The following is a 107,793-nucleotide window of genomic DNA, read 5'->3' on the forward strand; positions in this document are numbered from 1 at the left end:
TTAACACAATACTAGCAAACTAAATCCAGAGACATACAAAAAGTGTTATACACCATGACCAAGTGGGACTTATTCCAGATATGCAACAGTGGCTTAACAGCTGAAAATTAGTGTAATACACCGTATCATTAGAATAAATTACAAAACCACATGATCATTTTAATAGACAAAGAAAAGTCTTAAACCAGATGGCTTCATGAGTTAGTTCAACAAAACTGTTTTTTTTTTTTTCTTTTGAGACAGAGTCTCCCTCTGTTGCCCAGGCTGAAATGCAGCAGTGTGATCTCGGCTCACCACAACCTCTGCCTCCCAGGTTCAAGGGATTTTCTTGCCACGGTTTCCCAAGCAGTTGGGATTAGAGGTGCCTGCCAGCAGGCCAGGTTAATTTTTGTATTTTTAGTAGAGATGGGGTTTCACCATGTTGGCCAGGTCGAACTCCTGACCTTAGATGATCTGCCCGCCTTGGCCTCCCAAAGTGCTGGGATTACAGGCGTGAGCCACCGTATCTCGTCAGTGCAGCCACTACGGAAAACAGTCCAGTAGTTCCTCAAACTGTTAAAAATGCAGTCACCATTTGACCCAGCAATTTTATTCCTAAGAGAAATGAAAACTTATATCCACATAATAACACAAACATAAATGTTTATTTTAATATTATTCATAATAGCCAAAAGTTGAAAAAAAAAAACAAATATCTACCAACTGATGAATGCATAAACAACATGTGGTAAATCCACACAATGAAATATTATTCAACCATAGAAAGGAATGCAGTACTGATACATGCTACGACGTGGATGAACCTTGAAGACATTATGTTCAGTGAAAGAAGCCAATCAGAAGACACCACATATTATATGAATTCATTTATATGAAATGTCCAAAACAGGAAAACATATAGTAACAGAGGGTAGACTAGTGGTTGCTTAGGGCGGAGACGTTTGGGGACAGGAGGATAACAGCTATGGAGCATTGGGTTTCTTTTTTGGGGGTGATAAAAATATTTTAAAATTGATTGTGATAATGGCTGTACATATCTATGGAGATACTAAAAACCATTGACTTGTACATGATTTTTAAAAATTTTTAATTGCTATGGGTACATCATAGGTGTATATATTTATGGAGAACATGAGATGTTTTGATACAGGCTTGCAATGTGAAATAATCAGATCAACTTGTACCCCTTAAATGTGTGAAATGTATGGCATGTGAATCGTATGGTATGCGAATTCTATTACAATAAAGCTGTTATCTAAAAATAAAAAATTAAAATAAGTAAAAAAAGATGCCCTTTCCATGGTAGAAACAGTTCAGTGTGGCTGGGCTCAGTGGCTCATGCCTGTAATCCCAACACTTTGGAAGGCTGAGATGGGTGGATCACCTGAGGTCAGGAGTTTGAGACCAGCCTGGCCCACATGGTGAAACCCTGTCTTTACTAAAAATACCAAAATTAGCCAGGTGTGGTGATGGATGCCTATAATCCCAGCTACTCGGGAGGCTGAGGCAGGAGAATCTCTCGAACCTGGGAGGCGGAGGTTGCAATGAGCCGAGATTGCGCCATTGCACTTAAGCCTAGGTGACAGGAGCAAGACTCCGTCTCAAAAAAGAAAAGAAAAAAGAGTTTAATGTAATTAATCAGCCATCAGCAGACTGGTTAATTATCCTGAGGAATGGTGCAATAAATCATTGCTAATTATAGTCATCCTACAGTGCTAAAGAATGCTAGAAGTTATTTTTCCTATCTAGCTGTAATAATGTATCCATTTGCCAACATCTTCCTATCCCCTTCAACCCCATCCAGCCTCTAGTAATCACTATTACATTCTCTACTTCTGTGATATCAACTTTCTTAGCTTCCACATATGAATGAGAATATGTGGTATTTATCTTCCCATGCTTGGCTTAATTCACTTACCATAATGTCCTTCAGGCTCATTAATGCTGCCATAAATGACAAGATTTCATTATTTTTACGGTGGAAGAGTATTCCACTGTGTATCTATACCACATTTTCTTTATCCATTCATCTCTTGAAAAACACTTAGGTTGATTCCATATCTTGGCTATTGAGAATGGTGCTGCAAGTCTGCCAGACTCAGAACTTACCCACCTAGACAGACCAAGCAAGAATATAGTAGGCTCCCCCATCTATTTCATTTCGAGGCATACCATGATAAACGAGTGAATGCCAAAGGTCTCTTCGAGTCAGATTATTCTTATTAGTATTTTGACTTCACTATCAACTATAGTAACCATGCTTACCTTATCTTCAGCATGTAAGTACAGATATCTCTTTGACATACTCATTTCTTGTCCTCTGAATATATACCCTAGAGTGTATTGCTGGACCATAGATAGGATAGTTCTATTTTTAGGTGTTTATAAGGAGCCTCATACTGTTTTCCATAATGATTGTACTAATTTACATTTCCACCAACAGGGTATAAGAGTTCCTTTTCCTCTACATCCTTGCCAGCTTTTGTTATTTTTTCTCTTTGATAACAGCCATTCTAAGTGAAGTGAGATGATATCTTATTGTAGTATCAATTTGCATTTGACAGATGATTAATGATGTTGAGTATTTTCATATATACTTGTTGGTCATTTGTATGTCTTCTTTTGAGAAATGCCTATTCAGATAATTTGTTGATTTAAGACTCCTCGAGGATATCTTGTAAGGCTACTCTAGTGGTGATAAATTCCCTCAGTTTTTGCTTGTCTGGGAAAGACTTTATTACTCCCTCATTTCTAAAGGATAGATTTGCTGTTACAATATTCTTGGCTGCTTTTTTTCTTTCATCACTTGGAATATATCATCCCATCAGTCCTGTAATATAAGGTTTCTGCTGAGAAGTCTTCTGTTGGTCGAATGGGAATTCCCTTATATGTGACTTGATACTTTTCTCTTGCTGTTTTTCAAATTCCCTCATGGTCTTCAGCTTTTGACAGTTTGACCAGAATGTGCCACAGAGAGGACCTTTTTGGGCTGAATCTATTTGGGGACTTTTGAGCATCCTGAATTTGAATGTCCATACCTTTCCCGAGACTTGGGCAGTTCTCAGCTATTACTTTATTACATAGGTTTTCCGTGTCTTTTCCCGCCTCTTTTCCTTTTGGAATCCCCAAAATTTGAATATCTGTTTGCTTAACAATGTTCCATAGGTCTTGTAGGCTTCCTTCATTCTTCATTTCTTTCTTTCTTTATTTTTGTCTGATTGAGTTATTTCAACAGACCTGTCTTCAAGTTTAGAAATTATTTATTCTGCTTGACCTAACCTGTTGTCGAAGCTCTCAATTATATTTTAAATTTCATTTATTGGCCAGGCTTGGTGGCTCACGCCTGTAATTCCAGCACTTTGGGAGGCCAAGGTGGGCAGATCATGAGGTCAGGAGTTCGAGACCAGCCTTGCCAACATGGCGAAACCCCGTCTCTACCAAAAATACAAAAATTAGCTGGGCGTGGTGGCAGGGGCCTATAATCCCAGCTACTCAGGAGGCTGTGGCAGGAGAATTGCTTGAACCCGGGAGGCAGAGGTTGCAGTGAGCCAAGATCATGCCGTTGCACTTCAGTCCAGGTGACAAGAGCAAGACTCTGTCTCAAAAAAAAAAAAAAAAAAAAAATTCATTTGTTAATTATTCAGCTCCAAAATTTATTTGTGGTTCTTTTTTTATTATATCCATCTCTTTGCTGAAAGTTTTCATTCAGATCATGAACTGTTTTCCTGATTATTATTATTATTATCATTATTATTATTATTATTATTTTGAGATGTCTCACTCTGTTGCCCAGGCTGGAGTACGGTGGCACAACCTTGGCTTACTGCAACCTCTGACTCCAGGGTTCAAGTGATTCTTCTGCCTCAGTCTCCCGAGTAGCTGGAACTACAGGCATGTACCACCATGCCTGGCTAATTTTTGTATTTTTTTTTTTTTTTTTTTTTTGAGACGGAGTCTCGCTCTGTCGCCCAGGCTGGAGTGCAGTGGCCGGATCTCAGCTCACTGCAAGCTCCACCTCCTGGGTTTACGCCATTCTCCTGCCTCAGCCTCCCGAGTAGCTGGGACTACAGGCGCCCGCCACCTCGCCCAGCTAAGTTTTTGTATTTTTTAGTAGAGATGGGGTTTCACCGTGTCAGCCAGGATGGTCTCGATCTCCTGACCTCGTGATCCGCCCGTCTCGGCCTCCCAAAGTGCTGGGATTACAGGCTTGAGCCACCGCGCCCGGCCAATTTTTGTATTTTTAGTAGAGACGGGGTTTTGCCATGTTGGCCAGGTTGCTCCCGAACTCCTGACCTCAGGTGATCCACCCGCCTCAGCCTCCCAAAGTGCTGGGATTACGGGCGTAAGCCACCGCGCCCAGCCCTGTTTTCCTGATTTTGTTGAATTATCTATTTGTATTCTCTTGTATCCCATCAAATTTCCTTAAGATCATTTGAATTCTTTTTTGGGAATTGCACAGATGCTCTTTTCTTTGGGGTCTATTATTGGAGGATTATTGTGTTCCTTTAAAGGTGTCAAGTTTTCTTGCTTTTTCATGTTTCTTATGTTCCTACACATCTGGTGTAATAGTTACCTCTTCCAATTTTATGGAGTAGCTTTCATAAGTAAAGACTTTTTCCTGTATATGTATCCTACAGTGTTGGTTGTGTAGGATGCTTTGGCTGTGGTTCTGGATGAACACAGTAGTATGATCTCCATGTGACTTCTTTGGCTATAATTAAAGTCAGCAGTGTCTATGAATACTTCAGTGGCCTAATATTCAGGTGTTTGAGGGGGCAGTGGTGTGGTTTTGCTGGAGGAAGGAGCTGGGTGAACTCTAGGGAAGTGTGCACTGGGCATGGTGGCTCTGCTAGTTGTGAGGCAGCATTGCTATCAGTGATGGGCACCAGACAGACAAGTCCTTGGTCCCTGAGGGATTTGCACATTGGTTCCCCATGTTTTGGGGGCTGCTATTCTGCTGTGATAGATTGCCTGTTCCCTGAGGTGTGGGGCACTGTATGAGTTCAAATGCTGGGGTCATAGCTGTACTTCTGGATCTAACTGGTGTTGTGTCATTGCACCCTTTTGTGTGGACATGGTGGAATAACAGAAGGACCCTAGGGATGTGGAAATGCAGGGGCTATTGGCCCCCAGGGCAGAATGCGCTATAGCAGTGGGCTCTGTTCTCAAAATAGCCCTGTGTGGTAGCAGCCTGGGTCTTTGGGAGTGGGGCCTCAGTGTGAGTTCCTTCTGTGTAGCCATGTGGATTCTAGGCAGCTCCCTAGACTGGGTTTCAGGCCTGTGAGGACCACGAGGTCCTCTTATAGCTAGGATTGCAGGCAAGGACTGCACGGCACCTCTCACTTACCTTTTACCTGAAATGGGGTGTCCTCTTGGCTCTGCACCAATACTGCTCAGGTGCTTTGCTTCCCTCTCTATGCTGCCATCACAGTGTTGTGAGTTTTTGTCACTCTTTTGCTGAACTCCAGTGTTTTCTCTTAGGCACTCTACACAGCTGAGTGTTGGGCACTTCTGGTCAGCCATCTTGATGACCTCCACTAGAGTTTCTAACCTGCAAAGAAGAGCCACCACAGAGCTCTTCAAGGATGCTAGGCCTCTCCTTCATAACTTTATTTCTGATAGCTAGGGTGAAAGTCGAGTCCCCTTGGCGCTCTCAATGTGTACAGATGAGCAAATCTTACATGATAAAGCCACTCCAGTGTTCCAATCTCCCTGAGCCTTTGGCCGCCTTTCACTACAGCAGGAATCGCCAAATGACAGTCCAAGGGCCAAATCTAATTCCTGGGCTGTTTTCGTGTGGCCCACAAAATAGAATTGGTATTTACATTTTTTTAGTTGAAATAAAATCGAAAGAAAAATAATATTTGTGACACATGAAAATGAGACAAATTCAGATTTCAGTGTTTATAAATAAACTTATATTGGAGCACAGCCATGCTCATTTACTTACTAATTGTCCTTGATGGCTTTATTGCTACAATGGGAGAGCTGAAGAGTGAAAAACTGAGACTGGCCTGTAAAAACCTAAAGCATTTACCCTTTGGCCTTTTACAGAACAAAATGTGCTGATTCATGCTCTTTAGTATACCAAGGAAATTCTGGCATTTTCAACCTATTATAGGCCCAGGTATGGGTCCATATATGAATTAGCCAACCAAGCAAACTGTCAGAGCCATTCCTAGCCCCTCAAGCTCAAACATTACATCTCTGCTTGGTGGGCCAATGTGAATACATTTGGCTTGATCCAACTATATTGTCTTCCACCTTGATTCCACACCCTTAAGATCCATTTGTGCACATATCCCCCAGTTCTTTGTTGATATAAATTGGCAAACAGAAATTAGCAATTATTTAGGTGTGTATTGCACCCCCTCTTAGGTCACATTTTGTACTTCACCTTTCATGTTCTCTTTTTATTTTTATTTTTTTTTTTTTGAGACGGAGTCTCGCTCTGTCGTCCAGGCTGGAGTGCAATGGCCGGATCTCAGCTCACTGCAAGCTCCGCCTCCTGGGTTTACGCCATTCTCCTGCCTCAGCCTCCCGAGTAGCTGGGACTACAGGCGCCCGCCACCTCGCCCGGCTAGTTTTTTGTATTTTTTAGTAGAGACGGGGTTTCACCGTGTTAGCCAGGATGGTCTCGATCTTCTGACCTCAGGATCCGCCCGTCTCGGCCTCCCAAAGTGCTGGGATTACAGGCTTGAGCCACCGCGCCCGGCCTCACGTTCTCTTGAGCCTTGAGTCTAGTCATAGGTCTTAGAAGTAAGAAGCGATAGGAATAGGTACTAAGGAGCATAGATGCCTTGCCTTATGGAAGGTCATCACGGTCTCTTCAGGGAAGAGGAGACTCACTTCCGCAGGCAGGAGTGAAAGGGCTGCCTCTGCGGACAAAGAGACTTGGCAGAATTTAGGGGTCTTAAAATCCTCAGCTTCACTGGAATCTGCTCATATGTCTCCATCCCAATTTTCAGGATCCCAATCCTCCCCAGTCAAAGCCCCAACTTTAACAAAAAAGACCCTGTGAGGTTAGAAGTTCAACTTTTGTTGGATTAGACTTTAGCTTTGGTTTTCAAAAATCTCAGCCCTATGACTATGGGAAATACAAGTTTCTTTCAGGGCCACCATTCACAGAAGCTTTCAAGTCCCTTATACAGAACTAGAGTTGGGAAGGTAAAGTTCTGAGTACATCATTCCACCCCAGCTCCAAGTTTTCCAGCACAGTGAGAAGAAATGAGCCACCCCATTACACTTCTTATTTTCACTAAACTGTTCTGTGGAAGCAAATAGCCAGAGCCTTTCCTTCTATAGAAACCTAATACAGGAAGCTACTGGTGATGGTCTGAGTGATTGCCTTGCCACTCTATGCTATGACCTATAAGTGTACCCTTCATCACTGAAAACAGGGTCATTAATGGCTTTCAATTTAATTAGAGAACCAATTCTAGAAAAACCAGATCTCACTGGCAAGATTCTGGTCTTCTGGAACCACTGTTAGTACCAAATTCTGTATCAGCAAAGCTGAACCTTTAATACATGTGTGCACATACACACACACACAGACACACACACACACAGTTTGCTACACGAATTTGACCTTCAACAATTGTAGTTGCTAGTGAAGCTCTCTTTGTAGGGCTGTTGTCTTTGTGCTTGATGCTGTAACTTGAAACCCACAAGTGCAGGAAGTCAGGAAAGGAAAATGGAGGTAAGGTTGGGGAGAGCATGGAACAAGTTGGAACTCATAAGCACAAGCTAGAGTCCACAAGGATGGACCGAACCCCATGTTAATTCTTTTTCTTTTTCTTTTCTTTTTTTGTTTTTCCTTTCTTTTCTTTTCGAGACAGAGTTTCACTCGGTTGACCAGGCTGGTGTGCAGTGGTGTGATCTCTGCTCACTGCAACCTCTGCTTCCCAGGTTGAAGAGATTCTCTTGCCTCAGCCTCCCGAGTAGCTGGGATTGCAGGCATGCAACACCGTGCCTGGGTAATTTTTGTATTTTTAGTAGAGATGGGGTTTCACCATGTTGACCAGGTTGGTCTTGAACTCCTGACCTCAAGTGATCTGCCTGCCTTGGCCTCCCAGAGTGCTGGGATTACAGGCATGAGCCACCGCGCCCGGCCCCATGTTAATTCTTCTTGTCTATAACCTTGGTAGTGTGGGTGTCTTGCTGGAGTCACGGTCCTTCATCATGGAGCTAAGCACACATGCCTGGCCCAACAACTGGGGAAGCTGAAGGAGGATCCAGGGGAAGGTGGAACAGTTGCAGCCCTGGTTGCTGTCTGATAAGTGACAACTGGTACAAGCGCAAAATGTCCACAGCTTCACCTCTACCCAGCAAATCCCCAACAAGAATGTCCCTTGTGGTTCACCCTAACCATAAAATACGGGCATCTAGGGAAAAGGATTCTGGGAAGTGTAGTTTAACCTGGCCAAGGTGACACATTACAAAGCCACCTCAGGCTATGTTTCAAACCTTGTTTAACCTCCCACCATCAGCAGCTGGAGTCCTTGACTCAATAACTTCTTGAGAAACCAACAGACTTTACCAAAGCAATCGCTGGAGGTCATTCTCAACACCCCCAAGAAAAGCACAATCTAGTGTCAGATGAGAAAAGGCAGATTCCTTCCAGTTAATGTGATCTGGCCTCAATTCTTTCAAAACAAGAACTTTGACAGAACTGTACTCAGGAGGCTAGCTGAATTACAACATCCACTCCATTAGCTCCTGGCAAGAGATCTCCCCTGATGTAAGAGTGGAGGAGGAGGAGGCTTCACCTCAGACCATGATGCCACAGAAAAAGATGTCTTGTGCCAGAAAGGGATTGGGCAGCAGATGAAAAGCTCCTTGAGAGCATTGGAGGCGCTGTTGAAGTGATGTCTGGAGGTCTCTATCAAGTCTGAGAATCAGTGCTGCTGCCCTCTGGAAGTTTCAACAACCACCCGTCTTTTTTTTTTTTTTTTTTTGAGATGAAGTCTCACTCTTGTCACCCAGGCTGGAGTGCAATGGTGCAATTTTGGCTCACTGCAACCTCCACCTCCTGGGTTCAAGTGATTCTGTCGTCTCAGCCTCCCGAGTAGATGGGATTACAGCCATGTGTCACTATGCCTGGCTAATTTTTGTATTTTTAGTAGAGACAGGATTTCACCCTGTTGTCCAGGCTGGTTTCGAACTCCTGACCTCAGGTGATCCACCTGCCCAGGCCTCCCAAAATGCTGGGGTTATAGGCGTGAACCACCGTGCCTGGCCAACCCCCAGTCTTAACACTTATCTTTTCCTTTTACATTGGAATAAAAATGGCTTGAGGCTCCACCTCCTGACTTGGTGGCAGCTCCCCATCCTTCTCAGTATCCTAATCAACAAATTCCTGGTGGCAATTATTTTCCTTGATGGTATTTGGGGTGTCATGGACTCAGCTAAAAGACTACATTTCTGTGTCCTTTGCAGTTAGAGGTAGCAATCCAAAGGAAGTAGAAGTCTCTGGGAGGGAATCTTGGGAAGTCTCTTTAAAAGGAGCTGAATCACCTAGTGGTGCCTTTCCTCTCCCATACTTTTTCCCCCTCTTGATTTTTCTCCTGGAATGTGGCATGATGGCTGAGGCTTCTGCAGCTATTTTGTTATCTTGAGGCTTCAGGCCACATACTTAGGGTGGCAGAGCAGCAAGTCTGGTCCCTTATATTAGGGATCCCCTTTCCCAGCCTTGCACTATGTACTTCAGAGTTCTGCTATGTGAGAGAGGAATAAATTACCTCTTTAAGTCACTGTTGTTTCTGACTGTCTCCTGAAGCTGAATACAGTTTCTGCCTCTAGAACTCTTGCTATGTGAGATAGTAAACATCCTTTGTAGTAAACAATATTACTGCCCATCAATACCCAGTTCCTTCTGATGTGGTTTGGTTGTGCCCCCACCCAAATCTCATCTTGAATTTTCACATGTTGTGGGAGGGGCCCAGTGGAAGGTGGTTGAATCATAAAGGCAGTTCTTTCTCTTGCTGGTCTTGTGATGGTGAATGAGTCTCATGAGGTCTGAGGGTTTTAAAAATGGGAGTTTTCCTGCACAAGCTCTCTCCTCTTGTCTGCCGCCATGTGAGACGTGCCTTTCACCTTCTGTCATGATTGAGGCCTCCCCAGTCATGTGGAACTGTAAATCCAATAAAGTTATTTCTTTTGTAAATTGCCCAATCTCGGGTATGTCTTTATCAGCAGCGTGAAAATGGATTAATATACCTTTCTACAAGAAGATTGCAATTTCCTGCCGTGTTGAACTCAAATGTGTCCATGTGATTTGCTTTCGCTAGTGACAATGTGAGCAGAAATGAGGTGTGTCCCCTCCTGACAGAGGCTATAAGAGCCAGTGTGTGTCTCACCTTGTTCCTTGTTCTGCCTTCTGCCTGCCATGATAACTAGAAACATTTCTTTTCTTTTTCTTTTCTTTTCTTTTAGACAGGGTCTCACTCTGGAGTGCAGTGGCGTGATCTCAGCTCACTGCAACCTCCATCTCTTGGGCTCAAGTGATCCTCCCACCTCACCCCCCAAGTAGCTGGGACCACAGGTGCAAGCCACCATGCCCAGCTTATTTTTATTTATTTATTTGAGATGGAGTGTCACTCTGTCGCCCAGGCTGGAGTGCAGTGGCTCGATCTTGGCTCACTGCAACCTCTGCCTCTCAGGTTCAAGTGATTCTTCTGCCTCAGTCTCCTGAGTAGCTGGGATTACAGGCATGCACCACCACACCTGGCTAATCTTTCTATTTTTAGTGGAGATGGGGTTTTGCCATGTTGGCTAGGCTGGTCTCAAACTACTGACCTCAGGTAATCCGCCTGCCTCGGCCTCCCAAAGTGCTGGGATTACAGGTGTAAGCCACGGCACTTGGCCTAATTTTTGTATTTTTTGTAGAGACAAAGTTTCACCATAATGGCCAGGCTGGTCTCGAACAACTGAGCTCAAGCGATCCGCCTGCCACAGCCTCCCAAAGTGCTGGGATTGCAGGTGTGAGCCACCGCGCCCAGCCCAGGCTTCCCCTATCATCTTGGGTCCCATCCTAGCTCCTAGCTGAACCGTGAGGGACATGTAGTGAGAACGAGAAACAAACCTTTGTTGTAAGCCACAAGATTTTGAGATTATTTGTGACTGTCAATTTTAAGCGAAATTGGTCTGGCTTGGTATAAGGAATTAGAGGCTGACAAGCTCTTTGGAAAGGCTAGTGGAGTGGACTCTAAGCGAAGACTGCAAATGATTCCACAACATGAGCAGACTGACTCACCCAAGGAGCTTCTCTCTCCACCCCAATCAGGAGCCCCCATTGTGCACGTCAGCTTCAGCATCTGGCTGCTCTGTCTGAGATCCAGGGATCAGAAAATCATCACTACCCAGGACAGAACTGCCTTTTTGTTTTCAATATTCTTGTTTTGGATTGAGTTATAACTTACTGTGTTAGTTCATTTTGCATTGCCATAAAAGAATACTTGAGAGAGTAATTTATAAGGAAAAGAGATTTCTTTGGCTCATGGTCCTTCAGGCTATACAAGCACAGCACCAGCATCTGCTTGGCTTTTGGTGAAGAGGCCTCAGGAATCTTTTACTCATAGTGGGAAGTGAAGGGATAGCAGGCGTGTCCCATGGCAAGAGCAGGAGCAAGAGAGAGACGGGAGGAGGTGCCAGGCTCTTTAAACAACCAGCTGTCACGTGAGCTAACAGGGCAAGAACTCAACACACAACCATGGGGAGGGCACCAAGCCAGTCATGAGGGATCCACCCCCATGACCCAATCGCCTCCCACCAGGCCCTCCTCCAACATCGGGGATCACATTTCAACATGAGATTTGGAGGGGACACACATCCAAATATCACTTACACATAGTAAAGTGTACAAATCTTTTCTTTTTCTTTTTTTTTTTTTCCTTTGAGACAGGGTCTTGCTCCATCACCCAGGCTGGAGTCCAGTGGTGTGATCTCAGCTCACTGCAAACTCCGCCTCCCATGTTCAGGCGATTCTCCTGCTTCAGCCTCCTGAGGAGCTGGGATTACAGGCATGCACCACCATGCCCGGCTAATTTTTATATTTTTAGTAGAGATGGAGTTTCATCATGTTGGCCAGGCTGGTCTTAAACTCCAGGCCTCAAGTGATCCACCTGCCTTGGCCTCCCAAAGTGTTGGGATTACAGGCATGAGCCACTGCGCAAAGCCCTCGAAACTTAATTGTACAATTTGATCATCTGATCAATATATGGACGTGTAATCTGCACCACTGTCATCAGGGCACAGAACATTTCAATCCTTCCAGAAAGTTCTTTCATGCCCCTTTTCAGTCTCTCCCCACCTCCTGCTGACATAGTAGAGGCCACTACTATTCTGACTTTTATCACTGTTAACCAGTTTTGCATATTTCAGAACTTCATATAAATGGAATTATATAGTCTGTGCTCTTTCCTATATGGCTTCTTTCACTCAGGACAATGCTTTTGAGATTCATTCATGTGTTGTGTAGCTCAGTCTTTCTTCCTTCCACAGTTTGTAATTCGCTCACTTGTGCTGATGGACATTAGGATTGTTTCTAGTCTTTTTGCTGTTACAGATATTGCTGTAAACATTTGCATGTGAGTCTTTGTGTGAACATATGGATTGATTTCTCTTGGATAAATACTTAAGAGTTGAATTGCTGGGTGACAGGTTAAGTGCACATTTACCTTTTTAAGAAACTGCCAGTTTTCTTTTCTTTCTTTCTTTCTTTCTTCTTTTTTGAGACCGAGTCTTATTCTGTCACCCAGGCTGGAGTACAGTGGTGTGATCTTGGCTCACTGCAACCTCTGCCTCCTGGGTTCAAGTAATACTCCTGCCTCAGCCTCCCGGATAGCTGGGATTACAGACGCCCGCCACCACACTCAGCTATTTTTTGTATTTTTAGTAGAGATGGGGCTTCACCATGTTGGCCAGGCTGGTCTCGAACTCCTGAGCTCAGATGATCTTCCAGCCTCAGCCTCCCAAAGTGCTGGGATTACAGGTGTGAGCCACCACACCCGGCCTAGAAACTATCAGTTTTCTAAAGTGATTGTACCCCTTTCTGGTCCAGCTACAAATGGAAATTCCACTTGCTCCACATCCTCTTCCCACTTAGAAGTGTCTGTCTTTTTAATTTTAGTCATCCTAGTGGGTGTGTGGTGGTATCTCATTGTGATTTTCATTTATTTTTACTGATGACTGTTGATATTGAACATCTTTTCATGTGCTTATTGGCCATTTAGATCTTCCTTTCTTTCTTTCTCTCTCTTTCTTTCTTTCTTTCTTTCTTTCTTTCTTTCTTTCTTTCTTTCTCTTTCTCTCTCTCTCTCTCTCTCAAAATGGAGTCTCTCTGTTGCCCAGGCTGGAGTGCAGTGGCAGAATTTCAGCTCACTGAAACCTCCGCCTCCCAGGCTCAAGCGATTCTCCTGCCTCAGCCTCCTGAGTACCTGGGACTACAGGTGCCCACCACCACGCCTGGCTAATTTTTGTATTTTAATAGAGATGGAGTTTTGCCATGTTGGCCTGGCTGGTCTCGAACTCCTGACCTCAGGTGATCTGCCTGCCTCAGCCTCCCAAAGTGCTGGGATTACAGGGGTGAGCCACCATGCTTGGCCAGTGTAGATATTCTTTTATGAGCATAACTGCCTTTTAGTACATACAAGGCTAGTGACTGGACACTGGAATGGTACAGCCAAAAAAACTCAACACTTTCACTATCCTATGAGCTCACAGCAAACAGCAAATGGCACAGAAAGATGGTCTCTTTTGGTCTTCCAAGTCTCCTGCAAGGGCCTCTAATTAGCAGAGCTGAATCCACACCCAAAACCACATCTTTGAGCACATCTGGGAAATACAGTATCAGCGTTTTCATCTCTACCCCATGGGAGATAGAATGAGTGGGGAGAGAACACCGAGGACCAACCCCACTCATCCTCCACTTGAGTTAGCACTGCCTCTATTCTACACAAGGACGCTGTCAGGTATTCTCCTGAACTGACATGGTAGCACACGACATGGCTTTAGGCCCCAAACAAGGTAAAATCACATTGAGTCACATGGCCAGAAAGTAAATCACCTTTGAATATCTCTTCTTTTTTTTGCTTGTTTTTGAGATGGAGTCTTACTCTGTCACCCAGGTTGGAGTGCAGTGGTATGATCTTCGCTCACTGAAACCTCCACCTCTTGGGTTCAAGCGATTGTCCTGCCTCAGCCTCTCCAGTAGCTGGACTACAGGCATGCACCACCACGCTTGGCTAATTTTTGTATTTTTAGGAGACATGGGGTTTCACCATGTTGGATAGGCTGGTCTCAACCTCCTGACCTCAGGTCATCCACCTGCCTCAGCCTCCCAAAGTGCTGTGATTACAGGCATGAGCCACTGCCCCTGGCCTTGAATATCTCTTAATCCATCAAATGAGATGAGGGAGAAAGTCTCTATAGTAAGGAATTAATTTTACCCCAAAGAAAGGGCTGACTTTTGGCCTTGCTGTTGGAAGATAATCTCTAAGCCCTTGGAATATTCTGCCTGATAAGAGTGTCTCTATTTACATAGGGACCTAGGGCCATGCCAGATCATTTCTAACAGTGTGATTTCCAGTGGGGGCTGTGGGCCACACAGTATCAGCTCCACCCCTGGAGGGGCTGGAAACTAATGTCGGTCACACATGTGGTCAATTACGTCTATGTGACTGAACCCCAGTAAAAACCCTGGACGCCAAGGCTCGAGTGGGTTTTCCTGATTGGCAACACTCTGCGTGTACTGTCCCACATGGGTACCCACAGAAGATAGTGCTGGGAGGAGACAGCTGGAAGCTTTACACTTGGGACATTCCTGGATGCTTCCTCACGTGTCTCTGTCCTTGGCTGGCTTTCATCTGTTTCCTTTCACTCTAATAACCCATAACTGTGAGTCTGAGAGCATTCAGTGAGTTCCGTGAGTCCCTGTAGTGAATTGTCAAACCCTCGGGAACCCTCAAACCTGCAGCTGGTGTCAGAAGTGAGAGTTCTCCTGGGCCTCCCAAACCCTGCAGTTTCTTTGGGCAGCAGCATGAGGACCACCTCCCTGATATTTGAGGGTCTCCCTCCAACACCACAGACCCAGGCCTCTGGTTCAGAGCCCTCTGCAAGAAACTCCAGACCCAGCTAGAATGCAACATAGCATCTTCATTTCTTTTCACTGAATGTATTTATTTATTTATTTGACAGAGTCTCACTCCGTCACCCAGGCTGGAGTGCAGTGACACCATCTCAGCTAACTGCAGCCTCTGCCTCCTGGGTTCAAGCAATTTTTGTGCTTCAGCCTTCTGGGTAGCTGGGACTACAGGCGCGCAACACCACACTCAGCTAATTTTTGTATTTTTATGTAGTAGAGACGGGATTTCACCATGTTGGCCATGTTGGTCTCGAACTCCTGACTTCAGGTGATCTGCCTGCCTCGGCCTCCCAAAGTGCTAAGATTACAGGCATGAGCCACTGCACCTGGCCTTGGATTTATCTTTATAGCTATCTTCTATCTATATTAAGCAGTACTGATTTTCCATATATGATTGCAGGTTTTAAAATAAATATGTTTAAGCTAAAAAGGGAGTTGATCTTTCAAAAGAGAGAATAATAGTACAGATGGGGTGAAAATATGTCAGAAGTTGGGAGTATGTGATGATTGAAGTTTGAGAACTATTGTCCTAGAAACATCTTGCACACACCGACCGGCACCACCCCGCCAGCAGGCAAACATAGCCGTCAGCATTTCCTGTTCTAAGCAGAAATTTATCTTCCCTACCACAACCTATGTCCCCCACTCCCCAGTGCTTCTCAACGTTTTCAAAAAGCGACCTGCAGTATGAAATGCATTTCATAGCACACTATCATGTATACTGTTAGATTGAGCCATATGACATTGCTAGTTTTATAGGTCAAACACATTTGAATATTGCCATTTTCAAATGATTCAATTTAATAGACATACTCAGGCTGGGCAAGGTGGCTCATGCCTGTAATCCCAGCAATTTGGGAGGCCGAGGTGGGCAGATCACCTGAAGTCAGGAGTTCGAGACCAGCCTGGCCAACATGGCGAAACCCCATCTCTACTAAAAATACAAAAATTAGCCAGGCGTGATGGTGGGCATCTGTGATCTCAGCTGCTTGGGAGGTTGAGGCAGGAGAATCGCTTGAACCTGGGAAGCGGAGGTTACAGTGAGCTGAGATCGCTCCACTGAGCTCCAGCTTGAGAGACAGAGTGAGACGCCATCTCAAAAACAACAACCAAAAAAGACTTAATCCATTGTATATATAAATGTATACTCATACCTAGATGACATCCCCTCCTGATCAGTTAGACATCTGTTCTGCTTTAGGTGGTAGGTGCAAATAATGAAATAATTTTAGTATCCCCCTGTATGTGCATAATATAAATATTATAACATATATACATATATATGTATACATATATAATGTATATAACATGCTATATATTATATATACAGTCTTACATTTGAGATTAGTGATGCAGTAATAACATTTATAGTGATGCATTAAAACAATGTTATTGTAATTATAATTGTCATATTCTATACATTATATATATTATTATATTACATACAATGTTTATGACATGCTATGTATATTATATATATACAATCTTACACTTGTTATTAGTGATGTACTAATGTCTTTTTAAAATTATTCTTTCTTTCTCTCTTTTTTCTTTTTTTTTTTTTTGAGACGGAGTCTCGCTCTGTCGCCCGGGCTGGAGTGCAGTGGCCGGATCTCAGCTCACTGCAAGCTCCGCCTCCCGGGTTTACGCCATTCTCCTGCCTCAGCCTCCCAAGTAACTGGGACTACAGGGGCCCGCCATCTCGCCCGACTAGTTTTTTGTATTTTTTAGTAGAGACGGGGTTTCACCATGTTCGCCAGGATGGTCTCGATCTTCTGACCTTGTGATCCACCCGTCTCGGCCTCCCAAAGTGCTGGGATTACAGGCTTGAGCCACCGCGCCCGGCCTCTTTCTCTCTTTTTTCTTATGCTACTCAGAGCCCACTAAACTGATTTAGTAACCCATGAATGGGCTGTGACCTGAAGTTTGTGAAACATGGTTATGCAAGCCCTGTGACCAGGACCTTGTCTCTTGACTTTGGCATGACCCTTAAGCCTGGGTAGAGCTCTGGTCTAAGTCCTGCACTTCAGGGGCCCTGCTGTGGCCTAATCTGGTGGAGCCAAGGGCCTTTAAGAAGTGCCCACCAGCATCTATGCTCTTCTTGACCAAGTTCTAGATCCCTAGGACCCCTGAATTCCTCTCTCAAATTGCTCTGAGCCCATGCCGGGGCCTGCAAGGCCTTCTTGGTGGACACATTCCTAAGCCAAGAAGTGGCCCAGATGGTGGCCATATGTGTACTGGGGGCTGTGGATGGAACTTGGAGGTGCAGGCTGTGGCATCCACACTCATGTATGCAAGGGCCCTCCCAGTGTGGGAAGGGAGTAGAAGTAGGAAGGAGAGGGGATCCCTGTGATCTGGGACTTCCAAACCCTTAAAAATGTTAGGGGTGAGCTGACATTGGGTACCTGCTCCCCTGTGGGGACCATACCAGTGTTCTCAAACTGCCTGCAGGCAGAAGCCAGCCTTGGCTCTCTCTCTGGCCAGTCACCCAGCACACAGAGTCACCTGCACCCACCTACCACCATCCTGTCTGCCACACACTAGACTGGCTTCCTTCACTTTATTCCCTGCCTTGGCTTTTTTTATTTTTCTTTTTTAGAAACAGGATCTCACTCTGTCACCCAGGCTGGAATACAGTGGCTCAATCACAGCTCACTAAAATCTCGACCTCCTGGGCTCAAGCAGTTCTCCTGCCTCAGCCTCCTGAGTAGCTGGGACTCTAGGCATGCACCACCACGCCCAGTTAATATTTTTATTTTTTGTAGAGACAAGGTCTCACTATGTTGCCCAGACTGGTCTTGAACTACTGGCCTCAAGTGATCCTCCCGCCTCAGCCTCCCAAAGGGCTGGGGTTATAGGTGTGGGTCACCACGTCCAGCCTTTGTTTATTCCTTGAGGGCCCCAAGGCAGCCCCTGCCTCCTCTTTCCACTCCCCTGTCCCAAATGATCAGAGATCCTGGGGAAAAGACCACAGTGCTTTACTTTTTGTCTGAACAGAGGAGATAACTTGAGGGACAGTCCCCAACGCGCCAGGCAACCTTCAGGGGCGGGTAGGGTTGGGGGAGGTAGGAGACTCGGACCGGCAGCCCTGGCTCCAGCTTCATCGTCTGTGCCTTCCCTCTCTGGCCAGGCTCTTCGAGGGGATGCAGGAGGCTGGGCACGGTGAGCTGGCAGGGGGCTTGGTCTTGGGGTGCTCAGCGGGTTGTCGGTTCCTGTTTCTGATGGACTCACCTGCAATAATTCCGGCATAACCCGGACAGCTGTCTGCATTTGCCACCTGTGGGTGAAGGAAATGGTTCAGTCATGAGCTACAGCGATATTGATTCTTCTTGTGTGTTCTGGGGCTGGGGAAGCAGGTTGATCAACCCTGCCCCTAGGGAAGCTCAAAGGCAGCTCCATAAACAAATGATGGAGAAACGCACTGAGAAGCCCTGTGAGAGGCACTTCCCACACAGGCTCACAGATGAGCCGTTTGGGAACTCCCATTATTTTGTATGTCACTTATTCATTCATTCAGGCACTAAGAACACAGTTGAGGACAAAGAAAAAAATCCCTGCCCTGGCAGAGTTGTCTTTCTATGGGGAAAGACCAACAAGGAGAAAAATAACAAAGTCAAATGTATGAAGGCACTACGTGGGATAGTGTTAAGTCCTATGATGGGAAATAAGGCCAGGAAGGAGGCATGGAGGCCCAGGAGCTGGGCTCATTCTCACAGGGATGGCTACTGGGGCTTCAATGAGGAGGTGACTTTTTTTTTTTTTTTTTTTTTTTGAGACAGAGTCTTGCTGTGTCACCCAGGCTGGAGTGCAGTGGTGCAATCTCGGCTCACTGCAACCTCCACCTCCTGGGTTCAAGTGATTCTCCTGCCTCAGCCTCCCGAGTAGCTGGGATGACAGGCACATGCCACCACGCCCAGCTAATTTTTGTATTTTTAGTAGAGACGGGGTTTCACCATGTTGGCCAAGCTAGTCTTGAACTCCTGGCCTCAAGGGATCCACCTGCCTTGGCCTCCCAAAGTGCTGGGATTACATACGTGAACCACTGCGGCCCGCCAAGGAGGTGACATTTGAGCAAAGGTCTGAAGGAGGTAAGGGAGACACCTGGAGGAAGGGTGTTACAGGCAGAGGGAACAGCAGTGCAAAGGCCTTGAGGTAGGAGGACACAGATGGGCTCCAAAGACTCATCTGTGACTGGTCCAGAGTGAGGGAGGGGGGGCCTTAGAAGCCAAGGGTACTTTAGAAAACACCGGCCACCCTTGCCTCCTCCAGCCCCTCAGCTCTCTGGCCTCGTCTTCTTCTACTCTCCCGCAGCCTATCCTGTCCTGGCTACTTGGCTTCCTCCGCTGCTATAGCAATGCGCGCAGCTCATTCCTGCCTCCAGGGCTTGGCACTTGCTGCCCTCTCTACCTGGTGATTCATCTTCTCATCATCAGGTGTCAGTTCCAATTTCGCCACTCCAGGGAGGGCTTCTCTCCCCACCCCTCTCTTCCCTGTCACTATGCTTTATTTGGCAAGTATCTTTCTCTGTATCCACTCATTCATGCATTTATTTGCTTATCATCTTCTCCTGACCAGATGTGAGCTCCTGAGGACAGGGACCAGGGCTGCCTGTCACCACCATGTCCCCAGTATCACCCAGCATAGGTTTGGCACAGACGAGATGCCCACAAGTATTTGCTGTTGGAAAAATACATGGCCCCAGAGCTAACGTTCAGGCTCTGCTCTCACACAAACCTGGGTCCAATCCTTCACTGATTCTTTTTTTTTTTTTTTAACTAAAAAAAATTATTTGTGTAGAGACAGGGTCTTGCCATTTTGCCCAGGCTGGTCTTGAACCCCTGGGCTCAAGCCATCCTCCCACCTTGGTCTCCCAAAGTACTGGGATTAGTGAGCCACCGTGACCCGCCAGCAAATGAATTCACTGACTCTTATGTGCTGCGTGACCTTAGGCAAACTCCTTAACTCTCTGAGCCTTAACTTCACCACTGGGGTGAGAATAGAGCCTGGCGCAAAGTCAGGATCAACACACACATGTTGCATAAACGAGGCAAGAGTGCTTGACTCTCAGATTCAGTGGGGATTACGCATATATCAGGAATCATGTTTTATGATTGTTAGAATTCTGCCTCTCCCCTTAAGGCAAAAAAAGATGTGACTATGCTCATTTTCTTGATAAGGAAGTTGGACAAGAGAGGTAATGAAACTTGGCATTCGTTATACAGATTAACTGACAGCTTGTGTTTTATTTCACCCACAACATTTTGAAAATCTTTTTTAAAAATTAGTTTCTCTGCTTGTTATTCTGCCTTTCCCCACAACTTCCTGTCCCTGCGTTGGGCCCTGGGCCCCTTGCCCTCTAGTTAAGCATTGGCACGAGACAGTGGGGTGGGAGGAGAGGGAGGTTTAGGTATCTGATCCCTACCACCCCTGCTCCCTCCTGGTTTGGTCACAAGTGAGGCAGTGGCTGGAACCCTCTTTCTGAGGCCACAGCTCCTGCCAGCAGCCCCACCCTCAGTTCCATCTCTCACCAGGCCTCCTGCAAAGCCAGTATCTCCTCTTGTCCCTCAGGCTGGGGGATAACAGGTCTCCATCCTTGCTGGTCCTAGGGCACTGCACCATCTCATTACCCTGACTGTACCTCGGAGATATCAGTCTATTAAACGTTCTCCAGTTAACCCTTTGCAGGTCCTTCTGCCACCTGCCATGAATCTGATCAACACAGCTGTCAACATGTGGGTACCAAAAGATTTTACAGAAACATTAAACTCCTAAAAGAGTAGTTACTCTGGCTGTTCCAAGCCTCTATTCTTGCTGGATTGAGTGGGTGAGGTTGTTCCATGAGGCATTTAATCCTCAGGTGTCTCCTCCCAACACAGCCTTGTTTAACCCTTGTTCCCTGCCGGGCCTGGGTGCAGTGAGCTTGTGACTGCTGGGTGGTATGCTGACTGCCAAACGGCCCCTAGTCTCTACCCCTCCCTGTCAGTATCCACGTCCTTTGCCATGTGACTTTGCCTGTCTTCCCATCAAGAGGTGGAGTCTATTTCCTTGAGTGAAGCCCAGCCTTGTGACTTGCTTTGACCTATGGAATGAGGCAGAAGTGATAATGGCCAGTTCTGAGCCTACATGCATTCACTGTCTCTTAGACCCCTGCCACCACCATGTGAACAAGCCCAGGCTAGCTTAGTGAAGGATAAGATGATGAGGCAAGGAGCCAAGGTGCCCCAGAAACAGAGTTTCCTGCTGACCCACAACTGAACTCAGATGCAAGAGTAAATCCAGTTGAGACCAGAAGAATCATCTAGCTGAGCCCAGCCTACATTTTCAAACTATGGTCTTGAGAGCTCAATAAATGGTCATTATTTTAAACCACTGAATTCTGTGGTGGTTTGTATGGATATGCAGCTAATAGATACCTCATTTAAAACAAAATTGCCCAGGGACCTTTGAGAACCCAGCCCTCAGTCATAAGCCCCCTCCTGGTCTTGGTGCCCTTCCCACCCAACCCCAGTTCTCACTGGTGAGGATGATGATGCCTGTGATGAACAGCACAGCTGCGACCAACAGCCCCCGTTTCCGGAGGGTGTGTTCATCTGCAGAGAGAAAAATGAGGGGTAGAGTCAGAGGGGCCTTCACCTTTCCTTCCCCCCCATCTTCCTGTGGATAACTTACCATAGAAGAAGGGGTCATCCTCATGAAAACCTGGAGAGGCAGACAAAGAGCAAGTCAGGGTTCAGCAAAGGTTTGTGAAGTGAATATAAGAATGGCAAAGTTGCCGGGCGCGGTGGCTCAAGCCTGTAATCCCAGCACTTTGGGAGGCCGAGACGGGTGGATCACGAGGTCAGGAGATCGAGACCATCCTGGCTAACATGGTGAAACCCCGTCTCTACTAAAAAATACAAAAAACTAGCCGGGCGTGGTGGCGGGCGCCTGTAGTCCCAGCTACTCGGGAGGCTGAGGCAGGAGAATGGCGTGAACCCGGGAGGCGGAGCTTGCAGTGAGCTGAGATCCGGCCACTGCACTCCAGCCTGGGCGGCAGAGCAAGACTCCGTCTCAAAAAAAAAAAAAAAAAAAAAAAAAAAAAAGAATGGCAAAGTCAGGAAAGGGGACACCTGGGTACCCTTAGAACAAAAACCAAAATCCTCACCATGGCACACAATCTGGTTCCCATTATTCCTCTAATCTCATTTCCTCCCCATTCCCCTCACTCCCTGCACTCCAGTCCTACCGGCCTCCCTGCTGTTGAACATGCAGGCACCTTCTCACCTCAGGGCCTTTGTGCTGGCTGTTTCCTCTGCCTGGAACACACTTTCTCTAGACATCCGCATGACTCCCTCCTTCACTCCCTTCCCAGTGGGGCCCTCCCTGGTTTTGTATATGAAATACAGGTTGACTATCCCTAATCCCCAAATCCAAAATCCAAAATGCTCCCAAATCTGACACTTTTTGATGTCACGTCAGAGGTGTTTGAACCAGAGCAACTCCATCTCGAATAGGGTAAAATAAGGCTGAGACCTACTGGGTTGTATTCCCCAGAGGTTAGACATTGTTAGTCATAGGATGAGACAGGAGGTCGGCACAAGATACAGGTCATAAAGGCCTTGCTGATAAAACAAGTTGCAGTAAAGAAGCCAGTTAAATCCACCAAAACCAAGATGGCAATGAGAGTGACCTCTGGTCATCCTCACAGCTCGTTATACGTTAGTTATAATACATTGGCATGCTAAAAGACACTCAAATACCAGCACCATGACAGTTTACAAATGCCATGCAATGTCAGGAAGTTACCCTATACAGTATAAAAAGGGGAGGAACCCTCAGTTCCAGGAATTGCCCACCCCTTTCCCAGAAAACTCATGATCCATCCCTTGTTTAGCATATAATCAAGAAACAACCGGCCGGGCGCGGTGGCTCAAGCCTGTAATCCCAGCACTTTGGGAGGCCGAGGCGGGTGGATCACGAGGTCAGGAGATCGAGACTATCCTGGCTAACATGGTGAAACCCCGTCTCTACTAAAATACAAAAACTAGCCGAGGCGTGGTAGCCTGTAGTGCTCTCACCGGGAGGCTGAGGTGGGGCGTGAACCAGTGAGCTTGCAGTGAGCGAGATCAGCCACTGCACTCCAACCTGGGAGACACAGTGAGACTCGTCTCAAAAAAAAAAAAAAAAAAAAAACAAGAAACAACCATAAAAATAGGCTGCTCTGTCTATGGAGTAGCCATTCTTTATTCCTTTACTTTCTTAATAAACTCTATGGACTCACTCTGAATTCTTTTTTTTTTTTTTGGGAACTGAGAATCATGCTCGCCAGGCTGGAGTGGCCAGTCTCGCTCACTGCAGCTCCACCTCCAGTCACCTCCGAGGTAACTGGGACAACTCCGCCTGACTGAAAACGGGGTTCACCATTCGATCTCCCTGACTATGACCGCCGATCTCAGCAGATGCTAACAGGCTTCCTACGGTGCAAGATCCAAGAGCCCTCTCTTGGGGTCTGGATTGGGACCCCTTTCTGGTAACAGTCTGACATGGCACAAAAGGAAGTGCCCATTGGAACATTTTGGACTTCAGATTTTTGGTCCAGGAATGTGCGGGCTTGGCCTGAAATATTCTAAAACCCGAAATCTGAAAGACTCCTGGTCCAAAGCATTTTGGATAAGGAATATTCAACCTGTACTCCCCAGTTACTCTCTAACCCTACTTTATTTTTCTTGATAGCAAGTTAAAATCAACTGATACATAATTATTATGATTATTTCTTGTTGTGTTTCTCTTACCACTAGAATAGTCGTTCCATGAGGGCAGAGATTTTGTCTGGCTTGTTCACCACCCTATCTCTGCCCCCTAGAACCTAGCCTAGCACACAACAGGTACTCAGTGAATATTTGTTGAATGAATGGATGAACGGGCTCTCTATGTGACCCATGGGCATATCATTTCCATTCATTCACTCGGGAGTTGACTGGGCAGGAAGTGGAGGATAAGATCACCAGGGAAAGAATCAAATTGCCCCTAGAAACAGAGCTCCCTGCTGACCCACAACTGACCTCAGAGACTTGAGTAAGTCCAGCTGAAACCAGAAGAACCAGCCAGCTGAGCAAACCCTAGATTTCCAAATTGCAGAAATGAGAGCTAAATAAATGGTTATCATTTTAAGCCACTGAGTTTTTAGGTCGTTTGTATGCAGCAATAATTTATGCATTCATTTATCTATTCAGACATTTCTCATGTGCCCACCCTCTGCCAGACTTGAAGTCATTTACTCTCCCATCACGTGTTTACTGAGAACTATTCTGTGCTGGGCTGTATTCCAGGTGCTGGAAATACACAGTGAACAGAAAATAGCCTGCTTCCAGTCTGGGGAGGCAATTACTGACCAGATGGCTTGAGGGTCTGGGGGTCTGTCTGGACGTCTGTGCTTGGGGATGGTCTCTCAGAGAGCGTCGTGGTGTCTTCAGTGGGATGAGCTGAGAGAGTGGCCATCAGTGGAGGGCAGGAGTGAGCCATGGAGGCAGAAACAAGGGATATTACTGAGATCCTGCATCTGGAAGAAATCCCTCTCCCACATCTACACAGCTGGTGTGCAGGGTCAGGCATCCCCCCTACTCCATACCAGAGGCAATAAGTAATGGCAGGCATTAAAATGCTGAAATAAGCATGTACCCCCTGGTTATGACTATCTGATCTGCCTCAATCCTTGAGGGACTCCAGACACCTCTCCTAAGACCTTTTGGCCCACACTATAATCCAGGAGATAAAGGAACTAAAAAGCAACACCTGCCAGGGACTCTGACCCAGCTACATAGTCTGGAGACACTTTTAAAACATTCTGAATATTGTCCAGGTGCAGCAGCTCATGCCTGTAACCCCAGCACTTTGGGAGACTGAGGCGGGCAGATTACCTGAAGCCAGGAGTTCAAGACCAGCCTGGCCAACACAGTGAAACCCCGTATCTACTAAAAATACAAATATTAGCCGGGACTGGTGGCACACACCTGTAATCCCAGGTACGCAGGAGGCTGGCAGGAGAATTGCCTGAATGCGGGAGGGGGAGTTTGCAGTGAGACGAGATTTCACCACTGCACTCCAGTCTGGGCAACAGAGCAAGACTCCATCTCAAAAACAACAACAAAAACAACAAAACTATTCTGAATATCATTTCTGCCCCCAGGACGGAAAATACCAAAGGATTCTTCTCTTGGGAAAAAAAAAGGGCTGGACGTGGTGGCTCACGCCTGTAATCCCAACACTTTGGGAGGCTGAGGCAGGCGGATCATGAGGTCAGGAGATTGAGACCATCCTGGCTAACATGGTGAAACCCCGTCTCTGCTAAAAATACAAAAAAAGTTAGCCGGGTGTGGTGGTGGGCACCTGTAGTCCCACCTACTCGGGAGGCTGAGGCAGGAGAATTTTGAACCAGGGAGGAGGAGCTTGCAGTGAGCTGAGATCGTGCCACTGCACTTCAGCCTGGGTGAAAGTGCAAGACTCTGCCTCAAAAAAAAAAAAAAAAAAAAAAAATCAGTACCTCCAAAGAAAAGGCCTCCCCCAGCACTGAGAAGTGCCACCACACCACATCTGAGGCCTCAACAAGAAGCCAGCAGGCAGAGAAGCTCCCTCATGAAACCCAAGTTCTCTGGAACTATCTCAGTGCCCCACACCCTAAATAGGAGCTGGCAGCCAAGGATTACAAGATATTCAGGGAATGCATTGCCCAGAGGAAGGCATAAGCCAGATCAACGGCAGAGACCACAGGAATGCAAAGGACAGCCATACTGGTGTGCAGTGCTCATGCACCCCGGGGCAAGACAGTCTAGACTCAAATTCTGGTTCTACCACTCTTGGCTGTATTGCCTAAGGCAAGCTGAGTAACCTTTCTGGGCCTCAGTTCCCTTTCCTGTAAAATGGGAGTAATGACAGTTCCCACCACACAGGATGATCACAAGCATCGAATGACTGAATATACAAAAGTTTAGCACAGTGCCCAGCATGAATAAGCTCTCAGCAAAAGTCAGCCTTGGCTGTTAATGTTTGCTCAGCACTCCATCCTCCTTCTGGAATAACTCCCCCTTTCTTTGTGGGAGGACATTGCCCTCCCTTCCCCAGTTATAACCCAGGCTACAAAAGGAAGTATGTGACCTTCCCTGAGACCTTTGAAATCCCAAGTAGGGATATTGAGTGACAGCTAGGTACTATAGACTGAATTCTATCCGCCCCACGGAATTCCGTATGTGATGGTATTTGGAGCGAGGGCTTTTGGGAGGTAATTAGGGTTAGATAGGATCATGAGGGTGGGGCCCTCATGATGGGATTAGTGCCCTTATAAGAAGACACCAGAGAGCTTGCTCTCAAGCTCACAAGCCCACCCACACATGGAGAGGACATGGTGAAGACAGAGCAAGAGAATGGTTGTCTGTGACCCAAGGGGAGCCCTCGCCAGAAACCAACACTGCTGGCACCTCGATCATGGACTTCCCGTCTCCAGAACCGGGAGAAATTAATTCCTATTGTTTAAGTCATCCAGTCTGTGGTATTTTGTTACGGTAACCTGAGCAGATTAAAACCCTAGGTGAAGCCTGGAAGCTTTGAGCTAGGAAGCTCAAATAGGAAGGAGCCATTTCCTTCCTAGGTGGAAGAGAAGCAAAGATAGAGGAGGAAGAGAGGCCTGGGGGCTTTCATGCCCAGCCTCTAAGCAACCCAGAGGCTCAGCAGTGACAGCCATTTATCCTTGATGAATTTCTGTCACATATATCGAGGAACATGGACCAATACATAGAGCAACTCAGGTCAGCAAAGACTCAGTAAATTAATGCAGAGATGTGAGAATGCTTTATCAATTGATAAGTGTGGACACAGCTGCTATCCCCCACCCCCTACAGGTCCACTTTTGTGCAAAACAGAAAAATTCCCTTCTGTAAGGCACTTTATTTCCATCTGTTGTAGGATTGTTTTAATAGATTCTGTAAGAATGAGATGCTTTACTGCTGTCACTAGAAAACTGGAACAGTTATAAAGACCGACAAAGGGAATAGCATAGCCTCAGAGGTGGTGCTCTTGTTTAGTGCCCAGTCTGCACAACTGTACATGTCTCTCAGCCTGGGAGTGGCCTACACCACAATACTTTCCAGTTGGGGGGCTGCCCCTCAAACAAGGATCATCACACAGGCATTAGAGGCGATCTGTTGCCTTAGCTCAGTCTCCTTTCCCACACCTTCTGGTAATACTAACTCACTTGTCCAGAGGAAACCCCCGTCTTCCCTGACTGTTGGTCTGTGTGGTTCAGGCATGGCTGGCTGAACCTCTTCTCTAGCCCCAGGGTGAGGCACGAGACTCAGGCCTAACCAATGAGAATAGCTCATTTCTCAGGCTCTCATTGGTTCAGACATAAGCATGTGACTCCAGCTGGACCAATGAGAATCAATTCTAGGCCTCAGGCTAGAAATAATGGGAAAGATTTTGTTCTCCAGCCACCAGGTATGTGAACTAAAGTTAGAACTATGGGACCATGTCTGCCATCCAGAGGGGAGAAGTTAGTCGAGAATGAAACAACAGAACCAAGAGAGGGAACAAAGCATTCATGACAGTGCTTATGCGCCTTGATCCAGCTATGCCTGAAGTTGGATACTTCTAGACTTTCCAGAACTTATACAACCAATCAGTCTTGTATGCGTGTGTGTGTGTGTGTGTGTGTTTTTAAGGTGAATTTTCTATATTTTGCAACTGAAAAGCTCCTGTTCTAACATTAAGGAGATGTACAAAAAAGAAATATCCACAGGCACATTTTATAGCACCAGCCTCCGAGGGGAACTGACTGCAAGAAAGTTCTACCAGTTAGGGAAACACTGCATACTGCACGCTGCCCCTTGGGGATCCTTTGCTGCAAATTAGCTTAATCAAGACTCTCAGAAGTCCTGCCATAAAGAAACATGGTTAACTTTAACTCAGGGTTCCCCAAATAACTTTGACCACAAACCAAAAACATTTTTTTTAAATGTGTTAACAATTCCCCAAACAGGGGCACCGAGAAACGTACTGAGGGAAATGTTGACCTAGATAGAGAATTAAATAAAAATCGTAGGCTCTTGCTCTCAGTCCCATGCCGTACCTGTTTTGGTGCTCTTGTGTGTCTCTGGATCTGTCACTAGAGGCCCATCCACTCCTGTTGGTCGCTGGGTCTGGGTCTGGGTCTGGGGTTGTGGTGTTTCTATTCAGGTCAGAAGAGCAAGGAGGGAAGAAGAAGAAAGAGTGAATTGGGGTCGGGCACGGTGGTTCATGTCTGTATTCCCAGCACTTTGGGAGGCCGAGGCGGGCAGATCACCTGAGGTCGGGAGTTCAAGACCAGCCTGGCCAACGTGGAGAAACCCTGTCTCTACTAAAAATACAAAATTAGCCAGGCATGGTGGCACATGCCTGTAATCACAGCTACTCGGGAGGCTGAGGGAGGAGAATCGCTTGAACCCAGGAGGCGGAGGTTGTGGTGAGCCGAGATTGCGCCATTGCACTCCAGCCTGGGCAACGGGAGCAAAACTCCATCTCAGAAAAAAACTAAGAGGCTGGCAAAACCTGAAGACATCAATATACCAAGTGTCACTGTAGGGATGGGAAGGGGGACACTCTCCTGCACACTGCTGGTGGGTGAGGAAGTGGGCACAGACACTTGGGAAGGCAACTTTTATTTTTACTTTTATTTATTTATTTATTTTTGAGACGGGGTCTCACTCTAGCCTGAGCTGGAGTGTAGTGGTGCAATCATAGCTCACCGAAGCCTTGAACTCCTGGGCTCAAGTGATTCTCCCACCTTAGCCTCCCAGGTAGCTGGGACTACAGGCACATGCCACCATGCCCAGCTAATCATTTTGTACTTTTTGTAGAGAATAGGTTTTGCTTTGTTGCTCAGGCTGGTCTCAAATTCCTGGGCTCAAGCGATCCACCCGCCTCAGCCTCCAAAAGTGCTGGGATGTCAGGCATGAGCCACCGTGCCTGGGCAGCAGGAGGGCAAATTTTAAAACATGAAACATGCATGTTCTTTGCCCTGTACTGTTTTGGATAAAAGCACAGGCTCTGGTGCCAGATTCCTGGACTTTGATTCCTGCTGCGTCCGTGACTTGCTGTGAGACCTTGAACCAGTTACTCAGAGCCTCTGTTTCCTTGTCTGTAAAATGGGGACAATGGTAATTTCTGCCTCTTAGGGTTTGCGTGAAGGCTGAATGAGTTAACCTACGCAAAATATTTAGAACTATGACCAGCGCATAGTCAGTACATATTCCAAGTGCGTTTGCTCAAGGAGGAAGGGACAAGGTTGCTTATTGTGGCACTGTGTGTAGACAGAAAAAGCTGGAAACGGCCAACATGTGCATCAAGAAGTGTGTGACTCCATGAGCTGTGACATAGGCGCCTTGTGGAATACCAGGCAGCAGAGAAAACAAAACGAGTCTTTATGCAGTGATGTGAGAACTTCCAAACATGCCACTGCATGAAGAAGCAAAGCAAGTTGCAGAACAATCATCCGATTTCCTTAAGCTCACACAAACACAGCACACAGTCAGTGCATTTTCTCCAGGTGATACACATGGGATATGGTATCACTGGGGACCTACCCCAATGCTAACAGTGGGGACCTCTCGGAGACAGAGGGAGAGAACAAGGATTGGGGAGGGGAGGTGACAAAGGGGTTTAGTTTTGCCTACAATCATTTCATTCTTTCCAGGTAGAATGTGTTTATGTACTACTGTGTCTTTAAACATCGATTGAAAAAATTGGGGAGCACCTTTTTTTTTTTTGAGACAGGGTCTCGCTCTGTTGCCCAGGCTGGAGTGCAATGGCGAGATCTTGGCTCACTGCAACCTCTGCCTCCGGGTTCAAGTGATTCTCCCACCTCAGCCTTTTGAGTAGCTGGGACTACAGGAGCACACCAATGCACTTGGCAAATTTTTGTATTTTTCTGTAAAGATGGAGTCTCACTGTGTTGCCCAGGCTGGTCTAGAACTCCTGAGCTCAAGTGATCCATCCACCTTGGCCTCTCACAGTACTGGGATTATAGGCGTGATCCACTGTGCCTGGCCGGGAGCACTTTTTGAATTATACTCCAAGAAAGCATCCAAAAATTGTTCAAAAAATTCAAAAAAGGGATCAGAGAAAAAAGAGATGAAAGGAAGAAACAAATGGGACTGGCACACAGAGGCTTTCTGGGGGTGTTTGCAAAGTTCTGCTCTTTGACCTGGTTGGTAGTTACATAGGGATTCAATTTAGAGTAAGTCATTACATTGTAAATTTGTGGGTTTTGTATTTTTCTATATGCACGCTAATTTCACAATTTCAAAAGTGTTTTGGTTTTCTTTTTCTAAAAAATTGAATGGAGTTGGCTGGCTGCCCCACCCAAAGTAAACCAGGGCATTCAGAGCTGGGAGCAGGGACTGAAATGGGCAACCAAAGACCTAGAGTGTCAGAGAAGAGGGGAAACTTTGTTTGCCCTGGTCCTGTCCCCACCCCCTGCCCCTGCGCTACTCACCATCAGCAGGCCAGGTTGGGGTCGGAGGGGTGGCCTGGAGTTCTGTGTAGGCTGCGTCTGGAGTCCAGAAACAAGGGGTCAGGGAGAGAACAGGAGAGAGAAAAAGAAGTGGACAAGATCTATGGATGGAGATGCCAAAGATTCCCATAGCAACTCAATTTTAATGTAATAGAAATGGCTTAATTAATCCAGCCATTTGCTAACTGCTGAAATGTGCTACCAATATGTCCTCTTCTTGGGGACCTTACGTCCCACAGATGCCACACTACAGCTCCTTCTTCGAGATGCTGGCTGCAAATTAGCTTTCTCAAGACTCTGAGAAGTGCTGCCTAAAAAAAAAGTGTTTAACTCAGCTTCCCAAATGCCCTTGCTCTGAGAAAAAGCCCCAGAACTTCCTTTAGGGACCATCCTTCCCTGACTCTTGGTCCCCTTTATGCAGCAGGTCTGACACCAGCCCTAGTGGAGGTTGGACATGGAACCCAGGCCTGGCCAATCAGCTTCCTATGCCTGTGGCCACAGTGGCCAGCTTAGGGATACGACCTGAGCCTGGCCAAAGATAACTCAGTTCTGGGACATTTGCTGGACTGGGGAAGGGAAATTCTCTTGCTGGGATTCTCAGCAGACAGGATGAGAGCCCCAGGCTTCAAGGGATCATCTTGGCCCCATGAGAAGAGACTCTTCCTGGAAATGAAGACAACACAGAGAAAACAGACCCAAGAGGTAGAGAGAGGTTCCTGATAGCATCATTTGAGCACCTAGATCAAGCCATGCCTGAAGGTCTGTACCTGGACTTTTTCGTTACATAAATCCATAAATTCCCTTGTTGGGTCCCAGTTTGGGATTTTTGTTGCTGTTGTTATTTGCAATGACAGGATCTTGATAGACATGTCCCTCTTTCCTCACCTGGGGCTGGTGTCGGGACCTGAATGTCCATGATAGTTGGGTCTGCTGAAGAAACGGACGTGGTATACTTCAACGTCTGTCCTAGGGAATCAAAGATGAGAAGTCAGGAGGGAGCCTGGTCCCCCTCCTCTCACCACCCCCGCCCTCCACTCCCTGGTGAAACCTTAGGGGTCCTGTCTGCTGGTGGAATCACTCAGCTTTGACAGTATCAATCCATAATTCGGAAAGGGTTTTCAGCTATGCCAATGCCTGGGAACCCTTCTTCTAGGCCCCCTCCCCGCCCATCCCTGTGGGGTGGGAGAGTCAGTTTAGTCTACTGAGCCCAGGTGCTAGGGTCAGCCCGGACCCTGGTTTCAAATCTTGCCCCCAACAACTTTCTTGCTGTGTGACCTGGAACAAATAAAGTCCTTTCTCTGAGCCTCAGTTGCTCCATCTGCAAAGCGGGGATAATAATTGAATCTACTGCACAGGGCTATAGATAGGGTGAAATGACCCAGAGCAGGGAACGGTCTCCCACACTGCTTACCATGTAGTCAGTGCTGGATAACTCCACTGCCCCCACCCTTGCCCAGCCTCTGTACCCTCCAGCCTGGACATCCCAGCAGCCTCCTCCCTGGGCTCCCTGCTCCTGTCCCTGCCCCCACAGTCTGTTCCCACCTGCAGCCAGAGGGAGCCTGGGACCACCTGAGTCAGGTCAGGGCCTGCCTGGCTCAGAGCCCTGCCCTGGCTGCACTTCACTCTACATAAAAGCAAAGCCCTCAAGTGGCCCATAAGTCCACCTCCATCTGGTCCCATCACTTCTCCGTCCTCTCTTCATCCCACTCTGCCCCTTCTCATCCCAATCCAGCCACCCCACCTGCCTGTTATTCTTAAAGCACACCAGACAACACTCAGCCCCCAGACACCTGCAAGACTCATTCCCTCATTTCCTCCAAGTGTTTGTTGGTCCCAATGTCACCTCCTCAGTGAGGCCCTCCCTGACCACCCAGTTTAAACAATCCTCATTACCTGTACTTTTCTGCAAGCACATAGCACCTCCTAGCACATGATATAATTTACTAATTTGTCTCTCCCCACTAGAGTGTGACCTCTTGTTTTATTCACTGCTGTTTCTCCAGTGCACAGAATATCTAGCACATAGTAGGTGCTCAATAAATATTTGTCAAATGACTGAATGAGTGTATGAAAATCATTTTATGAAGGAGAAGTGAGGGTGCTTTCAGTGGGGCGTGCACTCTGGGTTCTGGGGGCAGGCAGGACAGTTGTTTTCCCAGCTCCCCCACACACTATCCTCTGACACAGCGCACTTCCCTTCGCTGAGCCTCAGTTTCCTCATCAGTAAAATGGGCATGACAACAGGTGTGACTGACTGTCAGAGGCAAAGCCTAACTGAGCTAACACACACCACACACCACACCTGCCATGCAGAAGGGATGCTCAATGACCTCCCGCGGTTCCTGTCTTTCAGGAGACACTTCCCAGGCAAGGCTGAGATGTCACCAACTCGTTGGACCAACCCCAGCTCAACAGCTTTGCCTAACTGTGTAATGCCCCAGGACCCAGTGATCCTCTTTTTTGGGAGCCAAGGTTTCCTGGCCGCTGAGTAGAAAACTGACACCAATCTCCCCGCCAAATCAAACTCAGTGAGTTCTTCTTGGAGGTGAAATTGGAGGATGCTCAGCAGGACAGGCCTTGGCCAGACTCACTGGAAGCAGCCACCTGGGTTTGAGGTGTCCAAAGAGGGTGTAACGTCGCCCCGCCATAGGGATCCCCACTTCCTGGTGCCGGCTCAGCGGGAGGGTGACGGGGCGGGACAGAACGTTCACACGCGCCAGCCACCCACCCTGCAGCACATGTAGGGCTGGCCTGGCTGGGGGCTCTGGGGCAGGGTGGAGGCCAGAGACGGGTCTTACCTCTGGTGGGGAGAATCAGGCCAACGATGGTGAGAAGACACAGGCGACCAAAGGGCGACATCTGTGGGACCAGGCGATGCTGGGGTCAGCCATGATGTCAGCGAGGCCGGCCTCTGGCAGCCCCCGGGGATCCTGCAGCCCCTTCCCTGCCCTGAGCAAACACCTCTGGCTTCCAGGACCCCCTGCCAGGGCAGACGGCTGGCCTCAGGGGAAAGGGGAGGGTCTTAGGTGGGGATATCAAACAGTCACCCTGCTTCCTTCCCCTGCAGGTCCCCAAAGAAAACAAGAAGCAACAGATAAATGGATCTCCCAGCAGCTGCAAGGGCCGGCAGGCGCCCCTGAAGCAGAGAAGCACCTCCCTGCGCCTTCCGCCAGGCGCCTATCCCTCACTGGGACTGACGCAAGGAGGGGACTGGGGCAGAGGAGTAGATAGGAGGCCTCTTCCCTCCCCCAGGGGCCCAGAGCCCAGGAGTCGGCAAGGAGGGGAAGGAGGAAGAGTGAGTAACGCCTCCTGCGCTCAGAGGAAAAAGTGAGTTGGTGTCAGGGGCTGCCTTGCAGGGATGGCGCGCTAGGGAGATCTGAGAAGCACTGGTCCGAGGGGGGTGGCAAACAGCTGGGGAGACTGAGGCAGGCCGGCGGGAGCGAGGCAGAGCGGCCCACTGTAGCCCAGGAGAGGAGGCAGAGAGATGTGGGCGTGGATGGGGGACAGAGAGGGGCGGAAGGGGTCAAACCCCTACCCACCTGAGCCCGGCCCGTGGGCAGAGGGGCAGCGGATGGAGGTGGCGCGCGAGAGACACTTACGTTGGAGCTGGGGGTCCTGAGCCGGCAGCCTAGTGGGGAGAGGGACGCGGCGGTGGCTGCTGCGTCCAGGCGGAGGGTGTGGCCAGGGGAGCGCGAGCGGGCGGGGACCCAGACGGGCTCAGTCATTTCCTCTTGGGTTTCCTGGCTTCAGAGCCCGGGGTGGGAGCAGGAGGGGGAGCCGCTGAGGGCAACGGGGGGCAGGGGTGAGGGCACAGTGGTGGGGGAGGGTGGGGACGGGGATGGGGCCGGCAGGTCTAGGGTGAGTGGACGCCTCTGAGAAAGCAGGGGGAGAAAGGGGAGGGGTCTATTCTGGGGTCGCTGGAGGAAGGGAAAGGACAAATCCGGAGGTATTGAGGAAGAAGGGATTGGAGGGGGGCAACTCGGGGTACAGGGAGAGAAGAAGAAAGAGGGGGCAACCCCGGGCACGCAGGGGAGAGCTACCCCAGGTTCAGTTCTGCACCCCTACCCACACCGTGCCCCATAGATGAGAACACACAGACAGAACAGGAGAAAAAACCAAATGCACATTTATTAAGCTCAAGACAAGGACACTGAGGGCCCAGGGGGACGGATCTTCGGGGATGAGACAAGGAGGTGCAGGGGGACCGTACACGGGGATGCTGGCGGGGCTGGGCCGGGAGGGACTCCCGGATCCCAGGAGCTGGAGGCCTGAGGCCCCGGGTCTGGGGTGCAGACGGGCTCTTTGGGGGATCATCATTGCCAAGGCCTGGGGAGGGACAGCAGGGTGCAGCGGCTCCAGCCTTGGGGTGGGTGGGGCGGCTCATTCCAGGGAGCGCTCCCGGCGCGCGGCTGGGTCCCCACCGCCTCCACCCGGTCCTCAGGCTCCCGCGCTCAGACAGGGTCGGCAGCGGAGGTTCCTCGGGCAGGTGTTACACGCCGCCGCCACCAGGGGCTGGGGAGAGAGGGGGAGTGCGTGAGCCACCAGAGAGGTGGAAACTGCCTCCCTCCCCACAGCTCGTTGGCTCTCCATTCCCCGGCACCATGGAAGCCAGACCCCAGGGACTGTCACCCCTGAGCTAACACTGAGGAGCTGTCTTGCCTTCCACACTCTAATGCCTGGTTCCCTTGGGGACACCTCTGGCTGCTGTCATGGAGAGAAACACCTGCCACGGGGCTGGCGGCCCCAGACCCAACCTGGGCTTTTGGGGCTGTCCCCCTGCCAGAAAGGGAGTCCCCATCCCCATTCCCATCCGCAATCTCCTCCTACACCCTCACTCCTTTCCTACACTCCCTGTCCTGAATATTTGGCTACAACGGGAATTCCCCCATTCCCTACCGGCTCCAGACCATCATTCACCTAGGAGAGACCAGAAACCTGTGCAAAGTCTTCATCTGTGCCCCGGGTGACAAGGCCAACCCCCATGCTGCCCTACGCATCCATAAGTGCCCTGTTCATGTTTTAAAATTCATTAAATAAGCATGAAACAGGTCCAGCGTGGTGGCTCATGCCTGTAATCCAAGCACTTTTGAGGTCAGGAGTTTGAGACCAGCCTGGACAACACGATGAACCCTCATCTCTGCTAAAAATATAAAAATTAGCTGGGTGTGGTGGTGTGTGCCTGTAGTCCCAGCTACTTGGGAGGCTGAGGCAGGAGAATCGCTTGAACCCGGGATGCAGAGGTTGCAGTGTTGTAGTAAGCTGAGATCGTGCCACTGCACCCCAGCCTGGGCAATGGAGGACAGAGCAAGACTCCGTCTCAAAAAAAAAAAAAAAAAAGGAACCTGAAACAAATTCCACACCAAATACCCCTCAACCACTGAATAACCCGTGTGCCCCTCCTGCTTTTTTTTTTTGTTATTGTTATAAGAACTTTATAGGAGACACAGAAATTCTCATTTCTGGTTTTTTACAAGTCTCCGGAAAGGCTGCATTTCCACTAAAAACAGGTCAAGATATTTTTACATAATTAAAATTAACAGCCCCAAGGAGTCAGAATCTTTCATCGACATGCTTGCTTGCCCTGCATCCCTCTCGTTCTCCCTTTACACCTTCCAGGCTTGCACCCATTCTCCCTCCTCCACCCTGCAGGCCGTCCTCCTCCCATCCTCCTCCCCTTCCTTCCTGGGCTCCTCCTTCCCACATTCTTCCCGAACACCTCCATCCTCTCCACTCTACCCCCTCCTGTGCTTCCCAGCTTTCTTCTCCATCCTCACACTCCCTGCATCCCATATGTTCTTTTCCAATGTGAATTCTAAAATCTGCATTCTATTCATCTCTCTTTTTGTTATTTTGATGCAACGATTCAGAAACCTTCCCTCCCTCCCTCTGTCCCTTTTCCTTGGCTATTTCATCCTGGATCTGAATGATCAAGTCTGGAAAGCCTCTCCTCGTCTTCCTCAGTGCTCCCTGTCTCTCCCTCCTGACTGACAGAGCTCCTCCCACATGGGGCCCTTCTCTTCACAGGCCTGTAGTTTCCTCTCCTGGGAAATCAGCATGTCCTGGCTTTTATAGGCTTGAGCATTTGTTTCTGGGAATCTCCGTGGACTCTGGGACATGTCACATCTCACTGCCTCCCCACGGTTTAGCATCATCTTTCTTTTCCCTCCCTCCCTTCCTCCCTCCTTTCCTTCCTCCCTCCCTCCCTCCCTCCCTCCCTCCCTTCCTCCCTCCCTCCCTCCCTTCCTCCCTTCCTCCCTCCCTCCCTCCCTCCTTCCTTTCTTCCTTCCTTCCTTCCTTTCTCTTTTTTTTTCTTTTTTTTTTTTTTGACAGAGTCTCACTCTGTCACCCAGGCTGGAGTGGAGTGGTACGATCTCAGCTCACTGAAACCTCTGCCTCCCAGGTTCAGGTGATTCTCCTGCCTCAGTCTCCTGAGTAGCTGGGATTACAGGTGTGCACCACCATGCCCAGCTAATTTTTGTATTTTTAGTAGAGACGGGGTGTCACCATGTTGGCCAGGCTGGTCTCAATCTCCTGACGTCAGGTGATCTGCCCACCTCGGCCTCCCAAAGTACTGGAATTACAGGCATGAGCCACCGCGCCCAGCCAGGTTTAGCATCTTTCATCTGCGGCATTTCCTCAACTTCCTAGGGAATTGTCCTGTGATATCTGCGGGCAGCCCCCCTGCCCAGTCCATCCACAAGACTTCCCAAAACCCTCCCAGAACCACAGTTTCTCACCCTCACCTGAAGAGGGAAGCTCGGACTTACAGGATTTGCAGGTTGGGCTGTGGAGGCAGAGATGAGAGAGAAAAGTAGAAAGAGGTTCAGTAACCATAGGCTTTGGGGAAAAACACATGGCAGGCCCAGCGGATCCTGCCCGTCTGCTAGGGAGGTACCCCGAGGCCCCCTCCCACTCTCTGCCCACTGCTGCCAGACCTCTCCGACCTGGAGTCCGCCTTCCTGCACTTCACCTTCTTGCCTGTTGGGAGAGAGAGAGACAGAACAAGAAGACAGGACATAGGGTGTAGGATATGCACGAAAGCCAGCAGAGGAACCGGAGGCCCAGGCAGCCCAGGGACGGGTCACACTTACTGATGACGATGAGGATACCCAGCAGGAACAAGATGGTTGCCAGAGTCATGCCCACAGTCTGCACCGTGTTGTAGTCTGGGGAAGATAACGGGGGACATCGAGGCAGGGACAGCACCTGGGCTCCACCTGGAGCCTCAGTCCTGGCTCTGTGTTGCCCGGCCACGGGCCCAGAATCGCCCAGGGAGGCTGCGGGCCACGCTGGACCCTCCTTCAGGGGGCTGATGTGAGGATGTAGGGCGTGGGCTTGGGCACCATTAGCTCCCCTTGCCCTCTGTATCCTCTGCTTTCCTCCCCTGCTCTCTCGCGCTGCACTTTCCACCCTGGATATATACATAATACTCTCCCTCTGCCACCTCCGCCCTGGCCCTGGTTCTGTCCACCATGGTCGCCCATCTGGCCTCTGCAGCAGCCTTCTCTAGGTTCTTGCTGGCCTGCCTGCACTCCCACCTCTGATAGCCACAAGGACCCATCAACATTTGAGTCAGATCTGGGCTCTCCTCCGCTCGGAGCCCTCCTCATCCCATTGCCCTCAAGGTAGAAACCAGAGTCCTCACTATGGCCCTCAAAGTCCCATAGGATCCAGTCCCTTTCCTTCTTGGACCTCACCCCACCTCACTCTCCCCATCAATCCTACTCCAGCCACAATGGCCTCCCCGCTGTTCCTGGGGTATATCCGGCCTGATCCTATCCCGGGGCTATCCTCTCCTATCCTATGACTGGCTGTTCCTGCAGCCTGAAAGCTCTTCCTCCAAATATCCACATGGCTCCTTCCCTCACCAATGTCTAGGCTTTGTTTCACTGTGAGCAAAACCTCTGGCTGTCCTGTCCAGAATTTTCCATCCTCTCCTCCACACTTTCCGATCTCATTCCCTTCTTTACTTCACAGGAATTATTCTTACCTAATATTCTTGCCTAATAATATTCTTGTCTTTTTTTTTTTTTTAAGAGACATGGTGTCACTCTGTCACCCAGGCTGGGGTGCAGTGGTGCAATTATGGCTCACTGCAGCCTCCACTTCTTGGGCTCCAAGAGATCCTCCCTGCTCAGCCTCCCAAGTAGCTAAGACTACAGGCACACACCACCATGCCCAGCTAATTTTTAAATTTTTTTTTTTGTAGAACTGGGCACAGTGGCTCATGCCTGTAATCCCAGCACTTTCGGAGGCCAAGGCAAGCAGATCACTTGAGGTCAGGAGTCCAAGACCAGCCTAGCCAACATGGTGAAATCCTGTCTCTACTAAAAATATGAAAATTAGCCAGGTGTGGTGGTGTGGGGGCCTGTAGTTCCACCTACTCGGGAGGCTGAGGCAGGAGAATCACTTGAACCTGGAAGGCGGGGGTTGCAGTGAGCCGAGATTGTGCTATTGCACTCCAGCCTGAGCCACAGAGTGAGACTCTATCTCAAAAAAAAAAAAAAATCACAATCATAGTTCATTGCAGCTTCAAACTCCTGGACTTGAGCGATCCTCCTGCCTCGGCCTCCCAAAGCACTAGGATTACAGTCATGAGCCACCGCACCTGGCCAATAATATTCTTGTCTAATATATAATTTTCATATTTTGTTTTCTTGAGTATCTGTCTCTTTTCCATTGAGTGGAAGGTCAGGAGGAGGGCAGGAATTCTTGCATTCCTGAATTCTTGTCTGTGTGGTTCATTGCAGTGTCTGCAGCTGCTTGGAGCATTGCCAGGCATAGAGCCTGTGCCCGCTAAGTATTTGTTGAGATATGAATTTATGCAGCACTCACTCTGTACCAGTAGTGGTCCAGGCCTCTACCCTCAAGGAGATGACTTTCATATTCTGATAAAGCATTAAAGAAACAACCCCTCCAAAACAAGTCATGCGACTCCAGCTGGGCATGGTGTGGCTCTTCGTTGCCAGGGAGTCAGGAGGGCCTATCCCAGCAGAGTAGTCTAGGTTTGATCTGAGGCCTGAATAAGGAGGAGCCTTAGCCAGCCGTGTACAAAGCTAGAGGAGAAGCATTTCTGCGGAATCATGGCATATGCAAAGGCCCTGAGATGGGAGATAAATTGACACCTAGGGGAAAAGTATGAATGAGCAAAGGGGTGGGGTGGGGGCAACAGGAGGGTGTTCAGAGGGGAAACTGGAGCCAGATCTACCAGGCCTGGGGTAACTTTTTTGAGCTTCAATGCTATGGAGGAGATTTAATGGCACCAGCCACGTATCTTTCCCACAATCCTCGTAGGTGGGAACTATGACTGTCCCTTGTTTACAGAAGGGCCCAGAGGGACAAAGTCACTTGCCCAAGGCCATACAGCTAGTGAGTGGATAAGGCAGGATTCAAATCCAGGCAGCCTGGCCTCAGAGTCATTGCTTCTAAGATTTTCCTTCATCTGCTTCTCTGACGACACAAAGGCACCAGCCCAGATCCCGGTGAGACCTGAAGGGGGCTCAGAGAGAGGGTGAGGCACCCCCACTCCCCCATCTGGTTCTGCCCTCCACGAACCCAGCTGATGTGAACCACACCCATATATATGATCCTGTGGCCAGTGGCCCAGCACATATCATGTAGCCATAGCTGAAGCCATGTCCGGAGCGACGTGGGAACACCTGCAGCCACTCCCCAGTCCAGCCCCATCCCCAAATCCAACACTCACCGTAGTAAAATGGGTCAGGTTCCTCAGGAGCTGAGGGAAAGAAGCAGAGAAAAAGAGAAAGAAAAAAAAAAAAACTTAACAGTGGATTTCTTAATATTTTTGAGGATCCAGATAGAGGGCCCAATAACTTCTTTGTGGAAGTCAGATAGAGACCCCTTGGTTTGGATGATGTGGCTTCATGGCAGGCCGCAAGGCTGGAAGAGCATAGCCCAAGCTGGATTCCAGCCCCTACTCACTCCATCAGTCAGCACCATCCTCTATGCAGTGTACAATCTACCCAAACTACATAGCAGTCCTGGTTCTGGACCCCTGTGGAGGTCTGATGCAAGCTATGGACTCATTCCCTGAAAAACACAGACGCACTCCCTCTTGCACATGATGTCACAAGGTTAAAACAGACCCCATTTCCACTGGTGGTCCAATGAATGTCTCAGCTTCCCCTAAACACTCCCTAAAACTTCTCAGTCACCTGAGGGCTTCCACAGGCACCTGCTGCTACTGCTGTCATCCACTCACTCCTGACACTCCATCCAGTACAGAGAAGCTGTGCTGATTCATACTCCTCCTCTCCGCTCCTCTCTCCTCTCCTCTCCTCTCCCCTCCTCTCCCCTCCCTTCCCCTCCCCTCCCTTCCCCTCCCCTCCCCTCTCTTTTCCTTTCCTTCTTTCAGACAGGGTCTTACTCTGTCACCCAGGCTGGAGTGCAGTGGCACGATCTCAGCTCACTGCAACCTCCACCTCCTAGGTTCAAGCAATTCTCCTGCCTCAGCCTCCCAAGTGCTGGGATTATAGGTGTGCACTACCACTTCTGGCTAATTTTTGTATTTTTAGTAGAGACAGGATTTCACTGTGTTGGCTGGTCTGGTGTCAAACTCCTGACCTTCAGTGATCCACCTGCCTCAGCCTCCCATAGTGCTGGGATTACAGATGTGAGCCACTGCATCCAGCCCATTATTACTTATTTCTAAGACACCATCAAGTTTAAGATTCAAACTTGAGTCCGGGCGCGGTGGCTCACGCCTGTAATCTCAGCACTTTGGGAGGCCGAGGCGGGCGGATCACAAGGTCAGGAGATCGAGACCACGGTGAAACCCCGTCTCTATTAAAAAATACAAAAAAAGGCCGGGCGCGGTGGCTCAAGCCTGTAATCCCAGCACTTTGGGAGGCCGAGACGGGCGGATCAGGAGGTCAAGAGATCGAGACCATCCTGGCTGACACGGTGAAACCCCGTCTCTACTAAAATACAAAAAACTAGCCGGGCGAGGTGGCGGGCGCCTGTAGTCCCAGCTACTTGGGAGGCTGAGGCAGGAGAATGGCGTAAACCCGGGAGGCGGAGCTTGCAGTGAGCTGAGATCCGGCCACTGCACTCCAGCCTGGGCGGCAGAGCGAGACTCCGTCTCAAAAAAAAAAAAAAAAAAAAAAAATACAAAAAATTAGCCAGGCGTGGTGGCGGGCGCCTGTAGTCCCAGCTACTCAGGAGGCTGAGGCAGGAGAATGGTGTGAACCCAGGAGGCGGAGCTTGCAGTGAGCAGAGATCTGGCCACTGAACTCCAGCCTGGGCGACAGAGCGAGACTCCATCTCAAAAAAAAAAAGATTCAAAATTGAGTTTGTAATGGTTTTCCCTTTGTGTGTGTGTGTGTGTGTGTGTGTAAATATGTTTGGAACTCTACCGTGTGAAATGTCCCCATCCATTAGAAGACACATAATGATTTCAGAAATGTTCACATGTGGATAAAATGTGTGTGTGCCTCTGGATGCACTTTTCTCCACTTCCTGCCTTCCTGGTCCTAATCACGTTCCCCTGCAGGAGAGCTCAGAACATCCTTCCCATTCAACAAGTTCATCCCGATGGCTCTCGAATGCCTCTGACAGTTCTTATCATATTTGGCCTTTCCTAGAGCAGAATTTGGCAGCAGACTGTCTGCCACATGGCGAGAGGGTGAGGGGTGCCAGGGTGATGCCTGATATCATGGGTGCTCTTCTTCCCCCTTCCAGGCTCAGAGATGGATGGCTCCCTGGAGGTTGGATAGGGCCATGTGACTAATTCTGGCCAAGGAACTGTGAGTAGAAGTGCATTGTCACTTCCAGGCTGGGGCGTTTAAACATTCAGGAACATTCAGGCCTCCAGGCCAAAGCTCTGTTTCACTTCTAGCCTGATGGCCTGAATGTTCACAATGCTGACTGCTCTGGTTTTCTTTGGTGACTGGTCAACCTGTGATGCACATATAGCCTAAGTGAGAAGTGAACCTGGTTGTCATAAACCCCTGAGACTTTTGGTACTATTTGTTACTGCAGCATACTCTAGCTGAAACTGACTGACAGAAGTGGCCCCAAAGCAACACCTGTTTGTTACCGCAGCATACTCTAGCTGAAACTGACTGATAGAGGTGGCCCCAAAGAAAGACCATGATTCACACAATGTGTAAGTTTACCCTTCCCAGGTCTCTGTCCAGTCTTCAAAGAGGATGTCTTAGGTTGGTGCTGAGGTATCTTTAACACCTTCCAACCCTTGTTAATCTCCCCCTTTACCTAAGAGAAAACAGGCCTTGGGCTCCGAATCTTCAGCAGGCAATAAAATCTAGGCAGAATTTTGTGGCATTATTTGGTTTTCTCCTTTATTTATTGATGTAACCAGCAAGGGGTAGCTCTGACTCCATTCCAGCCTCCCTGCTAAGCATCTGACGGATATCAGTGCATTTACTCTTAATCTTCATAGCAACTCTTTCATATGGGTGCTATCTTCATCCCCATTTCCTGCCAGGGGGACACCAGACCCACAAAAGCGAAATCACCTGCTTCAGATTGCTCTTATGCTGCCTTCAATTTAAGGCAAAAAGAAGACGAATTTTCCAGCTGGGCATGATGATTAATGCCTGTAATCCCAGCACTTTGGGAGGCCAAGGTGGGCGGATCACGAGGTCAGGAGTTCGAGACCAGCCTGGCCAATATGGTGAAACCCCGTCTGTACTAACAATACAAAAATTAGCTGGATGTGGTGGTGCACCCCTGTAGTCCCAGCTACTTGGAAGGCTGAGGCAGAAGAATCACTTGAACCCGGGAGGCAGAGGTTGCAGTGAGCCAAGATTGTGCCACTGCACTCCAGCCTGGATGACAGAGCGAGAGTCTGTCTCAAAAAAAAAAAAAAGAAGAAGAAAATGGTGAATTTTCCAGTTGTGATGGTGCTATAAAATAAAGCTCATTGTTTTTAAAAAGCTAATCCTGGGTTGGGCATGGTGGCCCACGCCTGTAATCCTAAGCACTTTGGGAGGCCAAGGCAGGTGAATTGCTTGAGCCCAGGAGTTTGAGACCAGCCTGGGAAACATGGCAAAACCTGTCTCTACAAAAAATACAAAAATTAGCTGGGTGTAGCGGGGAATGCCTTGTAGTCCCAGCTACTTGGGAGGTTGATGTGGGAGGATAGATTGAGCCCAGGACTTTGAGGCTGCAGTGAGCTGTGATCGTACCATTGCACTCCAGCCTGGGTGACAGAGTGAGACCCTGTCTCAAAAAATAAAAGTAAAAAAGCTAATCATTTGAAGGAAAAAAATTAAATAAATAGCAGTGTGAGGAATATTTGAATAAAGTGAAAATTGTGATCGTAATACTCAAAAGCGCCAAGATGGTGAAACACTGCTTCAGGGTCCCTTGTGCTCTGTGTAAGTTTCCCCACCAGAGAGTGAGTAAATTTGTTTGACTCATCGCTGCTGTTCATCCTGACATTTATGAAAGGCTCTCCAAGTTTTCTGGGATGAATGAATGAAGGAATGATTATGAGGCGGTCCTAGGCTGCAGGAGGCTGCAAAAGGTGGATTGTCTCACTAGTCTTTTCCACACACCTGCCCTTCCCCAAAGTTATCAGGAGCCCACTGGGTGAGCACCTGTCCCAGAATCTGGTGTTCCATGCAGGAGATCCTCCTCTGGTCCCTGCTGCCCCAGCAACCTGGGCCCCCAGGCGTGGCTGGGCTAAGGGTGGGGCCAGGAGTCAGGCAAAGGAATGTGCACTACTCCTGGCCAGCTGCCAAGGAGATATCAGGAAGGAGGTGGTTGCTATGGTAACTGGGGCATCTGTGAGGTGAAGAGAGGTGATAGGTCCCGGCATCCCAGGCTGGGTGGGGTCCCTTGTGAGGTCCTGTGTAAGATGCGGGTTTCAATCTTGACCCTCTCCCCTCCTTTTGCACCTCCTGCTGTTGCCCCTGCAGGACTGGCTTCTGGCCAAGCTGAGGGTCCATTTCAGGGACAGGGACCCGGACCCAGCTGTGCTCATGCATCCCTCTTCTGTTCACCCCTAATTCTCCCGCCCGTTCTCTGGCAGGGCGGAGGGAGACAATCTCCCTTCTTCCCCCCTCGCTCCCCAACAATTCATTAATTAGTTTCCTTAAGCAGTTTGCAATGCACAACATGCTTTTCCTCCCCCGGGATTTCCCGAGACCCGCGGTCCCCTCTCATGCTGTGACTGGGAAAGGGGGAGGCAGAGGAGGTGGGGTTGAGGAGTCTGTCCTCCCACCTCTGCCCGTCTGCTGCCATCGATCCTGTTAACCACCACCTCTGCAAAAAGAAGCCCTGGGCTCCCGCCAGGCCTGCTGCCTCAGCCCTGCCCCCTCTCCCTAGGGTGGCTTCCAGCCTCTGCAGCCCCCCCCACCCCCCGCCCTGCTTCGGATTCTGCAGATATGGCTCAGTGCAGCAGCCCCCGCCTTCTGGGAAGCACGGAAGGGAGGGAGTCATCCAAGTGGAATTGGGGTTCCCTTCACGGCCAGGGGCTTCTCAACACCCCTGGTCCATCCCCTGCCCTCAGTGCTGGAGACCCTAGCTGGGCACCCGCTCCCTCTTGAAGCAGTCTGTGCCTTGCTCCTCTGCAGAAGCAGGCTTAGCAATGGGGGCTATTAGGGGGCAACGGTGGAAGTGGGTGTTCAACTGGGTGCATAACTGGGTTAATGGGTGTGGAATGGAAATCAGTGTGCGGCTGGATGGGGGCAGTAGGGGCAGTTAGGTGCATACCCAGGTACACCTCTGGGATTGGAAAACACCCCTGCTGTGGGCTGGGAAGGAGGGTCCCATCACCCTATTCCCACCCATGGGGGTTCACTGCAGTGGTTTGGGCCCCACCCCACACTGCTTCCTTCTCTTTCTATTCCCCTCTTCCCCCATGGGTCCGTCTCTCTCCCTCCGTCTCTCTGCTTCTCTCTCCATAGCAGTCTCATTCCCGCTATCTCACAGGCTCTCATTTTCTCTCTCTCTCTCTGCATCTCTGTCTACCGTTCTTTGCCACTCGCCTCCACTGGGAATCTCTCTGAGTCCATCTATTTGTCTTCCTGGGTCTTTGTATCTGTGACTCTGGATCTCCTGCCTCTGGGTCTCTGTCCCTTCCAGGTTCTCCCTGTCCATCTCTTGCTATATCCCTTCTCGCTGTCTCTTCCTTCAGCTCTCACTCCTTTCCTCTGAACCTGGCTGTCAAGGGTTTCAGGAAACACACACCCTAGGAGACAGCACTGGAAAGAAGAGGGACATGAACCTCCTCCCCTTCCCTTGCCCACCCCAGGGACCCTGAAATCTTCCAGAACGTCTCTGGCCGCAGACCCACCCGCTCCCACCCTGCAAGCTCATCTCTTCCCGTCTGCTACCACCACGGTGCGGGACCAGCCACCCGGTTGCCATAGCGACCTGTCCGAGCATCCCTTCTCCCGGGACTGCCACTCTCCAACCGCAGGTCTGGCACAGGACACCCGCCGGGGAGGGGGTGTCCCAGAGACCCGGAGGGGCGATCGGGGGGCTGCATTACAGGGGCCTCCGCCCACAGAAGGAGCAGACCTCCCTCCCCCCACTCCCCTGCCTTACCATTGCTGGAATCTCCCGACACCCTCTCTCCTAGGCTCTCAGATCCCGGAGCCCCCCCTGCAACCCCCTCCCCAGACGACGCTCACCCTTTGTGGGGGTCTGGGTCGGGGTCGCCATGCTGGGCCGGAGCAGGGGGCTGCTGGATGCTTTGGCGGCGAAGGCGCGCTGCAGCAGCTGGAAGCAGGACGGACCGATATGGGGGGGAGCTGGGGGGAGCCCTGGCGTGGGGGGGCCTGCAGCCAATGGGGGCCCGGGGAGCCCGCCCCCGTGCAGGCCACCCCCGCCCCCGCCCCCGCCCACCACCGTCGTCCCCGCCCCTTCCTCTAGGGTGGGGCGCCCCCTGCTGGGGCCCAGGGGCGCTGGGCTTTCGCGCTGAGGGACCGAGACCGACAAAGTGCTGTCGAGAGGAACGCACGTTTTATTGGAAGTCTGGGCGGCAGGGGGAGTCTGCCGGGGCAGGGCTGGGGAAGGGGCGGCGGAGGGGGCGGTGGGCGCGCAGGTGGAGCGTGGGAGACGTCAGGTGCCAGGGGAGTCCTGTGGGGTGAAAAGGGTGAGTGAAAGGCGAGGGGGGAAGTCCAGCACCACCCCTCGCCGCCCTCCAACCCTGGCACTTGGCCCCCTCCCTCTCCCGCCTTTCCTTCCTCCCTCCTTCCCACCCACTGCCATGTCAGAGCTGCAGCACCTGGCCGGATTCCATCGCGCCAGGTGTTTCTACCGCCTGCGGGTGGACAGACCTGGGGGGAACACGGAGATCGGGGGTCATCAGGAGGGGCATCCCCAGCTCCTGGGCAGGCGGGGCAACTCCCCGCCCTCCGCTTTCAGATCCAGCCCCTCCCTCTACGCAGCCGGGGAGGGCCAGGAAAAGGGGTCCTTGGAACCAGCCCTCTCCCCAAAATACCCGCAGTCTCCCCAGACTCACGGCGGATGGAGCTGCGGAAAGTTCCCTCCTCTTCATCGGGTTCCCCAGTCCTGGGAAGACAGAGGCAGAGGGACTTCGGGATGGAAAGGGGGAGAGGCTGCCCTTCTAGGAACCCCCAGTACAAGCCTCCTTTCCCAGACTGGTGTAACGAGGCCCAGATATGGACGAAGAACAGGCTCGGGGTCCGCCAGAAATAAGAAGCACCCAGGAGCAGCTTAAGTGCTTTGCAGGGGGCTTCCAAGCCGGTTAACAGTGAGTACCTCCGCGGATTTGGGGGCAGGGATGTGAAGTTGGTAAGGGAGGGATAGTCAAGGGGACTTGGCAGACTGTCATGAGATGGCCTGGGTTGGAAACCCAGAACCCCCCATCTTCCACTTGAGTGATCTTGAACAAAGTGACTTTACCTCCCTGTGTCTCAGTTTCTTTATCTGTAAAATGGGCTTAATAACAGCACCTCCCTCCCAGAGGAAGTGAAACCGTATCTGACACGTGGTACACACCCAATAAATATTAGCTACTGCTTATGATAATATCTATAATTGTTCTAACATATTCACACATTGTCCATGCTTTAACATTTTATTTGAAGAGGAATCAAAGAGCTAGGAACAGGACTCTAAGCTAAACTGGGCCGCGTGTGAGATGATCTCATTTCACCGCCGTTCTTTCTTTCCTGCACTTTGTGTTATCACGCTTTGTGATTTTTCTATCTGTGGGGCTGTTGGAACCCACGGCCACCGCCTCCACTAGGCTGGGAGCTCGGCCAGGAAGGGCGGTAGGTTTTTTCCTCGCTTGGTCCCAGGGCCTGGCTTGGGCCGTGGTACATAGTAGGTGCTTAATACATAGTCGCTGACGGGGATCGGGCTGCAGGTCAGGCGGACTCCCCGCCTCACCTGCGGCGCACTCCAGAGCAGGAGCGGGCGAAGGAGGGCGGGGAGGGGCGTCTTACCTCTGCTGCTGGTTGAACTTGCACCGGCATCTTCTGCCTGTGGGCGTGGAGAAGTAGGAGAGGCTGAGGCTCCCCACCGGCGGACGCCAAGCGGCGCTGTAGCTCCAGCTCACCCTCGCGAGGGGCGGGACTTGGGGGACGGGGCGGGGCTAGAAGCGAGACCGTAGGCCGGGGAGCCAAGGCAGGGTAGGCGGGGCAAGGCCTGGGAGGGGTTGGGGCGGGGCGAGGCGGGGCCAGGGCGAAGGGGACAAGGGGGCGGGCCCGGGGAGCTGGGGGGAGAGGCGGGGCCAGGGAGAGGCGGGGCCAGGGAGAGGCGGGGCCAGGGAGAGGCGGGGCCAGGGAGAGGCGGGGGTAGAGGGCGGGGGCTAGGGGCACTCACTGAGCACAATGAGGATGCCCAGGATGAAGAGGATCCCGGCGATGATGAGGCCTCCGATCCGCAGGGACTGGTAGTCTGTGAGCAGCAGAGCAGGGAAGGTGAGGGCAGGGAGGAGAGGAGGGAGAATAGGAGAGGGGTAAATTGGGGAGGAGGGAACAGGGAGAAAGGACCAGCAGGGAGAAGCGGGGAAATAAGATCAATTAAGGGGGAGCAGATATGGGAGGAGGAAAGTGGGGGACCAGGGAGAGGAGAGAGGTATATAGGAAAGGGAGGGAGGGGGCAGGGAGGAGGGGGACAGGGGGAGAGAAGATGGGAAACAGCAGAGGATGGGCCACGAGATGCTGAGAGAGACCCAGGCAAGAGAAAGAGAACCAGAGAGGTATCACATAGACAGTGACACAGAGAGACACAGACAGGGAAAGACGCAGACAGGTGGAATCAGAAAGGAAGGACAAAATAGAGGGAAGGAGAATGACAGAGATTTCATACTGGGACTCTGGAGGAGGGTGAATCAAAGGAGCAGCAAAGCCAGGATCTCCCCCAAAACTCTCAGAATTAGACCCCCCACTCACCATAAGTGAACGGGTCTTGCTCCTTTGGACTTTCTGGAAAGAGAGAAATCAGGGGTTGAATATGCTTCCTGGGGTCCTGGACAGGGAGGGGCATAAGGAGACCACTGGGGGCTCTGCCTTGCTGGGCTGAGAGTCTGAGGGTGTCTAGGCAGGCTGCCCACCCTCTCTGGGTCCCAGCTGCCCCCCTGCACTGTCCCAGATGGGGCAGGGGGCACCTAACTGCCCCAGCTCCCTGATTCATGGCAGGTTGCCTGTGACCCAGTTATCCCACCAGGGATTCAGCCCCATCCCACCCCACCTTTGCCTGATCCGGGGCTTCCTCTCCCTTCCCCCAAATGCCAGCCTGTGACTGGACCCCACGTGGAGACCCTCAAACTTCTTGGTACCCCAGCCGACTCAGTCTAGGTTGCGGTCTCCAACTTGGTTCTTTCTTGGGGTTTCAGTCCCCGCCGCCACCCCTGGGGCTGAGGTGGGTAGCAGGCAGCCTCCCCTGCACTCACCTGCCTTGGCCATGGTGACGAGACTCACACAGAAAACCAAGATGTGGCCAAGAGACGCCATTGTCCTGGGGGGGACACAACAGGTTAGGCAGTGTGTGCCCTTGCTCTCCCACATAGGGCTTGAACCCAAGGGATTAAGTCAGAGATAGTCTGGGGACTGAATCACCGAAGCATTCATCCTCTAGCTTGGTGGCTCCCAGAAACAGGGGTATCCCCAGCTTCGTGGGGACACAGTGTCACCAAAACAACCTCCACGATGGGTTCACACACCAACACAATGTAGCAGGGACAGGGGTGAGACACACAGTCCCTGGGGGCCTCCCTCGGGCCTCCACCTCCCACAGCAGGCCCCCGATCCCCAGACCTACCCTGGCAGGGCAGAGGAGGCGCTGCCTCACACAAACACGGAGCAGGAGACAGCGGGGCACGCCCAAGTCCCACCTGCCTACACGCCCGGCCTCACTGTGCCCCGCGAAATCCCAGCTCCCTGCCCTCTCCGCCTGCCGGCTCCCAGCCTGACCCCGGGTATAAATATCTCCCACTTCACCCTGGAGGAATTCGGCTCGCTCAGGCCACCATGGCAACAGCCTGCCTTCCCCCACTCAGGGGGTCACGCACAGCCCTGCCCGGGTGAGGCCCAGCTGCCACATCGCCACAGGCTGCCCCTGTGGGAAAGGCCACCCTGTCTCCTCCCTGGGCAGCAACGAGGAAAGGAAAAGACAGCCCTTCTGCCTGCCTCTGGGTGACATCTTTCACAATCGGATGTCAGGCAAGTGACATGAGGCCCAGGCCAGTGGGCCTGAGAGAGAGAAGACACTGCTGGGGCAGGGATGCGCGCGCACGCGCACGCGCGCGCGCACACACACACACACACACACACACACACACAGGGGCCGGAATGGACATGAACAACAACCTCTCCCCAAACTTCTGGTTGGAGCAGGACGTGGGGTGTAAACACCGTCAGGCATCCAGTACTCCTCCTCTGGGCCTCCGGTGCCCCCACACAGTGACGCAACCAGCCCTACACATGTGTGTGTCCGAATTCCACACCCTGCCAGGGTGCACACGCACCAGCAGGGCAGGGAGGAGTCGCCCACATCCCACCCTGCAGAACCCACTGCCCCAACCACACTCCCTCCCTCTTAGGTTGGCCTGCCTGGGAAGCCTCGGGCTGGCCACTACTGCTCCCAAAATAGGCGGCCCAGCCAGACCAGGGGTGAGGCCTGGAGGGAAGGAGTGGGGGACGCTCACCCCAATCGGGCTGTCCCCTGCTGAAAGAAGGCCCCCAAACGTCCTGCTGTGCCCCGGGGGCTGAGCACTTTGGACCCCCTGGCCCAGAGCTGGACGCGCCGCCCCCAACAGGCTCCCCTCCCAGCCCCACCCCACCCTTGCCCTCCCCAACCAGCAGCTGTAACTGGAGCTGGGGCTGGAGGGGGGCCAGGGGGCGGCCCCCAGCCCAGACCGCCCTGGCCCGCTAGGTTAACTCTCTCAGTTCAGATGGAGGAGCAACAGGCAGCCAGCAGGCAGGCTGGAGAGGCCAGGAGGACTGTGGAGGACAGGGTTGTGAACACACACACACACACACACACACGCCTCCAAGAGCTTCTGGGCTGAGGCGGCTGGCCCCTGGGAATTGGGCCCAGCCAGGGCCTAAGGTCACCCAGCCTGACTGCCCAAGAGCCCACTGACCCCCGATCTCATTGCTCCATGGGGTCCTTAACAGGGCCGTTTTAGGGGACAGGAGGGAGGGGGGTGTGTGTGTGCACGCCCGCATGTGCATGCAGTATCTGTTGCAGTAAGATCCCCAGAAATGCTACACATACATACACACACACGCGCGCGCACACACACACACACAGGGAATCCCAAAGACCCAGATATACAGGTACAAAACCAGACAAAACCACGTATGTATGTACATCCATAGAGGCAGACACACAGAATGACACACTGATAGAGAAACCCAGAGACTTGGACACACAGCCAGCACCTCTTTTGCCAGTCACAAAATACCAAAACAAGCACATTTATGTCTACACAGACCCATGCACACTCGTGTAGATGGATGACCCCACAGAGACACAGTCAAAAACATAGCCACACCACCATCCACACTCACAAACTGGCCACAAAAATACATGTTTCTGTGAAGACCCACCTACAAATGGCCATACAGAAACATACAAGTATATGCACACCGCACATAAATGCATTCAAAGATGCATGGCCAAACATGGCTGGGTACGGTGGCTCACACCTGTACTCCCAGCACCTTGGGAGGCCAAGGTGGGAGGATCACTTGAGGCCAGGAGTTCAACACCAGCCTGGCCAACCTGGTGAAACCTCAGCTCTACTAAAAAAATTAAAATTAGCCAGGCATGGTGGCACATGCCTGTAATCATGGCTACTCTGGAGGCTGAGGCAGGAGAGTCACTTGAGCCCGGGAGGCGGAGGTTGCAGTGAGCTGAGATCACTCTAGCCTGGGTGACAGCACGAGACTCTGTCTCAAAAACAAAAACAAAACGAAACAAAACCAAAGGTACAGACATGCTGCCAGCACTCCTACACAGTCCCAAAGATAGGAAGGCCAACAAGCTTGTGTACACACAGACAGATTTCCATGGGCACAGATACACAAGCAGAAACACCATTGAGGACAACCCGCCACTCTCACACATACCCACAAAAGCAGAAACACATACACTGGTTCACACCCTATGCTTGGGCAAACAGGCACATGGCTGGCCACGGTGACAGACGCACAGGTCGACACATTTGCATGTTCACACATTCCAAAACCACAGATCTGTATTTAACCCCACGCTTTCCTTCCCCTGAGCTCTTGTCGGGGACAACACACCTGGCGTCCCCATGGGCAGGCCAGGTTTACAGGTCCTGGTGACGGGGAAACCTGGAATCAGGCCTGGGTTCTGCACTCCTGGTTGTGTGAACTTGAGCAGCTCTGTGCCTCATTTTCACATGCTCCGAAATGGAAAAATCACTAAGATCACATGTATAATCCTGGACAGTGCTCAGAGGTCTCTGAACTTGACATTGTCTTATCATTAACTTCATTTTTTGTTTGTTTGAGACCTGGTCTTGCTCTGTCAACCAGGTTGAAGTGCAATGGCACGATCATAGCTCACTGTAGCCTCAAACTCATGGGCTCAAGTTATTCTCCCACCTCAGCTTCCTGAGTAGCTGGGACTACAGGTGTGCGACACCATGCCTGGCTAATTTTTTTATTTTTTGTACGGTCGGGGTTTCACTATGTTGCCCACTATGTTGTCTTGAACTCCTGGCCTCAAGCGATCCTCCCACTTCAGCCTGCCAACGTGTGGGATTATAGACATGAGCCACTGTGCTTGGCCCATTATTATTGTCCTTGTCATCCTCCTCCTTGTGAACTGAACCGCTGGGCTGGGCACTCTATGAGAGTGGGTTCCAATCCCTCTGTGTCCCTGGCACTCAACTCTCCAACTTCACTTTCAGGGACTTTGTTTATCATACCTGAGAGTCAGCAGAGGAAACCAACAGCTGAAGGGCATGGCTCAAACCACAAGCTGCTGGGGTCTGCTCCTCTAGGACCTGGATCCGGAGCCCACCCCCAAGCCTGCCGACCACTGAGGGATGCCCACCTTGTGCTGAACCCCAAAAGAATGAGTTGCCTCCATCACCTGAGTCCTCTCCACAACTGGGAAGTGGGTGCCACGATTGTCCCCATTTTACAGATAGGAAAACTGAGGCCACACAGGACTGGGCCTGCAACCCAGATCTGCATGACCTCCAAGCTGTTAAGCCCCCTTATCCTCCAACGAGGCTTCTGGGTGTGGGCGTCAGAGTGGAGAGAGCCTGCATGCATTCCGTAATCACAGGGTGAGTCTCGGCCTCAGGTGATGAGGTGGTACAGCCTAGGGGTTAGGTTTAGAGCTGAACAGAGCCAGGAAAGTAATCACATAACTGCCCTGTGCCTTAGTTTCCCCATCTGTAAAGCAAGGATAGCAGTACTGCCCATCTCACAGGGTGGCTGTGAAGGCTGAGTGAGTATAAACATTACTACTATTTCATGTTAGCTAACAAGTGTCACTTACTTATTTTTCTTATTTAGTGGACAGAATCTATCCAAATGACTGAAAGCTTAGTCCAGATTAAAACAACCAATTATCCATCTATCCATGAACTCTCATCTCCAAAGAAAGAATGCAAAATAACTTGGAGCAGCCCTGGGGCTGGATGCCTGGGTTTGAATCCTGGCTGTGCCCTCAGCTGGGTAACGTGGAGTTCAGGTTCCCTGACCTGTCTCCACTTCCTCCAGCTGTAAAGTGGTGGTGATAACAGCACCAACTTCAGAGGGCTTTGGCAAGATCAGAATGAGTTAATAGATGAGCTTTTAGGACAAGGCCAGGCTCAGAGTAGACGCTGAAGAAGGGGTGGCATCATCATCGTCATCATCATCATCTTCTTCACCATCATCATCTTCATCATCATCATCATCATCTTCTTCACCATCATCATCTTCTTCATCATCATCATCTTCTTCACCATCATCATCTTCATCATCGTCATCATCATCATCTTCTTCACCATCATCATCATCTTCATCATCATTGTCATCATCATCATTATGTCCTCGGGTTGGTGCCACCCCCCAGTGGGTGTTGGGCACTCGAGGGTTAATTTCAGAGTAGGGGAGGGAGGCTGTGGGCTTGGGGCAGGGCAGAGGTCCTGCCGAGTGTGACCACCAGAGGGAGCAGCTGGACCTGAACTGGCCCCACTGACAGCGCCCAATGCACCCTCCTGGAGCCAGGGGAGGGGGCTGGCGGAGAGTGGCCAGGAAGGGATGTCCCCAGCCCCCAGGGGCCTCTCCTCCCACCCCGCTCCCGTCTGCAGAGCCATCCGGTCCCCACCCTGGTGACATCGTCCTCCTGCTCCCGCAATAGGGTTGAGTGGGGAATCTGGGGAGGGGGCTGGCGTGAGTGGTGGGACGGCTCCAGCCCTTGGTGGCCCCTCCCCCTCCTGTGGGGCTGCCCAGTCCCTTCCCCAAGGCCGACCTTCTCATGGCCTCTGACCCCCTCCTCCTTCCCACCCTACTCTGCCGGGTGTATCGGGTGTCCAGTGAACCCCTTTCCCAAACCTTCAGGGAGAAGGGACGTGGGAGGAGGCAAAGAAACTACAGGCAGGGAGCTGGAAGGGGGGGGAAGGAGACAAGAAATCAAGACACCAGGCAGCGGGACGCACACACTCACATACGCTCACACACATAGAGGCCAACAGACAGACAGCTACCCAAAGCCTGAAAGACTGACAGCAACACAGAAAAAGAGAAACGCACAGAAAGAGAGACAAAGACAGAAATAGAAACAGACTAACACGCAGAGTCAGAAATACAGAGACAGAAAGACAGGGAGAAAGAGAAACAGAAAATTAGACACCAAAGAGATACGAACAGGGAGGAAGGCCGACTGAAGGAAAGACGGCGAAGAGGAGAGAGAAGCCAGGGCCAAGCGTGCCAGCAGGCGGATGGAGGGCGGCCTGGTGGAGGAGGAGACATAGTGGCCTAGGCTGAGCTGGGTGGGCCGGGAGAAGCGGGTGCCTCAGCGCGGGGGTGGTGGCATGGGAGGGGCAGGCATTCTGCTGCTGCTGCTGGCCGGGGCGGGGGTGGTGGTGGCCTGGAGGCCCCCAAAGGGAAAGTGTCCCTTGCGCTGTTCCTGCTCCAAAGACAGCGCCCTGTGTGAGGGATCCCCGGACCTGCCTGTCAGCTTCTCTCCAAACCTGCTGTCACTGTGAGTGTCCAGCCCTCTGCACACCCAAAAGTGGAGATGGAAGTCCTGGGACCCCAGAGGTTGGGATGTGGTGCTGAGTCCCCAGGGAAACAGGGGCCCATCAGGATCTCAGGAGATGGGCAGCAAAGGCTGTCGGGATGCCATGAAGAGGAGTGCTGGCGTCTGGGAGGGAGCAGAGGGAAACCCCAGAGGGCAGCAACAGCATTTGGGGCCCAGGAAGAGGGTTGAGTGCTGTCAGGGTCCTCGTCAAGCCAGGAGGGCAAATGCCTGCCTCCTCTGGCATGCAGGGGAGACACACCCAGGGTCAGGGTGGCACGCTGGGGTCTCCTGGATGGCAGAAGGCTCTGGTTTGGGACTGGAGCATTGCTGTGGTGTCCCCCTCACCTACCACTGCCCACATCCCCAGCTCATTCGTCAGGACTGGAGTCACCCAGCTGAAAGCCGGCAGCTTCCTGAGAATTCCGTCTCTGCACCTGCTGTGAGTGGGGCCTGGCTGGGCCGACAACCAGCGCAAGGGAGTGGGCGGTCATGCACATGTGTGGGAATAAATGCTCACACAGATGTTAGGTGGGTGTTCATGCACGTGTGTGGGGGTGTGTGCACACGTGCGTGCAAAAGCATTTGTGTCCATGCACATACTCACACCTGCATGCCCATGCCTGTGTGGGCTGAGGGTGGAGGCCAGGGTTAAAATGTCAGATGGAGCCCGCAACTCCGGGAAAATTTTTTTCTTGCCCCCTTGCCAGCCTCTTCACCTCCAACTCTTTCTCCGTGATTGAGGACGATGCGTTTGCGGGCCTGTCCCACCTGCAGTACCTGTGAGTGAGGCCAGGGGATGGAGGCAGGTGGGCCTGGGAGAAGGAAGGACCCTTCTGTGGCTCCCAGAGTAGGGGGAGATGGGAGCTGTGGCCCTGAGGAGAAGGTGTTTGGACATCATGGTGGGATGATGTTGATAAAAATGGTGAACCCAGTGGTGGTGATGATTTGGGTGATACTGACAAAGTTCTCAGGGCTGGTGTTAATGTTGCTTATCAGTGTTGATTATCACCTCATTTCTCTGCTTCAAGATCTACAAAGAGCCCAGTTAACCAGAGCCTGGTTCTGGCTCTACCTGACTCATGGGAGCCCAGGGAGGGTGTAAAGAAGTCAGAGACAAGAGACGTTTCAAATGACCAGGAAATAACTCTGAATTAGGTAGTGGTGGTGATACTGTGGGATTGGGTAGTGGTGGTGATGGTGGCGGCGGTGGCAATGACAGCATGACAGTGCTGGCATTTATGTTGGTCATGGCGTTGATGATAATGGCAGTGGTGATGACCCTGTTGCTGCTGTTGACGTGGAGTTGGTGGCCTTATTGATGATGATGCAGTGGGGATGATGGTAAAAATGGTAGCCCCAGTGGTGATGATGCTCTGGATGAAATTGATGATGAAGTTCTTGGGGCTTGTGTCTGTGATCATTATCAATGTTGTGGGGTGGACCATTACAGTATTGGTGTTGACGTTGGTGATGGCTGTGGGTAGGATGTTGGGGTTGGTATGAATGGCAATGTTGTTGGTACTGGGTTGGTGATGATGGTGAAGGTGTTGGTATTTATGGAAACGCTGACAGCGGTAGTACCGGTGGTGGGCGAATGTGTGCGTCTTGGGTATAAGGGAGAGGTTGTTGGTGTTGGCAGTGTTGGTGGTGCTCATGCTGATGTGTGTGACAGTGCAGCATTGGAGATGAGGGTGGCAATCTTTTTGGTGTTGATCATGAAAGTTGTGCTGTTGGTGGTGATTACCGGTGTTGTTGGTGTGGAGTTTGGTAATGATTATATTGGTGTTGGTGTTGATGGGAGTGGGTGGTGACGTTGTTATTGGTGACAATGATGCTAGTGTTGGTGTGATAGTGGCAAGGTATAATGTTGGGGATAGCAGCAGTTACTGGTCCTGGGTTTGATAATGGTAATACAGACATGGGTGTTGGGGATGCTGGCATTGGGTTGGTCATTACGGATGATGCTGGAGGTAATGTGGTGGTCTGGGTGCTAGCACTGGTGGTGGTGATGGTGGTGGCAGGGTATGGTGTTGGGGATAATGGCAGTTATTGGTCCTGGGATTGATGACGGTGATAAAGACATGGGTGTTGGGGATGCTGGCATTGGTGTTGATCATTCCTAATGATGCTGGAGGTGTTGGTGGTGATTTGGGTGTTAGCACTGGTGATGGTGATTGTGCTGGTGGCGGCAGGGCAAAGTTCACAGTGAAACTGGCATTGACTATGGGGCCAGTTTCGTGGCTTCTAGAATTGACGGCTGGGACTTTGGCAAGGAGAGGTTTTTGAGAGGCTTTCCTTGGGATTGTCCATGGTATTGGAAGAGAATTCAGCACCTTCCAGTGGGCCTATGGCTTTCATGGGGTGCGTTCCCTGAAGCTCAGTGGGCCTCCCCCTGACCCCAGCTTCCCTCCACAGCTTCATCGAGGACAATGAGATTGGCTCCATCTCTAAGAATGCCCTCAGAGGACTTCGCTCGCTTACACACCTGTGCGTGCCTCCACTGCCCCAGCCCTCCATGAAAGGCACCCACACTCCACCCCCCAGGGGACACAGGGTATCCTCGTGGCTGCTGACGGTGCCTTCTCTTCCTCCACCAGAAGCCTGGCCAATAACCACCTGGAGGCCCTCCCCAGATTCCTGTTCCGAGGCCTGGAGACCCTTACTCACGTGTGAGGCTCATGGGGGCTGGGAATGTGGGGGTTGGGGAATGTTTGTGTCATAGGGGCATCCATGCCCACTTCTGGTTGGCGTGCTTGCGTTTGGCTGCAGTTGTTCTTATGTATTTTTCTCACCACTATGGAGCCCCATCTCTGGGGACACTTGCCTGGGGTCGGGCAGGAGCATGGCCCCCAGGGTGTGGAAGCGGGGTCGCAGCCCCTCCCCGGCCTCTTGCCCCAGGGACCTCCGTGGGAACCCGTTCCAGTGTGACTGCCGCGTCCTCTGGCTCCTGCAGTGGATGCCCACCGTGAACGCCAGCGTGGGGACCGGCGCCTGTGCGGGCCCCGCCGCCCTGAGCCATATGCAGCTCCGCCACCTCGACCCCGAGACCTTCAAGTGCAGAGCCATAGGTGGGGGCTTTCCTGATGGGGTGGGAGGCGGGGGATCTAGGGGAATGGCTGCGAGGGCCAAGGGGCTTGCCTCACTCCCTGCCGTGCCTTTTCCCGGCGTGGGAAGACCCTGAGCAAGCAGCGCTGCCTTCCTGAGCCCCAGTCTTCTCATCTGTAAAGTGGGGGTAATAAACAGTGATATAGGAGTGCCGTGGGAATTCAGTGATACATCTTCACATGTTCGGCATTTGGCGCCAGGCCTGGGACAGGAGGTCCTTATAAACATTCACCCTTGTTAACATAAAAGCAACCACTTTAAAAAGTCTTCGTTAGGAGCCAAGTATTGCGCTAAGAACTGCAGGTGCAATGTCACCTCATTTACATTGACTCGCCTTTTCTATAAATAGATTTTGTTGCCTTTTGGGATACTGGGTGGTGCAGAGAGCACAGAATGGTGAGGCCAGCCCTGGGTCTCGCCCTCAAAGAGTTCAATGTCCAGAGGAACGCAGGCCCATACAGGACAGCCCAGGAACTATCTGGGCAGGATGGGGAGGCCCAGCCAGAGGGGTCACGGCAGGGATGGGGGAATCTGTGGGAGCTGAGGGAGCCCAGAGTCAGGGCCAGGGCCACACAGATCTAGGGGGACAGGAAGGGCTTCCTGAAGGAGTTTAAGCCTGAAGGGTCTTTACGCAGATGCTTTTCTTTTCTAAGAGTTGGGGTCTCATTCTCTCACCCAGGCTGGCGTGCAATGGTGCCACCATAGCTCACTGCAGCCTCAAACTCCTGGGCTCAAGTGATCCTCCTGCCTCAGCCTGCCAAATAGCTGGGGCTACAAGCATTTGCTACTGTGCCTGGCTAATTTTGTTTAAAACACTTTTTTATAGAGATAGGGTCATGCTGCGTTGCTCAGGCTAGTCTTGAACTTCTGGCTTCAAGTGATCTTCCCACCTCAGCCTCCCAAAGTGCTGGGATTACAAGCATGTGCCACCGCACCCAGCCACAGATGCTATGAATACAATAACAACAGCAATACTTATTATTATCTATAACAATATGAAGGGGGCCAGCCCCTCCACACTTGTGGGTATTTCTCGCAAGGTGGAGACCAGAGACTGAGAAAAGAAATAAGACACAGAGACGAAGTATAGAGGAAGAAAAGTGGGCCCAGGGGACTGGCGCTCAGCAAGTGAGGACCTGCACTGGCACTGGTCCCTGAGTTTCCTCAGTATTTATTGATCACTATCTCTAATCTCTCAGTGAGGGGGATGTGGCAGGACTAAGGGTAATGGTGCAGAGAGGGTCAGCAGGAAAACATGTGAGCAAAGGACTCTGTCATAAATAAGTTTAAGGAAAGGTGCTGTGCTTGGATGTGCACGTAGGCCAGATTTATTTTTAACTTTACACAAACATCTCAGTGCAGTAAAGAGTAGCAGAGCAGTATTGCCGCCAGCATGTCTCACCTCCAGCCATAAGGCGGTTTCTCCTATCTCAGTAAATAGAATGTACGATCGGGTTTTACACCAGGACATTCCATTCCCAGGGACAAGCAGGAGACAGATGCCTTCCTTTTATCTCAGCTGCAAAGAGGACTTCCTCTTTCACTGGTCCTCCTCAGCACAGACCCTTTACAGGTGTCGGACTGGGGGACGGTCAGGTCTTTCCCTTCCCACGAGGCCATATCTTAGGCTGTCTCAGTGCGGGGAAACCTTGGACAATACCTAGGCTTTCTTGGGCAGAGGTCCCTGTGGCCTTCCGCAGTGCATTGTGTCCCTGGGTAATGGAGAATGGAGAACGGTGATGACCTCTACCAAGCGTACTGCCTGCAAACACATTTTTAACAAAGCACATCTTGCATAGCCCTAAATTCATTAAACCTTGAGTCAATACAGCACATGTTTCTGTGAGCACAGGGTTGGGGCTAAGTTTACAGATTAACAGCATCTCAAAGCAGAAGAATTTTTCTTAGTACAAATCAAAATGGAGTTTCTTATGTCTTCCTTTTTCTACACAGACACAGTAACAGTCTGATCTCTCTTCCTTTCCCCCACAATGACATACATGTATGATTATTATCAACGTATAATTATTATGATTCTAAGTGTAAGAAAGGCATGTTTTTGGTCTGCAGGACACATAGAAGAAGAGGATTTAACTTAGGGAGTCCTTCTTCACTCAAATTATCCAACAAACATTCACTGAAGTCCACTCAGTGTCCAGCCCTGTGAGAGGTGATGGTCACTGTGGTTGGGGCCTCAGCCCTGGCCTCATGGGACTTACAGTCCTGGGAATTTGGGGAGACAGACATTTAACAAACACTGCACAAATAAATGTGTGCTATACATTGTGATAACTACAGGGAATGATGACAGAATGAGGGTTCCTTTGGGAGTCAGAGAAGGCTTCTCTCAAGTGGGGATGTTAGGTCTGGATGTGGCTAAGTGAGGAACAGAGGGAAGGGCTCTTCAGAGAGAGGGAACAGCCTGGCCAGTGGCCCTGAGGCAGCATAGCGCGTGCCCTGTTTGAAGATCGAAAGAAGGCAGGTGTGGCTCGGGGTAGTGAGTGGAGGGACAACTATGGATTTTGGAAGCCACAGAGAGGAGAGTAGACTTTATTCTGGGCTATGGGAAGAATGGAAAGTTTTTTTGTGTGTGTTTGTTTATTTGAAACAGGGTCTCACTCTGTCACCCAGGATGGAGTGCAGTGGTACAATCACGGCTCACTGAGGCCTCAACCTTCCCAGTCTCAGATAATCCTCCTGCCTCAGCTTCCTTGGTAGCTGGGGCTACAGGTGCGCCACCACCATGCCCTGCTAATTTTTTGTATTTTTTTTGCAGAGATGGGGTTTTCACCATGTTGTCCAGGCTGCTCTTGAACTCCTGGGCTCTACTGATCCATCTGCCTTGGCTTCCCAAAGTGTGGGGATTACAGGCGTGAGCCACCACTCTCGGCTGAGAGTTTTGAGCAAGAGGTGATTTGACAGCCATTTAAAAAAGATTTGTCTGGGCCGGTTGCAGTGGCTCATGCCTGTAATCCCAGCACTTTGGGAGGCCGAGGTGGGTGGATCACGAGGTCAGGGGTTTCAGACCAGCCTGACCAACATGGTGAAACCCCGTCTCTACTAAAAATACAAAAACTAGCCGGGTGTGGTGGCAGTCACCTGTAATCCCAGCTACTCGGGCTGAGGCAGGAGAATAGGCGTGAGCCGGAGGCTGGAGGAGCTTGCAGTGAGCGAGATGGCGCCCACTACCTCCAACCTGGGTGACAGGCGAAGACTCCGTCTCAAAAAAAAAAAAAAAAAAAAAAAAAAAAATAAAAAGATTTGTCTGGGCGGTTGCAGTGGCTCATGCCTGTAATCCCAGCACTGGGGAGGAGAAGCCGAGGTGGGTGGATCACAGGTCAGGGGTTTCGAACCAGCCTGACCAGCATGGTGGCTCCCGTCTCTAAATGCAAGCAAGCGGGTGTGGTGGCAGTCACCTGTAATCCCAGCTACTCCAGGAGGTTGAGGCAGGAGAATTACTTGAACCTGGGAGGCGGAGGTTGCAGTGAGCGAGAGATACATAACCTGCACTCCAGCCTGGGGCTGACAGGCGAGACTTCATCTCAAAAAAAAAAAAAAAGGCGAGCGGTGGCTCAAGCCTGTAATCCCAGCACTGGGGAGGCCCGAGGCGGGCGGATCTAAGGTCAGGAGTTGAGACCATCACAAGCTATGCAGTGAAACCCGTCTCTACTAAAAAATACAAAAACTAGCCGAGGCAGTGAATTTGAGCGCCTGTAGTCCCAGCTACTCGGGAGGCTGAGGCAGGAGAATGGCGTAAAAACCCGGGAGGCGGAGCTTGCAATGAGCTGAGATCTGGCCACTGCACTCCAGCCTGGGCAACACAGCGAGACTCCGTCTCAAAAAAAAAAAAAAAAAAAAAAAAAAAAATTCGCCCTTTAGGTGGACATTGTATGTAGTTTGGTTCATTGCTTCAACGCTGGCACCTGGAAACAGGGCCTGGCACACAAAGTGAAATATTACAGCCAGGAGTCAACTGCCCAGCTCCCCCACTAACAAGCAGAGCAGCCTTGGCGCCCCAGTGACCATGAAAGCCAACCCGTTGTCACAAACTCTCAAAATACCATGAATGAAGGACAGAGGGATCTGGAGTGAGCTGTCCAGGTGCGTGGGGCAGCCCCTCGGCATCGTCCTTGCTTTCATGCTGGAAACCAGGTTGTGGCACACCCACGTGGTGGGAAAGGAGACCAAGTCGGGACAAGCTCTTTCCAGGTGTGGTGGCTCATTACACTCATCACATCTGCCCTTGTTCCATTGGTCACTCGGTCTCAAAACAGCCACATCTAAATTTCAGGGAGGGCGGTGAATGGGGGTCCCGGGATAATGCAGCCTCTAGCTGGGCGGCCTAGTGACCAATTCCAATCCTCTCTCCTGGAAGGTGGGAGGGATGGGTTTTGTTGGATAACTGGCTGCCTGTGCCATTTAGCCTCCGTTTTCTCATCTGCCAAGGGGAGATCATAACAGAATGTACCTCATAGGGATGTTGTGAAGTTAAATGAATTAATCGAGATGCTTTTTCTAAGGGATTATTTGGTGATGCCACACAGCTTAGAAAATAAGGCTTATGGGCCGGGCACAGTGGCTCACGCCTGTAATCCCAGCACGTTGGGAGGCCGAGGTGGGCGGATCACGAGGTCAGGAGTTCGAGACAACCCTGGCCAACACGGTGAAACCCCGTCTCTACTAACAATACAAAAATTAGCTGGGCATGGCGGCGGATGCCTGTAATTCCAGCTATTTGGGAGGCTGAGGAAGTAGAATTGTTTGAACCCAGGAGGTGGATGTGGCTCATGCCTGTAATCCCATCACTTTGGGAGGTCAAGGCAGGAGGATCTCTTGAACCCAGGAATTCCAGACCAGCCTGGGCAACATAGCAAGACGCCATCTCTGCAAAAAATTAAAAAATTAGCCAGGCATGGTAGCACACACCTGTAGTCTCAGCAGCTCAAGAGGCTGAGGCAGGAGGATCACTTGAGCCTGGAAGGTGGAGGCTGCACTGAGCTATGATTGTGCCACTGCACTCCAGCCTGGGAGACACAGTGGGACTCTGTCTCAAAACAAAACAAAATCCCCACCCCCCCACAAACCAAACAAACATCTACAGATCAAGACTCCAGTTCTATGTCCCTATGAGGGGAGTATATGAATGGCCCCCATTTCAGAGATGTAGGCAAACTGAGGCTCAGCAATGAGGACCCTGGGTGCCCTGGGGCCTGCCTGACTCTGTCCTCCATCCGCAGAGCTGTCCTGGTTTCAGACGGTGGGGGAGTCGGCCCTGAGCGTAGAGCCCTTCTCCTACGAAGGCGAGCCTCACATTGTGCTGGCACAGCCCTTCGCCGGCCGCTGCCTGATCCTCTCCTGGGACTACAGCCTGCAGCGCTTTCGGCCCGAGGAAGAGCTGCCCGGTGAGCCCCTCCCCGTCCTTCCGCCTGTCCAGCATCCTGCCTGGCCGGCCTGACCTGCCTCCCCACCTCCCCACAGCGCCCTCCGTGGTGTCCTGCAAGCCACTGGTGCTGGGCCCGAGCCTCTTCGTGCTGGCCGCCCGCCTATGGGGGGGCTCACAGCTGTGGGCCCGGCCCAGTCCCGGCCTGCGCCTGGCCCCAACGCAGACCCTGGCCCCGCGGCGGCTGCTGCGGCCCAACGACGCCGAGCTCCTGTGGCTGGAAGGGCAGCCCTGCTTCGTTGTGGCCGACGCCTCCAAGGCAGGCAGCACCACGCTGCTGTGCCGCGACGGGCCCGGCTTTTACCCGCACCAGAGTCTGCACGCCTGGCACAGGGACACGGACGTTGAGGCCCTGGAACTGGACGGCCGGCCCCATCTGCTGCTGGCCTCGGCTTCCCAGCGGCCCGTGCTCTTCCACTGGACCGGTGGCCGCTTCGAGAGACGCACAGACATCCCTGAGGCCGAGGATGTCTATGCCACACGCCACTTCCAGGCTGGTGGGGACGTGTTCCTGTGCCTCACACGCTACATTGGGGACTCCATGGTGAGGCTGGGCCTGGGGGCGGGGGATGCACAGCCAGGCCTGATGCTACAGCTGACTCTTATTGAGGGCTGGCTTTTCAGCACCGACCCAATCTTGCATACTAAGCCTCTAAACTCTGACCTAGCCTCACATGCTGACCTTTGAACCAGGACCCCACCCCACATTGATGCCAAGACTCTGACCCCCTCAAGGCTGACTGACCCTAAACCACTCCCCAGTCCCCAACACTGACGCTGGCCCCAACATCCTGATTCTACCCCCAGATGCTGGCTCTGTGACTCGGATGCATTGCACACTTCACCACAGCCACACCTGTCTCCACCCTGACACTGAGCCCCCAAGGCTGACGCTGGGGTTAAGCCCTGCCCACTCTGTTTCTGGAGTGAGGTGCAGGCAGGGGAGGGTTCTGAGCCTGGAAGGGTGCTGATCTGACTTAGATGTTCACAAGGTCTCTGGGTGGGGAAGAGACTGGGGGAGCAGGGAGAGGAGCCTAGAGACCAGGGAAGAGGTTACCAGGATGGTCCATTCGGGAGGGGATGGAGTTCGGCCAGAGGTGGTGGGAGAAATGTACAACTACAGTAGGTGAAACTGACAGAGTCTATGGCTGAGTGCTTCTGTGTGGGGTGTGAGGGCAAGAGAAAGGCTCAGAACAACTCCGTGTGTGTGGCCGAACAGCTGGGTGGTGATCTTTAGGAAGATAAGAAAGCTATGGGAGTTTCGGGACCGACAAGCTTCAGCTTCCAAGCTCTTCCAGGGCCCCCAGAGACCCCCAGGACCCCAGGCCCTCACTGGCCACACCCCCACAGGTCATGCGCTGGGACGGCTCCATGTTTCGTCTGCTGCAGCAACTTCCCTCGCGCGGTGCCCACGTCTTCCAGCCACTGCTCATCGCCAGGGACCAGCTGGCCATCCTGGGCAGCGACTTTGCCTTCAGTCAGGTCCTCCGTCTTGAGCCTGACAAGGGGCTCCTGGAGCCGCTGCAGGAGCTGGGGCCCCCGGCCCTGGTGGCCCCCCGTGCCTTCGCCCACATCACTATGGCCGGCAGACGCTTCCTCTTTGCTGCTTGCTTTAAGGGCCCCACACAGATCTACCAGCATCACGAGATTGACCTCAGTGCCTGACACCATCAACGGGACTCTGGGCATGGCTGGGGCCCCGGGATGGCCCTTTGTCTGGCTCCTGGCCCCACTTGGGGTGATGGCCGCCTGTGAGCTGCTGACCATGGGCCACGTTCATCAGCCACACGTCTAGGACTTAAGCCCACTTCTTAAAGGATCTGCACCCATGGGGTGACATAGAGGGTCACAGCCTATTGGACCTCCCGAGCTGCCCTTCAGGTCTAAAGCAACATCTGGACATCTCGGCTGGGACAGATTCCCCATCAAAGGCAATCTGGGGGTGCAGGCTGGTGCACTGCATGGAGTCGAGGTGGAGGTCACCTGCAGAGCTCCATGAGGTCCGGAAGTCCCCTCTCAACCCGCTCCCACCCCCGCTGGTCCCTCTGAAAGCACTGAGGAGTCGATGGCATTCCTTTCCCATTCTAAACTCCATGCAGCCAATCGCTTTCCTGGAAAAGCACCAACCTCAAAGCCAACTCAGCGCTGGGCGGGTTCACCTTTGTTGCTTGTGCGCATGCGTGCGGCCGCCAGGCGCGCTGTGCCTCTTGCGCCTCTTGCGCGTGCGCGGGGCACAAGGAGGGACGGCGGGAGGTGTCGCGGGGAGCCCGGTGCCCTCCTGGATGGGCGATGGAGGCAAGGACAAGAAGAGTCCGAGCTCAATAAATGCGCTGTGCACCCTGCCCGCCCAGTGTTGTGGATGCTTGGGAGAGGATGTCCTGTGAACAGCACAGGGTGGGGATGGTGTCCCTGGAGCAGTGCTAAGAGTGGCCCAGGTCCCAGGGAGGCGTTTCCGCAGCTCATGGTCTCTGAGTGTGGGTTGGTGGTTATCGAGGGACTCAGGGGATGTTTGAGGGATAAAACGGCATGATGAGGGGACAAGTCACGAGTTTATTGTGGGTCTCTATTTGGGTTCATGTCTCAGGACATTGGGGGAGATATTTTTGGGTGTTTTTAGTTTTAGGCATTTTGTGGGGTAGTTCACGGGAACATTTTGGATGCCTTAATAAGTACTGGGGAGGCTCAAGGGAGTTTGAGGCTTGTTGGAAATTCTCACACTATGTGGTCACCGTATGTCATTAAGGGTAGCATAGGGAATTATTTAACGGGCTTGCAGGGACATTTGGGTATTTGGAAAGATCTTGGAATAAATTGAGGTCTCGGGGGTGAATGAAAGGGTCACAGGAGTCTCACTGTTATAAACTGAACACTTCCATCATGGTAGGATGCTCCTATGTTCCAGTTTTCCTGGGATGGTCCAGGGTCCACTGGAATGTTCCAGTGTTCCATCTGGTTAGAGCTCTCTCATTCCTTTGGCTACTAGTAAATCCCAAATTGCATATGAGGTTCCCATGGCTGAGGAGGCAGAGGGCGGGCCTGTGCCATGCCCCAAGCCACAAGGGAACAGGCCTGTGGGCTTTTCCCAACAAGCAGGCTCAGCGCCAGCCTCTGTGTCAGCCTCCAGGACACGCCGACCTTCTCATGGTGCCCCAAGCCCCACCCCAGTGTACACATAGGAAGTCTCCAGGCTGCTTGGGCAGAGGCACAATCATTTTAGATTAAAAAAAAAAAAAAAATTGAACAAAGAGACCCTCCTGTGAGAGGTGAGATGAGGCCCTGCAGTGCAAGGGAGTCCCAGCAGAGGAGAGAGAATTCCATCCTGGAGTTCAAGTTTCTGTGCAGAGACAGGACCTGGGGACAGAGAACGGTCCTCCACCCAATTTCAGCTGGTCCGTCTTCATCAGTTATGGGCTGAGCCTGGGGGAGGTGACGGGGTCCGTTTGTGAGGGTGGATTGAGTTTTCTTGCCAGTGTGCATGCGCATGCGCACACACACACACACCACTTCCGTGTTCCCCTCAGCCCCATGCTGCCCCATCTTTACCTGGGGTGATGAGAGGTGGAGTCTCCCCTGGATGGTGACTAAGGAGACAAAAGCAGTGAGATCCGTGTCCACCCTCATTTGCCTTCTCCCTCCGGGCAGAGGGTTCTTAGCCTGCCCAGACATGTCTTCCTAGCTGCTTTTCCACTTGGGGGGTTGTGCAATCCCAGGGGCCAAAGCATTTCAGGATTTGGGGCCCTCTGGGGATTACCAGCTAGAAACCATGAACCTGGAAATCTTAGCAGCAGGAACTCTGCAGGGCAGAGCCCGGAGGCCTCTCCTGCTGGGACAGTTAGCCCTTTCACCCTGAAAAGCATCCAGCCAGCCTGAGGCGGGCATGCCGGAACAGTATCTTACCTGGGCTTCTGGCCGAACTTACATTTGCATTTTCCACCTGTTGGGGAGAGCTGAGTGGTCAGGGGAGGGGAGCCCCAGCCCCGGCCCGCCTGCTCCCCCCAGCTCCTTCACTTACTCATGACAATGATGATGCCCATGGCGCACAGAACCCCAGCGCAGATGAGCCCGCCAACCTGGAGGCTGTGCCAGTCTAGGAGGAAAGTGGAGGGGACCTCAGTGCCAGGCTATGTCCTCTCCATCCGTCCCCCCATCCTCTTGACAAATACATATGGAGCATCTAGGATGCGCAGGGTGCCGGGGACACCGCCGTAAGAAAACAGACAAAATCCTAAGTGCTCACATTCTAGTTCACACACCAGCAAACAAGATCTGTCATGCAGGGTCAGGCAGAGATAAGTGGTCTGAAGAAAAATAAGCAGGGTGGGCGATGGAAAGTCAGAGGGCAGGCTGGGCATAGTGGCTGACACCTATTAGGTTGGTGCAAAAGTACGTTTTTGGCTAGGCACGGTGGCTCACGCCTGATATCCCAGAACTCTGGGAGGCCGAGGTGGGAGGATCACCTGAGATCAGGAGTTCCAGACCAGCCTGGCCAACATGGTGAAACCCATTCTCTACTAAAAATACAAAAATTAGCCAGGCATGGTGGCAGGCGCCCGTAATCTCAGTTACTTGGCAGGCTGAGGCAGGAGAATCATTTGAACCCGGGAGGCGGAGGTTGCAGTGAGCCAAGACTGCCAAGATTGCGCCATTGCACTCCAGCCAGTCACACTCTGGGTGAAAGAGCAAAATTCTGCCTCAAAAAAAAAAAAAAAAATGCACTTTTGCCATGAAAAGCGGTTGCAAAAACCACAATTACTTTTGAACCAACCTAATATACAGAGCTTTGAGACTTCAGGAGTTTAGGAGTTCTAGACCAGCCTGAGCAACATAGTGAGACCCCATCTCTACAAAGTATACAAAAATTAGCCAGATATGGTGGTGCATGACTGCAGTCCCAGCTATTCAGGAGGCTGAGGCAGGAGGATCGCTTGAGCCCAGGAATTTGAGGCTGCAGTGAGCTATGATTACGCCATAGCACTCCAGCGTGGGCAACAGTGTGAGACCTGTCTCTAAAAAACAAGTCAGAGGGCAGCTCTTTTCGAGGGAGTTATCAGGGAAGGCCTCTTAGGGGGCTGCATTTGAGCAGAGGGAAGGGAGGGAGCCATTTGGTTCTATGGAAGGAAGTGTTCCAGGCAGAGGAACCAGCAAGTGCAGAGGTCTGAGGCTGGCCGTATGTCTGCGGTGTCTGAGAGGCTTGGAGCAGAAGGAGTGAGGAGCGTGGAGGAGGTGAGGGCAGAGCGGGGAGTAGGGAGCAGGTCATCGGAACCTGGAGGCCAGATGAGGGTTTTGACCGAACAGCTCACCACCTCCAGGAAGTCTTCTCAAGTCAACACTTCTCCCAGCAGTTGATGTGAACCAAACAATGGCTTCTTGCAAACTGTCCTCACCTCCTGCGTGTGTCTAACTATCTTGCTGGAATAGAACCTTCCCAAAGGCCAGGTTGCTGCCTCTAGTTCCTTTAATCCACCATGTGGACTCCTCAGTGCCCCCATCTTAGTCCCTTCCTATCTTTGTCCTGTGACGCTCACATCAGACCCTCACCCAATCCTGTGTGGGAACCCTTGGCACCAAGCAGTATGTGGGGTTAGGGGGAAGGGAATGGGGACACAGGCTCTCACCATAGTAGAAAGGACTGTTTTTATCTGCAAGGAAAGAAAAAACCTCATGAATCCAGGATTACAGCCAGGATGCAGGCCCCGCTCCCACCCAGGGGAGAATTTGGGGGTGGGACAGGTGAAAGAGTCCAGTCTGACTCACCCTCTGGGTCATTGGCGTCCAGGACAGGCAAGCCTGGTGGGAGAAGAGGGGAAGAAGGGGAGATGGTGATGCTGGCCTCAGCCAAGCCCTTGGGCAGGGCCCGTGGAGTTTCAGGGGCCTTGGGAAAGGGTCCCCTGAGGGACAGGGGTCCTGTCACTGAGCAGCCGCCTCATCCCCTCATATCCCATCATGGAAATGTGAACTTGCCCACTCAGCCCCACACCTCCGAGTCATGCCAGCATTCTACCACCTGAAATTGGTTCTAATCTAGGAGGGTTTTGGCCACTGTCTGGTCTCGTGTTTCAGACACGTGGTTAATCCATGCCTTCTGCAGCAGCAAGGGACTTTTCTGGTCAAGACGACAGATGGTTTCAGTTCCCAGATTCCTGTTTCCCCAAGTCCCATCATGCTCAAAGCCCATCCTCCCGCTTCCACCATGTCCACACCCACCTGGTCTGGTGTTTGCACATCATTGAAAATGACTCACTATTATACACTTAAATAGACTTTATTGAAAATGTAATTTTAGATCACTACCCTGCAGGGAATACTAGTCTTGCCCTGTGTAATGGATAAAAAGTGTGCCTATAATCCCAGAGCTTTGGGAGGCAGACGTGGAAGGATTCCTTGAGCCTGGGAGGTCAAGGCTGCAGTGAAAAAGTAAAAAGGGGACTGGGCGCAGTGGCTTAGGCCTGTAATCCCAACACTTTGGGAGGCCGAGGCAGGAGGATCACTTGAAGTCAGGAGTTCGAGACCAGCCTGGCCAATATGGTGAAACCTTGTCTCTTCTAAAAATATAAAAGTTAGCCAGGCATGGTGGCACATGCCTGTAATCCCAACTACTTGGGAGGCTGAGGCAGGAGAATCACTTGAACCCGGGAGGTGGAGGTTGCAGTAAGCTGAGTTCATGCCACTGCACTCCAGCCTGGGCAACAGAGTGAGACTCTGTCTCAAAAAAAAAAAAAAAAGAAAAGAAAAGAAAAGAAAAGAAAGAAAAAACAGGAAAAGTGTTTGGAAGTTAAAGATGCAGTTGCACCGAGCTGAGCCTTCTACTTGAAGTTTTTGGAAAATTTACAAGAGAACTGGCTGGGCAGTTATCTTATTTCAGTGCTTTGAAGGTGTAATTTCATTGTATTCTAGCTTCCATTATTTATGTTTAATAGTCAATCAAGGCCAGTGCAGTGTGGCTCGTGCCTGTAATCCCAGCACTTTGGAAGGCTGAGGTGGGAGGATCAAACTCAGCCAGAAGTTTGAGATCAGCTTGGGCAATACAGTGAGACCTCGTCTCTGCAAAATATTTAAAAATGAGCTGGGCTTGGCGGTGTGTGCCTAGAGTTTTAGCTGTGTAAGGCTAAGAGAGTAGAATTGCTTGACCCCAGGAGTTCAAGGCTGTAGTGAACTGTGATTGCACCATTGCACTCCAGCCTGAGTGACAGAGACTCCCTTTCAAAAAAAAAAAAAAGAAAGAGCGAGAGAATGGGGAAGATGGTGACTTTCCAGCTGTGCGAGCCAGCTCTTCTTGTGTATCCCTGGCAATCACTAGTTTGACTTTACTTACCCTCAAGGAGATGCTGTTCTAACATTTACCACCTTCCCTGGGGCAGTAGAAAAGCACAGGAGAGAGACAGAGGCTTGGCAGTCCCCCATCCAGGGGATCCAGAGGAAAAGGCAGTTGGGGGATTGTTACTCACCTGCCAGGAACACAAGCAGGCCCAGGGTCACCTTCTGCATGTCAGAGCGCGGGCCTAGAGGGGTGGCAGGAGGTCTGGCCTTAGCAGAGCCACCGGGAGGCTGGCCCTGTGCCTATGGCTCCCCAACCCTCCTCCCCTGCTCCCCAGGCAGGGTGCGCAGTTCACCCAGGGCAGGAAGGCTGGCATCTCGCTGGGCTGAGAGATAAGCCGCAGCCGCGCCGTGGAGTGGGGACTGGGTGAAACTCGTGCCTGACGCGGGAGGAGCCATAATAACTCATTGGACATGGACTTCAGGCTTTCTGTGAATCGCCCCGCAACCAAATGAGGGCACCACTGCCCGCTGTTGTCCTCATTGGACAGATGGGGAAACTGAGGCTCTGGGAGGCGAAACTAGGTGCCCTAGCCAGGAAACAGGATTTAAGCCAGGCCTGGCTCCCCAGCAGCTGCTCCTAACTAAGGACTGTCAGGGCCTTGGGGTGTTTGGGGAAGCCAGGTGCTGGGAGCCAGGTGGCAGGAGGCCCGCTTCCCGGGGGTGTCTCCATAGACGGCTCAGAGCCTGCCTCGCCCTGCCAGGACATTGCAGACTTCAGGCTGCGGACTGAGCAGGTTCTTCAAGCTGCTCAGGGCGGGGTGTGTGGAGCAATTGACTTGAGGCTGGGACTGGGGGTAGAGGAGGACAAACTCAGCCTGGCTGCAGCCCTCGCTCCATGTCTGTTCCCCAGAACCTCCCGCCCCTCATCCCTCACCCATGCCCTTCCTGGTCCCAGCCCTGGCCCTGCCTAGCCTGAGTCCCCAGCCCAGCCCCTGACCCTACCCTAGTTCCCGCAGAGCACTTTCTTTCCCAGGTAGACCTGCTCAGCATAAGGAACTTGTTTCTCTCTCCTTCCTGACCTGGCATCAGTCCTGCCCTCCCAGCCTGCAAGGCTGCACCAAGCCCGGGCCTCCAAGCATGCCCTCCCCTGCCCTGTTCCTGCCCAAATGCTACTGAGTGCATAGTTATCATAATTGTTTTTATTTTTTCTCTTTTTTTTGAGGCGGAGTTTCACTCTGTCGCCTAGGCTAGAGTGCAATGGCACAATCTCAGCTCACTGCAACTTCTGCCTCCTGGGTTCAAGCGATTCTCCTGCCTCAGCCTCCCGAGTAGCAGAGACTACAGACGTGTGCCACCATGCCTGGCTAATTTTTGTATTTTTGGTAGAGACAGGATTTCACCATGTTGGCCAGGTTGGTCTTTTTTTTTTTTTTTTTTTTAGGTTTACGCCATTCTCCTGCCTCAGCCTCCCGAGTAGCTGGGACTACAGGCGCCCGCCACCTCGCCCGGCTAGATTTTTTTTGTATTTTTTAGTAGAGACGGGGTTTCACCGTGTTAGCCAGGATGGTCTTGATCTCCTGACCTCGTGATCCGCCCGTCTCGGCCTCCCAAAGTGCTGGGATTACAGGCTTGAGCCACCGCGCCCGGCGGCCAGGTTGGTCTCGAACTCCTGACCTCAGGTGATCCACCCACCCGGGCCTCCCTAAGTGCTGGGATTACAGGTGTGAGCCACCGCGCCTGGTCTAGTTGTAATTTTGATAGCGAGAGCTGGTACTTCCTCCACCTTGCCCTGGGGTGCACACTGACCTTGCTGTGTTCTCACTCACTTAACCCCTCAGCAATTTCATGGACAGCAAAAATGCTGAGAGAGGGTGGCGCCCACAACCAACGGTGCGGGTGGTCCCTGCAGGTTGGCACAGACTCCTCCCTCCGCCTACGCACCCCAGGGCCTGGGAATCCTCTCAGCTTCCCAGTTAATTCCACATGCTGAACTCACAATTTCAGTTTGAGCATCCATTTCTTTTCCTTTTTTTTTTTTTTTTTTGTGGGAAGAAAGCCTGAGACTTTGGGGAGCATTACTGAGACCCAGGAAGTGTTTAGGATCCCCAAAAGTGTTGGGGGTTGGGGGAGCTGGTGTGGGTGGGTGGGCAGGATGGCATGGTGGATAGGGGCACAGGTTGTAGGTAGACTGCCTGTGGTCTGAAGCTGTCACCCATAACCATATGAGTCCTGGTAACAGCAGCAGATGTTTATTGAGTGTCTACCCCACGGGGCATTTTCTTAGCTTCCCACTTATTTGCTCAATCTCTGCAGCTTCATGTAGGGGGCACGATTATTAGCACACATTGCAGTTGTAATCCTGTAACCCCTGCAAATTCATCTTAAAGCCCTATGCTCTGTCGCCGTGGCTGTTGAGTCTCACCTCTTAAGCCTCTTTCCAGGGGCTCCTCCAAGCCACCTCTGGCCTGCAAGGCCCCACTATTCCCCCTTCCCATGATGTCATCCAGGCAAGACTAACAGATGGTATTTGCCTCGCCCCAGCCCCAGCCCCAGCTTCTGCAAAACAATGTCCAGCCCCACGTTTCTGGAGGCTGCAGGGAGCCGGGAGCTGGGTCTGCCCTCACATTCCCCATTCAGGCTGTTGCTGAAGAGGCCCTGGACTGCTCCAGAACCAATGTGGTTGGTGGGCAGGTTAGAGAGGAAGGCAGCCCTGCAGCTGATGCTCTGTCTACCTGCCCTGATCCTTCCTGGCCACGAGGTCCCAAGGCCGGCCTGAGGACTGTTTGCCCCACCTGCCCTCTGCTATCCCCTCTATTTCTCCATACTGTAGGAGAAATGTCTCATGTTCAGGGGCGGGCAGAAAGATCCTGCCCGCTCTGTGCTCCTGAAATCTCCCAAGCAACTCCGCATTTACAACTTCCCCAACAGCTCTGTCCTCTTTTCCTGGAGGTCTCCAGAATCCACATCCCTCAGTGCCTGGGCACCCCGAGTGCATCTAGCACTCCTCATCCACACAGATGTCCCCAGTCCATCTACGCACGCCTGGTCCACTTAGATACCCCTACCTACCCAGGCACCCCCTTCTCTTCCACCCAGATATCCCCAACCCAGATACCCCTAATCCATGCAGACATCAGTCTTCCCAGACACCCCAACCACACTTACCGGTCCTGCCCTCAGCCCAGCCAGCTCAACCAGTCCCTGAGAGGAGAATGGTGGGGAAAGGGACATTAGGGGAAGGGACTTTCTCCTATCTCCTGGCTCCAGAAAAACATTTCCAAAGATTTTAGGCTCTTTAACAGCAGAGCTTCTATGTGGCAGGGTCAGTGGGCAGGTAGATACTCCCTCGTTTAGGGGCAGAGCCAAGGAGGGCTTGGAGGAAGGGGGCCCCAGCTGCTCACCTGTGTGGTTCACCAGGCTGAGCAGAGGTTCCGGGAGAAATCGGGGCTGCGAGGCGGAGTCCTGCCTTTATCCGAAGCTGCCACGCCCTGAGCAAACCTGGGCAGGTAGAAAACAAGTCAGATGCCCTAAGGCCCAGGGGCTCCGTTCCTGCTCTTAAAGAGACAGCTTCACCCCCTCCCCAGCCATCCCAGCCATGGGCAGCACGTTGCTTCGGGGTCACCAGGGCCACAGCAGCCTCAGGTGAGACGGAGAATTGGATGGGTTGGAACTCGGTCCCTGGAATTAAGGGAGGAGCTCTCTCCAATCTTCTGTGCCCAGGAGAGGACCTTGAATGGGGAAGGTTCTGGGGTCTTTAAACGGCAGAGCCTCCAGGGCCATGCAGGGAAGTGATGTGTTGGTGTTCCGACCTGACTTCTTTCCCTTAGATGATGTGTTTTGCCTGGTGGAAGGATTGCTGGCAATTGTGGGGGACTTAAAGTCCCCTTCCAGGCCGCAGCTTGCTGCAGGGACAATTTCAGGGTTATCAGAGACGCTGGCATGACCAAAGTCAGGAGATGGGGCAGGGGTGCATATGAGGGAGCGGCTGGAACAGCAGGGAGGGGCCAGGGTGGGGACTCTGGGACCTTAGTCCTGGTCATAACCTGCTCCCTGCCCTGGGGAGAATGAGAACTGGCTCCCAGGCACCAGGCTGGAGTTTCCTAGCCAAACTCTTTCCGTGGGTGCTGGGAGAGCCAGATGTCCGGGTCTACAGAGTGGGCGCTGGTGGGGGCGGCTGCCTCCTAGTCTAGATAAGGCCCCCTGCATTGTACAAGGCTCCCTCCCCTTTTCCTCCCCCGTCTCCTGCTCCTCCTCCTCCAGGCATTCCTTCCGGATGGGGTCTGTGCAGGCTCCCCCATGGTCCCAGTTGGGGGTGCCCCCTCCCCTCAATTCCGCCTTCTTAGACAGAGGGACTTTTGTCTGGGGGCTGGATGGAGAACAAGGATCCTTTGAGCGGTTGGCGGAGGATTGGGGTCACGGGGAGGGGTAGGGCCAGGAAAGGGGTAGCTCTGCCCTGGACACCAGCTGGACTCCAGGCGACCCCAACACCATCGTGGGGGCAGGGAGGAGAGCTGCAGGGCCAGGCCAGGGAGAAGCAGCTGCTGGGAGTGTGGAGCACAGGACAGGAAAAGGGGGTTTAGGTCAAGGCTCTGCCGGAAACTGGCCTGCTGGGGGCAGAGAGAAGGACCCCCCACTTGTCATCTCTGAGGGATGGGGGCGGGGAATGCTCGCCCAGCGCTACACCCTTTCTCTATGTGGTTCCCTGGGGCAAGTTGTCAAATCCAGGCCCTAGACAAGGACAAGGCTCCCTGCTACCCCTGTTAAGGTGGGGCCAGTTCCCATAAGAAAGCGGGGCGGAGAGGGGGCGGGGAGGGGGCGGGGGGGGGGGCTCGGGGTAGGGCTCCAAGCAAGAGGCCTAGGAGGAGATAGAAACAGCAAGGGGAGGCCCGGAGGCTAACTCAGTCTAGCTAGGGGGGTCTTTGTGTCTGTGTAGATAGCATCTCTTCCCCAGACCCTTCAAGCTTGGTTGTGTCTGGGACGACCCCTTAGTGGTCTTGTGAGTGGAATGGTGTCTCCCTCTGCTGGGCAGCCTGGGAACTGCAGGCATCAGAGAGCAAGTCGGGGTGCGTGCAGGGTGGCTGGGAAGGGCGGGGGACGCTCTCCCCTTCACCGGAACGGGGTGAACTGGAAAACTGTTGCCTAAAAATCCTGGAGGAACCCCCCTGCCCGTGGATAGATACAGAGGTATTTCCCAGACAGCTTGCTAAGCGGAAAAAAAACAAGGTGTAGGGAAACCGTGGAGCGTGCTACCATTTGTGAGCGGTAAAATAATGCATATTCATATACTTGTAATGAATAAAATATTTTTGGAGATTGGCATCCATGGGTGCTTCTGTAGAAGGAAACTGGGAGGCTGGAGGATGGGGTGGAAGTGAGACGCACTCATCATCACGTGCCCTCTTATATGTTTTGAATTTTGCATCCTGAAAATGTACTACCTTAAAGAGGTTTAATTTAAAAACTTTGATTCAGATTTTTAAAAAAAATTTGTAGGTCAAACAAACCACATCTGTCGACTGGTTTCAACCTGGGGGACCAGCAATTAGAGCCTTCTGACAACCTCTGAAGGTTCTGTAGTTTTAAACACCATGATCTTACATTCTGATGTACAGACGTTTACGGTTGTTACCCAACCCAGGTCAACCACAAATTCTTCCTAGGCTGGACGTGAACATGCTGCATCCAAGTGTGTGTTGGGCTGGGGCTGGGGCTTAGGGTTTATGGTCAGGAGGACTATGAGACCCCAGTGTGATGAGCACACTGAGACCCTTAGGAAGGGCTGTAGGGAGCAGAGTTTGTGCAGTCACTTGCACCCTATCGGGGATCAGGTCTCTTTTGGAGTGAGTCTTAAGGGCCAATTTGACTTCAGTTATGTTTTAAATGCACATAGGTAATATGTTTTATTAATATATTGTATATAATACAGACAATAAACATATTTGAAAAAGTCTCTCTCATTTTGCTTTTGGAATCATGTGGGCCCAAAGAACCTGTTGAGGCTGTGAGTGGCTGTGATTTTTTTTTTTTTTTTTTTTTTTTTTGAGACGGAGTCTCGCTCTGTCACCCAGGCTGGAGTGCTGTGGCCGGATCTCAGCTCACTGCAAGCTCCGCCTCCCGGGTTCCCGCCATTCTCCTGCCTCAGCCTCCCGAGTAGCTGGGACTACAGGCGCCCACCACCTCGCCCGGCTAGTTTTTTGTATTTTTTTAGTAGAGACGGGGTTTCACCGTGTTAGCCAGGATGGTCTCGATCTCCTGACCTTGTGATCCGCCCGTCTCGGCCTCCCAAAGTGCTGGGATTACAGGCTTGAGCCACCGCGCCCGGCCGGGAATTCTTACAAAATGAAAAAAAAAAAACCAAACCTACAGAGAGTTTCTGAACACCACAAGGTTTTCAGGAACGCTGAATTAAAGCACAGAATCGAAGCCAGGGCATGTTATACCATCCCTGATTCAAACTTTTATTGATTTTGTTTCAATCATTTCATTGCTCTTTACTTAAGGCTTGGGAGTGTTTCTGCAGGCTCCTGGCCCTAGAGAGGGCCGCCTGGAGGCACCCCCAGCCCTGAGAGGGGTGCTGGTTGGGTGGGGTCCTGCCTTTGCCGGTAGAGCCTGAGTGGTCAGGCTGACTGGCTGACTGGGAGGTGTGGTCACAGTGATATGCCAAGGTCCCGCTTCCTGGGCAAGATGGGGTCAGAGAGGCCCGGTGGACAGGGCGATGTGGCTTCCTGAGGCTTTGTGGAACAGCGTTGTGGTCTCGGCATCTGTGGGAGAAGAGTGGGCGCTGGCAGGTAGCCCTGTCTCGCCACCATGGAGATGGTGTGGCTGTGGACGTATCGCTGTCTGCCTGGCTTCCAGGAGCCACGTGAGGTGACACAGTGGCCAAGAGTCCACAGGCTCCCTGACATCTGTCTCTGTGCTGTTCTGATGTCATCACTCATCAACAGAAGCTAGAAATGGAGACTTCTATGATGAAATCTCCTGATTTTTTTTTTTTTTTTTGAGATGGAATTTTGCTCTTGTTGCCCAGGCTGCAGTGCAGTGGCACAATCTCAGCTCACTGCAACCTCCGCCTTCTGGGTTCAAGCAATTCTTGTGCCTCAGCCTCCCGAGTAGGTGGGATTACAGGTGTGTGCCACCACACCCGGCTAATTTTTGTATTTTAGTAGAGACGGGGTTTCACCATGTTGGCCAAGCTGGTCTCCAACTCCTGATCTCAAGTGATCCGCCTGCCTCAGCCTCCCAAAGTGCTAAGATTACAGACATGAGCCACCACGCCTGGCCCCTGATTATTTTTTTCTTTTAAGAGGTGAGTTCTTGCTCTGTTGCCCAAGCTGGAATGTACTGGTGCAATGATGGCTCACTGCAGCCTCCAACTCCTGGGCTTAAATGATCCTCCCACCTCAACCTCCCCTGCAGCTGGGACTACAAATGCACATCACCACACATGGCTAATTTTTAAATTTTTTTTAGAGACAGGGGTCTCGCTATGTTGCCCAGCCTGGTCTTGAACTCCTGATCTCAAGTGATCCTCCCACCTTGGCTTCCCAAAGTGCAGGGATTACAGGTGCAAGCCACTGCACCCGGCCCTGATTTTTAAATGTTGGTAACTTCGTTTTCTTAACACTTTGTAGACAGAATGAAAAATATCTAGTGATTGGATAAGGCCCTGGGGCCACCAGTTGGAGTCCCCCATCTTAGGGACTAGGCAAACTCAGGAGGTTCAGGGCCTCCGCCCAACCCCTGTTGTCACTCACTCTGCTCCGGCCACCTGGGCCTCCTTGCCGTTCCTGGATCACTCCAGGCTCCAGGCGTGTTTCTGGCCAAGAGCCCTCGCGATAGCTATTCCCTTGCCTGGCTCTTTTCTCCCACATCTGGACAGCTCAAAGACATGACGCTCAAGGGGCCTTCCCCGACCACCATCGCACCTACCCCCTGACCTCTCTATGACCTTGTGACTTAACTCTCTTCAAAGCATATTCTAGGAAACTTCTGTTTGCTTTTTTTTTTTTTTTTTTGGTGGTGCTATCTGCCTCCCCTGCCAGCACGTCAGTTCGTCTCACAGAATTTCATCTGAATTATAGAACAGGGCCTGGTGCATAGTGGGTGCTCACGAAGTATCTGTTAATTACCAGGCTGGGCACAGTGGCTCACACCTGTAATCCCAGCACTTTGGGGGGCCGAGGCTGGAGGATCCTTTGAGTCCAGGAGTTCAAGACCAGCCTGGGCAACATAGAGAGATCTTGTCTCTAAAAAAATAAAAATAAAAGTACATTTAAAACAATTATAAAAGAAAGGCTTTCTCCCCCGCCACCCCTTATCCATGGAAGCCTTGCAGGAGCTGAGGTGGGGGTGCTGATGGGGGCAGGGGGTGTGGAGGAATGAATTTCTTGGCCAGCTTCCCCATCATGCGGGGAGTAGGGGCAGGGTGGGGGGGGGGGGGAGCTTGGGCAAATGGCTGGGGTTCCTGGGTGTGGGCAGGAACTACAGGGAAACAGGAGAGGGCAGGGAACACGTTTGGCGCTAGACATCTGGGACACGGACTTCTGGTTCAAGTGGGAGCCCTGCAGCCCCCTCCCAGCCTGACTCAGTCCCTAACAGAAGGATTGTAAACTGGTGGCCCCAGGGTGGTACGCAAGTATTGTACCTTTCCTTTAGTTTACAAAGTGCTGCAAACATTAATAATTGTTAACATTTAAACAGCAGGACATTTCAACGTAACAAGCTGTGTTTCCAGCATCTCTGGAAAGGTCTGGACTAAAAGGACCCCCATTCCCACCTGGAAGCCATTCCTGAGGTGGCAGGTCTGTCTCCCTGGGGTGACCCAGGCCCTAGCTCTGCCTGGTTTGAGGCTTCATGGGAGGGAGGGAGGGAGGGAGAGAGAGAGAGGGAGGGAGGGAGAGAGAGGGGGCCTTGCGGTTGCTCCGGCCCAGACCTGCTCCGGTCACCTCCCATTTCAGACCTGCCTTCCACCTACAAGGCCATGATTACAGCACAGACCCGACAGATGCAGCTTCTGGGGTGCCTCGGGGTGTGGTTTACGCAGTAAAGGCCCCAGGACTGTCCTCCCTAGACCAGGAAGAGAGGGCGCATCCGCCTGAAGGATTCAGGAAAAGCTCTGTCCTGTGTTGTGATCTCCCTCCAGAAAAAGGCTAAATGTTTATTTATTGGTCAACCAACAACAGAGAAGACTGAGTCTTTTGAAAACGCCTGGACAAGGAAATAGGGCAGGAAAAGATTACTGAGACACAGAAACTCAGAAAAAAATTACATGAATGTACAGACATAAAGAGAATCAGGCAAAATATTAAGAATTGAGGAAGCTATGTGAAGGGTATTTGAGTGGATTGTACGGGTTACATGATTTTTCTATAGTTGAAAATCTCCAAAGTTGGTGGAAAAATCAATTAAAAAATATATTTTTACAAGACAGTGTCTCGCTCTGTCACCCAAGCTGGAGTGCAGTGGTGAGATCTTGGCTCGGTGTGCAACCTCCGCCTCCTGGGTTCAAGTAATTCTCCTGTCTCAGCCTCCGAGTAGCTGGGATTACAGGCACCCGCCACCACACCCGGCTAATTTTTTGTAATTTTTAATAGAGATGGAGTTTCACCATGTTGGCCAGGCTAGTCTTGAACTCCTGACCTCAAGTGATCCGCCCACCTGGGCCTCCCAAAGTGCTAGGATTACAAGCATGAGCCATCGTGCCCGCCCAGCCCTTAAAACTATAATATTAAAGTTAACAAAAAGAAATAAATCACAAGATAAAAAACAACACCGAAAAAGTGGAAGGAAATGTAAATGTAGAACCGCGTAAACTAACAGTTAAGGAAACAGAATTTAAATGAACTTAAGAAACTATATCTTTATGTATATTACTATAGATTATATATTACATATTTTATCTCCATATATTTTTCCTTTTACTGTCTATATATTTTCTATATATTTTTCCTTTGCCTGTGTTTTTGTTGGTCCTCCCACAACGTCTTCCTTCTCCTTCCTCCTGGACCAGTTCACCATCCACAGCCCCGTGGGGCCCAGCTCTGCCCCTTCCTGGCTGTGGGTGACTTAACCCCTCCTGGCCACCCAGCTCCGGCCCCCTCACCCCCCCGCATGGTGGGAGCCCCAAGGCTCTGAGGCTGGTGCTGGGGCTGGCAGGCTCCCTCCTGGCTGCAGAGGCAGGACCATGAGTCTGCAGTTCTAAGAGCCTGGCTGGCACCCTCGGCTGCGGGGAGGCACTGACCCAGCAGCCTGCTGGCAGCCGGGGCCCATCTCCACATCCCCTTCCCCCTGCACCCTGGTATCCAAGAAGGCAGTGCCGCACTCAGCCTGCGCCAGCGCCACACCCCTGCTCGGGCCTGAGTCATTTACCTACAATTGCTGACTGTCTATTCTCAACCAACAATCCTAGCGCTTGTGGCTGCAGGACTTAACTGCCTGCGGGGAGTTATTCTTCCACTTGGGGAAACTGCGGCACCACCCGGGCTTAGCTGCTTAGCGGAAAGTCACCCAGTTAGTGAAGGGGCAGTCAGGATTCCAACCCACGTCTGGCTGCACACACATCCTGTGCGACTGCGGGGGGCGCAGGGAGCGCTAAAAAACAACAGGGGTGGCCGGGTGTGGTGGCTCACGCCTGTAGGTCCCAGCACTTTGGGAGGCTGAGGCGGGCAGATCATGAGGTCAGGAGTTCGAGACCAGCTGGAAAAACATGATGAAACCCCATCTCTACTAAAAATATAAAAATTAGCCAGGCATGGTGGTGGACACCTGTAATCTCAGCTACTCTGGAGGCTGAGGTAGGAGGATAGCTTGAACCTGGGAGGCAGAGCTTGCAGTGAGCTGAGATCGCGCCACCGCACTCCAGCCTGGGTGATAGAGCGAGACTCCATCTCAAAAAAACCAAAAATCAAACAAAACAACAACAACAACAAAACCCAGGGGCCCACGTAAACTTCAGGGCCCCAGAAACAGTCAGCATGGTTTGAAGAGGGGATAAGACCCCAGAGAATATTTCCAGAACTATCCACTTCTCCCCTCCCACTGCCCTTACCCTGGCCCAGCCTTCTTTTGTCCGAAGCGATATCCGAGCTTTCCCCTATTTCTGTTTGTCCTTGCCTGCGTCTGTCCTTTAATTCTGTGGGACGGAGTTTGACTACTCTGCTCGCATCGGATCGCATCGGCTTCCAGAGCCCTGTCCTATGCACTCGCCTACTGCTTAAGTCCTTTACTAGCCCTTGTCCTCTCCATCTATCCCTTTATCACTTGACTTTACTATCTCTTTCTCTATCCTCTTTACTCTTAGCTCCTGTTTCACACCAGGCCTCCCCTGTGGCTCCCCCCTAACTCACCAGGCCCCATCCAGGACTCCTGAAGGGATCTCCACTCACTCCCCAGGGCGTGCACATGGCCCCTCCCTCTCTCCTCTTCTTGGTTCTGCCTTAAATATCACCTTTCCCTCAAGGAGACTTTCCTTGGCTCTACAGTTTAAACCATCTTTTTCCATCTCAGCTACCACCGCCCTCCCCATCCCTGTTCTGTATTTCTTTCTTTTTTTTTTTTTTTTTGAGTATGGAGTCTCGGGCTTCTATCAGCCTAGGGTTGTACAGTGGCAGGATCTCAGCTCACTGCAAGTCTGGGCCCCTGGTTTACGTTTATTCTCCTGCCTCTAGCCTCCCTGGGTAGCTAATTACAGGGCGCCACCTCTCAGCCTGGCTAGTTTTTTTTAGGACATTTTTTAGTAGAGACGGGTTTCCACCGTGTTAGCCAGGATGGTCTCATCTCTCCTGACCTCAAGTGATCCGCCTGCCTTTGGCCTCCCTCCCAGAGTGCTGGGATTACAGGCTTGAGCCACTGCCAGCCTCGCCCCCTGCTCCAGATTTTCTCCTCGCATCTAATGCATACGGCCTCCCTGACAAACTATATAATTCACACCTCTACTGGTCAGTGGGCCTTGTTGTCTCTCCTCACTTGGAATCTCAGCCCATCGGCTGGAGTAGGATCTCGGGACTGTTCCACCCACTACTGTTTCCCCAGCACTGAGCCCAGGGTCTGGCACATAGTAGGTGCCCAGGAAGTATTTAACTCCAGCAGATGGATGATCGCCATTCTTTGGAATGGCCTGGAATGGAATGGAATGAATAAATGAATGGAATGAATGAAGGAAGGAATGGAATGGAATGGAATGGAATGGAACACGCAGGGTGATCTGCCCACTTTGGCCTCCTAAAGTGCAATTTTTTTGTATTTTTAGTAGAGACGGGTTTCCATGTTGGCCAGGCTGGTCTCGAACTCCTGACCTTAGGTAATCCATTTGCCTCGGCCTCCCAAAGTGCTAGAATTACAGGCGTGAGCCACTGTGCCTGGACTAAGGAACACCATTCTTGAGAGTTACTATACGTCCCAGGCCCCACCACAGATGAATCAGGCATGCCACCTCCTTAATTTGGCCACAGCTTTGGGAGCACACAGTAGGCCCACAGACAAGAGGGAAGGGCTCAGAGCCTGACAGCCTAGGTTCAAATCCTAGCACCGCCACTTTCTCCTTGTGTGACGTTAGGCAAGCAAGTCTCCCTTCCTGGGCCTCAGTTTCCCCATATGTACCACTGGGATAATATCAGCAGTCCATCTGCTGGGCTGCCCTTTGGAGTCAATGGGCTCGTTGTGTGGGACGCTGACAGCATGACTAATTCTGAAAGCTGGTTCCCTTCCTGGAAGGGGGTGGAGTGGGAGGGGTGTGGCTGTGTGTTTTCCAATAGCCGACAATGGAACTCTTGTAGGCAGGGGCCCTCTGGCGTAGAAAACACATCCACCCCTGTGGGTTCTAGACAAAAGTTTCAGGTCTCAGAGTGGAGGTTTACCAGGCCATTTACACTCTTTGAAGATTGTTAAGATGAAATACTGGTTTGGGGGGACTTAAGGACACTGGGGTGGGTTCCCATTTTGCCCTCTCTCCCTGCAAGAAGTGGCTGCCAGAGGTGCAAGGTGGGGCAGGATCTCTCCCACCTACAACTCCTGAGGAGAGGATTAGATAGGCTTAAGAAAACCTCTGGGCCACAGTGATTGGCTCAGTGGGGTTTAATTAAAGTGAAGCATTGGAATTTTTGTTGCTTACTTAGGGTAAGAAAAGATTTGGGTTTTGGACAATGGGGAATACACATTTAAGGACTGGAAAATTGGCAGTTATTTTGCCATCACAAGAAAAGCCAGCCTGAGGACAAAGTTAATGCTATAGAGAACCACAGATCAAGAGAAATACTGAGAAACTGAGTTAGCACCCTGATCAAACCATGCCTGATCGCCCTCTGGAATTTTCAGTTATGTAATTCATCTAAAAAATCGTAAAACACAATCTGTGGCTGGTTTGAGTTACTTTTTATGAGGCTTTCTGTAACCAAAGCAGCCAAAGTGGTATATAGAGAACTTCTGTGGACCCAGAATCTCTACATTTTCACTAGGCTATCACATGATTTTTACTTAGTTTTGAGCCAATGTATTTCTCTTAGCTTCAATCAGTTCAAGAGTCTCTAGATGCCAATGAGTGCTTACCTCATCAGGTCAGGGCTCTCTCTTCAGGCAAACCCGGGTCCCATGAACCTACATCTTTGAAATGAACACAATGGGGCTACTGAACTTGTTCTCCTTCCCCAGTTGAAAAGGGGCAAAGAGCTGGGAGAGCCACAGGACTTGGTAAAAACAGAAGCACAAGTGCCTGGAAACTCAACAGTCTTCCGGTCAAAGGAGGCGATGTGTAAGTGCATGGTTGTTTGATAAATGCCAGGGGAGAGTGGGTGGCACCAAAAGATGCCCCTGAGGGTCCCGCATCTCTGCCCCAGCCCACAGGAGGATGGGGAGCACTGCATAGTGTGGGTGGAAGCCTCACGGTGGCAGAATTTCTTACAGTGCTCCCCAGCCCAGAAGGCCTCCTGGGCCGGGTGGTACCTGCTCCCCATGGAGCAGCCACACTGGATGGGGGACACGCAGTCCAGGCCACTGAGCACAAAGCCTGGGTCACACTGGCAGCCATCCTGGCATGGTGTCAGGCAGCTGTTGGGCAGGGCAGGCTCGGCACAAGAGCTAGGACAGGAGGAGCCACAGAGCTCGTAATTGCTGTGGGGAGGACAGGCCAGCTCTGGAAGAAAACAGGAGTTAAATAATTGAGCAAGCATTACTATTCTGGAGCATTTCCAACCAGAAGAGGACCAACGGAGCAGAGAGAGGGTTGTGGGGGCCAAGAGTAAGTCATAAAGGCAAAGGAGGGAAGGTGATAACACCAGATGCAGCACGATGGTGGTGCGACCGCAGGTGATAACAGTGGCTGCGTGCGGACTGGCGGTGGTAATGGACCGCGGATCTGGCGACGGCGATAACGGGCTGACCGGTGGCATTAACGGTATTACGCCGGTCACGGTGGTGATAATCCGTGGCGGGGCTGACCATGGTGCGACCGCGGCCGACCATGGCGGCGGGATAATGGTGGCTACGACCGGTGGTGACAATGGTGGTGGTGGTGCTGATGGTGGATAGGCAGCCTGCGGACGGGTGGCACCGGGATGCTGGAGGATGGATGGTGCTGATGGCGTGGTGATGGTAATGGTAATGATAGTGGTGATGATAGTTGTGGTTGTGGTAACAACGATGGTGGTGGTAGTGATTATAGTAGTGATGGTGATGGTGATGCTGGTGGTGATGGTTATGATGGTGATGATGATGTTGATGGTGGTAATGGTGATGGTGGTGATGATAATGGTGATGGTGGTGATGGTGATGGTAATGATGATAGTGACAGTGGTGACGACAAAGGTGATGAAGATAGTGATGAAGAAACACCCTTGGTCATGCTGAGTCGTGTTCAGGTCAGTTTGTCATTTCAGCATAACCCAGACCATCCTGACTGATGCAATAGCGCTCAGTGTCATCTGTCATTGTTATGGCAGAGTTTTAAGCAGGTAGGTTCTTCGGGGGAACAGTTGACCAGCAAGGCATGCAGTGGCTCACTTTGGGTGGTGTTGACCTAGGAGGACATCCTGGAGGTGGTACTGGGCCAGCCGGGGAGATCAGGCTGAGAAAGACCCTCCTTGGAATACCCACTCACCGCACGCCATGGGGTGTCTCTAGGGCTGCATGGAAAGGCTGCCCTGCTGGCATTCCTGGGTATAGCGCCCCAGTACGGCACACAGAGACTCTCTTGAGCCCCCCCTTGGCACAGAGGTCACGGATGCAGTTCTCCACATGGACCTGGGGATCCACGTCCTTACTTCAGGCCCTATAGGGCCCATCTTGGGTGCCCAGCAAGCCACAGAAGGCCTGGCATAGGGCTGCCTTGTCTGGTGGGCACAGAGGGGCTGGATCCCCTGTTAAGCTGTTAGCATCAGAGAGCCACATGCTGTCAGAGCCGCTGAAGTCATCCTGGGTATCCATGCTGAAGTCGCCGCCCAGGCCACAGAGGGTGTTGGTGTAGGTCTCAGGCGCTACCACCCAGAGGGCATGGGATTCGTGAAAGGTCATGGAGAGGCCGGGTGCCACCTGGACTGTGATGGCCAAGGGCGTGGAGAAGGCCCAGAGTGTGCCCCCCAGCCAGGATCAGGGGCAGGCCAGCCTGGGAGCTGTTCACCTGGAACGCAGACACCCAGGCTGCGTCGGGCAACCACGTCCAGACACGTGCCCTTCCTGGGCCCCTGCTCCTGCCACTGCTGAGATCCACTCTGCACATGGCACCCAAGGAGCCCTTTGAAACCACACATCAGATCCTATCCCTCCCTTGCTCAAAACCCTTCCATTGCTCCCTAGTACACTTGGAGAAAATCCAAACTCGCCACCGTGGCCTGGGCAGTCCCACAAAATGAACCTCTGTCCCCTCTCCTCATCTTGTCTCACTCACCCCTTCACTCGTCCGCTCACTCTGCGCCAGCTCTCCGGATCTCCCCACCACTCCTCCAACACACCAGGCACCCTTCCAGCCTCTGTTCCTCTGCCTGGACACCCTCCCCATGTATCTACATGGCTCCTGGTCTCTCCTTCCGATCTCTGCTCCACACTTCACTGCTTCTTTTCTTTTTTTGGTTTTTGGAGACAGTTTTGCCCTGTCACTCAAGCTACAGTGCAATGGCATGATCTCGGCTCACTGCAGCTTCAGCATCATGGGCTCAAGTGATTCTCTCACCTCAGCCTCCCGACTTGGGACTACAGATGCACCACCACGCCTGGATAATTTACTTGATTTTTTGTAGAGATGGGATCTCACTATGCTGCCCAGGCTGGTCTTGAACTCCTGGGTTCAAGCAATCCTCTTGCCTCAGCCTCCCAACGTGCTGGGATTACAAGCACACGTCACCACGCCCGGCTAATTTACGTGATTTTTTGTAGAGACGGGATCTCTTTATGTTGCCCAGGCTGGTCTTGAACTCCTGGGCTCAAGCGATCCTCCTGCCTGGGCTTCCCAAGTTCTGGGATTATAGCCATGAGCCACTGTGCCTGGACTGTTTCCCTGTCTTAAAGGGTAACACCCTCACTGGCCCCTCACCCCTTTCCTGCTTTTTTCTTCTCCAGAACTTCTCCTTTCGACATATCAGAAATTTACTTCTGTATTTGTTTCATGTCTTTTTGAGACGAGTTCCCTGCTCTGTCAGCCCAGGCTAAGTGCAGTGGCTGGATCTCAGCTCACTGCAGCTCCGGCCCTTGGTTCATCACGCTTATTCTTCCTCTGTCTCTCAGCCTCTCCCCGGTAGCTAGACTACAGACGCCTCGGCCACCTCAGCCTCGCTAGTTTTTTTTGTATTTTTTTAGTAGAGACGGGTTTCACTGTGTTAGCCAGGATGGTCTCGACCTCCCCGACCTCAGTGGATCCGCCTCTGCCTCGCCTCCCAAAGTGCTGGATTATAGGTTGAGCCACCGCTACTGCCTGTTTGTTGTCTTCTTCTTTCCAGGGATTTTGTCTATTTTTCAACAAAATTCCTGCTCTTTAAGAATACATACTCTGGCTTCAAAAGGAAGATAGATCATAAAACAAGGGGAAGCGATTGACAGCATGACTTTAAGAGACTGACAGATACTTCAAAGGAAAGAAAACGAGGAAGGGTTACAGTAGAGAGAGAGGCTAGGAGGGTGGCCTCCTTTCATGTGTATGGTCAGGAGGGTTTCTGGAGAAGGTGACATTTGCACTGAGGACTTCAAGGATGAGGAATGATCAGTTATATAAGGACCTCCCAGGAAGAGTGTTTAAGGCAGAGGGAACAGCCTGTGCAAAGGCCCTGAGGTGGGAGCCTCCCCTGGGGTAATGTGGGAGGACACTAGGAGGTCATTGTGGCTGCTGCAGAGTGAGTGAGGGGCAGGTGGGAGGGGACAAGGGCAGAGGCCACAGTTTCACTCTTAGTGAGGTGGAGCCGTGGAGGCTTTGAGGACGGGAAGGGAATGTGACCTGAGCTCTGCTTTTTCTTTTTCTTCTTAACCAGCTTTTTTGAGACAAGTCTCACTTGTATCCCAGGCTGAAGTGCACAGCCTCAGCCTCCTGAGTAGTTGGGACTACAGGTGTGTGCCACCATGCCCAGCTAATTTTTTTTCTTTTTCTTTTCTTTTCTTTCTCCTTCTCTTCTCCTCTCCTTCTCTCTTCTGATGTGGAGTCCTCCTCTGTAGCCTCCAGGGCTGGAGGGCAATCTGCACAATCTCAGTTCGCTGCAACTCCCACCTCCCTGGTTCAAGCTGATTCTCCTGTCCCTCAGCCTCCCAGGTGCCGGTCACTCACACCTGCCACCTCTTTGTATTTTTTAGTGAGACGGGCTGTGGTCACCATGTTGGCCAGGCTGGTCTCCAACTCCTGACCTCAGGTGATCCACCTGCCTTGGCTTCTAAAGTGCTGGGATTACAGGCATGAGTCACCACGCTCAGCCTAATATTTTTATTTTTGTAGGGTGGAGTCTCACTGTGTTGCCCAGGCTAGTCTCAAACTCCCAGGCTCAAACAATCTGCCTGCCTCGGCCTCCTAAAGTGCTGGGATTATAGGCGTGAACCACACCTGGCTCCTGAGTTCAGACTTTTTTTTTTTTTTAAGATGGAGTTTCACTCTTGTTGTCCAGGTTGGAGTGCAATGGTGTGATCTCTGCTCACTGCAACCTCTGCCTCCTGGGTTCAAGCGATTCTCCTGTCTCAGCCTCCCGAGTAGCTGGGATTACAGGCTTATGCCACCACACTCGGCTAATTTTTGTATTTTTAGTAGAGACGGGGTTTCATCATATTGGTCAGGCTGGTCTTGAACTCCTGACCTCAGGTGATCCGCTTGCCTCAGCCTCCCAGAGTGCTGGGATTATAGGCATGAACCACCATGCCTGGCCTCAGACTCTTAAAGACTGCATCTTTACTCTGCCTGCTGTGGGTGGGGACGTGGCACTAGTGATACAAAGTTGACTTGACTTTGCAGTTATATGTTTTATTTATGTACTATTATTTTTAATTTTAAATGTAAATTTTAAATAGAGATAGGGTCTTGCTATGTTGCCTAGGCTGATCTTGAACTCCTGGGCTCAAGCAATCCTCCTGCCTCAGCCTCCCAAAGTGCTGGGATTAAAGGCATGAGCCACCACACTTCATCTGTGCTATTTATTGATTACATGCTTTTATGCCCTTACTAAATGCCTTCTCCTAGGCAATTCACACCTCTTAGTCCTCACACACAGGTAGGTCCCATTCACTTCCCTTTTACAGATGGGAAACTGAGGCACAGAGATGTAAAGCCACTAGGGCCAGGTCCACAGCTAGCAAATGGCACAGTGGGATTCAGTCCTGGCCCCCTGGGCCCATCACCACAGGATTCACCGTGTTACCACGTGGCCAGCTAAAGCATCCACTGAGCCCCAGGTGGGCCCAACGTGCATCAACCCTGTGGGGCTCAGACAAGAGTAGAAATGGAGGCGCACACCTTATACATCTTCATGTTAAAATTACAAATAAAGCTGTCACACTTACATGGAATACGTTCTATCCTCCCGCCTCGATGCATAAACCTCCCTAGTGTCCTGGTGGTCAGGTGCAAAATCAGAATTTCCAGCTTTTCCTGGATGGGATCTGGCATCCAAGGAGAGGCTGCCCTGGGCCCATCTCTTCTCTGTGCAGCCCCAGCTCTGGCCCTCTCTGCAAGAGGCACTGCATCCCCATACACCCAGCCTATACCACTCTGCCCAGCTTGCTCCACACCTGCTTCCTGCAATGCTGCCTAGAATGTATCACGTCAGCCACATGGTCCACTCTTGTGAGGATGGACGTGGGGACGAGGCCGGCGTGGGCCCTGGAAGCAGCTCTGAGCCTCTTAGGCAGGGAATCCCTGTTCCTGGAGCATGGTCTAGAAGGGGAGGGCCATGCAGGGCCCAGACTTCAGGAGTCAGGGGCATTTCCCGGAGGACTCTAAAGCCCACGGCGTGGGGTGCAGCCAGAAGAGGCCAAAGTGGGTGGATCCTCTGAAGCTCAGGACTGGGGCCCTCTGCCCTGTTCTAAAGGTAACAGAGTCCTGCTGGGCGCGGTGGCTCACGCCTGTAATCCCAGCACTTTGGGAGGCCGAGGCGCGTGGATCACAAGGTCAGGCTTGTTACCTTCCGACAAATCAGATCAGGCAAGATGGTGAAACCCTGTGTCTACTAAAAATACAAAAATTAGCTGGGCGTGGTGGCGGGCACCTGTAATCCCAGCTACTCGGGAGGCTGAGGCAGATAATTGCTTGAACCCAGGAGGTGAAGGTTTCAGTGAGCCGAGATTGCGCCGCAGCACTCCAGCCTGGGCGACAGAGGGAGACTCCATCTCAAAAAAAAAAAAAAAAAAGAAAAAGAAAAAAAGTGACAGAGTCCTAATAGCTCTTTCTCCAAAAAAAACTGCCCTCAGGCCACCACCATTTATTTCTTCAGCCTGTTTGTGTTTTTCTTTGAGGTTGGGTCTCTGTTGCCCAGGCTAGAGTGCAGTGGCACAATCTTGGCTCATTGCAACCTTGACTTCCTGGGCTCAAGTGATCCTCCCACCTCAGCCTCCTGAGTAGCTGGGACTACAGGCACGTGCCACCACTTGTGGCTAAATTTTTAAATTTTTTATAGAGACAAGGTTTCGCCATGTTGGCCAGGCTTGAACCCCTAGCCTCAAGCGATCCTCCTGCCTCGGCCTCCTGATTGTTCTTGATGAAACTTTTAACCATGTGGTTTGTTATGCATGTCACGCCCACAGTCCACTTCAAACTTGTAGCACACAGTGAGCAACTCGGACAAATCAGGATCCAGTGTGGGGAGGTGAGAGGTAGGATTAGGAAGGGCCCAAGGGGAGCCCTGGTCTGGCTTGAAGCTTGGGTTAACATCCCAGGCAGGGCTGAGGTCTCCCTGGGGAGGAGGGTTTCTGATTCACCAGGGAAGGGGACATCCTAGCTAGCCAAGTGGGGAGGCCCTCATTGGAGCTGGGGGCAGCAAAAGCAAAGGAGCATGTACTGCCTCCCAGGCTGGCTCGCCACGAGGGCAGGCGGACGTGGTGCTGGGCGCAGAGCTGGACGTAGGCCTCCAGTGCGGTGCACAGCATGCTGTTGCCTGTGCCATACTGGCAGAGGTCAAAGACGCATGCCTGTGTGTAGGACACAGGGCCCTCGTACCCGTGACACTTGGCCAAGGGCCCGGAGCGGTTTGTCAGAACGCTGTAGAGCTGCTCCCCTCGGGGCCTGTCCTGTCAGGGCTCAGCACTGCCAGGGTCCCGCCCGCAGCTGAGGGATCACAGGACTCAGCACCGCCACCTCCAAGCCTCTTCCTCCTCCTGCCTCCCGCCTGGTCACCTTCGGCCAGTCCTCCTCCTCTGCCCTAGCCAGGCTCTCCCTCCCAGCTGCTGACAGCTCCTGATGCAGTTTTAGACACGTTTAAAAACCTCAACTCCGTAGTGACAAAAGATTTTCATACAGTCACTCAACATGAGGGAGTCATTAATTTCTTTTTTGTTGTTTTTTTTTTGTGATGGAGTCTCGCTCTGTCACCCAGGCTGGAGTGCAGTGGCACGATCTCGGCTCATGGCAACCTCTACCTCCCGGGTTCAAGTGATTCTCCTACCTCAGCCTCCCAAGTAGCTAGGATTACAGGTGTCTACCACCATGGCCGGCTAATTTTTGTATTTTTAGTAGAGAGGGGGTTTTGATATTTGGCCAGCCTGGTCTCGAACTCCTGACTTCAGGTGACCCACTCGCCTCAGCCTCCCAAAGTGCTGGGATTACAGGTGTGAGCCACCTCACCCGGCCAGGATAGTTATTAGTTAGATCATGGATTCCGGAACCAACTTTGTTAGCTTCAGATCCCAGCTCTGCTACTTGGACGAATTCCCAAATCTGTGCCATCCAATACCACAGTCACTAGCAACCAGAGGCTACTGAGTATTTGAAATATAGGTAGTGTGACGGAAGATATTTAATTTATTTTACACATAAATTTAAATAGCACGTGTGGTTGGTGCATTGGACTTTGCAGGACTAAGGTCTCAGTGAAGGGAGGCTGGCAAAGGGACTCATGCCTGTAATCCCAACACTCTGGGAGGCCCAGGTGCGTGGACCACATGAGGTCAGGAGTTCAAGACCAGCCTGGCCAACATGGTGAAACCTTGTCTCGACTAAAAATATAAATATTAGCCGGGTGTGGTGGCATGTGCCTGTAATCGTAGCTACTCGGGAGGCTAAGGCATGAGAATTGTTTTAATCTGGGAAGCAGAGAATGCAGTGAGCCGAGATCGTGTCACTGCACTCCAGCCTGGGCGACAGAGCAGGACTCAAATAAAAATAAATAAATAAATAAATAAATAAGGTCTCTGTGGCGGGGAGTGCTTCCTGTCTCCCCTGTGAGAGGTGGGGGAGTGGAGTATTTAGGATCAGGGACCCTGAAGCCAGGATGCTGGGCTCAAATCCCTGTTCCACCATTTTTTTTCCCCTCTTTTTGTGACAGGGTCTCGCTCTGTCACCCAGGATGGAGTGCAGTGGTGCCAGCACGGCTCACTGCAACCTCGAACTTGTGAACTCAAGCGATCCTCCGGCCTCAGCCTCCAGAGTAGCTGAGACTACAAGTGTGCACCACCACCAGGCCTAGCTATTTTTTTTTTTAAGTAGAGATGAGATCTTGGTATGTTGTCCAGACTGGTCTCAAACTCCTTAGCTCAAGTGATCCTCCTGCCTTGGCCTCCCAAAATGCTGGGATGACAGATAAGAACCACCATGCCCAGCCTGTTCCATCATTTCTTATTATGGGAACTTGGACAGATGCTTCTCCCTTCCATGCCTCAGTCTTCCCCATCCGTGAATGGGTATAATCATTGTTCCTGATTCTACAGAGAGCCGTGTGTGCAGTTCGCACCCTCTTCTTCCACCTGTCTGTCCTCGAAGGCTGCCTGTCTGCCCACTGTTTTCCCTGAGCCCTGGATTTCTCCCAACCCGGGCCCTTCCACTCACCCAGGCCGGCTGTCCTGGGTCCACCAGGCGTTGCCAAAGACGGCACACTGAGGGCGGGCACCCCGCTGGGCAGCACCTTGTCAGCACTGGGGTTGCCACTGAAGTTGCCACAGAGGCCACAGAGGTGGCCCCGGAACTCAGGCCCCACGCGCACCAACAGCGTATTGTGGCCGTTGAACTGCACCTGGAGCCGGGTGCCCACCTGCAGGAGCACCAGGCCCTGCTCCCGCCACACGCGGGCCACAGGGCCCAGCCGCACCGGGAGGCTCACTGCCTGGCCGTCCACCTGCAGTGCAGGGGAAAAGCTCAGGATCCACCTCCCCCACCAACTTCCACCCCCTAGTGCCGTCCACACACTCCTCATGACCCCACGGCAGGTAAGGTGTACGAATCTCCGAGCCCAGCTGTCTGCTCCACGCCACCAAGGACCTCACACCTCACACTGCCGAGCTCACCTTAGCCCCTTCCCCTTCCTTTCCCCTCCCTTAGTTTTCTCATCCACCTGCCGGGCTGTAAACCCCAGCGGTATTCTGACAGTTCCCAAATGTCTACCTCCAGCCCTCACCAGTCCTAGAATTCCAGGCATCCGCATCCTGCCGCGCCCCAGCTCTGGGAGAAAAGAGGCACCTCGAACTCCCCACGTTCAACTCTGAACTCCTGATCTTACCCCAAGCCTCTTCTCCCACCTTCTCCATCTCAGGCAGAGGCAGCTCTGTCCAGGACACGGAGTTGGAACCTGCCCTTTCTCTCACCCCACAGCTGATCATTTCAAAATATTTCCAGAATCTAACCATTTCTCACTCTCTCTACTGCCCTCTTCCTGATTCCAACCACTGCCACATTCTGCCTGAACAATCATGTCAGCCTCCTCTCGTCTACCTGCTCCCCCCAGGTCCTCGGCCATCCGTCCCCTGCATGAAGCCAGAGGGATCTGCTAACTTCTGACCTCCCAGGTTCAAGCGATTCTCCTGTCTCAGCCTCCTGAGTAGCTGAAACTACATGTATGCCACCACTCCCATCTAATTTTTGTATTTTTAGTAGAGACGGGGTTTCACCATATTGGCCAGGATGCTCTCAATCTCTTGACCTCGTGATGTGACTGCCTCAGCCTCCCAAAGTACTTGGATTACAGGCATGAGCCACCATGCTCAGTCTCTTTCTTTCTTTTTTAAAATTGTATTTTATTTTATTTTAGAGACAGAGCCTCACTCTGTCCCCCAGGCACCACCATGGCTCACTGCAGCCTCCAACTCCTGGGCTCAAGTGATCCTCCCACGTCAACCTCCCGAGTAGGTGGGACTACAGGCACGTGCCACCATGCCCGGCTAATTTTTTAATTTTTAATTTTTAGTAGCGATGGCGGTCTCAATATGTTGCCCAAGCTGGCCTTGAACTTCTGGCCTCAAGTGATCCACTTTGGCCTCCTAAACTGCTGGGATTATCCTGTTCTTTCTTAATAAGGCTAAGGACATTTCTGCGTCTGGACTTTGCACCTAAGGTTCCCTGAGCCTGCAGGGCTCTTCCCTCATTGCTCATAAGGCTTCTCTTTCCCTCCAGCAAGTCTCTGCTCCAAAGTCACCTCCTCAATGAGGCCTTTCCTGCTCACTCTGTTTAAAAATTATAACTCCCACCCCATACGCACATGCACTCCTGATTCTCCTTTCCAGCTTTATTTTTCTAGGACTTATCACCATCTGAAATATTATGTATTTATTTTTTACTGTCTCTCACTATTATGTGCACTCTAGGAGAGAAGACACCTGTCTTTTTTGTTCTCTGCTGTGTCTCCAGGGCCTAGAACAGGGCCTGCTACAAAGCAGATACTCAGAAAAATTTTGTGAATGGATGGATGAAAGTACGAATAAGTGGATAGATGAATGGATGGATAAGTGGATGGATGGAAGGATGGATGAGTGGATGGATGGATGGATGGACGGAAGGGGATGAGTGGATGGATGGATGGATCGATGGATGAGTGGATGGATGGGAAGGATGGATGAGTGGAGTGGATGGATGGATGGATGGATGGATGGATAGATGGATGGATGGATAAGTGGATGGATGGAAGGATGGATGAGTGGATGGATGGATGGATGAGTGGATGGTGGATGGATGGATGGATGGATGAAAGGGATAGATGGAGTGGATGGATGGATGGATGGATGGATGGATGGATGGATGGAATGGATGGAATGGAAGGGATGGATGGATGGATGGATGGATGGATGGATGGATGGATGGATGGATGGATGGATGGATGGATGGAGTGGATGGATGGATGGATGGATGGATGGAATGGATGGAATGGATGGATGGATGGTGAAGTGGAATGGAAGGTGGAATGGCCCCAGTGGCCAAAAGGTGCCCAGGGGGCTCTGGCAATCCAGCTGGCTGCCCTGCAGACCACAGATCTCCCCAGTGGGGCAGCACTCCGGGCTGCAGCAGAAATGCCCTGTTCCGTCACAGCTGCAGCGGCGGCGGGTGCATCGGTTCAGCCAGACCAGGTCCCCCACCTGGGGAGAGAGGCCAGATCAGCTTGCCCTGCCCAGCCCAGCCCAGGTGGACCCAAGCAGGGCCTCGTGGAGGCCCGAGGCTGGCCTGGCAGCTGACCCAGAAGAGCAGAGGCTCAAGGGGTGGCTCAGCATGGGATGGGCACGAATGCCATGCCCAGAGTCAACAACTGGGTCTGACCACAGACAGGCTGCCACTGCCCCTACTCCAGAGGGCAGCAAACTTGTGACACCTGTTTTCTCTTAGTGGAAAGCACAGCCTAGTGGTTAGCAGCACAGTTTTGGGATCAGAGAGACCTGGAGTCCAGACCTAGCCTCTGTCCCTTGAGATCTCTGTGCATCTTGTAGCCTCAGTTTACCCCTCTGCACATTGGGGGCAATCAAAGGCTGTTTGAAGGTCAGTGCGGTCATATGCATGAGGCTCTCACCACCCCGCTAGCCTACAGTAACCAAGTTCTTTTTTTGAGACGGAGTCTCGTGACTGTGTCACCCAGGAGTGCAGTGGCGCCATCTCGGCTCACTGCAGTTCGGGCCTCTCCCAGGTTCACGCTTCTATCTCCTCCTGCCTCAGCCTCCGCCAGTAGCTGACTACAGGCTGCCTCGCTTTCACCTCACGCTGGCTAGTTTTTTGTATTTTTAGTGAGACGGGTTTCACTCATGTTAGTCAGAATGGTCTCGGGACTCCTGACCTCGCGGATCCACCCGCTACTTCGCCTCCCAAAGTGCTGGGATTACAGGCTCTGAGCCACCAAAGGCCTGGGTCAGAATCCAAGTTCTTGACATATATCTGATACCTTTATTAATAACATGCTGGCCCAGTGCTCAGGGCATACTATGCACTCAGAAAATATTACCTTTGATCCTGATGACAGGATTACACATGCAGCAAAGGACCAAAATATGTTCACAATGGTTATCATTATAGATCATTGAGTGGTTAGCACAGGAACGCAGCAAATGCCTGGTACATACTAGCCATTATTGTTAATATCACCATTATTTTAATATGCTTACACAAGGCACATTGTAAATGCCCAAACTCTTCATATATTAGCCATTATTATTACTATTCATAAAGTGCTTAGCCCAGGTATGAACACAAAGTAGATATTCAACACATTGTATTTCATTTTATTTTATTTGTTTACTTTTTGAGATGCAGTCTTGCTCTGTCACCCAGGCTGGAGTGCAGCGGTGTTAGCTCACTACAACCTCTGCCTCCCAGGTTCAAGCGATTCTTGTGCCTCAGCCTCCCAAGTAGCTGAGACTACAGGCATGTGCCACCATGCCCGGCTTAATTTTGTATTTTTCAGTAGAGACAGGGTTTCGACATGTTGCCTAGGCTGCTCTCCAACTCCTGACCTCAAATGATCCACCCACCTTGGCCTCCCACAGTGCTGGGATTACAAGTGTGAGTCACTGTACCCAGGCCCCAATACATTTTAATTTTTTTTTTTTTTTTTTTTTTGAGACGAAGTCTCCTTCTTGTCCCCCAGGCTGGAGTGCAATGGCGCAATCTCGGCTCACTGCAACCTCTGCCTCCCGGGTTCAAGCGATTCCCCTGCCTCAAGCCCCCGAGTAGCTGGGATTACAGGCGCCTGCCACTAAGGGAGGAGACCACCACTCACATTGTCTTATGCCTAACTTCTGCTTCCAAAGAAAGAAGCAGTAAAAACTAAAAGGCAGAAATGAAATCCACAGGCAGACAGCCCAGTGCCACACCCTGGGCCTGGCAGTTAAAGATTGACCCCTGACCTAATTGGTTATGTTATCTATAGATTACAGACATTGTATAGAAAAGCACTGTGAAAATCCCTGTTCCTGTTCTGTTTCATTCTTACCAGTGCATGCAGCCTCCAGTCACGTACCCCCTGCTTGCTCAATCAGTCACGACCCTCTCACGCAGACCCCCTTAGAGCTGTGAGCCCTTAAAAGGGACAGGAATTGCTCACTCAGGGAGTTCGGGTTTTGAGATGTGAGTCTTGCCGATGCTCCTGGCCGAATAAAGCCCTTCCTTCTTTTGGTGGGTGTCTGAGAGGTTTTGTCTGCAGCTAGTCCTGCTACACCACCACGCCCAGCTAATTTTTGTATTTTTAGTAGAGACAGGTTTTACCATGTTGGTCAGGTTGGTCTAGAACTCCTGACCTCAGGTGATCCACCCACCTTGAGATAAAGGAATAAAGCCCTTCCTTCTTTTGGTCGGTGTCTGAGGGGTTTTGTCTGCAGCTAGTCCTGCTATACCACCACACCCAGCTAATTTTTGTATTTTAGTAGAGACGGGTTTCACCATGTTGGCCAGGTTGGTCTAGAACTCCTGACCTCAGGTGATCCACCCACCTTGGCTTCCCAAAGTTCTGGGATTATTGGCGTGAGCTACCATGCCTGGCCACATTTTATTTTTTATTTTATTTTTATTTTTATTTTTTTTGACGGAGTCTCACTCTTATCACCCAGGCTGGAGTACAACAGTTCACAGAAACCTCTGCCTCCCAGGTTCAAGCAATTCTCCTGCCTCAGCCTCCCAAGTAGCTGGGATTACAGCATCTGCCACCATGCCCTGCTAATTTTTGTATTTTTGTAGAGACAGGGCTTCACCATGTTGGCCAGGCTGGTCTCGAACTCCCAGCCTCAGGTGATCCACCTGCCTCAGCCTCCCAAAGTGTTGGGATTACAGGCGTGAACCACCGCTCCCAGCCCACATTTTAATTATTAGTAGTAGTAGTATGGGACCTGATGTGTGATCACTATTCAAATGTTGGCCATCAAAATAATACAAACGGTTTGGGTGTGGTGACTGACGCCTGTAATCCTAGTACTTTGCGAGGCTGAGGCAGAAGGATACCTTGAGGTCAGGAGTTTGAGACCAGCCTAGGCAATACAGTGAGGCCTCATCTCTACAAAAAATTTAAAAATTAGCCAGGCATGGTGGCACACAACTGAAGTCCCAGCTACTCAGGTGGCTGAAGGGGAGGATCATTTGAGCCAGGGAGTTTGAGGCTGCAGTGAGCTAAGATGACGCCCCTGTACTCTAGCCCCAGCAACAGAGCAAGACCCTATCTCAAATAATAATAATAATAATAATAATAATAATAAAATAAATGAATAAAAATAAATAAAAATAAAAATAAAAAAATAGAAAATAGCACTGACCACAATACTAAAACATGTAGGACAGAGTCTTGTACCTATTAATGATAAATAAAATGAGCTGTTTTGATTATTGTTATTATTACTACTATTACATTGCCAAAGTATGTAGTGGGGGCCATGCACTCAATAAATAATGGCTAATATTTTAAAAAGTCAATAGTGCTAACAGTAATAATAATAATACATATATTTTTTGAGACAGAGTCTGGCTCTGTTGCCCAGGTTGGAGTACAGTGGCGCCATCTCGGCTCACTGCAGCTTCCTCCTCCGGAGCTCAAGTGATTCTCCTGCCTCAGCCTCCCAAGTAGCTGGGATTACAGGCGTGGGCCATAACATGCAGCTAATTTTTGTATTTTTAGTAGAGAAGGAGTTTCGCCATGTTGGCCAGGCTGGTCTCAAACTCCTGACCTCAGGTGATCCACTGGCCTCGGCCTCCCAAAGTGCTGGGATAACAGGCGTGAGTCACCCCACCCAGCCAATAATAATATTATTAAGCACTTAGCACACAGGTAATGACCTTAGTAATTAGTAGCAGTATTGGAATCATCAGTAATAAAGCAGGTCAACACATTGTGAACCCACAATGTGCCATCCGCACAATTGAATATAGGTGTCCCGGATTGGGCGCCCATCCCTGGCATGTTTTGGGGGCTCCCTGACCCCCATGATGGAACGACCCCCTCACAACAGCAAGACCCTGCCCCCAGCTCACCTGGTAGGAGGGGCCGCCGTGCGCGGAGCCGCACTCCTCCGGGCGCGCGCACCTGGCCCTTGCCCACAGGTGCGCGTTATCGCAGGCGCTGCCCTGGGAGCAGGCAGGGCGGCCGCGGGGCGGAAGCAGCGCCGGGGGGACGCAGAGCCGCGCCCTGCGCGGATCCAAGCATTGCTGGTAGCTACTGTGCTTCGGACACGTGGCGGCTGTGCAGGCAGGAGAAACGGCGCGGGTAAGGAAACAGGATCTGCAGGCCACACTTGCCCAACTCCCTGACCACGTGCTTAAAATCCCGGCTGTGTAGTGGTGCTTAACCTCTCCAGAACTCCGTACCCATCTCTCCAAAAAGAGTACTGACCTCAAACTGGCTTTGAAGGTTAAGCAAGTTAAAATAAATTAAGTGGTTGGGACAGCGCCCAACACCCTGGCAGCCCTGGATAAATGCCACCTATTGTTATTCCAGAAATAACCCCTAGGTGGCCCACCTTTCTCACTCCAAGAACACCGTCTTACCCCCCCGCTCCCCTACTCCAAACCCTTTGAGGGTTCCCTACGGCCCAGGTGTCAGAGATTCACATTTGGCTCTAACATAGGTGGGTTAGGACCTGGTTTTAGGGGTGTCCTGACCCCCAGGATGGTACCTGACAGGCTTTTGTTGCCTGTTGGTTGAGCAAGAAAGCGGCACCTTCCACCCCCACCCCGTAGAACATGACCTTGCCCCGATTGCGCACCTCATGTTGGAACCAGCTAGGAACCCTTAATGGGCAAGCATCAGGGGCCAGCAAAGCTTTGGTGCAAGGGAGGAAAGCAGGATGTTTTAGGAACAATCAGAAAAATCTGAACATGGACTAGGCTTTTCATGACATCTGGGAATTACTGCTTATTTTGTTAGGTGTGAGCAAATCACAGCAGGTTGTTTTGTTTGTTTGTTTTGTCTTTGTTTTTTGAGACGGAGTTTCGCTCTTATTGCCCAGGCTGGAGTGCAATGGCGCTATCTCGGCTCACCACAACCTCCGCCTCCCAGGTTCAAGCGATCCTCCTGCCTCAGCCTCCTGAGTAGCTGGGATTACAGGCATGTACCACCACGCCCGGCTAATTTTGTATTTTTAGTAGAGACGGGGTTTCTTCATGTTGGTCGGGCTGGTCTCGAACTCCTGACCTCAGGTGATCCGCCTGCCTCGGCCTCCCAAAGTGCTGGGATTACAGGCGTAAGCGTGAGCCCCGCGCCCGGCCGCAGCAGGTTTTTTCTTTTTAAAAGTCCTAATCTATTAGAAAATCATGCTGGAGTATTTACAGGTTTACACGATGTCTGGGATTTGCTTTACACAAAATAAATCAATAAGGGAGGGGCGGAGGTGGACACAGGTCGGCCACAACTTGGCTGTTGTTGAGGCTGCCTTCTGGGTACAGGGGCATTCAATAGGTTATTCTCTCTACTTTTATGCTCAAATTTTCCATAATAGTTAAATAAGAAAGAAAGAATTGGAGGATATGGCTATTAATAAAACTTGTCTCTGGAGAAAGTAAGTCTTGGTTCAAGTCTCAACTCTGTCTGTTGTGATTAGCTGTGGACAAATGGCTTTACCTCTGGGAGCCTCTGTTTTCCCAAATGTAAAATGGGAATAATAACAGTTATTGCCTCTCACTTGCGGGGTGGTTCTGAGACCGTGGTGGCAAGAGGTACACAGAGCCTTCGGCCCCATGCCTGGAACACTGTAGATGTTCAGTAAGTATTAGCAGTTGTTGGGATTATTATTGTGGCATCTCAAGTCAGGCTTTCTGAGGGTGGAAAAGGACATCCCCTTGATGTCAGGGATCCCATCACCCCAGGGTGGTATTCAAAATACATAGCGGACTGGTGCCATGGCTCATGCCTGTAATCCCAGCACTTTGGGAGGCTGAGGTAGGTGGATCACCTGAGGTCAGGAGTTCAAGACCAGCCTGGCCAACATGGTGAAACCCCATCTCTAACTAAAAATACAAAAAATTAGCCGGGTGTGGTGGCGGGCACCTGTAATCCCAGCTACTCGGGAGGCTGAGGCAGGAGAATGGTTTGAACCTGGGAGGTAGAGGTTGCAGTGAGCTAAGAACATGTCACTACACTCCAGCCTGGGCGACAGAGTGAGACTCTGTCTCAAAAACAAAAACAAAAACAAAAAAAATAGCAATCAGTAGCAAACAGGCCCCCTACCAATCCACATGCGTCCAGCTGGAGCCTAGGAGGAGGGCCCGGAAGACCTTCCCGTGCTGGAATTGGAATATCGGAAGTGGCTGGGGCACTCAGGCAGCCCAGGAGTGCGGAAGGATGTCAGTCTGTGTGTGGCCGTACAGAGCATGCAGATGAATTCCTGCCCTGCTCAACCATGACTCGCCACAGAAGGAAGAACTCCTCCCATGCCTGAAGGTGACGTTGGCGCCCTGGCAGATGGCAGCATATGTCTGCACGGCCAGGCAGAGGATGTGGTCGTTGCCTCCAGCAAGATGCAAGTCATCGACACAGCTGGAAACATATGAGTCTGGGTTGATCTCCCAGTGGCAGTGGCTGAAGCGTTCCTGGGGGTCCTGTAGGAGCCAGCACTGCCTCCTGGCTGACACAATCTGCCCCTGGTCATTGCAGACTGAGACTGGACAGGCAGCCCCACAGTTGTCCCCACAAGCCTTGCTCTGCTTCTCCAAGGTAATGTCAGCCTCAGCGTGGTCACTGGGGTCGCTGTTGAAGTTGCCGCAGAGCCCACAGGTGTGACCCTCGTAGAGGTGGGGCAGCGTGAGGGTGAGGCTGTAGGTGAGATCTGTGCTGAGCCAGTGGCCAAAGTCCCACTGCAGCAGGGAGAAGAGGCCATTCCAGTGGACAGCAAGGCTGCCCCCATTCAGGCTTACGGGGAGCGCTGTTGTCTCACCATTTACCTAAGGAGCAGGCAGAATCAAAGGAAGGCTTGGGGGCATAGGACCACAGTTGGGTCAGTGTTGCTTGGCACATAGTAGGTGTTCAAATACATGTAAAAATGTTGGTATATTTTTGATATAGGGTCTCACTCTATGCCCCAGGCTGGATGCAGTGGCATGATCATGGCTCACTGCAGCCTCGAACTCCTGGGTTCGTGCGATCTTCCCACCTCAGCCTCCTAAGTAGCTGGGACTACGGGCATGTGCCAAGACACCCAGCTAATTCTTTTTTAGAGACGTGGTCTTGCTATATTGCCTGCTTGAGACAGGCTAGTCTTGAACTCCCGAGCTCAAGGGATCTACCCGCCTTGGCCTCTCAAAGTGTTAGGATTACAGATGTGAGCCACTGCACCTGGCCCAAATACATGTAAAACATTTTTAGATGATGGAACAAAGACAGAACTATAATAGCGACCATCTCTTGTTTTATCCTGCTCTGCATTCATTTCTCCTTTCTCTGGATTTCCCTGAGAACTCCCCCCTCCAAAATCAATCCATGTGGTTCACAGGAAGTCAACCCCACCCTAACTTCCAGCACATGACCCAGGCCCAGCCAATCAGCTAGTCCACCAGGGATTCAGGGGTGGTCACATGACTCAAGCTGGGCCAATGAGGGACACTTTTCTTCCAGTGACATTTGCTAACCTGGCAGCTGTCCTTGTCCCTACAAGGCGGGATGGGATGTTGCATGTCTGAAAATGAAGGAAAGGAGAGCCCAGAAATTGAGACAGATTTGAGACATATTGTTCAAGCATCTGGATCCAGCTATGCCTGAATCCATACACCTATAGTTTTTTTTCAATTGTGTAAATCAATAATTCTTTTTTTTTTTTCTTAAGCTGGTCTGAGAGTGTTTCTGTTATTTTAACTGAATGCATCTGATGGATGCAGTCAAAAATGGGTGTATAATCAGAGAATAGAGGTAAAATGTAGAAATAATGGAGACAGAGTAAGTTTTTCCCTTGGGGCTATGGGTTTGGGTGAAGGGTTGGGGTTCCTAGGAATGACATGTCCCCAAAGCTGGTGCTTACCTGAGCCATGCCTGGGCTGTCCCTCCGCAGGTGGACCTGGGTGCCATTAACCTGGACAGATACCTCCATGATAAGCGTGAGGGGGCTGCTGGATCTGTTCTCCTTTCCCAGCTGTACCCTGAAGAACGGCAGTGAGCTGGAGGAGCCACAGGATTCGGCAAAGACAGACACACAGGTACCCGAGAACTCAACGGTTTTCCCATCAAAGGTGATGATGTGTGAGTGCCCAGCTGCTTGGCAGGTGCCACAGGAGAGCAGGTGGCACCCAAAGATGCCCCTGAGGGTCCCACATCTCTGCCCCACAGGAGGAGGGGGAACAGCACATGGCGTGGGTGGAAGCCTCACGGTGGCAGAATTGCTCCCAGTGCTCCCCAGCCCAGAAGGCCTCCCTGGCCGGGTGGTACCTGCCTCCAGTGGAGCAGCCGCACTGGATGGGGGGCACACAGTCCGTGCCACTGAGCACAGACCCTGGGTCACACTGGCAGCCATCCTGGCATGGTGTTGGGCAGCTGTCGGGCAGGGCAGGCTCGGTGCAGGAGCTGGGACAGGAGAAGCCACACAGCTCATAGTGGCTGTAGCGGGGACAGGTCAGCTCTGGAGGAACACAAGTCATTCCATGCAAGGACGTCAAGTCTCTGCCCCACGTTCAAATTATGTTCCCTGCTATCTCCCCAGAGCCCAGCTCATGGCAAACCTCAATGCACATTTGTTGGAGGAATTAATGAATATATCGAAGCCTTCTCTATAGCACATATTTGTTCAACTTTAGCATCCACTATATGCCAGGATCATCCCAGGGCCTGGAGACACAGCAATGACCAAGACAGAGATCCCTGACCTCGTGAAACAGATGTTCTAGTGAGACATTGACAGGCTACACCCCGGGGCCCAAATCTGGCCCTCCACCTGTTTTGGCACAGCCTACAATCCAAGAATAGTCCTTACATGTTTAAGTGGTTAGAAAAAAAGAAACCAAAAGAAGAAATTTTGTGAGGTGTGAAAATCATGTAAAATTCAAATTCCAATGTCTATAAATAATGTCCTAATGGAAGCCAGCTTGTCGGTTCGTGTATTGTCTGTGACTGTTCTTGTGTTACAACAGAAGCTTTGTGTAGTTGTGGCAGAGTGTGGCCCTGAAAGCCTAAAATATTTATTATCTGGCCTTTTATCATAAAAGTATGCTGACCTGTTCTAGAGTGGGGAAATGGGCAACAAACTAGCAATAAGTAAAAGATAATTTCAGATTGAGAAACTGGGTCAGATCTGTGTTACCCAGCTTTAGGTAGCACAGAGTGGCCAAGCCCCATGGGCTGATTTGAGGACAGTGGCTAGGGAGGCCTTTCTGCAGAGGTGACATTGGAGCCGAGGCCTGAATGATGGAAGGAGCCAGCCATGTGTACGTCTGGGAAAGAGCATTCCAGGCTGGGGGGACAGCAGATGCAAAGGCCCAGGGGTGGGAAGGCATCTGGCCTGGTTCAGGGACAGCAGAGAGGCCAGTGCGGCTGGACCCTCAGTGTGGAGTGAGCTAGACAAAGACAGCGTAGGAGGAGGCAGGGTGAGCAGGGAGAGGCAGCCGTGGGGGCCTCTTAGGAGGAGGCCTGGAGGTCATCTTTCATTCCAGAGGCAGGGGGGACCCAGGGATGCTTTTAATCAGGAATCTGATGAGATCTGACCTATGCTTTTGTATTTTTTTGAGATGGAGTCCTGCTCTATCACCCAGGCTGGAGTGCAGTGGCACCATCTCGGCTGACTGCAGCCTCCACCTCCTGAGTTCAAGTGGTCCTCCCACCTCAGCCTCCCAAGTAGCTGGGATTATAGGCGTGCACTTGTTGTGGGAAGTCAGGGACCCCAAATGGAGGGACCGGCCGAAGCCGTGGCAGAAGAACATAAATTGTGACGATTTCACAGACATTTATTAGTTCCCCAAATTAATACTTTTATAATTTCATACACCTGTTTTTACTGCAATCTCTGAACATAAATTGTGAAGATTTCATGGACACTTATCACTTCCCCAATCAATACCCTTGTGATTTCCTATGCCAGTCTTTAGTTTAATCTCTTAATCCCGTCATCTTCATAAGCTGAGGAGGATGTATGTCACCTCAGGACCCTGTGATGATTGCATTAACTGCACAAATTGTTTGTAGAGCATGTGTGCTTGAACAATATGAAATCTGGGCACATTGAGAAAGGAACAGGATAACAGCAATGTTCAGGGAACAAGGGAGAGGGCCTTGGTCTCTGACTGCCAGTAAGCCGGACAGAACAGAGCCATATTTCTCTTCTTTCAAAAGCAAATAGGAGGAATATCGCTGAATTCTTTTTCTCAGCAAGGAGCATCCCTGAGAAAGAGAATGCACCCTGAGGGTAGGCCTATGAACGGCCCCCGTGGGGGCGGCTGTCTTTTAGGTCGAAGCCAAAGGGATGAAATAAGCCCCGGTCTCCTGTAGCGCTCCCAGGCTTGTTAGGATGAGGAAATTCCTGCCTAATAAATTTAGGTCAGACAGGTTGTCTGCTCTCAAACCCTGCCTCCTGATAAGATGTTATCAATGACAATGTGTGCCCAAAACTTCATTAGCAATTTTAGTTTCGCCCCATCCTGTGGTCCTATGATCTAGGTGTTCCTCCATTTGCTTTGTGATACTTTATTGCCTTGTGAAGGATGTGATCTCTGTGACCCACACCCTATTCGTGCACTCCCTCCCCTTTTGAAAATCACTAATAGGCTGGGCGCGGTGGCTCAAGCCTGTAATCCCAGCACTTTGGGAGGCCGAGACGGGCGGATCACGAGGTCAGGAGATCGAGACCATCCTGGCTAACATGGTGAAACCCCGTCTCTACTAAAAAAAATACAAAAAACTAGCCGGGCGCGGTGGCAGGCGCCTGTAGTCCCAGCTACTCGGGAGGCTGAGGCAGGAGAATGGCGTGAACCTGGGAGGCGGAGCTTGCAGTGAGCTGAGATCCGGCCACTGCACTCCAGCCTGGGCGGCAGAGCGAGACTCCGTCTCAAAAAAAAAAAAAAAAAAGAAAATCACTAATAAAAACTTGCTGGTTTTATGGCTCAGGGAGCATCACGGAACCTGCTGACATGTGATGTCTCCCCCGGACACCCAGCTTTACAATTTCTCTCTCTTGTACTCTTTTGCTTTATTTCTCAGACCAGCTGATACTTAGGGAAATAGAAAAGAACCCACGTTAAATATTGGGGGTGGGGTTTCCCCCAATATCCACCACCACACCTAGCTAATTTTTGTGTGTGTGTGTATGTTTTTAGCAGAGACGAGGTTTCACCTGTTGGTCAGGTTGGTCTTGAACTCCCGACCTCAAGTGATCCACCCACCCTGGCCTCCCAAAGTGCTGGAATTACAGGTGTGAGCCACTGTGCCCGGACCTGACCTATGCTTTTAAAGGCCTTATGGCAGGTTCTGGTGACACATTTGTGACCAAGACAGACCCCATCTTCAACCCTTATCTTTGGGGGTTTCACAGATCAGGGGAAAAAACATACTGGAGGAGAGATTGCTGGGGGTGGGGTGGGGTGTGCGTGAGTGCTGGGGGTGGGGGCTGCCCCCCAGTCTCAGGATTAATAAAGTCAGAAAAGGAGAAATGTGCTGGCGTGGGATGTGGGAGATTTTCTAGCTCAAAGTTCCTCTTGATTTGGGCGCCCAGAGTCTGGGGGCTGGGGGAGATGCCTGGAGCCTTCCTGGATGGGTTTCCTGGGTTCCCGTTGCCTGGAATGTCTCCCCTGCTCCCCCAGCCGGCTCGGCTCCCTTCCCCACCTCCTTCAGTCTCCACTCCCAGGGCACCTCCCTGCACTTCAGGGAACCCTGACCCCCTAGTTTAATACTGCATGCCCCTTCTCCAGCACTCCCC

The 107,793-nt window shown here is 51.4% G+C and overlaps 5 protein-coding genes and 1 long non-coding RNA gene across 17 annotated transcripts; 2 read left to right on the plus strand and 4 right to left on the minus strand.

Annotated features, from left to right (window-relative positions):
• Nucleotides 1-18,106: 18,106 nt before the first annotated feature.
• FXYD5 (FXYD domain containing ion transport regulator 5) lies at nt 18,107-34,397 on the minus strand. Of its 7 annotated transcripts, none has more exons than XM_031659656.1 (9): nt 34,262-34,397; nt 33,461-33,521; nt 31,548-31,628; nt 30,645-30,701; nt 28,242-28,340; nt 24,517-24,606; nt 21,815-21,844; nt 21,661-21,735; nt 18,107-18,422 (listed from the first exon to the last, which is right to left on the minus strand). In XM_031659656.1, the coding sequence occupies exons 1-9, from the start codon at nt 34,385-34,387 to the stop codon at nt 18,373-18,375; spliced, it is 669 nt and encodes a 222-aa protein (XP_031515516.1). In that variant the 5' UTR covers nt 34,388-34,397; the 3' UTR covers nt 18,107-18,372. The 7 variants fall into 7 exon arrangements, with proteins under 7 accessions (XP_031515516.1, XP_031515515.1, XP_031515520.1 ...); XM_031659655.1 differs by having other exon boundaries at nt 34,202-34,331; XM_031659660.1 differs by having other exon boundaries at nt 33,461-33,663; nt 34,262-34,323.
• Nucleotides 34,398-34,770: 373 nt separating this feature from the next.
• Nucleotides 34,771-46,369, minus strand: FXYD7 (FXYD domain containing ion transport regulator 7). The gene is made up of 6 exons (XM_021931002.2): nt 46,286-46,369; nt 40,369-40,398; nt 37,754-37,828; nt 37,598-37,640; nt 37,406-37,446; nt 34,771-35,174 (listed from the first exon to the last, which is right to left on the minus strand). The coding sequence occupies exons 1-6, from the start codon at nt 46,314-46,316 to the stop codon at nt 35,152-35,154; spliced, it is 243 nt and encodes an 80-aa protein (XP_021786694.1). The 5' UTR covers nt 46,317-46,369; the 3' UTR covers nt 34,771-35,151.
• FXYD1 (FXYD domain containing ion transport regulator 1) lies at nt 34,771-52,475 on the minus strand. 5 transcript variants are annotated; one of them, XR_004180329.1, is made up of 13 exons: nt 52,382-52,475; nt 49,519-49,583; nt 49,019-49,051; nt 48,447-48,521; nt 48,068-48,104; nt 47,119-47,168; nt 46,882-46,933; nt 46,615-46,733; nt 46,286-46,373; nt 40,369-40,398; nt 37,598-37,828; nt 37,406-37,446; nt 34,771-35,174 (listed from the first exon to the last, which is right to left on the minus strand). XR_004180329.1 is itself a non-coding variant. In XM_003915328.5 (8 exons), exons 2-7 carry the CDS (start codon nt 49,577-49,579, stop codon nt 46,911-46,913), a joined length of 279 nt encoding a protein of 92 aa, XP_003915377.1. In that variant the 5' UTR covers nt 49,580-49,583; nt 50,773-50,875; the 3' UTR covers nt 46,598-46,733; nt 46,882-46,910. The 5 variants fall into 5 exon arrangements, 2 of the variants coding, with proteins under 2 accessions (XP_003915377.1, XP_003915380.1); XR_004180326.1 differs by lacking the exon at nt 52,382-52,475 and adding an exon at nt 50,773-50,875; XR_004180328.1 differs by lacking the exon at nt 52,382-52,475 and adding an exon at nt 49,887-50,014.
• Nucleotides 52,476-54,056: 1,581 nt separating this feature from the next.
• On the plus strand, nt 54,057-66,232 carry LGI4 (leucine rich repeat LGI family member 4). The gene is made up of 9 exons (XM_031659661.1): nt 54,057-55,304; nt 55,711-55,782; nt 56,051-56,122; nt 57,759-57,830; nt 57,941-58,012; nt 58,242-58,411; nt 63,686-63,850; nt 63,927-64,432; nt 65,239-66,232. Exons 1-9 carry the CDS (start codon nt 55,135-55,137, stop codon nt 65,551-65,553), a joined length of 1,614 nt encoding a protein of 537 aa, XP_031515521.1. The 5' UTR covers nt 54,057-55,134; the 3' UTR covers nt 65,554-66,232.
• Nucleotides 66,233-66,418: 186 nt separating this feature from the next.
• On the minus strand, nt 66,419-74,975 carry FXYD3 (FXYD domain containing ion transport regulator 3). 2 transcript variants are annotated; one of them, XM_009194133.4, is made up of 9 exons: nt 73,568-74,212; nt 71,499-71,582; nt 71,334-71,387; nt 69,643-69,675; nt 69,504-69,527; nt 67,901-67,975; nt 67,786-67,822; nt 67,432-67,469; nt 66,419-67,305 (listed from the first exon to the last, which is right to left on the minus strand). In XM_009194133.4, exons 1-9 carry the CDS (start codon nt 73,638-73,640, stop codon nt 67,289-67,291), a joined length of 435 nt encoding a protein of 144 aa, XP_009192397.1. In that variant the 5' UTR covers nt 73,641-74,212; the 3' UTR covers nt 66,419-67,288. The 2 variants fall into 2 exon arrangements, with proteins under 2 accessions (XP_009192397.1, XP_021786693.1); XM_021931001.2 differs by lacking the exons at nt 71,499-71,582; nt 73,568-74,212 and adding an exon at nt 74,547-74,975.
• Nucleotides 74,976-101,121: 26,146 nt separating this feature from the next.
• Nucleotides 101,122-105,679, plus strand: LOC110741925. The gene is made up of 3 exons (XR_004180330.1): nt 101,122-101,669; nt 103,948-104,092; nt 104,593-105,679. It is a non-coding gene; the product is annotated as an uncharacterized LOC110741925 (long non-coding RNA).
• Nucleotides 105,680-107,793: the final 2,114 nt, after the last annotated feature.

The sequence above is a fragment of the Papio anubis genome, chromosome 20 (genome assembly GCF_008728515.1).
Source record: "Papio anubis isolate 15944 chromosome 20, Panubis1.0, whole genome shotgun sequence".
Classification (NCBI taxonomy): Eukaryota; Metazoa; Chordata; class Mammalia; order Primates; family Cercopithecidae; genus Papio; species Papio anubis.

Excerpts from the sequence above, each read along its gene's own strand:
- FXYD5 (XM_031659656.1), bottom strand. The coding sequence starts at position 34,387 with ATGACTGAGCCCGTCTGGGTCCCCGCCCGCTCGCGCTCCCCTGGCCAC. Across the intron at positions 28,341-30,644 it reads CCCAACCTGGCCTGCTGATG|AAACACCACAACCCCAGACC; the intron begins GTGAGTAGCGCA and ends TGACCTGAATAG. Across the intron at positions 18,423-21,660 it reads AGGCATCATCATCCTCACCA|GTGGCAAATGCAGACAGCTG; the intron begins GTGAGAACTGGG and ends CTTCACCCACAG.
- FXYD7 (XM_021931002.2), bottom strand. The coding sequence starts at position 46,316 with ATGGCGACCCCGACCCAGACCCCCACAAAGG. Across the intron at positions 40,399-46,285 it reads GACCCAGACCCCCACAAAGG|CTCCTGAGGAACCTGACCCA; the intron begins GTGAGCGTCGTC and ends TCTTTCCCTCAG. Across the intron at positions 37,829-40,368 it reads ACCTGACCCATTTTACTACG|ACTACAACACGGTGCAGACT; the intron begins GTGAGTGTTGGA and ends TATCTTCCCCAG.
- FXYD1 (XM_003915328.5), bottom strand. The coding sequence starts at position 49,579 with ATGGCGTCTCTTGGCCACATCTTGGTTTTCTGTGTGAGTCTCGTCACC. Across the intron at positions 49,052-49,518 it reads CGTCACCATGGCCAAGGCAG|AAAGTCCAAAGGAGCAAGAC; the intron begins GTGAGTGCAGGG and ends CTCTCTTTCCAG. Across the intron at positions 48,522-49,018 it reads GCAAGACCCGTTCACTTATG|ACTACCAGTCCCTGCGGATC; the intron begins GTGAGTGGGGGG and ends TGCTGCTCACAG.
- LGI4 (XM_031659661.1), top strand. The coding sequence starts at position 55,135 with ATGGGAGGGGCAGGCATTCTGCTGCTGCTGCTGGCCGGGGCGGGGGTG. Across the intron at positions 63,851-63,926 it reads GCCCGAGGAAGAGCTGCCCG|CGCCCTCCGTGGTGTCCTGC; the intron begins GTGAGCCCCTCC and ends ACCTCCCCACAG. Across the intron at positions 64,433-65,238 it reads GCTACATTGGGGACTCCATG|GTCATGCGCTGGGACGGCTC; the intron begins GTGAGGCTGGGC and ends ACACCCCCACAG.
- FXYD3 (XM_009194133.4), bottom strand. The coding sequence starts at position 73,640 with ATGGGAAGGGGGAATAGTGGGGCCTTGCAGGCCAGAGGTGGCTTGGAG. Across the intron at positions 71,583-73,567 it reads CCTGGAAAGAGGCTTAAGAG|GCACGAGTTTCACCCAGTCC; the intron begins GTGAGACTCAAC and ends CTCCCGCGTCAG. Across the intron at positions 67,470-67,785 it reads AAGTTCGGCCAGAAGCCCAG|TCACCATCCAGGGGAGACTC; the intron begins GTAAGATACTGT and ends TTGTCTCCTTAG.